Source organism: Sturnira hondurensis, unplaced genomic scaffold (genome assembly GCF_014824575.4).
Source record: "Sturnira hondurensis isolate 20B ecotype Veracruz unplaced genomic scaffold, ASM1482457v3 Scaffold0000880, whole genome shotgun sequence".
Lineage (NCBI taxonomy): Eukaryota > Metazoa > Chordata > Mammalia > Chiroptera > Phyllostomidae > Sturnira > Sturnira hondurensis.
Window position 1 is genome coordinate 9,614,504 of NW_028073511.1, and position 113,107 is coordinate 9,727,610.

Consider the following 113,107-nt stretch of genomic DNA (forward strand, 5'->3'; position numbering starts at 1 on the left):
TCGCTTCTAAATTTTTCATATTATTAGTCATAGTACCATTCTCCTGATCCTTCAATACAACTTTAACTTATCAGCTCTGGGCTCCACATTTTGATAAAAAAAGAGATTTCTCTCATCCATTTATTTTTCCATAGTTCCTTTTATCTGTCATTTTGACTTACCACCAAAAACACTCAGAAAGGTGGTTGTAAGTTAGTGCTGCTTCCCTGGGATTTCACATATAAACCTGGGCTTCAACATAGATGCAGAACCATTCTTCAACATAGAACCGTTCCTCCTTTTATAGAAGGAAAGCAATCACTGTTAAAATCCATCTCAGTGAAAGTCCCTCCCGCACAGAAAGAACACAGCTATGCCTCAGCTAAACTGAAATAATCCAGCTTGTCATCTGAGCTAGAATGAATAATATATCTAGCAATATTTTTTCCATAGTATTAACCTGTATCCAACTCACTAGGTCCACATTTTCAAAGGATTACATTCATCTTCACTGGGAACAAACTGAATTTATCAAATTATTTTAAGGGATGTTTAATAATTATTTGTAATACCCTTACCCTAAAGCATATTACTTGATAAATATATTAGTGCAACACTTAAGTTTTAATATAATTAATTATTTAAAGTTTTTCTTATTTCCTCTTTAGGGTCTTGCTGCTTTCTCTGGCTGGCAGGTTCGTGCCCCAGATACATTCAAGGGCATCTTCACTTCCCTCCTCCTCGGCTCCAGTGGCCCCTTCACAGTGAGGCCTTCCCAGGCCCCTCGCTCTGCCCAGCTCTGTGCCTTGGGGTGACATTCTGGAAGGAAGGATCCAGACTTCCAGAGTTGAGAAGATGGAGTTAGGAGATTAAAACAAACAAACAAGCAAACCAAACCCAAAATAAAACAAACCCAGACAGGAAAATGCCATCTCTAATGAGGCAATGGATCAAAATTCATCCAGATCTGACACAAATGTTAGAATTAGCAGAGTGGTACATATAAACACTTGTTAGGACTGTATGCCATATGTATATTCAAAAGTTAACTAGAGACATGGAAAATATAAAACATAAAACTGGTGAACTCAAAGAAAAAGCAATAGAAACTAAAAAAAATAAAACATACAGAGAAAATAGAATATTTTTAAAAATTAGAAGGGATTCAGTGGGCTGCAAGAAAACTTTAAATATCTCAATATATATGTAGTTAGAGTTGCTTTAGCATAAAATATTCAAATAAGTAATTACTGAATTTTCCCAAATTTGATTAAAATAATAAACCTACAGATCCAAGACAGTCAACAAACTCCAAATATAGAACACATGAAGAAAAGCTATGCCAAAACACATCATAATTGATTTGCTTAAAACCAGTGATTAATAGAAAAAATTAACAGGAGCCAGGGGGCGGGGGGAAACAACCACACATCACATACAGAGGAAAAATGATAAAATGACAGGAAATTTCTCACCAGAAATAACCAAGAGAAAAAGCAGTGGACCAGAATGTTCAAAGCAGTAAATGGTATAGAGAGGCTTTATTTAGAATTCTATAACCAGAGAAAAATGCATTTCAAAAGCAAAGGTAAACACAGATATTTTAAAATATACAAGAGCTGAAAGAACGCAGCAGCAGCAGATCCACACTGTAAGAAACATTCAAGGAAGTCATTAAGGCAGAAAAAAAATGATGCCAGACTGCAATATGAATCTACACAAAACAATGAAGAGCAACAGAAATATAATTATGTGGTAAATATATACATTTTTCTTTTCATTATTCAAATCTCTTAGAAATGTAATTGCTTAAGCAAAATAATAAACATACCATATGGAAAGTTTAGCATAAGTAAAAGTAGAGCAAATCAAGACATTACAAAAATTAGGAGTGAAGGAAGAGAAGTATAATGATGCAAGGTTCTCATGCTACAGGTAAGGCACTCTGCAACTGACAAACACACAGCCATCATTAAGGCTACTGATTTATGAGACATGAGACCATATTTCTCCTAGATTTGTCTTCATATTCGTGTGAAGAGGTAATGAGACAGGGTTCTCCTGAAGCAATGAATTCCTCAGAAATAAATGTGTGCGAACAGTGACAAAACATCAGGAGAGTAAGAAATGGGAAGAGCATTAGACCCTTCCCTTCCACATTGCAAGGAAAAGCAGGTCCAGCTGCCTGCCAGTGAGAGACTTATCTCAAGAGGCAGGTGCTGATGTAAAGGAAAGTTGTTCATTTTCAGGTGCCAGCCACTCAGAAGATGGGGGTTCTCAAGTCTCAAAGCTTATCTCCTGGGAAAAGAAGTGACTCACATCTCAAAGCCCATCTCTACCCCTCAGCTAGGCAGAGGTTTTTACAAGGAGGGAGAGGGGAACAGAATGAAGAGATCATGGGAGGGGACTGAAAAGTTCCCTACCTGCAGACCAGCACAGTCTGTTCCAACAAGGCAAGTGATGGGCTGTGGTGCATCACCTTGGCTTAGCCATCTCAGCTTCACAGTTGAAGGTCAGCAAATCTCCTAGAGCTTGCATACCTGAAGGTTAGAGCCCTGTATCTTTTGAAATTAGTTCCTAGGATTCTTATACAAGTATGTTGTTCATCTACAAGCTACCTGTTATTCAGAGTCAGCACTCACAGAAACAATGTCAAAAGAATGGTAGGGTGAGTTTCAACTTGTCACCGTTACTACATGGCAACCTGCCCCCACCGTAATATAAGATGGCCTTTATGACAACCCATATAGCAGTCCCTGTCGCCCAGGTCCAGGCCCCAAACATGGTAGAAGGTGAAACACAGCTAAGTATAAAGCCAGCCACACACATTATAAAATATTACTCAGGGTCTACAGGCTCAAAAATAATGAGAACAAACAAATTTCTTTCCAAGAAACACAAAAAGTAATCACCCCCTCATGGAGACATCTATCACTACTACCCAAAGAACTTCTTTTCACCTGCGATTAAGATGATAGTATGTGGCCATAAAAAAAAGGAATGCTAACCTAACCTTTTGCAACAGCATGAATGGACTTGGAGATTACCATGCTAAGTGAAATAAGCCAGTCAGAGAAAGACAAATACTATCTGATCTCATTTACATGTGGAGTCTAATGAACAAACTAAATTGATTAAAAAAATAGAAACAGAAGCATAGATACATGGAACAGACTGACAGCTGTCAGAGGGGAAAGAGGCCTGGATAAAAGAAGGTGAAAAGATTAGCCAAAGAATATGTATGCATGACCCATACACAGGTAAGAGAGCTGTGATGTCTGAGGTGGAGTGGGGGGCAAAAGGAGGTAGAAATGGAGACATCTGTAATAATGTAAATAATAAAAATAAAAAAGATATTTCAAATTAAACAACTTAACAATAAAAATAATGGCAATTTTGGTAATAATAACAATTCCTATATGTCTTAAGTGGCTACTACACACCAAACATATATGTGTGTGTGTGTTTGCCCAGTAGTGGTGTTTGTCTCAAAAATACGAATAGGAAAGCTGTCCCCAAAGGTATATTAAAACATTGTTGATCTTAGATCAGCAAGCCAATTACTCTCATCACAACCGTATTTTAGGATATTGAGTTATTATTCCTGGTTTAAACCCACACTACCCTGGCTGATCACTTGAAGACCTGATGCTTCCTTCTGCAATGCTCCCTGCCTGAATGAGGCAGTAAGGAAGATGAGCCCACTCATGAATTCTAGTCCACGTCCCTGGGAAGTGCGTAAATACTGAATATTGTGATTAAATGAAACATAAATTCTGTCAGATATGAACACTTGGGAAAAAACTCTATGGGTGTGTATTTTGCCTTACTTTTTGCTTGTGCATTTTTTTCTGATTGTATGCTGCAATTTTGCTCTAGGAGAAAGGCTCTAGAAGTATGATTTAGCATTCTGATTTCTCGGTTAATTTGCAAGATCGCCCTACTTTATTGAGGGTCAATATGCGGATTCCAGGAGGAAGAAAATAAGCTACTTATAAGTAGTAACAGCAAAAACCCATATCGTTTATGGGGAAAAGAAAAATCAAGAGCCTAGGCTATAAACCAAGAGCAATAGAACCTGCAATTCTCACTCTACCCTCTCAAATTCTCAGGCATCCAATCCCATGAGCAGATGCCTCCCTGACATGCCACTCCCCACTCGGTCCACCACCAGCGCGGCTCCGTACCTACAGTTCTTCAATGACTCTTCCCGACATCTATTTCACGCTGATCCATGCGCTTCTACTGCCCCTTTCCAACTCCTCCTCATTTGATCTTTCAGTCCCCAACACTGAGCACTGCCTCATTTGTTATCTACCCCCTGAGAGTCTCAGCTGCTTCCACCAGGAGGCAGCAAAACATCTCCTCAGGTGATGCAGCTCTTCCAGCCCCTCAGCCGCCCACCCTAATCACTGATTACCTCCCAGGGCCCCATCTGCAGACACCATCACACTGGGGATTAAGTCAGCATTTTGGTGGGGACACGCATGTAGTCCATAGCTCATGTCAATGTTGAAAGTAAGTATCAGAAAGATAAATGACTTTCCTTAATATTTTCTGGGTCTTCTATCTAGATTTGCTAAAACATATTCTTTATGTAATGAAGAAAAGAAAATCTATAGGAAGCGCTAGTTTCTATGGCTGAGAAAGGCTCCTTCTTCCAGCCGTGAAGGTTTAACTTGGAGAAAAACAAGTCTTCTACTGAGAATAAAAACAGAAGTTTGTGAAATGCAAAACAAAGAAACAAACAGAAAACCTAATCTGAATGAAAGTACCAAAATGCTACCAAGGTAGCTATACCTAAGGTTGAGATCACACAGGGGTGCTTGACATTCTTCTAGGCTTTTCCTTTCAAGGCATTTGCTAATTCATAAGCAATGTGGGCAAGTAGGCTCAAAAGTTCAGTGAAAACTGGATAACAGGAGAAATTTTAAGTAGCATTTTCAGAGGTCTCAGGGGTCTGGAGAGATATATTTGGTGTTTAGAGCTATTGATACAATCAGAACTTGACCAATCCAAATGCTGTAGACAGGAGAAACTCAGAAAAGTGAACTTAATGTCTATGGTCAACAGAGAATGCCTGGTAAAAAGGCTTAAAGTCTCAGCACAACTATTGGCAATCTCATTGTGCTAAGCAAATAAAAACTGGAGTTATTTGTCTTCTTATTGGGAAGTATACTTATAAACAATCCAAGGCTTCAGAATGACTGCATCCTATATTAAGGCAAAGTGGAAATAGATCAGATCTTTAAAAAGACTGAAATTAAACATAGAATCAACCTAAACCCTTATTGAAGTAAGATCATCTGCTCTTCTCTGGAATATAATCATCCAGACTAGAACCTCAATATTTCATATGCAATGGTTGATATTCAAGCAAGAATTACCAGGCATATGTATTGTAGGGTAAACAAAGGCAGTCTGGCTCCCTCACCCAGCTGTCTGGGGAACCAAGATAAGTAGGATTCTCATAGCCTTGAGACTGGGTCTGATAAACCTTTCCCATGACAGTGAGTGGGCTCACATACTCAGAATCATACTATATTATATAATATTCTGGCTGCCTGCTGGCTTTGTGTGCAGTTAGTATATAAACGAGTTAGGGGATTCGCGCTGTGCAAACATGCAGCTTGCAGTGTTCGTGTGGCTTGCCCACCTTTGAAAAAAGGCGTGTCAAGCGTCTCCACAGCTCCACTACTCCTCCTCCATCTGCCTAAATCCAGAGGGGACCTGCCTGGCCTTGACAGGCTGCAACACATATAGTAAGAAAAAAGAAAAGACATAGGACTGATGATAAAAATGCAGGAATACCGATGTTGGAATTTAAACAAAACAGTGATTTACATGTTCAATATTTATCAAGATAAAAAATTTTACCAGAGAAGTAGAATCAACAATAAATATGAAGTGGAAATTTTAGAACTGAAAAACACAATAGAAATTAGAAATGCCAAAAAAATGATAAGTTAAAAAGAAAATTAGACACTAACATAGCTTTAAATTACAAAGCTGACAGAATAAAAGGAGAAATAAACTGTTTCTCAATCATAGTGGGAGGCCTTAATGTACTCTATTTTTGATAGAACTATTGGCATCAAGGAAAACAGCACCAGAGTGTTACCGACATTCAGCCAACGTGGCGCTTGAGTTCTGGATAAGAAAGAATTCAGCCCTGTCTTGTGTAGTTCAGTGGATTGAGTGTAGGCTGTGAACCAAAGGGTCACAGGTTCGATTCCCTTGCCTGGATTGCGAGCCAGGTCCCCAGTGGGGGCCACGTGAGAGGCAACCACACATTGATGTTTCTCTCTCCCTTTTTCTCCCTCCATTCCCATCTCTAAAAATAAATAAACAAAATCTTTGGGGAAAAAGTGAAAGATTTCAGAGCTAAAGACTAGGGCATGCTTCCAAGAGGGAGAGCAAATGGGGTGCTCTGTCATAAAAGGTCTTTTATTTTATTTGGGGGGGGCAGTAAAATAAGTTTAATTTACAAAAAACAGAAAGACTTTTAACTTTCCTTTTAACTTTCTATGTGATATATTACATAGAAAGTTAAAAAGAATAAAGACCCATTAAGAGGCTGATACAATAACATAAATAATATTACCTTATTCACTGAATCTTAGATACCACTTATTAAAAGGTGCATAATTATGTATCGATTATTCTAGAATCAGGAGAGAATTGACTCTGGCATATAATCTATGACATTCATTGATGATACAATACAATCTTACTTGTGAAATGTTAAAATGTGAAGAAAGTATTGAATGTTATATTCAATAGATGAGCACTACTAGTGAGTACAATGATATCAACTATTTAGTGAGTGCTTTACTCATTAGAAATTGTGCTGAATGTTACATTAATTCACTCTCTAAATCTCTATGAACAACTAATATTTCAGTATTAAATCCCATTTCAATAAACTCAGAAAATCATAGTTTAGAGAAGATAGGCGACCTGCCCTTGGTTGTGCATCGGAGAGAAAGAGTCAGGATTTGTACTTGAATCTTGTCTGATTAAAAAAAAAAAAAAAGGAAATGATGAGTCACTGAACAATCATTAGAGGGAAAGAGAATTCTCTTGTCCTAAGGGCTTTTAAAGGTGAGAATTTCAGAGGAGGTCCCAGGGGAGGATCTCAATAGAATATTCATCAGCTTTCCAGGTATGTTCTTTCAGGGTTGTGATCATCTCCACTGATTGGTAGGTGCCAAGGCCGGGGTCCTTAATCAATGCAGCTGGTCCCAATGTCAGCCATGGCATTGCTTGTCTGGCTTGGTTGCTTTTCTGGGTCTGGAGTTGAAATACAACTAAGACCTAGGTGTTATCCCTAGGTGTTAACACTTAAGGGAATGGTTGTGAGAGGGCCCAAATGGGAGTCATGTCACTAGTCATTTGGTAGAATCCTTTGGTCCCTTGTAAGGGTTCTACCAAATGACTAGTGACATGTTAGGAAAGAAAAGGTTAGGAGAGGGTTCAAAGTATGACTCTCAATATGAAAGATCAGGGGGTCTAAACCACATCAACAGTGATATGCTAGGGGAGGAAAGATTACCCTCAGGGTAAGGTCCTTGTTTTCCCAATTTTGCCCATTGCTAGACACCTGGGGCTTTCTGCCCTGGAGACCTTCTTTACCTGGTCTCTGTCCTTGACCTGCTTATGTCTGTCTAACTGCCTACCACAGTACAAATGCAAAGTAAATAAATAAGAAAATAGAATTATGCTGTCCAATGTCATAGCCACTAGGCACATGTGGCTATTAAACACTTGAAATGTGGCTAGTGCAACTAAAGAATTAAATGTTTAACTTCTTATGTAAATTTAATTATAATTCCATTCAACTTTAAAAACTAAAGGACTATGAAATGCTTTTTGTTAAACACAAATGTTTTGCTTTAGTAGGGCTGCATTTTACCTTAAGTATTTCATTATGCAAGATATTATTGCTGTGTGTACTAAATGTGTCAGGTGATTGCCCAGGCCTAGTATTAAACATAAAGATATTCATCAGTCTACTTGGTGTTACCAGATTGACCAAGTTTAGAGAAATAATTTCTGCAAACCAATGCAACATTTTAATGTGTTTATTTGAATATTTTACACATATAGCAAAGATCAAGGACTTTGTAAATTGTATACATAATTAATTAAATAGTTATTGTAATTATAATGCAATTAAATTATTTTTCTAACTTAAAAAATTAGTAAGGACAATTTTCTAAACTTGAAATTGTCTTCCTACAGGTGCAGAAATGAGTAGATAGGCAGAAAATGGAACTATATATAACTAATACAGTAACTTTTTTAAAAGACTAGGAAAAAGGGTTCAGCAAATTTTACAATAAGTGGCTATTTTAACTTTTTTATGACAGAACAAAGCATAGAAGCTATTTGTTGTGTGAAAACTCTTTAAAGATACAATGAAAAATATTTAGAGAAATGTTCAGCTTTGTATAAGAAGTTTACTTTCAACAATGAAAAAAGAGTTGGCGAAACTAGCCACTTGAAATTAGAATTGGATATCCAATGAAAAGTGTTAAACAATTTTTAACAGGAGCAAGCTTTGTAACCTTGTTGAGCTGTAAAAGAGCTTGGATTTTTACACAAAATATAAAAACATTTTTAGGTAAAGGTATAAAGAATAAACAATAAATTTAGATATGAAAAATTTGCTGGAAAGTTTCCAGAAAAGCCTGAAAATTTTAGCTTTTGTAAAATATCTTTGATTAAGCCATTAAACTATTGCCAATAGAATATAAAATCTTTCTAAAAATACAAAAGAGCAATTGACTGAAAATTTGAAAATTGTAAATTGTTTCCTTTAGGCTTAGATGAGTCACACAACACAGCAGACTGTCCAACTAATATTTTGGATATGTAACTTCTCGAAGGAGTTTTTTTTTTTTAGAAAAAAGTTGGAAATTCAAAGCCTAAAAATGTAAGCTTGGGGCACATCCTTAAATCTTTTAAATCTGTCAAAGAAAAATCTCAACTAGATATGAAAAAAATAGTTTCTGCCACAACAGGTAGTATTCCAGTTACATTAGATCAAAAATTCATCTTGATTGAAAATTAGACCATAGACTCTTGCTTTCTTCACTTCTGTATTCCAATGCATGATACATATTGAAAATATTTGTGCTTCTCTTTCTAAAACACTCTCTATGAAAATGTCAGGTGCAGAGTTGTTAAAATTGTTTGATATACATTTGCAAATGTTAGACTCCATCACCAATTTATGGATGTATGGAAAGAAATAGAAGACAATACATTTCATTATCTGTGTCCTTTGCCAATATTCAATACAAATATTTATTCTATTGTTAACTCCAATTCAAACTTTTTTTGAAACAAAAGGAAGGTCTTTCAAATGTGCCATAATCAGAGACAAAAAAATCAGGGATTTGATCTTTTTTTTTCCTCACAGGAATCACACTGCATATGAGCAAGATAAATTTTCAAGCTCCAAGGGGAAAAAAACAACCCTAACTAGACAGCTCTGATAATTTAACATCAAAACTCTTTATAATACAAGTCAGTAATATTTTTACACATCTTAACATGAATCAATACATAGAAGATTTTAATTATAATTGGAAATATTATATAAAACTATTAGCACTACAGAAAAATTTGAATGATGCTTTCTTGATATTAATAAATGTAAAATCACTTTCAACTTTAATTGCTTTGAAATTAATGTTAATAGTACTGAGTTGGCACAATAGCTACTAAATTTATTAAATTTGAACAGATGTAATTTGCAAAACTACATTTATGAAACTAAATTTATAAACTAAATTTATGAAATCTAAATAGAGATTAAAATGTAGCACTTGTGTTTAGATGTACAGAAAGTATAAAATATACATCAAATATTGAAGGCTAAATATGAAAAAATCTCATTAGTAACTTTATATTAATCCTACTTTTAAATGATAATGTTTGAGGTATAGCAAATTAAAGAAAATGCACGACTAGCATTAATTTTGCCTGTTTTTTTATATTTTAATGTAGTTATTAGAAAGTTAAAAATAAAATTACATCACAGCTAAAGAAAACAGCATTAAAATTAAAAAAAGAGCCAACTGCATGAGGAAACAGATTTGCCAGTGATACCTCAGACAAGGGTTTGATATCCAAAATACATAAAAAAACTCACATGACTCCACTCTAGAAGACAAACAACCCAATTACAAAGTGGGGAAAGGACTTGAACAGACACTTTTGCAAGGAGGGCATACAAAGTGTCCAGAGACATATGAAAAGAAGCTCAGCATCACTAGCTATTAGAGAAATACAAATTAAAACCACAAGGAGATACCACTTCACACAAGTCAGAATGGACATCATAAACAAACAACAAGTGCTGGTGAGGCTGTGGGGAAAAGGGAACTGTTGGTAGTAATGAAGACTGGTGCAGCCACTGTGGAAAACAGTATGAAATTTCCTCAAGAAGCTAAAAATGGAACTAACTGCCTTTTGACCCAACAATTCCACTGCTGGGATTATACCCTAAGATTCTTGAAACACCAATTCAAAAGAACCTATGTACCCCAGTGTTCATAGCAGCACAATTTACAATAGCCAAGTGCTGGAAGCAACCTAAGTGCCCATCGGTAAATGAATGGATCAAAAAACTATGGTACATATACACAATGGAATGCTATGCAACAGGGAGAAGGAAGGAGCTTCCACCCTCCACAACAGCATGTATGGATCTGAGAGCATTATGCTAAGTGGAATAAGCCAGGAAGTGAAACAATAATACCATATGATCTCACTTATAAGTGGAACCTAATCAACAAAACAAACAAGCAAGGAAAATACAACCAGAGACATTGAAATAAAGAACAAACTGACAGTAACTGGCAGAGGGTGGGGGAGAGCAGGAGAATAACATGGAAAAGAAAGGGAAAAGTCATCAAGGAACATGTACAAAGAACCCATGGGCTAAAGGGGGGAAGGATTGAGGGTGGGAGATGGGGGTGAGTGGGGTGAGGGAAAGTGGTAGTGGGAAAATGGATACAACTGTGCTTGAACAACAACAAATAATAATAAATTAAATTAAATTAAATCATGTGATAGCATTAAATTTCTGTTGGACCGTGCTGATATAGAAGATTTAAATAGTGAGAATGATCAACTTTACCTGTATATACAGAATACTGCATGTAGCAATGCAGAACACATGTATTTTCAATGCACATGAAATCAAACAATACCTTCTGGGCCCCAAAGCTAGTTTCAATAAGATCAAATAATTGAAATTAATAAAATTATGTTTTAAAGTTTGTAAATATATATTCTACACACTTATAATAGTGGTAAGAAATAAAATGAATAAAAATTTCCATGGGGTGGGGGGCGGGCAGGGTTGGGATTATAAGACAGAAACCTGTACTTGAACAAGAATTAAATAAAAATTATATTTAAATAAATAAATAAATAAATAAATAAATTTCCAATGCCAATATAATACTCAAAAAACCAAAAATATGCCAGATGGACTTATATCATGCAATTATTGAAATGGGAAGCATGAAGAACACAAAGCAACATGAGAGAAATAGAGGTTGCATTAAAACATAGAACTAAAATCATATATATCTACACAGATGTAAACAGTATGCATTTAAAAAAATAAATACCATATAAAAGGACCTTAGAGGATATTTAGATATTATTTTCTTTAAAATTATTAAAGGCTATATGTTAAACATTTTTAAATATGCTTTTCTAACTTGAAAAAAATGAGATCTTACTTGATACAATTCCTGAATTTAAAAAAATATATTGATAAACTTGGTAATGAGTAGCATTATAATTACATTTTTAAAGGCTCAACTTGATTTTTTATTTATATTAATGGGACTTCTGATATGATCATTCACTATATTATTCATAAAATGACAGAACTTTGATCACTAAAATATAATAATGGGATTTGATTTGTTAGATATATTTAACAAAGTAACTTATGATTCATAAATATTATTTTTTTTATTCTGGGAGAATTGATGGATGGCTGTAAAGGATTTTCTTTTTTTCCCTTTTATTCTATTTTTAAAAATTACATAGAAACTACTTTTAGAAAAATAATGAGCTATTCAGGTTCATTTGGGTTCAGTGCATGCAGAAATAGGATAGAAAACAAGCCATTATAGAAATTGACACTTATATTTGCACGTTCAGTACTTGTTTTGCAAAAACCAAGAAGTGTGAATATCGTCCACCAGTTAGCTGATTTAGAAGAACCTTGCTCTACAAAGTTGCTAGTAGTCTGAACTTTTAATTGGGTGCTAAAAAAATACCATTTGCAGTAATCAGAAAAGTCAATGTTATAAGTAAAAAGCATGATAAACAAGGAGCCATCAAAAAGCTATATTTATTTAAAGAGAAAAGATTAAATTGGCTCACTAGGGAGAGCAGAGTGAATTACAGTAAACTCTTTCAGAGCACCAGGCCCCCATTAACAAATTGCAAGTCTTTGTAGTAAGAATCAGAGAACACTTTTCTTCTCTCCCTGTGACTTCAGGAGGATGGACATAGATTGCTCCGTTTCCTAAATTTCCCTTTATCTGCCTTTGCTATTCGTTAACTTTTTCTACTTTTTTGTTTTAATTTATTTATTTATTTTATTGTCTTCCTCCTGTAAGCTACTTCAGACCCTTTATGGAATAGCTGGTTATTAGTGAAAAGAATTTTTTCCAAGAAATAGGTTAAATACATCTTAAATTTGCCTACTTTCTCTATTGTCAAGATTGTATCTTATGACCTATTAGCTCGACTTCTCAGTAAACCATTTTCCACTTTCTGTCCTTTGATCCTAACTTTTAACTTATACCACAGGTTAACGAATATGGTGGTTCACAGCCTAATGACAGATGTCACCCCTAGGATTCATTCATTCATTTTATATTCATGAAGGAGAGCACTGGGCTGGCCACTGGTCTCCTGTACTGGGAGGGTGCCAGTGCTTTGGCCTGCTGGCCCCATGCTTCTCTTACTCATTCTTCACTGGTCTTGGGTATGAACATTAGGTGAAGAGGAGAGGGTCCGGCTGTAGCTCACTGCATATGCAGTCATCACAGGTAGACTAATGAAACTGGGTACCTTTTGTAGACAAGTTAGCAAAAAGTGTAATGAAAAATGCTTGTCAGCACATTACATGATAAACTGAAATAATTTTCAGTGTATTATCAGGAAAAAAATCAAAGTGGAGGCAAGGATAATTGCTGTTGACTTTGAATTAGAAAATTAAATTGTTAAAAATTGTATTCCAGTAAAGAATGTGGGAATGACACATGAGTATCCTAAACACTTTAGATATTCCCAACTTGCACAATACCATCAAGAAAATGGTAAATAGACTTCCCAAAAATGAACATGTAGGTAGACACACTTAACCTCCTTGCACAGCCACAAAAAGAATTACAACTGAATCTCAAAACAAATAACACCCAGAATAGTCAGAAAATAGAACTGTATGGAAATCTAACAACAAAGAATTTAAAGAAGCCACAATCATCCAGATGGGTACCTTTTATAGGAAGTCAAAGCAGCTCTACCTAATAATGGAAACAAATATTGGGAGGCTGCCAAAAAAGGAGACAAAGAAATATGGCCCAAATGAAAGAAAAGAATAAAACACCAGAAAAAGAACTAAATGAAATGGAGAGAGCCAACCTATTAGATGCAGTGGTCAAAACAGTGGTGATCAGGATGTTCAGAGAAACCAGTGAGTATGGCAAAAACATAAGGGAAAAAATGAAGTGAAATAAAGAGAAATCTACAGGAAACCAACATTGAAGGGAAGGAAGACGGGATTCAAATCAATGATTTGGGGCATAGGAAGAAATAAACATTCAACCAGAACAGAATGAAGACACAAGAACTCAAAAGAATGAAGAGAGTATAAGAAGATTCTGGGTCATCTCCAAAAGTGTCAACATCCAAATCATAAGGTTGCTAGAAGGAGAAGAGGAAGAGCAAGAAATTGAAAATGTATTTGAAAAAGTAATGAAAGAGAACTTTCCTAATTTGGAAATAGATATCCAAGTCCAGGAAACACAGACCATCTCAAACAAGTCGGGTCCAAAAAGGACCACACCAAGACACATCATAATTAAAATGCCAAAGGTTAAAAACAAAGAAAGAATCTTAAGAGCAACAAGAGAAAAGCAGAGAGTTACCTACAGAGAGTTCCCATAACACTGTCAGCTGACTTCTCAACAGAAACTTTGCAAGCAAGAAATGCCTGGCAAGAAGTATTCAAAGTCATGAAAGGCAAGGACCTACATCCAAGATTACTCTATCCAGCAAAGCTATCATTTAGAATGGCAGGGCAGATAAAGTGCTTCCCAGACAAGATAAAGCTAAAGGAGTTCATCATCACCAAGTAATTATTACATGAAATGTTAAAGGGACTTGTCTAAGAAAAAGAAGACCAGAACTATAAACTGTAAAATGACAACAAACTCACAACTACCAACAACCGAATCTAAAAAACAGCCTAAGCAAACAACTAGAACAGGAACAAAATCATGGATATGGAGATTATATGGAGGGTTATCAGCTGGGAGGGGAAAGGGGAAGAATAGGGAGAATGGTGCAGGGATTAAGAAGCACAACTGGCAGATACAAAATAGACAGGGGGATGTTGAGAATAGGACAGGAATTGGAGAATCCAAAGAACTTATATGAACAACCCATGAACATGAACTAGGGGGGATTGCTGGAGAGAAGGGGGATACCAGGCAGAGGGGGACAAAGGGGGGAAATTGGGACAACTGTAACAACATAATCAATAGATATACTTAAAAACAGGAAATGACAAATAATATTATAATAGTGTTGCTCTTTGCAAAATGGTATGATCTGTCTGGGATAATAGAAATATCTGAAAGGGCAATTCTGAATGTCTCTCTGCTAAAGGCATGTACCCTGTCCCACCAATTACTATCTGCTCCACATCCAAGACCTTTGTAGATTTCTTTTCTCAGGGACTCCTAGCAGAGTCTAGAAGCAAGGACATCTTTTAGCAGTGTGTCGTGCTTTTCTTTACGGCCTCAAAAATAACCAAGGGTCTAAGGCCAACTTTGTAACCTCTTTTCAAAAGCATTTGTGAGTCTACAGTTAGAATAGTAATCCTGCATTGCTGAAACAGCAGATACCTAGTTCGCTTTCTTATAGGATCAATATTCTCTTCCCTGCCTTCTTGGATTTCTGTAAAACTTGCTATGAGTGTAACCAAGTCAACGTGGAATACTACTTGAAGAAAGTCAAGCAGATAAAACTATTGATAACTGCTTCAAGTAAATTGATGATATGCTCCAACCTAAGCTCATTAGTTGAAAAGCACCAACCCTTTTCTTAAATTTTTGGTTGTCATCTTGATAGTAACCTGGCTAAAAATTTTCATACCTGGGAGGAGAGCAGAAGCTGTTTATTTGGAGCTGCAGACAGATACATTGAATACCAGCTGAATTTTTCCAAAGTGTAATATAAACTCTTATATCACTAATAATAATAAGATTAATATAAATAGTATGAATAATATTAATGATAACAGCTTAATGAAAAGGAACATGCTTATGCCAAATCACAAACCCACAGAGTCAGATATAAAACTTAAGTTTATCTGATCGAAATCGCTAATGACCTATCCATGTGTTTTCTCCAAAACACACTTGCTGAAGTAATGGCCAAGTGTAACACAGGAGCTCCGTACCGGGGAGTTGCTTAAGTGCTTATGATATTCCAAGAAAAACCAGCTGTAAGACTAGCAAATTCGGGCATGAGGTGCTCACATCACTGGTGAGTGCACTGATGGCAGGGGACTGGTGCAAAGAAGACCGCATCTTCTCCGGTCTGAAGCTTGTTATAAGGGGTCCCAGACAAAGGCAGCACTGGTCTAGTTTGCACAAACCTGCATGTAGCCTGGAGCTACATTACAGCAGTGTTTATGTGCAGAAGGAAAAGGTCAAGAAGCAGTCACAGGACAAGAAGCCACTCCCAAAAGGAGGTAAGGAGGGAGCTACAACGCATTCCCAAAACAATACATATTTTTTCTGGCCAATGTTCCCCTGGCCAGCCCTCACCAAAGAAGATGATGGGGGGGGCGGGGCAGGGCTTGGGAATATAAGACAGAAAACTGTACTTGAACAAGAATTAAATGAAAATTAAAATTAAAAAAAAGAAGATGGGAAACCCATGTACTGACCCCACACTAACTATTAATTTTTGTCTTTAATACTTTGAAGGAATACAAGTGGGTTGTTGTCTTTATAAGACCTCCGTAAGGTTTCCCAAAAGGATGCTCTCAAGCTTGCTGACTTACACGGACTTAAACTTCCCCAGAAATAGCTTATGAAACAAAAAGTATAAAACATTCTCTTGTTCCTGACACATGAAACCCACTGAAATTTGCTCTCCTCTAAGATATATTTCTTCTAGAAATTTAAATGTATATATCTTTTGAGTTCCATATTTGATTTCTAAAGACAATGGGCGAAAATATACATTGTCGCCAGTGGCCACGGGTGGTGCCGCCGAAACCCTGCTGTGGGGAAGCTGCAGGACTGGAGACTCTCCCACGATTATTTCTGGACTGGGCCAAGATTACTGACGTGAAAATAGGCTACTTTTATGGCAGCAGTGATAGTTAGAATTAGCAATGAACTCTTTAAAGCCAGAAGATTGCCATATCTTTTGGTATTAATACCATTAAAGATCTTGGTGTTAATATCAATAAAGTTTTTTTCACCTTTATTAAGATATAAATGATATAGGAGGTCTGTCCATAAGACGCCCAGCCATTTTTGATGTAAGAGAATGGTTTGTGCTTCATTGGTATAACCTGGCAGCCAAGGAGAGTGGACTGGAATGTGCATGTATGAACAAGGACAACTTCGCCATACTAGTCAGTGGGGGTGGTAGACACCATTGAATGAGCATGTGTACTGTGTGGCCATTGCATTCAAAATGACTGAGGGAGTAGAGTAACGAATCTGTATCTAACAAATCTGTATCAAATTTTGCATTAAGCTTGTACATTCCTCTGCAGAAACTATTTCAGTGGTTCAAAAGGCCACAGCTATGGGCAACTGGTGACTGACAGCTTCATTGCAATAATGTACCTGCTCATGCATCACATCTCAGACAGTTTTTTGGCAAAACATCAAATCACCCAGGTGACTCAGCCCCCCTACAGACCAGGTTCGGCACCCTGTGACTTCTATTTTTTTTTTCAAAACTAAAATTACCTTTGAAAGGGAAGAGATTTCAGACCATCTATGAGATTCAGGAAAATAAGACAGCTGATGGCAATTGGGTCCAAAGGTGCCTACTTTGACAGGTACTGAGGTGTCATTGTCTTATGTACAACACTTCTTGTATCTTGTATCTTCTTCAATAAGTGTCTCTATTTTTCATACTATCTGGTTGGTTCCTTCTGGACTTCATCTAACACTATAAGTTTAAGGTGTACAATGTGATATTTAATAAAGGCAACATTAAATTTTAATTGAAGATAATACAAGCAAAAACAAATAAATAGCAACAACAACAAAAAGCCAATGAGCTCAGAAGTCAGGCAGACCATCCATCTTCCTGCTCTTTGACTTCGGAGATGATTCATAACCTTCCTGAATCTCAGGTCCTCCTGCAGGGACTCAGTCAACACTACACTCTGTTCTGCTTTATTTCTTCCACCATGCACAAATCCTGATGGAAATTTTTCTGAATTAGCAATACACGAAGATCAGTACACTAATTAGTTCTCCTGCAAACTACATGTTAGGATAGAAATTACCTTTTATCTTCTGTGGTAGGTGGCGTATCAGTTTCCCAATATGCCTGTGTTCTAATCCCAAGAACCTGAGAATAGGCTACCTTGCATGACAACAAAGACTTTGCAGATGTCATTTGGTTAAGGATCCTGGGAAGGAAAGAGCATCCTGGATTATTCATATGGAATCAGCATAATCACAAGGCTTCTTAGAAGAGGGGGGCAGGAAGGTAAGAGGGAGAGAGAGAAGGAGCTCTGCAAATCAAAGCAGGGATCAAAGAACGAAAGATTCAAAGATGCTGCACAACTGGCTTTAACGAAGGAAGAGGGTGCCAGCCAAGGAATGCAGGCAGCGTCTGCGTGCCAGAGAGGCCAAGAGCACAGCTCTCTGCTACAGGGAGGAAACGTGGCCCTGCTGCCGCCTTGCTTTTAGGATCTCCGATCTCCAGACTATGCGATGACAGATTTGTAGTGTTCTAGCCACCAGGTCTGTGGTAACTCCTTACAGCAGTAATATATCTTTTTAACACCAATTCCACTCAAATAATTCTACCCTGGGTAACAGAGCCTGCTGCACAGTGGGGGTGGGGGTGGTTTAATTCCTTTGGAAAGCAATTGGCAATGTATGTTCACAGGCTAAAAATACTGCATCATTGTGTCATACCACTTCTAGGACTCTCTCACAACGAAATCATCATAAATTTAGTCAATACTCATTCTGGTATTATTTGTATTTACAAAAAATTGGAAATAACATAAATGTCCAATGATATGGGTATGGCTACATAAATTGTGTAGCATATTAATTGTGTATGAGACACAGAGCAATTTAAAATATACTCAAAGAGATGTTAATTACATGGCAAAGTAACAATGGAATAATAATAATAATAATAATACACAATTTGTATATGTAGTACATCCTTGCCACATTTAAAAAAATGCCTGGGTAGGAAGAAAAATTAATAAAAATACCATAAAATCTAGAGAATGGTTATCCTCTAGATGAATAATTTTTATTTTCAAGCAAATATATTTATAAATTTCCCAATTTTTCTACAATGAAAAATGGGAACCATTTTTATAGCAATGTATAACCTTTACAATAAGGAAAAAGTAATGTTATACTATACTGTTAACTCACACCACAATTAGTATGGAAACCAATTAGTATAGTCCCTTTTGCTTATGAAAAAGGGACCTTCGGCACATAACAGGGAACAGCTAATTTAAAAGGAACCAAAGACGTTCACTCCAACAATAAAACCAGGTCACCATCCTATCTCTGGAAGGAGCTTGTGCACAAGCCTGGGCCTCTGGATGGCCTGGCTCTCATACCCAGCAGGGCTTGCATGCGTGAGAACTATAGGACTGCAATAAACAAATAAGCAGTTCCTCATGGGGTCGTGTCCAGGCACTTGCAGAGCTTATGCCTGTGGTGGCTGAGCACAGAGAGTGAAGGCAAAAGCACCAACCCCCAAGTCTTCCCCAGAAAGGACTCCGATTGCAGAGTTTACAAGCTGCAGCCTGAGGGCCCAGTTTATACTTAGCACAGTTCTAGGGGATGGCTGCGATCCTCCCAGAAGCCTAGGGCAGCTAGTGGTCACAACCTTCTCTCTCCTGCTAGCCGCAACAGTAAAACTAAATTTCTGGTATCTCTCTGAAAATAGCTTGTCCACACATCCGGTGCCCCAACTTACACAAATGCCACCTGAACACCCACTGTGACAGGCAGCAGCACTTCCATCACAAGTCCCACAGGACTATAGCAAGCGCTAATAAACTGCAAACAGGGCGGAGCAAAAGCAGTTCTCAGACGAAAGTTCACAGCCATAAACGCCTATATGAAGAAAAAAGAGAGATTTCAAACAACCTAACTTTACAAATAAAATAAAATTAAGTAAAAGGAATCAAGAAATAATCATCAGCACATGAAACATTATAACATATTTTAAAGATATAATTGCATGGGGAAACAATGTTTTTCACACATGTAATTGCTGTGGATAATTAGAGCCACTTACTTTTACATATTCACTATTTCAAAAATTTCAATACCTTTATGTTCAGAATTTTTGGACTATGTATTATATGTTTTTACTCATACTTAGATTAAGGTCAACATACATGATTTATGGGATCATTTGGCATTGGGAATATTACTTGAGCCCAAAATTTACACTATAGTTATTATTCAAGTTATTTCCAGGGGTCAAATGAAATATATCAAAACAGCTTCAAAACTAAATTATCCTATAAAAAATAATGTTAGCTATTACATTCTAAGTGATTCAAGGATATTATTGTATACATCAGTGCTTGTTAGATGCTGGAATAAATGATGTCTTGTGAATTGTCTAACTACTAATTGTCTGACTTCTGGAGTCTTTCTTTTAGAATTTAGGCTGTGTTATTAAATAAGTAATAGCAGAACAAAATTAATCTCAGCCATAAACAGTAGATTAGTCTTTCATATTTCATCAACAATTATGGTACTAAAGTCACTGGACACTGGGTAACGGTTTAGCCCAGAGGCCGATAGAAGCTGAACACAGAGGAGTGGAATGTGTGTGTGTGTGTGTGTGTGTGTGTGTGTGTGTGTTTGTGGACAAACCTTGCTTTATTGCGCTTTGTTCTCTTCCACTTCGGCTTTTATAGACTGGAGGCGTGTGGTGACCCTGTGTCAAGCAGCCCATCTATCAGCATTTGCTGAACACTCAAATGATGGTTAGCACTTTTTAGCAAGAAGGTATTTTTACGTAAGGGGTGTGCAGTTTTTTTTAGGCATAATGCTATCACTGCACAGTTGATGGACTACAGTACAGTGCAAACATAACTTTTATATGCACTGGGAAACCAAAAATCCATGTTACTTACTTTATTGGGGCAGTGTCTTTATTTCCGGGGTCTCAGACCTGACCCTCCGAACCACCACGATAGGCCTGGGCACAGATACACACCCTCTGCTCCGGCTTATTACCCATGTTTTCATTATGTTACAGGGGCAGATATTCTCTCTCTTTTTTAAAGAATCAGTATTTTCTTTTTTGCATAACTCAAACTTTGATCACCGATTTTAAAGTAGCCTACACTGTATTTTCTTGTAAGAGAAAAACGTGGAATCGAATTTCCCATCCTGTAGGAATTTCTTCCTCCCCTGGCTGCCTAAATTTGGTTCTTGAGCTTTTTATGTACCTGTTGGCTCAGTTCTGAGAAGAGACACTATGAGAAAAAGAAAATAATCACTGACTTCTCAAGAATATTGTGTTTGTACTTCCTCGGTCATTTGGATTCATACAGGTAAGAGTCAGGGTTTAAATTGGACAAGTTCTGCCTGGACAAGTTACGCTGTTCCTAAAATGGAACACGGAGAACGGCGGTGTGCCAATGGTGCAAAATGACTCATCATCAGCCACAATTAGACTCTCGGTCGCCTGCCAAGTGCTTGACAGACCCGGCCCCTGTTAAAGACCCCCTTGACTTCTGGTAACCTTCCTCAGTTACTGCAAACTATTGATCGTGTTTCCACACATGTCCATGTTAACAGGCTTGTCCTCAAGTTTCCCCACGGACATCACAGACCAACTCGGCCAGTTATGTAAGCAGGTTGAGTCCTATTAATATTTTCTCTCTTCCAAGTTAAAGAGTTGGATGCCACCAACTGCGGCAAGTTTTAATTTGTTCTTAAAATAAGACAAAGGTCTCTAGTTACCCCACGCATATGAGTCCCTGTATCTGACAGTGATTCAGCAATATAATTGGTGTCAAGACAGACAGTGGTCCATAGCAAGACTGAGAGAGAAGAAAAAAATCACCGGGGAGGCAAAACAGGCTGTATACACGTAGAAATCAATGAGTTTAAACCCTAATCTATCACTTTTTAGCTATTTGTGATTAGCTGTAAAAAAGGAAATATGAAATAAAGATGCTCAGTTATTAATATTTTAATCTTCAAAATACAGGAAAATCTTTAAGTATGGTACATTAGCACTTGTAGCAGCAATTTGTATGTAATTTGCACAATGATAATTTTTTTAACCTGGACAACATAGATAAGAAAACTTCATTAATTTTTGTTTTGATGGAAACAAGGAATAGAGCGGAGTGACAGACTTTATTTTTTCTTCAAGCACATAGGAGAAAACAAAAGCGCTGAGGGTCCTTGTTTAGTTTGATAGCACAATTCTCCAAGTATTTACACTGCTTAGGAACATAGACTATCAAGTACCACATTACTACTAGGGTGAGAAACATCGGCTAAGGCAGAGCTATGTCTTTCTTCCTGAGACTACTTTCACAAGACAGCAATATTTACAAAATTTCAGACTCTTCAAAGTTCACGTGATTCAAATTCTATTTCTAAGGAGACCAGGATGAGCTGATATATTAATAATATTCACAGAAGTCCTCATGCTGCACAGGGAACAAGTTGACATTCTTGCACATGTTCTCCATTACAATCAAAAAGCAGGCCTGTAAATGTCAATTTTGCCAGCAAGCCAAATGGAGAAAGGAATTAATAGAGTTTTACTCAAACACAGTGAAACAAGGAGCGTACACGAAATGCCCACTGGAAAACAATACAGGGAAACAGAAATCAATCTCTGTTTTTCATTTTGGTTTTGGCTTTTGTTTGCTGACATGTTATAAAAGTCGAACTCCAGATAAATAATGAAGATAAATTTCGACAATTTTCACTGAGTGGCCTGTGTCCCTCAGGACAGCACTGGCTTTATATGTAATGCTTCCCGCTGGTTTCCAGTTGAGTCTGCTTCAAGGGCAGACTGTGTTTCACTCCTTTTGCCGTGTGCCTGCAGCACCGTGCCCATGGGACACCCACTGTCAATTGATGAGAACGAACCCAGGAGTCTATCGTTCTTAGTGCCTCTGAATGTTTCCTGTGAGAGTAATGTAAACTTTCATCATTTTTTTCCAGGTACCATCAGGTAGGTTTGCCTTCTCGTTAAGGGAACTTACCTCTGTTTCCTGACCTGTTGCTCTTTGAACTTAATACTTTATTGTTATGGAAACAGGAGGAATCCTTCAACCCTTGTTATTATGGGTGAAGAGAGGTGCAATTGATATTACACCTGCATCCCCATAAATCTTCCAAGATATCTGTAAGGGGGTCATACACATAGACAGCCTTGGGGCGATGCTCACCCACCAGTGGAGAAAGGGAGAGCTGATGTACTTTGTCTAAGAACGTGTCTCCTTCTACCCTCTACCCCCACTATCCAGGATAGACAGGAGGCTCCAGGACCTCACCCTCTCCCACGCTCTACTCAAAGCCTTACCCACTCCCTCCCTTGGGTCTACACTGTTCACATTATCCCTGTTCATTAGAACTATCTCAAAAGCTCCAGTCCCCAAGTCTTCCCTCACCATCCACAGTGTTGTTGCACGACCTCCACACATCCCCAGTTCTGCCCATGCCTTCCACCTCCCCCCAGATACTGAGATCTTTCCACTGTACTGGATTTTCGCAGCAAGTTGTAGAGGACAAATCCCTTCTGTTGTCATCCTCTTCTCCAAATATTTCCTCTCCTCTTCGTTCCAGCCGAAGCCTAGTGTCAGGGGGCCATTGTGTAGCCTGCATCCTTCTCCAGGGGTGACTACTTCCCCTGGACTTAGAAGGGGAATAAGTGTCCTCCTTGCACCCCTCACCCTCCACACTGCTTTCAGGTCATCTCCCCTTAATTCTCAACCTGTCATCTGTTGATCCCAAGTCATTCCTCCTCATTTTCCAAGGGGACTCTTTGTTCACTGTCACTCACTCACTTTGGTCCTAACCCTTGGCAATTTTAATATACTTGTAGTTGAGAATTCCATCACTGGAACCATGTTCATAGTCAGAACATAAGATCTTACCATTACCATCGTTTACAGAGCTGGACTCCCTCCCTGACCTCAGGTGTGTACGTCCCATTCTCATGCTCTAATGTTTTGAGCCAACTACCCTTCCACCTACTGACACCTACAACCATTGATTCTTCATTCTCAGTCTCTTTACTGTTCCTCACCTTCATGGTGGTTTCATTGTCCTCCTTACCAGCTGAAATTCTACAATAACCCCTGGCCTCCACCCTTTACTCTCTCATCCTTCTCTCCCCATGTGCTCCCCCATCTTTGGCAAACCGCAATTAGGTGAAAACCAATTCAAGGACTTCCCTCACTACATCCTCTCTAAATTGGTGGCCATAAACCAAGTGGCTTTTATAAGCTGCCCAGCAGTCACAGGACACCTCACTCTCCAAATGACACAATCTCTCCTCCCAAATCCCTACACCTTATATCCCCCATTCTCACTCTCCCCCCACCCGGCCTTCCTTCCCATTTCTCTGAGAAAATTGAGGGAACCAGTGAAGAACTTTCACAGACTCCCATTGTTGCTGAGGCCCACCCATCAGCGACATATCCATCGACTCTTGCTTTCTACCTGTTTCCAGAGCTGCTGTTATCTGAGCCAGCTTCCACCCCTGGCTACCAGATCAGAGCTACGAGCAGTTTTACGTGTGCAACTCACACTAATATCTCCCAGCTGCAGGAAGCTTCTAAAAGGATACGAAAAGGAGATTTTATTACAGTTTGCCAGTAGGGGAGATTTTGCTATTTTCTTAGACAACAGATTAAGGAAAGACCTATGTGAACATTACAACAGACCACGGACAGCAGTGGAGTAATGGAAAGACCATTAGTTCATGTTTTAAATGCTAGTTGAATTAAATAACCTTGAAAAATATCTAGGGTCATAAAACCTTGAGTTTGAATCATAATTTTGCTACCAACTGGCTTTATAATTTGAGTAAATGATTAAATAGCAAAGGTATGCAGTTTCCTGTACATGACAGCTCTACCACCTATTTTAGGGAAGATTAGATATACTGAATCATCTAAAATGTACTCGATATATTAATAGATATTAATACATCCTTTTCCTGTTTGCTTTTTTAAACTTCCATTTGTTATTTTTTAAAGATTCTATTTATTTATTTATCTTTAGAGGGGAAGGAGAGAGGGAGAGAAACATCAATGTATGGTTGCCTTTCATGCGTCCCCTGCTGGGAGTTGGCCTGCAGGGAACCTGCCTGCAACCCAGGCATGTGCCCTGACTGGGAATCAAACTGCGATCCTCTGGTTCACAGGCCTGTGCTCAATCCACTGAGCTATACCAGCCAGGGCTCCATTTGTTATTTTTAATATGTAAGACATTTACATATTTACAAAGTTAAAACCATTATAATCATTTTCATACCGTGGGAGGCAGGAAAATGCCCCCGAACACCTGCCGCATATACACCAAAGATGCCCATATTGTAGCCTTCACACTAACCTGTCAACATACTGCTTTACATGGGAAAAGAGACAATGGATGTGATTAAGGGTTTTGACATGGAAAGATTATCTTGCATCATCTGGGTGAGCCCAATACAATCACAAGTTTCCTTAAAAGTAGAAAAGGGAAGCAGAAGGGTGAAGCAAAGGGAGGTAGGACTACAGAAGAGAAGGTCAAGGTGACCCGATGGGGGAAAGACTCAACCAAATGTGCTGGCTTTGAAAATGGAAGAACAGTGTCCAGGAATGTGAGCAGCCTTAGGAAGCTGGAAAAGGAGAGGAATTCTATTCTGCTCTAGAGCTTCCAGAAAAGATCCCAGACCTGCTGACATCTGATTTTACCTCAGCGGGATTCATTCGAGAACTCTGGCCCAATAACTCTCGAATAATAAATTTGTGTTGTTTTTAACCACAGGGTCTGTGACAATTTGTTACAGCAGCCACAAATATCTAATACATGCGCCTACCAAGTCTAGCACTTTCCTTAACCCCCATCATGCCCTCCTATGTCAGTCACCATATTCCTACTTTCTGCTTATCCTTCTTGCAAACATACATTTTAAATAAACAAATACATGTATTTACCCTAATTGTTATTTCTTTCTTACATGAAGTTTTCTATACTGTATACAAACACCTAGGCAGCTCTCACTGGCTGCCTATTTTCCATCACGTGTCCTTGCAATACAATGCTGTTTTCTTTTTCAGTGTATTCTTGGTTACCCTAAATGAATCATAGCAACATTTTAAAAATAATTTCATCACAAACAGTAAGCTTAGTGCCATGCTTGGAGTAGAGTAAGTGACTTTTTTTTAGGGGGTAGCTGTAAAGTGATATCATGTCAAATTAATCACTGTTAAATTTTCAGCCACCAGGTGGCACCTAAGTGTTTACTTTATTAAAATCAATTGTCTGCACTATCAGTTTGCTAAGTTTTAAATGAGTTTGCAAGTGAATTATTTATGACTCCATGGTTACATGTACAATGTTAGTTGCTACCACTGCTCATGCTTTGCGGACATTGTTAAGTAGGAAAAGGGCGACTTGAACACAAACACGGAGATGCCAGGACAGTCAATCTGATAACAGAGATAAGATACTGATAACAGAGATAAGATACGGGTAAGGTACATCATAAGGCTCTGCTGGTAAGATGGCATAAGATTCCACCCCTACTCAGAATTGCAGGACTCTAAAACTTATGAGTCAATTATTTCTGGAATTTTCAATTTAGTATTTTAGACCAGGTTTGCCCATGAGTAACTGAAACTATAGAAAGCAAACCCACAGATAAGAGGGACTACTGTATTTAATAAGATTATTGACAGTGTGCCTCTCTGAATTAGGGGCTGGGTGCTACTTTGTGAGCCCCCCTGTAACACTGGCCTCTCCAGTATAGGAAAAAAGTAAGCACTAGGTTTACCCAAAGTTAACCAGGACTTGATTCTCTAGTCCCTACAGGAACTGGCCTCACAGCAAACTAAGAAGACACTAAAGAGGTTCCAAAGGTATTACAGCTGCAGAACAGGACAAAGCTTGGGATAGCTTTTTAACAAATGTGGTCTCTCTCTCTCTCACACCCACTTCTGAGGTGTTGTCTGTGCATAGAGAAATTAAAAAAATACAAAACAGTGCTAACAAGTTTTCATGAGTTATGGAGATTAGAATAACCCCCCCTACTAACAAATAAATCACAGAGAGAGGCTCTCACACAGCTATACAGATTCGGCTTTTAGCAGCTCTGGGTACCACCCACTGTTGACTTCAGCTATGGAAGGGCCACTTCTAAACACACCTCAGTGTGCTAGTGGCAATAGAAACCTGAGAAATTAGTCAGAAAAAAGCAAAGCATCCTAGGACATCTTAATTATCCTTCATTTATTCAGATAGTGAAGTGATATAAGAACAGTAAGGCAAGAAAAAAAAGATTGTGAGCATTAGAAAAGACAGGTCTATGAGCTATTAATGTATAAATAAATTTAGCAAGGTTGTTGGATGTAGGTGTAACATGAAAGATTATTTTTATTCCTATATAACATGAATACATAATTAGTACTTAATATTTTTAAAATAATACCAAAAATAGTTTTTAAAAAACAAACACTTAAGAATAAACCTAACAAAATAAATGCAAGACTCCTACATGAAAACTACAAAACAAGTAGAGAATTTGAAGAATCGTGGATCAAAAGACTAACATGAAAGATAAACTATGACTTCCAGCCAAGATGGAGGCGTAGGTGGAAACACTATGCCTCCTTACACAATTAAAGTAAAAGACAACAAAGATTTAGAAACAAAAATACAACCAGAACAGACAGAAAAGTGAACTGTACAGAAGTACAACAACCATTCGACCAGACTGGCAAGAGGCGCAGAGTCGGCAGAGAGGGATTGCAGCAGAAAAAGGCAGTGGCTGCCCAGACCTGGAAGCACAGGCGGCTTGGGGCTAGCAGACCCGGGGGGGGGGGGCAGGGAGGAAATGAGCAGAGGGTACAAGGTGCTTGGCTGACCAGGGTCACACATTCATGTGCCGATAAACTAGGCAAAAACAGCCAGCGAGACAGACTGAGCAACCCAGGGTCCTAGCAATGGGAAATAAAGCCGAAAAGCACCGATTGAAAAGGTGCCAGGAGAGACTCCCAGCCTCACAGGAGAATCCGTTGAAGAGACCCACAGGGTCCTAGAATGTACACAAGCCCACCCACCTGGGAACCAGCACCAGAAGGGCCCAATTTGCTTGTGGGAAGTGGCAGAGGGGACTGAAATCCAAGAGAGAGTGGAATAAGTGCCATTGGTCTCTCTCTGACCCAACCCCCACATATAGCATCACAACCCAGCAACTGGGTTGCCCCTCCCTGGGTGGGGGGGTGAACACCTAAGGCTCTGCCTTTCACAAGTAACAGGCACGACCTGACCAAAAAATTATGGCTCAAACAGCAGAACAAATCAAAACCCCAGAGCCAATACTTCTAAGCGACCAAGAGATAGCCACCCTATCAACTGCACAGTTCAAAACACTGGTAATTAGGATGCTCACAGAACTGGTTAATTTTGGTTACAAATTAGATGAAAAAATGAAGACTACACTAAGTGAAATGAAGCAAAATGCACAGGGAATCAATAGTGATGGAAAGAAAACTGGGACTCAAATCAATGGAGTGGACCAGAAGGAAGAAAGAAACAACCAAACAGAAAAGAAGGAAGAAGCAAGAATTCAAAAAAAGGAGGAGAGGCTTAGGAACCTCCAGGACATCTTTAAACGTTCCAACATCTGAATTATAGGGGTACCAGGAGGAGAAGAGGAACAGCAACAAGTGAAAACCTTATTTGAACAAATAATAAATAAGAACTTTCCCAATCTAGCAAAGGAAATAGACTTCCAGGAAGTCCAGGAAGTTCAGAGTCCCAAAGAAGGTGGACCCAAAGAGGAACACACCAAGGTACATCATAATTACATTACCCAAGATTAAAATGAAGGAGAGAATCCTAGAAGCAGCAAGAGATAAGGGGACAGTTGCCTACAAAGGCATTCCCATCAGATTGTCAGCTGATTTCTCGAAAGAGACCTTACAGGCAAGGAGGGGCTGGAAAGAAGTATTCCAAGTCATGAAATCCAAAGACCTACAGCCAAGATTGCTCTATCCAGCAAAGCTTTCATTTAGAATGGAAGGGCAGATAAAGTGCTTCTCAGATAAGGTCAAGTTCAAGGAGTTCATCATCACCAAGCCCTTATTATATGAAATGTAAAAGGACTTATCTAAGAAAAAGAAGATAAAAAATAGGAACAGTGAAAGGACAGCAAACTCACAGTTATTAACAACCACACCTAAAACAAAAGCAAAGTAAGTGGACAGCTAGATTAGCAGCAGAGTCACAGAAATGGAGATCACATGGAGGGTTAGCAACAGGGGAGTGGGAGGAGGAGAAGGGGGAAAGTACAGAGAATAAGTAGCATAGATGGTGGGTAGAAAATAGACAGAGGGAGGGCAGATGTGGGAAATGTAGAAGCTAAAGAACTTATGACACATGGACATGAACTAGAGGGAGGGAGGGGGTATGCAGGGTGGAGGGGAATGAAGGGGGGAAATGGGACAACTATAATGGCATAATCAATAAAACATATTAAAAATAAAAAATAAATAAAATATGGGAACACTGCCAAAAAAGAGAGATAAGTTATGTTCATGAATTCAAAAACACGGTCTTGCAAAGCTAATAATTCCTTGTAAATCAAGGCAATTCCAACCAAACTTCAGCATGCTGTTTTCGTGTGTCTCAATGGTGTAAACTGACCCAACGTGGCCTAGAGTCAGGATTAACAGCACAGCCCCTTCCTGTCTGTGTGATCTGGGTCAAGTCACTTCAGGCCTTAGCCTCACCTTCCTGGCTGTAAAATGGAGATAGTATCTCCGGCATAGGGTTCCTGTGAGGACAAAATGGCCTTCCTTACATAATATTGTTCATAGTTATCTTCTACTTCTGCTTCCTATTTAATCTCTCTCCTTCAGTAAACTGTAAGCTCCCTTGAAGATAGGGACAGGGTTTTACTGACAATTATAAGCCCCGTGTAGATGCTTAACTCATCTAGCTCATAGCAAATAAGGTTTCTTATATATTTCCCCTTATGCTCAAAATCAGTTCTAAAGCCTAAGGCAGGGCTGATGTTGAAGTTTAAGATCAAATGACCTCAGCTGGGGAAAAACTTTGAGGTTCAAGTAGGTCCATTACCTATTGGAGACCCTTTCTATACACTGATTAAGAGATAAAATTATATATGTGTGTATATATATTATACATATTTCTGTTTAATGAAATGCTTTTGGAGAGAGCTTGTTATTTTTGAGAACTTCCATACTGAACTCTCAGTGGTGTTAGGGCTGAAGAGCAGCAGCAAGATGTGGGATGGCAAAGAAGGGGGTTCAAAGAAAGAAGCTCTTTCCTAAAGTATCCTGAGACCTCAGCAGAAGCAGTTAATGGAGAAGGAGAGGGAGGAAGGGTAGGCTGGGTAACAGGTGCTTGGCCTGAGCCAGGAGCACTGTCTGAGGGGTTTAATATATGGTGGAGGGTGCAGCAGCCAAAACAGGCATAAACAGTGACCGTCCTTCCCGAGGGGCTGGCTAATGGACCAGGGCTCTAGCCAGGATATGGGACAGTGTCTGAGGATGACTGTCCAGAAGGGGAATCGGGTCCTGTGAGTTAGACCTCAGCACAGGGAACTAGTCACAGCACAAAAGAAGTTCAGCAAATCTGATGCTGCCAATACTGGGGATAAAGGAAACAACAACAGGGTAAAGATGCTCAGGACTCAGGTCTCATCTTCAGCACATGTAAACCAGATTGATGGCCGCAAATTCCTTGCCCTAATCCTGGGTGGGGATGAAGCTCTGAGTGTGCTTTTCAAAGTGATTGGAATTAGGTCAGAGGTGGACGGAGCTGAGCTGATAAGTAAAAGGCTTCAGTACCACGGCAACGGAGGCTGGGAGGCAAGGGTTAAAACAGAGCGTGGGCCACAGGTGACTCCACTGACCCCAGAAGTAGTTTAAGTAGGAGTCCTGGAGCCTGTAGTGTAGACCACTGCTCCAAGATCTAAAGAGAAATATGTGCCTAGATTCGAAGCATGTTTCTTTGATTTCATTTTGGACTTTGAGAGTTGAGATGAGAGAGGAAAGAAACCAAGAAGGACATGTGGCCTCAGGCCAGGAGGACAAAGACTGTCTGTCCTTGCAGATCCTAGGTACACGGTAGCATGTTTGCACGATAGCATGTTTGCACACTGAGGAGCCTGTGAGAAAGAGGAACTGCCGCAGCACCCATCTGCAGTTCTACTTTGTGGGCTTCTGACAACAGTCTGTCAAAGAATTCGAGATTCCGGATTGCAGCCAGCCTTCCTTCCTCTTGGTCCTCAGTGACAGGTGAGAAAATGGTTGGATGGGACAGTCATGGCATTCCTCCGTTCAGATGACTAGTAGCATTCAGGTGCTTTCCTAGTTTACGGCAGTTTCTAGAGCCTGAGATTTCCTTGTTTTTCATTACCATATAATCACTCTAAAGATCAAGAGTGCTAGACTGCTTTCACACTGGTCCGTGCTCCTTCATAAACTGCTTGCTCAACCCTCAGGTAAAAATCGCATCCCAGAATATAATCATCTAGTGTGGCAATACTCAAGGTCAAGGGCTGTGCTTTCTCTTTACAAGGTCCTAGCAGCCTGGAAGGTAATTGATTGGCAGGTCTCTGATAATGGCAGAGTAACTTGAAATATTTAGACTCCAGATTACTTTGGCTGCCATGTGGCTACATATATTTTTAAGTGAGATTTACTTCCATAGGGCACAACACATCATTAAATATTAGAAAAATTTTGCCAATATTCCCTCAGTACACCATGCAGAACATTGGGACTGTCAATTACTTCCACTTTGAGTACAGGACAGCATTTGGTGTATCAATAAAAGTAGCAGACAGTGAATGATATCACTGACCACATGCCCTGGAAAGCAGCCTTGAGGTGGGGATTTGTTTGCATCAAGTTTGTTGGGGAGAACTCCTGAGGGCACCCACGAGAGACTGAGAGAAGCGGGAGAGGGTGGAGGAGGATGCATTTGCAACAGAGGCCTCCACCAATCCCACAGGAAGCTCTGGAGCTGGGGTGGTCCTTCAGAAATGTTCCAAATTTGGGCAAGGGAGCTGGCTGGGCCTATATAGGCCACATCACACAATCTTTAGATGCAAGCTGATTTTGGCATAACCTGGGGAGAGGCAGCTTCCTTCAGTCCTTGGAGGGCAGTTCCTAGGTAGGGACTCAGCTGTGAGCTGTCAGCCAGCAACACTCCAGGCAGCTGGAGGAGGGAGTGTGCTGGTCCTGAAGGGAAAGGCTTCTTCCAGATGGTTGCCTTGGTAATATGAATGGGAGACACATTTTCACAACCAACTCTTTGCAGTATGGAATCACATCTTATTTATCCATATCTAATCGACTAGCTGTTCTGATGCTCTTTGCAAAGAGTCAGCTTCAACAAATATTTGGATTAGATTTGACTTAGATAAAATCTGCCCTGCTATTGGTATGTTGCTATATTATTATTTCATACTCTGTATAATATTGATAATGATAACACATGCCATTGTGTATTTGTCCAAACTGTTAGAATTTACAATACCAAGTGTGAACCCTAGTGTCAACTATGGCCTTTGGGTGATCCGGATAAGTCAATGCAGGCCCACCAGCGGAAGCCAGTGTCCCACTCTTGGGGAAACGTTGATAATGCAGGAGGCTGTGCATGTGTAGGGGCAGGAAGTCTATGAGAAATCTCTGTACCTTCCTGTCAGTTTTCCTGTGAGTTGAACAATGTTCTACAAAAATTGCCTTTTAAAAAAATCTCTGGGCATGTGTATTAGTTTGTGATGTCTGCCACAGCAAAATACCACAGACTTGGTGGCTTAAACAAGAGAAATCTATTATATTTTCTCATTACCCTGGAGGCTGGAAGTCTGAAATCAAGATGTCACAGGACTGGTTTCTTCTGAGGCCTCTCTCCTTCATTTTCAGGTGGCTGTCTTCTCCCTGTGTCTTCCCATGATCCTTCATTTGGACTGGTACGTGACCTGAAGTACTCTTCTTATAAGGATGCCAGCCATGTTGAACTAAGATACACTCCTACAACCTCATGTTAACTTAATTACTTCTAAAAAGGCCCTTTCTTCAAGTACAATACAGTCATATACATACTGCTGTGTGGGGGTTAGGATGTCAACCTATGAATTTTAGGGGGCACAGCTCAGTCTGCACAGCACGTGGGGAGGGCTCATGCTTTTATTGCCAGAGAATCGGAGACAGGGAAGCTGGATGCCTCGAAACACAGCTCATGTTTTCTGTCTCAGTGGGTTGTCTTCTCCCTGTTTTGTCAGTGTACCAACTCTCTCCCCAGTGGAATCCTTTGCGCACTCTTGATTATTTAGCATACAGAGGTCTGTTACACTAATCTTCCATTAAACTTGCTTTGGGTTGTGAAATTAAGTGGCGAAAGTCATCCAAAAATGGAACATATCTCCTCCATGAGTTGTTACTCTGAAATTATTGTTATTCTATATAGCATTCTTGGCTCTCTTGCACCTGGATCCAGATGCAGTTATAATCCTTATTCCTGCAGCACAGTCCTTGCTCTGAAACCTTCTCCCCTTGTCTACCCTATGGCCAGGTCAGCCTGCTAGAAGAACATTTGAAGGCCACCTCTGAGTCTTGTTCATGAACCTAACGAAAGTTCTGACACATAGGTTCTTGATTTCACTTCTCCTTTCTGTGCCACTAGCCCTCTTGTGCACAGAGCCAAAAGCACTTTCAAAGAGAATGCTGTCCCACACTCACACTCCCATCCCTGAAAAAATAGAGTGACAGAGAAACTAGCATTTCTCTTAAGAAAAAGAATTAATCATCACTTGAAGATATTTTTTTTTTGACTTGAGAGAGAGAGGAAGTGGGGAGAGAGAGAGAGAGAGAGAGATTGATTGGCTGTCTCCCGTACACGCCCCACCAAGAGTCAAACCTGCGACCTAGGTATGTGCCCTGACCAGGGGTCAAACCTGGAAACTCGGTATATAGGACAATGCTCCAACCAACTGAGCCACCCAGCCAGGATGGAACTAACATTTCTGAAACATCTACCATATGTTAGACACTGGGGCGAACGCTTTCATAGACATCATCTTCCTTACTCTCCACAATAGCATAAGGTATGCTTTATATTACCATAAAATGGATGACTGCTGGGGACTAAATAAATTGTCCATGTCACCCCTAAGAGTATGAAAAGAACAGCATTGAAACACACATTGGCTGTCTCCAAAACCTGTCCTTTTCTACTGGCCCACACTGCTTATGTAGTGCAGGCATCCCAGAGCCAAGCCTCAATCCGTACCTACCCCACACTAAACCCTCCAGACCCAGAGGCTGCGGTACTGATGCTCTTCGCTCCCTGACTCTCACAGCCCATTTGGGAGGCTGAACGACAGGTTCTACCCACTGTCTTAAAATGTCTTCTGTAACTTGATTGCTTCCTATTTAGTAAGTCTCAGTGTTATCCATTTTATCAGGTAAAATCTCTCCTTTGCTGGCTCATCCTACCCTACATTGAAGACTGTTAAATCTTGACCGACCCCCTGCCAGAGAAAATTGTGGGAAAACGTCCGGACACGGGTTTCGTTCTCTGGTTGACAGCTTCGGCAGTGCCCCTCCTTGATGGGCTGCTTTCCAAAGATCCTGCATCTCTCTGGAAACCAATTCTCCACTCCCCGAGCAGATTGTTAGCTCTTGGAGAGCTGGGTTGGGAAACCAAATATCCGGTACAGGCCACCTCTTCTGTTTGTAGACTTTCAGCCACACCTTTGAATGGAATTAACTGGAGGTGGGAGGGAGGAAAGAGATGAGAAAATATCACCTGACCACATAATGCAAATGAAAAATAGATTTCTTAGTGGGAGTACAAACATTGAGTCACTGAATTGTATCCAAGGTGATAATTACCAGGAGAGAAAAATTCCTAAGTGAAAATTTATCTTCAAGGTGCATGCTAGGCATGTTATGTCCCTAAACCAATTTATCCTATATATTCTATGAATTTTATTGCCAATTTTGCATTGCATGGTAATTTTTAGAAATGCATGTGTCCTGTTATTACAGAACTAATTAAACTCAGCACCACATTCCCCTTAATATTCACTGAAAAGATGAAGGGTTTAGGAAAATATGGGAAAGAAAGGGGACTAAATGCACTCCTTGGGGAAGTGTCTGTTCAGGCCCTTTGCCCATTTTTTAATTGGATTGTTTGTCTTCTTGGAGTGGACTGGTGTGAGTTCTTTATATATTTTGGAGATTAAATCCTTGCCTGAGGTATCATTGGCAAAAATATTTTCTTATGTGGTTGGTTCCCTTTTCATTTTGCTGATGGTTTCTTTAGCCGTGCAGAAGCTTTTTAATTTGATGTAGTCCCATTTGTTTCCTCTTCCCTTTATATACCTTGCTTTAGGGGATATATCAGTGAAATATTGCTGTTTGGGATATCTGAAATTTTATGTTCTCCTCTTGGACTTTGTGGTGTCACAACTTATATTTAAGTCTTTTATCCATCTTGAGTTTACTTTTATGTACAGTGTAAGTTGGTGGTTGAGTTTCATTTTAAATGCTATCAGCATTAGGAAATTATTAATTTAACCTCATATACGGTTGCAAATGGATCTATTGATCTAAAGGAAATTATTTGGCTTGAATTACATGATGCTCTGGAGTTTCTAGACCTTGTATTGAGAGAAATGAACGTCATTTTTATAGTGGCAGGAATCAGGAAGGAAATATTGGTCAATAAATTAGTGCTCAGGAACGTCTATAAATCTGGAAGTTAGATTCATGTTTCTCACTATGAACAATTTATTTTGATTTTGTAAGAGGAACATAATTTCCAATGAACTGGAAAATTTTACCACTTGAATAATTACTATTTGTTTGAAACCAGTCCCTGTGTTGTGCCTAAACTGTTCGTACTTTGAAAGCCCTTGAAAGGTTTGGAAAGCGGTCCTGCAAAGCGGTACGCACTCGTTTGTTGGCCTGTTTTGTGAAAAGGCATGACTAGGTGGCTCTTACGTTTTGGCTTTGATCAAATCGCTCTGCCCATGACCATGTGGCCATCTTCAGCCCTGCTGACTGGTTTGCTGTTTAAAACCAAAGTGGTGATAGAAATTTCATTGGACATCTTTGAAGGACAGTAGTGCTGTTTGCCAAGTATTTCCAAGTCTCACCTTACCAGTACACAGTAGGATTGCATCCCTGGGCCTCCTGTGAATCTGATCAGTAAGTTCAGGTACACTGATAAAAGGATTGATACCCAAGAATGTTGTAGTACCAATGGAAATGCCCACCTTGAATAAACTCACACATGAAGAAGTTGTGGAAGATAAATATTTCCATTTTCATTTCTAAAATAACAATGAGAATCTTCTTTTTATAGAGTGGTTTAAACAGACATACAACACATACAAAAACAACAATAGTAATACCTACCAGGATATTTTTCCTGTTTCACAAATGAGGAAACTAATGTCCTAGGAGCTAAATTAATTTTACTCAAGGTTTAAAATAGTCTAAAATCAAAAACACCTTAAAAAATCCTCTCATTTCTCTTCTGTTCTCTATCTCTCTATCTTTGGGAAACCCGCCATGACTTAGCTGTCTCCAAAGAAGATTCAATATTTCTCTTGCCACCTGCCTTCCCACTCGCACCTGCAACCCTACCTCTGAAACCAAATCTAACCCCGCTCCCTCTACATGACCAGGGTCCACCCAGAGTTGTGGATGACTGAGCCTCTGGAGGCTCGGAGCCTGCCGCCCAGGAGTGAGAGCTGATCAAGTCCAGCAGGGCCTCGATGGCCTCAGGCTTTTCCAGAGGTTGTCCAACAGCTTGCAGTCTTAATCTTGGCAAGGTTGTTCAAGAAGCCAAGGTCTTGCAGGTCAAGGGTAGATCAAAGGGTTGGTAGGTCAAAGGGTCAATAGATCCGCTTCTTTGAAGCCTTGGGGTTCACCAAATGGTAGCCTCAACTTTTCCTCAGGAAACACTTTCACACCCAGGGCTCAGGTGTTGCTCCAGGGAAGAAGAGAAAGTCTCCCAGGGAGCATAGCTGTCTCTCTTCTTCCCACCTTCCTTCTCCTGGAGCTCAATTCTCAGTCCAGGACATGGAATATCCGTGAGAAATGGGGAAACCTAGGCAAAATGGTTGAAGCACTGGTCAGCAGAAAGAATGACACGGCTGGCATTTACTGATAATTTCATTTGAACCAGGCACTACTCTACAAGTTTTTAATGTTTATTAGCTCGTTGGATCCTGAAACTATCCTGGGAGGTGGGTACTCTTAGTAGCCCCATTTTGCAGATGAGGAAATGGAGGCATGGGGTCATTTTGCAATTGCCGCAAGGTCACACAGTAGGAAGTTTATTTTCCCAGGTTTGCTGGTCAGTGCCCTAGCCTTCCCCCCAAACTGCTCCCTGAACCCTGAAGTCGGTGCACGGGGCCTGCTCTCCCTCTTCTGCTGCTCCCTGAGCTTGGTCTCTACAAGGGCTGCAACTCAGCATTTACAACTTCACGTAGAGAACAGTGTTGCTTCTCTCTGGGTACTTGTCAAACAGTGTTATTTTTCAAGGTGTAATAAAGAGTGGAAACTTTCAGGTGAATTTCTGGCATAACAAATATGTGGAAGAGATTTTTAAGGGAATGGAGCCATAAACCTGAGATGGCTCTAGGTGAAACTGGCTCTGTTTGGGTTCTATGAAAGGTCCGACCTTCATATGACCAGCAGAGGGCGCAATATACCTATTGCTTCATCATAAAAATGGGGTTCTCCACCTGACCCCGCCTCCCAAGATGGGGGTCTCCCACTGAGAATCTATACCTGAAGCAAACTGTCCGTTTTTCACAGCTTTGCCATCCTTCACTGAACCTGGGACCTCCTGACAAGCCCGTCCCCATCAAGTTTCTAAGAGCAATAGAATCCTAAGTCTCTGGGGTATGAGGAGCTTCCACCACCTTCAGGAACCTCAAATCTCTGCAAGTCCAGTCCTGACCTCCCTCCTGCTTTGAATTCTGCGCACCTCCTGAGACCCCGTCAGTCTTCAATTTTGTATTCTAAATTAAGGTCTAAAATACGACCTTTACCCTGTGGTTTAATTCTGCCCTGGGCTATGACCCTGCTTTGCGCTTACCACCAACACCATAGTGCTGAGTTGTAATTCTGCCCTACATAACCGCTGATGCCTGATATCTGATATCTGCTGGAAGACCTCCCTCATACTGCCAGCTCTCCGTTCTGGACAGGGGAAGATCACTTAGTGTGAATTTGTCGTCCCTGTTCTCAACACTTGTTGGGTCCTAGTACGGTCTGTTGTTTCTGAATCCTTCTAACACCACATGCAACCCGAAGTGAGAAGCACAGCCCGATTACTGAGAGAATTCAGTAAGCCCTGGGCCAACAGAGGGGGGTGTGCTGAAAAAACGTAACCCTTGATTCACCCCCACCTCGTAGGCTCAAACATGTAAATTGAAGAATTACGTGGGTTTCTTTGGGGAGAGTTGTCGGTGCATTCCTACCTACACTCATTCCTACTAAGGGTCTCAGCCTTGTGCAGCTCCCCAGTTCTACTAAGCAGCATCGTCCCCAATCTTGGCCTCTACTGGTTTTCTCCAACTTTCATCACAGCCACTAGCTGGGCATAAGACTCCAACCATGCCTCTCTTCTCCAGAATGGCTGGATATACCATCCCCAGGAGGGTCTCCATCTGAGGCAGTAGAATAAACTGCACGGCTCCAACTGGGACCTTAATGGAAAGGTTAACTTTAATAGATCACCTGAACTACCTCTCAGGTTGTGACTAATCAGGGAAAGTTATACTGATATTTCACCACAAAGGAGCCCCGTGGGCTAGAAAATGGGCAAAGGTTAGAAGGGTTAACCTTTGTTAAGTAAACCAAACTTTGTTTAGTTTCACGAAATCCTCCCACCTCCTTTTTAAAGTTCTGATACAAAAATCCAAATGTCAGGATGATTGATTCAGGATAATAATCCAGTGTTTTCCTCTGGTTTCCCAGCACCCCACATGGGCCCGTCAGTGTATATAACAGTGCCTACTCCCCCTCCTTCTTACTCCCCCTCCCTCTCCCTGGGACACCAGCACTTCGGGTTGTACTGTCTGTTAACACAGGAAGTCCCTTTAGGATTCTTTAGTTCCGTGAGATTTGCCTCTGCTTTGTCCCATTGCTGAATATATGAGCCATGACTCAGAAAGGAAAGGGACGTAAAAGAGGATGTGCCCGTTGCCAGGTGGTGCTCAAAAACAAAACCTGAGGCCCATCTCTATCCATACAGGAAACCACAAAACTTTTCAGGACAAAACCATATCAAGACTGATCATTCTTAACCCACTTTTCTCTATTCCCTACCGCCCCTCAGGCCTCTGGCGTCCATTTTGTGACGTCTCCCCCTTGGTGGCTGCCTACTATTTGTTTTCCCCTAATTTCCCCTGTGTAGGAATGTCTCAGAGGTTGGCTATGAGCAGGCAGCTAATTTGCTACAACTCCACTCATACCCCCTGAGGAATGATTCGGGGTGGTAGGGCAACTTCGTTAGGGAGAGACAGACTTGTTGTTCTGTAATTGAAATCAATTAAGTCTTCCTTCGGACAATTGGCCTATTGTAAGTGCCACCACTCACTGCCAAGATGGAATTAGGTGTGTGAGCGCTGTGGACAGCAAGGTATATCCTGTAGCAGTGCAGGTGTGATGAGAGCATCCTCTTACTGCGGATAGAAGACAAGTGCGTTTAAGAGCTTGTCCTGCAAATTGAGATGACGTAGGTTTTGAAAGAAGAGGTGCATATTTTCGTGTACCAGCTGGGCAATAAAGAAGTTTCTGAGCTCTGAAAGCTACGTGCACCTATTCCCTTCCTGCTTGCCCCAGCGTCACAGAGGAGGGAAGAGCATGTTCAGAAGGGGCACTGAGTGGTCCGTCACAACTTGCAAGTGAATCTTCTCCTTGAATTTTTAATACTTACATCTCATCCTCAACGATTCATTAACTTAGATCCATTGGTTGGGCTTAACGATGCATTCTATATAGGAACAAAAATAACTGTAATGTCAATGAGCAATGCATTGACAAAAATGCACATACATTATTTATGTAAATGCCTGCCTAGAGATAAACATGTAAAAATAAAGACACAAGGAGAAAAACCTAGACTGACACAACTACACAGAATTAAATTATCATATTTCACTGAAACTAACATCAGAAGCTCAATATTGCTTTTATATTCCACCAAGAAAGAAAAAGAGAAAAAAACAACTTGCCAATTAAACTATAACATGCCATTGATTGGAAGATACATTTCAATTTCAGAGATGTTAAAAGGTGAAGAAAATGGCTGTCATTGACTTGGTGAACTATGTTAAAAGTCACACTTAATCCTAGATAACCATTAATGCTGATTCCCAATGTGTCCAGAGATTTTTTATTTGTGTGTTTTTAAGGAAGTAGTTCTTATTTAGAAACAGTTGAGTAAATCACTTCTTTCTAATTAACATAGCAATAGTGGCAATTTTCCTTGGCATTTAGAGAGATGACAAAGGTCACCTTCAAGATCCATAAGTACACAGATGTTCCAGTCCAACAGAGTATGGTTTCCTGAACCACTCCTGCAAGCAAAATGTTAATTCTCACTGTGAGCTGGGTGGCTTTGGGCAAATCTCAAGTACTCTGAGCCTTGCTTTCCTTACCTGTGAAATGAGTGAGGTACACTAGAATCTCACTTATCATTCATGTCTCATTTCTGCCCACTAGCATTTTATGAATCTGTGATCCTGGATCCAAGTTACCCCTATGAGTAGTAGTAAATGTCAGGTTGAAATATGCCCAATGTGTAAAATTCTCTTTAGGGGTGTATTCTGCTCACTGTAACTGTTAGCAGGATACTCCAATATTTGTTGAATGGAGGAATGAACGAATGAAGGTAGGCCCTGATACTTCTCTTTGCTAACAAATCCTGAGTGCTAAGCTATAATATTTTTCTGTGTGACTCTTCTGAGCACGCTGACCCTCTAGTGTTGAGACTGAAAGGCAGCAGCTTACCTCTGCTACTCTTGGCTGCCCCTTCAGTGAAGCCATCTTCATCCTCAAGGCATCTCTTATCTGAAGAAGCAATGACGGTGTAGAAATGACAATATCCCCAATGCCCAGACCCCTGTCCTGAAACCGTGAAACCAGTAACACTGGCAGAAGCACCACCCAATGGCTTAGCACAATGCTTGGCAAGTAGAAATGCTTAGATAAGGGTTGAGGTGTAGTTGTAACAAGGTTTACGATTAAGGTTAAAATTGCGGTTATAGTTTGTATTCTTTTCACCAGCTATACTCATGTGCAGCCTCCTGTTGACTTGAAGAAGTGCAGGGAATGAGAGAACAGAGCTCTTTCCTCTCCCCTCGCAGCTGATACCCTGAACCACCCCTACAAACCCCACTCCCATGGACAAAGCTCTCTGATCAAACCTGCTTCATCCTCCTGCGTCCCCCGGCCATCGGGGAAATCATTTACCATGAGTAACAAATTCAAATTACCTTGTGATCCATAATGGTTCCAAACAGCAAGATGAAGAACCCCTGTGGCAAAATTCAGCAGAAGTATGAGAGGCAGTTGTGCAGGCAATAGCCCAGCTGTTTTATTAGTAACTCTCTGGTAGATATCTTCCAGGACCATTATCAAAAGACATTAGAAACTTTACTTTCTACTGATTCAAATAAAATGAGATGGATGGTCTGTTTTCTTGAGCATGCCTCAAAGAAAGAGGATCACCTTTGTGTCTGCGCACCGCAGTTATTCATACTCATTAAATGGCTATAAATGTAGGACAGAGTTTTTGATCTTATTAAATCTGTGCATTTTCTTCCCAAATATTGAGATAGTTGTCCTCACTCATGATGACAATAAGGCATGGTATGGGATCTTGTAGCTCAAAGTCACAATCATGGAATGTGTCTTGGGAAAATAAAATGTATTCTAGACTAATTTCACACTAGAGTTTTGGAGTTGGTGGAAGAAGTTTCTGCATAAAAGAGAACTCCAGAAACTGGTAAAGTCAGAGTCTCCTCGAGTTGATGTACTTAGTTGCTTACAGAGTTCCAGTAATTGGGAGGCAATCTTTTCCAAAGCTGGGAATTGAGATTTGAGAAAATTCTGGATCCTGACATAAGAATGGAGGCAAGCCTGGGTTTCTATAGACAGTTTTATGGAGAAGAAACACTGATCAGAAGACTGAAATTTTAACATATGAGTCACAATTGTTTTAGTATTTTCTTTCTGTTAAGAAAGGAGGAAAATAAATGATCTGAACAAAACCACAAAACTTTCTGAGGATTAACTAAATTGTGATGTAAAAACATGATGAGATCATTAGCCACTAGAGTAACTGGTAAAAATCTGTCTTCTCTCAAGGGCGGGGAGATTTACATGAGCCCACAAACTTTTGGTTTACTAAATATATATAACAAAAAAACTCAAGGCAAAGGTTTCTCTTCAAAGTAATGCAAGGAAAAGAGTGAAATAAGTGTTTGCCATAGTTATTAAAGAATTATAAGACATATAATGTGTCTGAGCTGGCATTTGTTTGAAGCTTGTTTTATTTATATTTTGTACCACATTTTTAAATAGAGTGATAATGGCATGTTAACAAGAATACTTTTCTGCTTCGTTGTGCAGTTATATTTATTTTATATAAATACTAGTTAATTTTTTTTATTTTTGCTTCAAAGAAGGGGATAATAAATACTTCAGGTTATGCAGGCCACACAGCCTCTGTTACAAGTACCTCAGGTTTGCCACTGGAGCTCAGAACAGCCAGAGACAAAACGTAAAGGAAAGAGTATGGCTGTATTTCAGTAAAACTATTTACAAAAACAGTCAGCAGGCTATAGTTTTCCAACCCTTCATTAAAAACATAATTAAGACTATAAACTTGCCAAATTGTCTGTTACCCATGGGTATGGAAAGCAGTGTAGCTAATGACAGTTTACCAAATGCACAAGCTTAGCAGCCAGAATGGAGTCAAACAGCTCGGAGAGGGATAATCATGCCAATTAGGTGTGTTACAGAAAAATGACAATAGAGGTCCTATTAGATCCATCTTTTTATCTTATAGGTGAGAAGGTTGAGGCCCAGAGAAAAGTGACTTTCTTGGGATCGGGGGACATGTGGTAAGATTTATTTCTACATATAACAACCTGCAATTACATCACAGGGAATAGAGGCATGACAAGTCCTGACTGGCTAACACCCAAAAAGAACAGCACACCATGGAAAATGACCCATTTCACTGAGTTCTTGAATTACTTGAGAAAGGATAAAAGTTGGTACTTGTTTTGAGGCATGACATGTGAGTGTAGCCTCACACATCTTTGACCAAAGACTAGTCCTTAAAAAGTACAGGTTGACTTCTTCTTACCTTGAAACTTTAGGAGGGAAATAGGTGGATGAGTGGGGAGAGAGGTGGGGATCAGTTAAATGCAACTTAATAATCAATACTGTGAGAGACACCACATATAAATGTCCCTAAGTTATGGAGGAAAATGGAAGAAATATTTTGTGTTCTATATTTTAAAATCAGAGCCAATTCTGTTGGACAACCAGAATAACAAATTATAAAATAATAGTATGTCATACCTAAAATATTCATTAATCATATTAATGAATAAAATAAGTCTCTCTCTTGGAACTTACCTGGAAAGCATTGAGCGAGGCAAAGATTATGTGGAATACCAACGAAGTCCCTTCTATGAGAGTGGCTATTCCAAAACCCCAGGTCAGTCCCAGCAGCGGGGTAAGGATGGCAACATTTTTACTGATCCTCCGAATTATGGCCACATCCTGAGACTTGGAACTGCCAATGAAGGGCTTCTGAGTGTTGACAGCAACCACCAAAACCACAAGTAGGTTCACAGCCACAATGACCAAGGCCGGGATGGCAAATGCTAATAGGGCTTTGGTGTTATCCCAGTTGAGCCAACAGGCATCATGTCTCACGTAACCTCTCTCTGGCACAGTGACAGCAACTGTGGTAACAGCAATGATCAACGGCAGCCCATAGCCAATGATGAAGCCAATGGCCATCATGTGGGACTTCATCATCCTATGAAAAACGACCAGTATCCCATAGATGATGAGCAGTGCTTTGAAGAACATCCAGAAAAACAGAGAGAGGTAGAAAAAGTGGCTAAAAAATGTCATTGCAACACACCACTTGTGGTCCTGGGCCTTTTTGCCAAAGTTAGAGGATAAAATGAACCACACATTAGCGATCAGGAGTGACACAGCTATGTTCACAATGCACACATGACGCATGTATGATATCTCTGTGACACAAACCCGGGACCACACCATAGCTTCAATGAACAGGCAAAGAATCAAGCTGAGGATGGAGACGCTGAGCCCAATGCAGGTGATATAGCCCAGGATTTTGTTCTCTATAGATTTGGGGGACATTAGGATGGAGAAAGACATCACTGCATTGGTGTAGTTACACCGGCACTTCACTTTGCTCCTGGTATCTGACATCATTTCACACACGTTCTCATCCCATCTCCTTTTCCTGGAGTGCCAGCCCACACACTGAGCCCCGGCACTCCGGGATTTATTGATCTTCTCAAACGTGAGTAAGATTTGCTTTAATCTTTCTGGTAAAACCACCGAAAGAACCAGACCATTTGCTGGCCTGTGAAGACTCACGTTTTGCAAGTGGGCTTCTTTCAGAACAGCCCCCAAGGTGGGGAAAGCTATGCTGATGGCTTGGGTTGTATTTGGTGGCAGCTTCCCCAGCTCATGCTTCGGAATTTCTATCATTCCTGAGATATCCTCCGTTGTATTGTTAATGTGCCTGGAGAATCTGAAACTTTTCTGTGAGGTATTGTGGTTGAGGTGAAACCCCTTTGTCTGAATGAAGGGCTCATCCACAATTTTCTCAGATTCGTTTTTGATGTCGAGTTGCCGAGCGAACACATTCACGGACTGCAGCAAATCGGAGCTGGCGTTCTTGTCAGGGATGAAAGCCCAATTTGAAATGGCTGCTGTGTCAAGGATGTGATTGGCCACTATGCTATAGCTCTGCAATGGAGAAAAGTGGATATCATACTAAAAATTTACACTTTATATTACAAAGTTGGTTTCTAAAGTCTGAAATTTCTGAATGTAATGATCTGATCTTATTTGATATATTTCTTTCCAAATTTCCTATTCATCGAATCTTATGCTAGTAAACCTGCAGGGGAAAAAAGTAGAAGAATTCTAAAAATAAGAATAAAATAAAATGTATCATTGATAAAATTTATCTGTTTTATTATGTGCCTAGGGAAGCATTTCTAAAATAAAGTATGTATAGCCCAAGTTTCCCATGAAATAATAATACCTATTTAATAAAGGGGGTTGGATGTAGATTCTCTAACTTAAGTTTGAGAAATACCATATCCCTAGGCCCCCCATTCTTTTAAAGAGTGCCAATATTCATGAATACATTAAAAGCTCTAAAAAGTCCTACCACAAGGAAACCGGTTTAACTCAAAGTCCCTACGCCTGTCATGCTATGGATCTCTCTATTAAAAATGAACTCTGTTAACATTTTCCAGGACACTTATGTTCTACAGAATAAAACTTTGGAAACACTAGAGTAGACATGAGCTTGCTCACAGCCATCACCACGTGATATTTTTCTGAAAATATTAATTCTGTACAAAAATGTGGAAAAACAATGTTCTCACTCCTTGACAACTTCCATAAACCAGAATGAATCAATGTGAAAAACTGAAGTGAAATTTCTGTATTGTTGTTACACTTCTTGTGGTGGATGTAGTTTTTATCCTGAAAAATATAGCCAAAACTGTTAAAGTGCAAGATTTGGGGGAAACTAAGGGTCAGTTTTTAATGGCATTAACAAAGAACACCTACCTTCATTTTCTCTTGGGTAACATTATCAGACAAGTCTGTAGAAATATTTTTTAATATCTCCACAATAAATGCAATATTTCCCGATGTGACTTCTGAGGATTTCACGACATTGACTATGCAGGCATAGTCCTGCACACAGTTCTTGCGGATTCCTTGCACCACACTCTCTATGGGTTCTGGGGCTCGGAAGTCAAGGATGCGCAGTGGTATGGAGGGTCCTGCGATGGAAAGGCGTGATGCACTATTTAAGTCCTGTTTTTTAAAGAAAAAAATTGTTGTTTTATTAAGAAATGATTAAGCCACCAACCTATGTAAGACTAAATGGGTTAAAGGTACAAATGATTCACATGGAGAAATCCGACAGAGAAACACATGGTTCTAGAAAGTGGTTTTGATGCTGAGAAGGGCAGAGAGGGTAAGGGGAGGTGGAACACAGGCAGGAGATGCTATCAAAATTGCTGCAGAAGTCAGCATTCTGACTCTTCTGATTGGAATTTGCTTTCAGGACTGTTGTTACATTAACTCGGGTATTGTAGGAAGGCGATTTTCTCCAGAGATGTGGAGAAATTATAGAAATAAAACTTCTCTAATTACTATTTTTTTAAGAGGAGCCACATGAAATTTCAGGGGAGGGTTTGGGGGTAGAGGTTGGCAGGTCAAACAAGGAACACAAAGGAAGGGCAATTTCAAAAAGTCGAGTTCACTAATTAGAAGAAATCATTTGCTCATTTCCTTATGCTTTTATCCAGTGTCGCCCAGAATGTGACTTCGGATAAGTCAAAGCAATAATTCACTACATTTGCCCTGGCTGGCATAGCTCAGTGGATTGAGCACGGGCCTGTGAACCAAAGGATCATGGTTTGATTCCCAGTCAGGGCACACGCCTGGGTTGCAGGCCAGTTCCCAGCAGGGGACCCACGAGAGGCAACCATACACTGATATTTCTCTCCCTCTCTCCTTCCCATCCCCTCTAAAGATAAATAAATAAAATCTTTTAAAAAATTCACTACATTTAATTCACTTTTGAATGTCACTATCTATGCTAAGTGACAGAGACTCTGCAACAAGCGTTTTACAAAATCACTGCTGGCGTTTCAGGAAACTGTGAGATCCATGTGCTTCTATAGGATTGGAGAGTAGGTAGGTGGACATAGTGCTTAAGTTAAAGAACATAAGATAAGGTATTTTAATTTGAACTCAGATTTTTTGTATTCATTGAATTTCTTTTTCCTTTGGGTCAAACACGTCTTTCTTTTGGTCAAGTGATTGAAAGCATTAGAAAAAAAATTGAAAATAAATTTGATTCTAGAAACATTTCGTTGATTAATTGATTAGCCCAAGAAGCATGCAAGTCCATCTTTAGAGCTAAAACTTTAACCTCCAGGCATTTACCATTATGTAAATGAGTCTCAGATCTCTTTTTGGGAACAGATTCTAAAAGGGAGAAGAAGAGAGTGGGGACAGAGGATAGAATCTGAGTTTGGGTAAGAAAGGAAGGAGAGACCAATTCAATCCACTCTGGATTTGCCTAAGTCCTGATCCGAGACTTGATGTCGCACCGAAGAGAACACACTGAGAATGTCTCTACCGCCTCCTGAAGAACTGACTCCCGTAGCCGGGAGTCCACAAAGGCATCACCTTAAAGAGCATTTCCACAGAAAGGCTGGTACATGTTTCAGTTGATTTTTGCCACTTGTTTTGATTACACGTAAATCCTATTTCTCCGTGAAAGGGCTGAGTACAAGGTTCCCTGCAGTTGAATGGCTGGAGGCAAGGCCCATGGCATTTCTCTGAAAAGGAAGGAAGAGGGATAGAAAAATCTAATTAGCAGTTCTACACTTTGATGAGGGGATCAAACTCATACTGGGGGTTTGGGGTTGCTTCTGGAGGAGGTGGCATTGCCCTGGGTCCTCAGCAGTAAGAAAGGTCTGCTAGGCAGAGTAAATGGCCCAGGGAAAGAAGGGATCACTGTCCTTTAGAGAGGCTTGTTCAGAGCCTCGGAGTGGCAAGAGAGGAGGAGGGTCAGCAAAGCAGCAGTCAAGTTCTGGAGGACCTCGAATGCTGTGCTAATACGGGGGTTACCAGAAAACAAGCTTAAATTTGTTTCTGAAAAATGATTAACGGTAGCATAGATCAGGGGTCTGCAAAATTTTCTGTAAAGGGTGGGCTAAATGGCAAGTAAAATACAGGAAGCTCGGTTAAATGTTCATTTTATTTCAGATAGAGTCAATTCTCATTATTTGCAGTAGTTATTTTTTATGAATTCACCACCTCAAACATTGAATCCACAGACTAAGCATGGCTCCTGGGTTAGTTTCTGGGAGCTTCTGCTTGCAACATTTTTGTCATCAAATCAGTATTAATCTATGTCCGGTTTATGTGAGTTTCTATTTAAAGTCACTTTATATAACATATATTGTTGACTTGTTGACCTTGAACTTATGGTCAATAACACTATCACTCATGACAGCACATAAACAAAGCTTATCTAACACACATATTTTCTCCATAAGGTACATCACAGCTGTTAGGAATACTAGATTACACGTCAGCCCTAAACTTGGGGGCCATATCAAACAGCAAGATCATCAACAGAAAAGCAAAACCTGTGGCACTCACTACACAGCCCACGAAATGAATGCTTGTGTATAGTAAGGGCTAGAACGAGAAGGCAGAGCACCACCTTTAGTCTCAGTTGGGAACTGCACGATGGCCAACACAGTCTTTTTGCTGTTCTGTGAATGTCTGTGAGTAGTCAAGAAAGCTGAGAGTGTTGACTGGAGATTAGAACTACATTCCAAAGAGTAAGAGAATTTGTGAATACAGCATCCACAAATAATGAGGATCAACTGAGGATGTTCAAATGAACCGTGAACGATGTTTTACGGTATGTATGGCCCATGCATTATTACTCATTGTTTTTCCTGAAATTTAAATTTAATCAGGCATCCTCTTTTTTATGTGTTACTATGACTACACTAGCCAGAGAGTAAGTATTTTCAACACTGTGGGTCATACAGTCTCTGTAGCAACTATTCAACTCTGCTTTTGTAGCATGAAAGCAGTCAAAAACAATATATAAATGAATGGGAATGTCTGTGTTTCAATAAAAGTTTATTGACAAAATCTGGTGACAGGCCTAACTTGGGCCATCAGTTGAGTGGATTGCCTTGAGATAGCCTGCCCAGGAATGAGGCCGTTGAAGGCTTCCTATGAAGAATTGCCCTAGGATAATGGCAAAGGGATGAGAAGAAGTAAATGATGCTGAGAGCTATTGAAGTGTTGACACCAATGGGTGTGAACCACTTCATTTGGCTGTGAGTTAAGGAATGCATCCATATTTATGGCTTGGGTAGCTTTGCAGATAACTCCAGTCACAGAGAAAGGAAACGCGTGGCTTTTCATCTTTGCTTGCCATTTATCCAGTGTATTAATTTGGCAAGTTATTTAAGCTAAGTGCTTCTCAGTTTGTCCATCCATAATGTTTGGGAAGGTACCAAGATGTTACAAACACTGAATGAGATAGCATCTTGTGTAGCACTTAGACCGTAAATGCTCCATGAAGTTATCTCCCTTTCTCTCCTCTTTCTTTTCTCAGTTCCATATCTAAGTAGATTGATTGGCCACCAAAATTATACTTGGCCATGACTGTGCAGAATTTAGTCATTTCTGTTATTTGGGTGAGAATCACATGATTTCACTCTCTTTCAACCAATAATTACTTCCATAGTTTGCCCTTCACTTCCTAAGGATAACCAGTCCAAGCAAAACATTCTCTTTCTGACACCATTTCAGCATACCCCCCAGCACTAAAGCATCGCATACATGTAAGCAACCCCCAAAATATCTTTGAATGAAGGAATGGATGAATTCTGTCCTCATCCTCTTCTGCCTCTTATTAGCTTATTAATTCAGAGTTCCCTCATGGGTTTTAAGATAAACACTTATCCTGGTGTGACTTGGTGGACTGAGTGCTGGACTCTGAATTGAGAGGTCATCAGTTCAATTCCCAGTAAGGGCACATGCCTGGGTTGCTGGCCAGGTCCCCAGCTGTGGGGGTGGGAGAGGCAACTAATCGATGTTTCACGCATCGATATTTCTCTCCTTCTCTTACTATCTCCCTTACCCTCTTTCTAAAAATAAATAAAATCTTAACAAAAATAAACACTTATCTACTATTCTATAACGTGAATATTTGCCAACTTGCTCTGTTAACTATGCTATGGATAATGGCATAATTGTATGAAAATACCAATATTGGTAAACCTTGAGAATTTAATTAGAGATTTTTATTTTATTGGAATTCTTATAGTCTGGGGACACGCTTGCCATGTGTCCAGATGGAAGCAGACTTTTCTGTAGCCACATACCTTGTATCTTTCCAGTCTTGAGTTTCTCTTCAAAATGCTGATGTTTATCTCCATCCTGTAAAACATAAATCCCCAAAAGTCCTCTTTACTGTGGAACTCTCCTCTCTCATCTGAATTCGGAGTCTCCATGTGGATATGAAGAGAAAATGTTTTCAGGACTGGGAAGAAAAATGCAGCAGGTTCATGTGCTGATGATATTGTAGGAACTTGCGGAAGGAAACGTGCATATGAGCATGGACAGAGAACACACTGCCCTCCAAGCAGGGCTAGAACCTTGACAATGGTTACTTGGGCTGTGAAGGTCAGGTTAGTGAATTGGGTACATCTTTTGGAAAGTTTAACTACCAAGAGAGAACACAGAGACAATTATAGCAACTAAAATTCCTTAAGCTCTTCTCTAATTCTCTTACCTGTAATTGTGTAATACTGTGAATATATTCCACCAGATATTATATATTCTTAGAAAAGAATAAATAAGCTGATACTGGAAATAAGCATTAGGTTGCAATAATAGAATCACAGATTCTTTTATAGCTATAAAAGACTATCAAGATTATCTAAGAGAAGAAAAAACACTTCATGTTATAAACAAGGAAATTAAAACTCAGAGAAGTGAAGCAACTTGTGTAACTAACAAGAATCAAAGTTAAGGTCTGAGCCTAAACTGCTTACCTGCCAGGCTAGTACAGTCACGCACTTCAATCGGTGATGAGCCATGTGTACGACAGAGGTCTATCACACAGCCTGGGTGAGCAGCAGGCTATACCCCTAGGTTTGTATAAGTGGACTCCATGATGTTCACGCAAAGGCATAGATCACAGAACGATGCATTTCTTCAAACGATCCCTGTCTGTCATTAAGAGGCTCATGACTGTACTTCCTCCTCCCAGTAGCTGCCTCTGTACATTCTCTGTGGTTTGCCAATGGACTTTTCCACTGCGTTGTTGCACCCTGTTGCCGCTTGCAACTAAACTGTTGCAAGTCCCAGCCACCTCTCAACATTTCTTTGTTCCTGTCTTTAGAAAACTACTATCAGCAAGAGTAAAATGGCAATCATTGGAATATTTCTTTAACATGACATAAATCTAGTCTTCCAGGGGAACTGCCAGCTTTCTCATGGGGCCACATAAGAATGTATCAAACTTACTTTTGTGTGGAGCTTGGCTCTATAGTGAGAACATTCTGTGTCCAGAAATAACATTAAACAGCAAACCATGGTTGGCAGGGGCTTCATTTTCACACATTAGGATCCTCACCTGCAATAGAGAATAAAGGTGGTTCCAGATGAAGGTGAGAATGTCACACAAATAATACAATACTCAACAGACTAAAGACTAGCTAAACACTTAGTCACTCCACTGGGTACCCCAAAACATTTATACCAAACAGTCTACCCCAGGGAAGGACACCAACATCTACATGCAAGCCAGCTAAGATGTAAAAAAAAAAAAACAAAAACCCAGACTCTTAGCTGTTGACATGTTTACAAACAGTAGGCAAGAATGATGGAAGTACCAGGGAGATTGTATGTTCACCAAAGCATCATTTCCTATTTAATCCATAGTTTCTTTAATAGAAACTTTACTATCCTTTAACAGTGTTTTTACTATTTAATAGCTTCTTAAATTGTAAAATTCATTAAAAATTTTTATTTACCAATCACTATTCTAAGAACTTTTGTTTCATTAAACTCATTTAAGCATGCGATACAAGACACTATTACTGTCTCCATTTTATCAATGGAGAAACTAAGGCACAATGACTTGAGAAACTGTAAGAACACTGAGATAAAGAAAAATGGTGGAGCCAAGAGTTCAACCCATATGGTTTGCATGGAGATCAGTTCTGAATCTCTATAGCAGGGTCTTTCAATGGTGGCACTATTGACATTTGTGGCTGGATAATTCTTCATTGTTGTTTGTCCCATGACTTATAGGATGTTTAACAACATCCCTGGCATCTACCTACTGGTTGCCAGAAGCAGCTCCCTCTTCTGTTGCAATGGCCAAAAATGTCTCCAGACATTGCCACTGGTGCCCTAGGGGAAAAATTGCCCCCAGATGAGAATCACTCTCTTACAGTATACTGTTTCTCTAGGCACATGTAGTTAAATAAGTTAAAATAAAATGAATATGGACTATTGTTTGCTATTAGACAAGCACTAAGACTCCTTATTAGATTAATAAGCTACTCTACAGAGAAACTCAAGTCCCTGGAGGATAACTCTCTATTCTTTTGGCACATCTCTGTTTTTTGTCTTCTTGATAGTTTCACCTTTCAAAGCCGAATCTATAAGAAAGTATCTTTACAACAGTTGACATTTATAAACATGATCAGGATCATTATCAGTACACCTTTCTTTTAGAATAGAGTCAATGAAGATGCCTTATTGGGAAGAAATTCCCTTAGAATGGCTTTCCTGGTAGTGCAGGTACAGTAAATATATCATGAATTTTAGGGTCAGCAAGAGCTATATTGTAATCTAATCCCTGCTGTTGATGAACTAGTTGACCCTTGCTGAGCCTATTTTCACATTTATTTCATAAAGCACAGGATGCTCACTCATTTTACCAATGAATATTTGCCAAGTGCCTTGTATTTGCCAAGAAATATATCAGCTACTGGGGTTACATAAATAAAAACTGCTGTCCTTTCCATAAAGGGCACCCAGTAGGGAATACAAGAAAGTCAAACCAGTCATGAGAAAAGAGGTCATCTATATATCATACATACTCAGCAAGGCCTGAAAGCCTAACCTCCAGCATACAGAAATGTCCTTATGGCCAAATGGAGATAAACTGACTCTGATCTCTCCAGGGTCACAAGGCAAGCAGTGGCCTGGGAACAGACAAAGCTCATTGATCTGGGGTCAAACTTTTCCTGGCTGGATCAAGACTAAGATGGGTTTTCATGACTCCAGTTGCATTCAGTTGCAATGATGAGACACAGACACCTAGAGGGAGGTTTCCAAGTGGTCTTTGAGTTTAAAGTTGCCTTTGAGTACCTAACCACTGAACAGGGGGAAAGTATTCTGATTTACACCACAGTCTTGTAGAGCAAGTGTGAGCAGGGAAAGTGAATGTGGCAGGATGATGCGCTAAGTGTGGTCATAGATTTGCATAGGTGTCGGAATATGTGTACAGAAATCATGATCTTATAGTGTGGGTGGAAAGAAGTTCTCATGCACACAGCATATTGGTAGATGGGCACACTAAGCGATTTGCAATGATAATATTATTTAGATAAATTTTAACTGATAATTACGAAAAGAAGGACCAGAAAAACCAGTGTAGGCTGTCTTAAATGCATCCATATGTTTCACCTATATACCAAATGTTTTATTATGACATAATGGAAACACATAATGTATTGTGATTCAGTGTGTACAGACGAATGTATGTGTGTGTATATATAAATGCATATATATGTATGTATCTATATATAAACTGAAAAATATATATTTTTTATATTTTAAAACCTTTTTTTATAAAAATACTTATCCTTTCTACCTACAAGAAATAATGGACACTATGATTTGTCATGATTTTTATCTTATGTAACATTCTGTTCTGTCTGACATTCTCTTAAGGATTGATTGCCACCACTAAATTGAATTCAAAAACTAAATTGAATTCATAACCCTATGCATTGTGACCTGCAATTTGAAAAGCATAATTAATATAGACTATAAGATTCATCACTTACCAAGTTGACTTTTTCCACTAAAGCAGTCATTTTGATTCTTTCTCTTTTGTTTGGTTTACAACTCTGTTGAAACCTCTTTGTTATATCAGAGAGAAAAGATACTAGATTTAGGACTAAATAATAGGACTGATGCTGAGAATAAATGTGATTCTCACCTGCCTGGAGAAGATGGTTTGAAACGGACAGCTCAGTGGGTCAGTGCCTGCTACCTAAGGTTCATAGAAGTACCACTTTTACTCTTTAAGTTTTCAGTATAGGAATTCCACTTACGCTAACCTTCCTGGAAGAAAGTTAGGCATTTGGCATAGGGATGTGGGGGGAATTATAGAGTCTGTGAATGTTTCCTGCCCCAGCCAGTGTTGGGGCCTCTGACTGCACAGCTCCTGAAAGCGTTCAAGTAGAGGGTCCAATAGTCATGGCTTTTTATATAGATCATTATGCTCTCTGTGGAATGTTATGAAATAATAGTATGTTTCACGGATTCATATAAATTAAAAATTTTACTAGCAGAAATATATACGCAATGTAAATCATCAGCATGGGCATAAAAACATAAACTTTGAACTGAGCATAATTGGTTATTTGGAAGGTTTCGGTTAGTGAATTTTAATCAGTTTGCTACTTAATCATTCATGTTATTGTAGTCTGCTATAAGTAACCCACATACCATTTGGTGTAATAACTATATGGTACATTTCTTTCAGTTATTATAAATGTGTGGGGAAGGGAATGTTTATGGTGCTACCCAGGAAGAGTTGTAATATTCTTGTGTTTGCCCATTTTATTGGCACGTATGGATCAGATGGATAGATGTTTTCAGTCCAGCCCCAGATGGACTGTTTCTCTCTTCCCACCCGAACCTGTGGCATGGGACCCCTCCCTTCAGAATCAGACCCTGGCTGAGGCTGAAAGCCAGAGTGCTCTGCAGAGCAGACAATGAGTAGTGTTGAAGGACTCTGAGAACGGAGGCATTTTAAAAATAAAAAGAAGCATTGCCAGCATAATTCAAATCAGAGGTTGACATTTTATAGAACAGAATGAAGGAAGCACACTTTCTGAGGTGTATTGTTGATAAAGACATAGCAATTAAAGTGAACTTCAAGTCTGGCATCACAAACTGAAAAATGTCTGCAAATACAAAGAAAGTACCTCTCCAATACCCGGCATAGTGTCTGCATGTAGTAAGTTACCTCTTGAAATAACGAGAAAAAGAAAAGAACAAGACACAAAGTCTAAGGACACTGAATTAAATGTGACAGGAAGAGTGTGGGTTGTCCAGAAGAATATGAGCAAAGCATTCTAGACTGTGCCATCGGAAGAAGCTTTCCGACGTGATTCTAACCCAGGTCGCCTCTGCCGGCCGAGGGGTGCGCCAGCAGCTCCTAGCGAAGAGGGGCTGGAGTCAGCCTCAGATCCTTCCCTACATGGGGACGCCAGAGCTGTCCTGTCTATGTTATGCTCAGATTACCTTTATACCGTTTACCGACTTCCGGTTCTACAGTGCACTAGATTTATCTAAAAATTGTGTGCGTTTGTGAAATCCCTATTTCCATAAATTCCTTGGGCTTGGTGTCTGGGAAACACTGTTTGAAAGAACCATCGCTGGCTATTTCAATCAAAATCCTGGGGTCTCATTTTTATGGATCCCCAAATGTTACATTCATAAAATAAACTTTGATCATTAAAAACCAATTAATCAATCAAGACCCTAGTACCCAGTGGGGGAAATAAGACCCATCATTTGTTTGCCAACAGTTTGTAGCAGGCACCAAACTAAGAGAAATAAAAAATGGAAGAAAAACACTGAGGACAGTGGCATATACTGACTTAAATGTTCTGCCAATTCAGCAAGTCTTTCTGCTTTACTCTTAGTAGGAAAACAACACAGTTCTATCTATTCTATATAGCCAGTGTTATGTCCTGAAGTGGGTTTCTGTGGAACAAAAGCCTAAGGGGTTCCAAAGCCAGATCAGTTTGGGAAACAATGTGTACCACCATCACCACTGCCAGCTCTCAGAAACAATGCATAGCAAAAATTTGGGGGATTATTCAGTAAAACAACTGATTGACCCAGTTTTCCTTAATTTACTTGATCAGTAGAAGTGCTTTGAGAGGCGTGAAGCCTGCTGCTCAAGAACAAGGTGTTATCTTGGAGCGCATCCCATTGAGCTATGGGGCAGTCTTGCCAGTCCCCATGCTGCTACTATCCGAGAAGTTCCGTGAAGTTACTCTCTGGACCTAAAGTTGCCCATCATAGAGTAATCGTCCTGGCTTTAGCCAATCCTGATCAGCAGCGGACAGGTCATCTTTAACTTGTACGGTGGGTCAAAATTACCCTGAAACGTGCTGCTCGGGGTGGAGAGGTGAGGGACAGCAGGCATGGGCAGCGTGGCAATGAGAAGTTTGGAATGGTCACCAGGGAAAGGAAGGTAGAGTCAGAAATAGAGAACAAATCAGAAGGTAAAACAAGATACAAAATAACTCCTGCCGGAGACCGTGGCAATTTCGCATTTAGAGAGGTGTGTGGCATTTACAGAGAAGCTCCCTCCAGTTTGTGTGCTAGTCAGTCATCCAGTAAAGGCAACTCCGCATCTTGTTCCCAAAGTGTCCAAAGGGTGACATTTCAGAGATAAAAGCAACAAAGAACCTGGAATGACAGCTTCTCAGGACCTATAAAAATAATGTCCCAAATTTCTCGCCCCTGCTTCCACAACCTGCCTCTCTCTGCGCATCCTTGTAAAAGTGTGATTAGCCACTACCATCCACTTTTGTTTCTCATTTAATAATAAACAGCATTCTAGGCTGCTGAATGGAAGTTCGGCTCTCCGCTCTAACAGAGAGAAAATAGTGTTTGCTGTCCTCAGAGGCTTAAAGGAAAATACAGCTAGATCCAATAGTTTCAGAAGAAATGTGTCTCAGGATCAGCCTCCCAGGGGATTTGCAGAGAAGGAAACCTCTCACACCACTGCTGTGACTCTAAGCTACAATGATAAGAGGTAGACAGAGCACAAGACTTAGTACTTTAGACCCAGAGCCTAAGAGAAATCGGGCTGCACCCAGTAGAATAGGCAAAAAATTTTAAAAAATAAAATAATAAATCACATTACCACCAGTCAGGATGTGAACATGGAGGGAAGTTCTCCTGTGCCCGGCACCCCAGCAGAGAGTAAGGTACATAAAAGACACTCAGTACACAGTTATAGACAAAAGAATGAATGAATGACCCTTGCTGAGAGCAATGTCAGCTTGTAAAGGTTTTGCTTTAGAATCACAAGGCAACCTATCTATTTCAGAGGGGCAGGTGTGAGCATATTTGTGACTCCAGATAATTCTGGAATGTGGTAATGTAAGTAGAAATACCCCCAGCCTACTATGGACATCCTTTGTGTTGGACCTGGAGCCTCATGTTAAAATGGACGGTAAGGTCCCATCGAGGTTTAGCAAGACGTGATGTCGTGCCAGATGAGTGATGTCAGCCAGGAAGATGGCAGTGCAAGCATCTCTGATTTGTCCCATCTTCCTTGTATTTAAAGCTGAGTTTCTGAATGAGTTGGAATTCAAAGATGCAATTTGCCTTTGTTGGTCGAGGAGCTGATTTCTGCTGGAGTTGTAGGGAATGACTCACACAGCCTCAGGCACCCCGCCTGTCTGAACAAGCTGGGTGAGACCTGGCATCTGGACTCCCAGAGAAAATAAAAAAAGGGACAGCCTGGAAACTGTAACTGCACTCAGGGAGGAAGGAGCACCTCCAAAGGTGTGATCCCCCAAAACTCTTCATGCAAAACGACACCGTAAGATGAGCTACATGGGAATTCCTATAGACTAAGCAGGCACTTTCCCAAAGTGTTTCTCTCCATCAAACTTCACCCCAAGGTGACAGGGAGGGCGTATTCTCAGTGGTTTGCTAATCTTCTAGGTGGCATCTCACCTCACATTTCTTGGCCAGTCCCATTGGTAGGAAGGACCGGTTCTGGAAGGTTAAGTGGGGAACGAGGAACTTAGAGTTAGGTGGCCCACATTTCGGGGGTGTATATGTGCTTTGTCCCCCACAGCCCAGTTTCATAACTGCATGCCCCACTCTTCCACTAGTGTAATTAGAACTCTGATTGTGTACTCAGAGGGCTAATGAGTTAGTGTTTCTTGGCCTCAGTAGCACAAAGGCATGCAGTCACTCTTACCAGTTCTCCCTTGCCATGGATGAACTGTTTCACAAAGAGCCTTGGGGGAAAGAAAGATAAAAAAAGATCTATTAGACTCAGAAGCATCTCATCCTTGGCTATTTTAGATGGCTCCCAGCCAATCTCTCTGCGGCTCAATATCTTCTGAGAATGCAGTGTGGATTCAAATGCTGACAAGTTTGAAGAATCACGCAATTTCACAGCTGGAAGGCACTCAGCATCTTAACCAACTGTGTTGATAGTGAGATGACTTTAAAGAAATTGACATACCAAGCAACCGCTCTGCTCCATGAAGAAAGCTCACTGGCATGCTGACAGTTAAAAAAATTGCACCTTGTAATGCAACATTTTTGCACTCCTGCAATTATCCTTGGATTATAAGAAATATAAACATCAAGTGCTGTCCTAGTGGCCACTCAAAATGAGAGGAGATGCCTTTGCAAAGAGGATTTAGCAACTTCTAACCAGAAGAAATGTTTCCTTGTAAGTTGATATAAAGACAGCTTTGTCAGCCCACTGGGAGAAAAAACTACTAAAGAATGATTTATTGCCCTGGCCAGGTTGTTCAATAATAGGTTGGAGCATCGTCCCATATACCAGAAGGTTGTGGATTTGATCCCTTATCAGGGCACATAGTACGTTGTAGGTTTGATCCCCAGTCAGTTCACATGCAGAGAGCAACCAATCCGTGTTTTCCTCACATCAATGTCTCTCTTTCTCCCCAACTCTCCCCAACTCTCCCTCCAACCCTCTCCTTCTCTCCTCCTTCCTCTCTCTCTCTAGGGTCAGCAGACGTGTCCTCCCTCAGATGAAGGCTTAAAAGAAAAAGAAAAAAGTCTTCTTTAAAAAAAAATCCAGCTTTACATTTAGACTAAACGAAGGGGATTGAAAGCTAGTTTGCTCATCCAGTTATCAAGCAAGAGGACAACTGGAGAAGAGACAGTCTAATTGCCTGACAAGGTGTCTTGCATTTTCACTCCTAGAAATGAGCAGTTTAGAGCTTGATGAATGACTTTTTAAAGACAAACACGTGTAAAGAAGACAGCGAATAATCCAAACTTGAGCCTGCCAATTTCTAGATAATATTGGGAAAGGTTCCTACCCAATCAGGCATTTCAGAAAACACCCCCCTAATTCACACAGTTTCCCCATTCTGCAATATGTGCAAAAGCAACCCTGTCTTCAGGAGGCAAAAGGTGTCGGTGTGGCGTCTGTACTCACAGCATCCAGGAGACAGGGCAGCCCAGCAGGAAGGTCGGCGCTGAGCTTCCCACCACCGGGCCCCACCATCACGGGTGTCCCCCCGGGCACCTCCCGTGGGTAACTCTGACCCTTCAGAGGCAGTGATCCTTCTTCTCCATTTTTTGAAGGGGAAATCTGGGAGGCCCCGAGCAAACCAGCTGTGCGTTGTGAGAGGCCAGCCTGAGAACTGTAAAACTGCCCAGGGTTTCGAGGCTTGTGTAAGTCTGTGATTCACCCTGCGATGCGCCTGTCAAGTCAAGCACGCCTGAGAGAAATTACAGGTTTCTCTTGTCTGAAGCATATCCATTGAAATGAGTCACTTGTTTGTCCTTTAATGTCTCACCTTTATCTCAGATGATCACATGAGACTCTGTGTTGCCTCTGTTGCGCTGGTGCAGTTAGGATGTGGGCGATAAAGTGCAAGATCTTGCTCCTGTCCTGATGATTTTAAGAGGCTATCAAGTTTTTGCTTGTACTGATGTTGAACTTGGGAAAATGGCTAGGAAATTGATCAGTAAATCCTGATCTAATCCCTACTTCAGCACCAGAGAATTTTTGTTTAAATTTTTAGTTATTGGGCCACATTGTTCTTACTGAGTCTCTAACTGGGGCCATGACCATAGGGAATTCAGACCAGAAGGCGCCACCTGCACTTGCAGCATACGGCACTTGACCTGACAGGGTGGCCAGTTTGCATTGTCCTCATCACCAAATAGCCCCCCCACCCCCACTCTAGTGTCTTCTATTCATGTGTATTCTTGGCCCCAAAATGTGATGCAAACCTCCATTTAAATATCACCAGGGGGAATGTTGACAATAAAGGAGAATAGGGGAAAGCAATTTTGTTATCTCTTTTACAGTAAGGAAGATGGAGAAGGTACTGCTTGTGGAAATAGGTCAGTTCCACTGAGGTTGTTAGTGAAGTGCCAGGTCATTCGGCAGCTGGAAAAGTCATTATCATCAAACCTTTGGTTGTGTAATTAAAGGATTTTATTAAACATAGAAGACACCTTGCAACTGTAATAGCATAATCAATAAAATACAATTTAAAAAAAGAGGACACCTTGCTCTGCACTTTGGGCTTACAAAATTGAGTACACAGTAACAAAAGTGAGTTATCCTGTCTCCAGAAGTTTACAGTCTTATCTGGGAAATACGTGCACACAAAAAGACCAAAGTTCAACAATACGACAATAAATACTAAATGTGAAGCGAATGACACAAATTATAAATATTAAAGGAAATCAGGTGGGGAGAACCAGCACTTCCACTTGGACTAATCAGGAAAGGCTCTGCAGGGAAGGCAAAGAATGAAGCAGAGTTCAGACAGAGGCTGCCCTGAGTAGATCCCATGGTGGACACTCTTTCCCAGGCAGGGACCATATTTTACAACCATGGTGACATTAAGGGAAAGGTCCATTCAATGGCAAGCTCCACAGATTTTGCTAGATGACACCTGTTGTGCTGAATCAAATGCTTAACTCTCATTTACAAGTCACTGGACTAACTCCCACAAGAGTGTCTACATCCAAATTCCTTGTTTAGCTGTGTGTTTGCTTGTGTGTGTGTGCATAATTCACAGGTACTCTAATATTTTAGAGTACTGAAAGCTGCTAATATTTTAATGGGCACATAGTATTTGCCAAGCACTATTCTACTATTTACCTATAGTTATTCATTTAACCTTTGCATCAACCCTAGGAGGTAGGCTCTAATTTGCTCAAATTATAAATGAAGAAATTAAAATCTAAGAAATTTAAATAACTGCCAAAGATCACCATGTATTAAGTGTTCTAACCATGCATCTCCTGTGGATGCTATTAGCACCAATGTTTCCTTGAGCCACCTGACCAAGTCACTTCCTGGGTGAGGTGTGAACAGGACATGGAGTGTGTCTTCACCTGGGGGTCTTCCACAGTCAACCTAATCTGTGCAAGTTTATTGACATCTTTCAGGATGGGGCGGTCTGAGTTGTGGGCTGCAGGAGACAGGAAACAGCTTGTGCAAGGGATTCCCAAATAACTCCAGAGTATCTCCCTCAGCATCCATGGGCCTTTCTTAGTTAATAATAATCCCTAGGGAGATGTTTTCCCTGCCATCCTACTGGAGTAGAGTGTGCTTTCACACCAGATGTGACTGCTCAATGCACAATGCGTATGAGAGCGCTCTCTCTCTCTCTCTCCCCCAACACTCTCCCTCGTGCTCAGAGTTCAACCCAGTCTTTTCTAAAGTTCCAGGTTTATAATACTCTAACTACTTGATTTCATGAGATTCCCTCCTCGTTTCAATATATTACTCTGTGTAAGTGACATTTCTCTGCACTTGAAATCTCTACATTGAGAAACCAGCATTGTGCCTGTCCCATTTCTTTCACCTGAAGAGACCCTACCGACATCCTGGGAAATGTTGAACTCAAACCACTGTCTGACTTCATCTGAGAAGGGGGCGAATCTTGTTCCAACATGAGCAGTGCCTCTCGAAACATGATCCGTTCTTCAGGTTGGTGTATTTTCCTACATTCTGATTGACCTCTTTATTTTATTTTTATTTCTCAAACTTTCCTATCTAGAGGAAATATGGAGGGGGGGGGAAGACCAAGACAGAGAGAAATGCCCCAGCCATTCACAAAGTGAGTCTATGGTCTCATTTGTAATGTGACTTCATTAATGCAGGCTTCTTGGTAGGCTAATTAGGGGTTTCCCATTGCCCCCTTTTCCTTTATCCACTAATTTCCTTTATCCACTAATTCTGCTGCATCAGCCTGTGTTCTTGCTTTATAAAGGAGCTTTTAAATATTTATTTTCTAAAAGAGCTTGTTTTTGCAGGAATGCTTTTTTATCAAGTGGCTCCCACTTTGAATGTTGAATTTGTTTACATATAAGGTTAAGAAAATGAGCATCTCTCTACCTGAAACATGATATTTCCCCGTTCTCATTCCAGGTTTCAAAAACAAACATATTGTTGGTGAGGGTTAATCTTAAATGGTCAGAACAGACAGAGTCCCTCAGTAGCTCCTTGTGTCTGGAGAAAGTCCAGGACTGGGAGCCTGAAGATCAGTTTAAATCTGGAGGGTGGAATATGCCAGCAGTAAAATTCCTTTTGTACAAAGAGCCATCAATGACCTACTTAGAGTCAACCCAACTGTTGGTGACTATTCATGAGGGCCTCTCCCTCAGCAACCCACAAAATCCAGCCAGGTGACATCTCAGGCCACCTTTGCCAAAATGAGCCACAGCCTGGGGGTAAACGTGACCCACAGGCTGGAGCTGGAGACCCGGACAAGACCAAGGTCCAGCTATGGCCCATGTAGTCTTTCTGTTCCCTCGTGGATGCCAAGAATGGCACATAGGTGTTGCCAGTTGATGTGGGAGAAGCATTTAGCAGCACAGAAGTCGGTAGGCAGAGAGGCCTTCCATCCTTTCCTCATGTCGCTCCTCCGCCATCAGCACCACAGCCTGGGAGGCTTCCTTCATACTCCCCAGAGGCAAGGACACAGGAATAAGCACACTTCTCCTGGAGGCTCTGCCATTCCTGGAATGTATGATCTTGTCAAGAACAGAAATCACAGCTTTAATGTATAAGCAGCAAGACCCAGAGCCTCACAAGAACTGTATTATTGATTCCCTCTTTCTTCAAGCGGAACCACTTTCTTTCCTCTTGGAAAATACCCCATTCTTTGAACAAGGCCCTTGGTTGTTGCAGAAGGTTTCCACAACAGAGGCTGCTGGGACCCAATGTATTGGGGTGGGAGTGGTAGGTGCTCTGTACATATCTGGGTGCCTCTCTCTGCATCTCTCTCTGTTTCTGTCTCTGTCATTCTGTGTGTATCTCTGTATGAGTCTCGGTCTGTATGCCCCTCTTTCTCTCTCTGTTTCGGTGTTTCTTGGGGTCTCTCTCTGCAACCCTTGGCCTCTGTTTGTGTCTCTCTTTCTGACTATGAATATGGGTGTCCCAGTGTGACTGTCTCCGTCTCCCTGTCTGGGCCCTCTCAAGATCTAGAGGGACATGGACACAGAGGGCAGGAGACCCTTCACCCATGTCTGTGTCACTGGATGGCTCCCTTCCAACAGTGAGTCGCCCTGCCTCTGGGTAAGGGTCTCTCTTTCTGTTTCCCCCGTCGCTCCATCTCTAAAGGTGTTTCACTCTCTGTCTATCTCTGAGTCTGAATTTTCCCACTGCCTGTTTGCTTCTGCATTATCCCTGAAGCCCCTCACATAGATAGTGTTTATCATAATTCCTTGATCATTTAACAGGATGGAAAAGATTTCCCACAGTGGGAAATCTGGGGATATTGTTGCTCTCATAGAGGCTGTCCTGGGGCGGGGGAACGAGGGAGCAGGAGGAGAGGGTGAGGCTGTGTGGAGTTGGCGTTTCTGCTGGCTCTCCTCTTAACCACGCCCATGCTAGTTTACAAGCATTCTCAGACAGGCCTGACTGTTTCACAGGGACAGCCAAAATTTTCGTAGGACAAGAATGAGACAGGTAAACGTATCTCTGACCTTTGCCAGATGAGAACAGACTGCAGAAGGAAAATCCTTTCAATCAAGAAAAAATAATTTCCAATCACAGGTCCTCAGACTCTGACCTACTTGAAGAAATGTCATATACACGGTATGTGTATGGGGACCCACTTGCTCCACACTCACCTCCCAAATTAGGAGCGTAGGAGGCTGGTTTGTTAGCTTGGCCCTTTGGTGGGGTGACAAGAGTAATCAGAAGAAAGGTTCTGTTGAAGACAAAAGTGTAATTTCACTTATTATTAGTCTGTTTACAATGATCACAATGATCCAAAACACATGAAGAATTGTGACCACAGCAAGTTATTTTATCATTTTAATTCCTCCCTCTCCTAGATTGTATTCGGAACCACTGACAGCACACGGACGAGATGGTGGGAGAGACCCCCACTCTGGGGCTGGCCTGCCACCTTCTCCAGAAGGAGCCCCTGATTTGGGAGGGAAATTTGAGAGGTGAATCAGTGGAATGTAGGAAGGGGTCAATACTACCGTGTTTGCTAGCCTCCAAATTGCTCCTTCTCAGCTGGCCTGCTGAAATCCTCAGTGCTATAGTCACCGCCTTGTGATGAACCAGAGTCAAAAATAACCTTGTGTTTTAGGTGTGTGTTGGCTAAAATAGGTAATGCATTAATTCACTGGTAGAATTATTACCACATGAGCATAGACCAATTCTTCACATCAAATGTAAAATGAACACCAACAAGCACACTGATTATCCTGGGTTTGGGGACCAGGGGCTGATACTCTCCAGGCAACTATCATAAGAAGAAAGAGTTAAATCTGGACTGTACTTGATTACCACCTAGGGGCTAGAACCTGCAAAGCAGGGGAGGAAAAAACAGATGATAAGTTCTGAGTAGGGCTGATTAAACAGTCTTGCAATGATGGAAAACTAGTTGGCAGAGTGAAGGAAGGATTGGAAGAAGTTAGGCTAAATTTACTTGGTACGTAGATCAGCAGTGCTTACTCCTGGCAGCACTTAGAACCACTGGGAAGCTTAAAAAATAAAAGTGACTATGCCCTACCTCTAAGACTTTCCGGTAAAATTTTTCTTGGGTGGGGCGGGGACAGTGGTATTTTTAAAAAGTTTTCTAGTTGTTTCTAAGGTGCAGGCAGCATTAAAAATCACTGACTCAGTCCATCAAAAACTGAGAATAACATTCTGGATATGATCCTTACATGTAATTAGGAAAGAAAACAAAAACTATTTTCCAAAGCACTGAAGGACAGAACTTCTCTGTGGTGGTCGAATGGATTGATACTGAAAACCTGAAAGGGAAGGAGCCATGCTAAACCAGAAAGAACTGAAAGTGTCATGCCTCTTTCCAGAGAGCGTGGTGGCAGATCAGAATGAGGGAGCAGAGAATACTACACCAGGTGGGCCAGTTTGAACAAAATGTTTATAATGCTAACACTCTTCAGAAAGGCCTAGATGAGTGGGGGTCTTAACTTTGACTACACTAGAATCACCCAAAACCCAAGCCACACTGCAAACCAGTTCAATTAGAACCTCCAGGGATGGGACCCAGGCAGCATTATTTGAAGCTTCCAGATTGATTCCAATGTTTGGCCCAGGTTGAGTATCACTGCTTTAGAATGACTGCTTTATTCTTAGAAAAACAGGGTGGGATCGGTGGAGGCAAGGGTGGGGCTTGCCCATTTTTTTGTTTGTGTTTATTTTTCAGAAGAAAGGGATGTAGAGTCATCAATCTCCCAGGTATGAACAAGGATCTTATTTCCAGGACTAGGAATAAGATCAAAGGTTTTGTGAGAGTAAGGCAAAAAGGGATAGAAAAAGAAAGAGAAGAAAGAGAAGAGAAGACTAAGGAAAGCAAAGGAGAAGGAATGAAAAAGCAAGGATTGTAGGGAAGGGCCAGTGCTGTTATCTAGGGGCCCTGAAGGGCCCAACCCCTTGTCCCGTCACTCCTCTCCCTGCAAGTCTCCTGCAACACCAGCCCACGCTGGCCCACATGCATTCCCTCAGATGTTGGTGTAGGAAACTGTAGATGGCCTCTTCTCTTGTTTCTGGGTATGTTCCCTGGGCCAACCTGGAATCTCCTTTTTTGCTGCCATTTAAGTTTTTTTTTCAGTTTTTCCCTCACTTGAAACAGCCAGCGGGCCACACTTTGCATAACAACACTACAGATGATAATAAATGAAAGGGCACGCATAACGTCCAATGACTGACCAGGCCCCTAACCTTTTTGTATGAGGCCAGTAACCATGGCCAGTGGCCTTTCTTGCAAATCAGGTTATTGGATAGTTCTTTGTAACAGGATCAGAAACGGTTTCCCTTGAATTTTCAGTTTGCATGTGGTTCAACCAATAGGAGTCATAAAGGACAAATGGGCTGTCATGGGAATCCAAGACTTTTGAAACTCTCTCTTGCCTGCTTCTTCCCTTGCTCTGCTGCTGCCAGTTTGGGGTTCACCACCCCCCCAGGCCCTGCCTCTGAGTCGCTCTCCTCTGAGTGCAATTCAGTTGACTCTCCTCCCTTTGGAAGTGGTTCCGGGATGCCAGAAAGAATTTGAAGAGCTCAAAGAGGCACTCCCCTAGCACTTGTGAAAGCTCCATGCCGTGAAGTGTTCAGGGATAGTTTCAGCAACATTTCATAGGCCGGAAACTCCAGCATCATTATCTTGTCAAACTTTTAGGTACAAAAATGAATATGAAGACTTTACCTCTGATACTCTGGAGATCCATTTTGCAGAGGTTATTCGATCCTTTAAGGCTTCTCTTATCTGGACAGTTAACAAAAAATTATGAATTAAAAGATTACGAGAAATCAACATGTGTTTGGGGCTGGCCAATACTGTGGTAGGGGAGTGTTACCAGCCAGGTCCTGTCGGTGGGACAGGGATCGATAACTTGGTGATGAGGTCTGGGAAAAGGTGGGGAGATGGGGAGAGACAGGCAAAGCAGAGCGGACACAGGAGATTTATAATTAGGGCCTTGAAATGAACCCGATGGCTGAGAAGTAACACTTTGCCAGAGGTTTGAGGACACCTTGACATGGCTTTGAGAGTATTTGGGGGAGTGCTTGAACAGTTGAACATTTCCCCATGGTTTGTCAACTATTCAAACCTCCTTTTCTAGAGGGCTTAACCATGGTTTAAAAAAGAAAAAAGAGTCCTACACAACATAGCAAAGACCTTCAGGACCAAGAAAATAAAATAACGAATAACCATTATGTTTTGTTTTACTCCTGTCATCTCCTTTTACCCCCCCCCAAAAAAAACAAAACAAAAAACTCTGTAAGACAAGTACAACCGAGAAAATTAAGACTCTGAGATGATGCAGCACGCAGAATTAGTCAACTACCGAGAGAAGGAGCCAGGGGGCGGGGCCTGACTTCAGGCCACCCTGTCATTTTCCCTAAATAACTCTACTGTACCCAGGCACCCTCCTGCCTTTTGCTAAATTAAATGTTGTTCACCTTCCAAGGCCACATAAAAGTGTTGTCCTCACGCTTAATGTAGGCTGAAGTCCCCTAGCTCAGAGCGACCTCAGCCTTCCCTGAAAATGCAGTGTTCTCCGTCACACACGGGCTCCAAGAGGTAGGCACTCTCCCTGGTGTGCGTCCCTGCACTCAAAGCTCATTGCAATATGTAAAGACTTACTGGAGCCTCTACTTGAATTTCTTTCCTCCCATATTTTTTTTTAATTCTGTGTTTCATAATGTGCATAATACATACTTTGTAAATAAACAATAAACACATCTGGGGATAGGTGATCCTACAAGCTTAAAGACTGCCAGTATATTCAGTAGTATCCCCTTACCCATGGTTTTGCTTTCCATAGTTTCAGTTACCCTCAGTCTACCAGGGTCTGAAAATATTAAATGGAAAATTCCAGAAATAAACAACTTATAAGTTTTAAATCGTGTGCTGCTCCTAGTAGTGCGATGAAATCTCCCACCATGCCCCATGCCATTCTGCTTCATCTGCGTCAGATGTGAATCACCCCTTTGTGCGGTGCACCCACGCTGCATGCGCCACGTACCCGTTAGTCACTTCCTAGTCCTGTCAGTCATCAGACTGACTGTCACAGTGCTGCAGCGCTTGTGTTCAAGAAACCCTTATTTTACTTAAAACGGCCCCAAAGCACAGGAGTAGCAGTGCTGGCCATCGGGATGCGCCAGAGAAAAGTTGTGAAGTGCTTCCTCTAAGTAAAAAGGTGAGCACAGTACAATACGATGTTTTGAGAGAGAAACCCCATTGATAAAGCTTTTATTATAGTACATTTTTATAATTGCTCTATTTTAGTATTAGTCATTATTGTTAATCTCTCACTGTGCTTAATTTATAAGTTTATTGTAAATATGTATGTATAGAAAAAAAACAGAGTATAAAAAGGGTTCTAGACTCCCCATGGTTTCAGGCATCCACTGGGGATCTCAGGAAGCACTCCTCACGGAGAAGAGGGGGACTACCTTACAGCGCTGTGTCAAGTAATCATAGCACCTTTCAGTGTCCACCTTTTACATTACAATTTTAAAGGTAGAATGTTCTGATCTTGTTGGAAGCTTCCATATCCTAAGAGTTTTTGCATGCCTCACAACACCTCACACTGGTACACTAATAAATAATAATAATAATACTGATGATGATTTGGCTATAACATACTAATTGCGGTATTAGACTAATGAAAAACAATACTGTGGTATACAACTACATCATAACATAAATGCTTTCTATGTGTTTTCACTGGCAAAACTGCTTTTGTTCCTTACCATCATCTAGCAAAAAAAGGAAGGGAAAACATTGTTATCTTTGAGGAATCTGAGGTTCGTGTGATTTAAGGAACTCCTCAGTGGCACACAGCTAGTACAGAAAAATATCAAAGCTAAAAGACTAATACTCTAACTTCCACCTCTGCATAAATTTTATCAGGTAGTGGTATTCTCACAAGAAAGTGAGAGGACCATTGTGAAATGTTTTTGTTTTGTTTTGTTTTGTTTTGTTTTAGGAACCTTGCATATTAACTTGTTAGAATAGCATTGATAGTTAATTAACTAATTAAAAAAATGAAAATTTCTGCAGGGAAGGTGTTTGCATCTATATCTGAGAGGGTTATTTGCTTTCCTCATTTCAAGATACAGTATAATACAGTAGAAAGAGGGTGATTTTAGAATCCTAAGTAAACATGTGATGTTCCATTCATTTGTTTAGGTTTTATTTGTTTTACCACACACTACCTATACCCAGTCTCTGTGTTAGGAGAATTGCTTTCTTTGCATCCATTTCTCTTGAAGGTAGAAGCCAGGAATTCACTTTCCCAGCCTCCCTTGTGGCTAAGATGCAGCCATGGGACCAGAGTTCAGCCAATTAGACAGGACAACTCAAGAAGCAGCTGCCGGCAGATCCCAACAGGCAGGATGGAGGTGATCCCTGAGACAGCAGTACCAGCAACCCTAGCTTAGCATCCACTAGTTGACCTTGGCTTGGTGGGCTGTGCTTTCATGTTTAGGAAACTGGGGAAGGTGTGGCACGTGGAGCAGTTCTGTGCTGTGAACTGGGGACCATTCCTGGGGTGCAGCCTCCATGCCTTCAAGCCAAAGACACATCTTCCCCAAAACGGCACTGTGAAATTTAATAAATTTCTTTTCTGCTTCAACTGGTGAGAGTGGGTTTCTGTAGAGACTGTGCACAAGCTACTTAATCACTCTGAATGTTTCCTCATCCATAAAACTGAAAATAGGAATATCCAAGATTGTTTTAAGGATTAAAGCTAATGTCCATAAAATGCTTAGCCCCTGAAGAGCTTGGAATATGGCCAATATTACTTGCATGACAAAGAACAGTGATGTCCTGTTCAAGTGTCTGCAGAAATAATTGAGGCAAAAGACACTCAATAGGTAGACTTTACAAATAAAGCATCTCAGGGTCAGGTACTATTAATGCAGGGGAAAAAATAAAGAGTTACAGTACCTTTGGATCCAGGATTGTTCCAAACACCAAGATGAAGAAGCCCTGAGAAAGACAGAAGAGGAAAGAAGAGCCATTTTCAAAATAATATTGACAGTAATAACAAATAACAAGAAATACCAGCATTCATTATCAGTTCCTGTTCTGAAACCGATAAAAGTAGTAAAAAGAAAACTGAAATGAAGACTATTTGATTCAATCATTGGCTCTCTCTCTCATTTTAAGGTCACAATGCTCAGATTCACCCATTCCACAAACATCGATAGCACACCTTCCCTGTGCCAGCCCGTGTTCCAGACACTTGGGGTACCCCCGATTCATGCAAATATACTACAAGAATTTCTTTTTATTCTGGGAAAAATAAAAGTGTTTTGCATTTATCAGGAGCTGTGTCTCTCACCAGAAAATAATGGTCCAAGCAATAGTCAGAGAAGATACTACTCAACGGATGGCACCATTAAATCCCTGAATAATTAGTAATAAAAGAAACTTTCACAGAAAGAAGAAAAAGCATCCATGCTCAGTTTTATTTAACACCCTCCACCTCTTTCTCCCATTCACAACCAAAATCAGTTATAGAATGCAAAGAAAAATCAGGTACATGAACCATCAGAAAAACCAAAACCCAAAGCAGATTGAATGTATGTCCTTAGAAACGTACATAATGGGTGCTTAGAAGCAAGTGCTCTGAGTAGGATACAGACGGAAGTCATTAGCTCCCATGCCTCTTATCATCTGTAATAAAGATGGACAGCATCAAGTCAAAAAGAAGCTGTTACCCCATCATTGGAGCCATCTGTGTTTTCAGCCTTTTTTGTATATGGAGTCGCACAAAGCCACCACAAAAGGAGAAAAAGTGTTCATCCTTTTTTTTGCAGATAACACAAGGAAGCTCAGATTCAACTTTCAAAACATGATAGACAGCAACAGGGATTAGACAAAATTTCTCTTAGAAGTGTGGTTACACAGGTTTGTGCTCACCAGAAAAGAGAAGTGAGCTAATGACTTTTGATTTAGGCATCCTTTTTAAGTCGCTCTGATTTAATAATCAAATGTGAACCTTTACCCAGGCTGAGGCCTATCAAAGTTCATGAGTTTACTATGAAATGACAAAGATGGTACAACCAAGGGGTCATCAGCAGGACTGAAGCCACTGCTGCCATGTGAAAAACCAGCTGAGAGGTGAAGGACCTCACAGGGACCAGCGAGTACCTGGATGGCCAAGCAGCTCATCCGCCCCCCTAACCCTTCCAAACTACACCTCTCCATTCCGCCGGTCCGTAAGTGCTCCAAGCCGGGAGTGCTTCTACCAGGTGGCTTTTTTGTGTGACACTCTTAGCATACAAGGTAACTATTGAACTCTGTCATTGGTCTGCTAACAAATGCCACTGATGGCATGATCCATAAGGTTATAAAATGTCATTTGTATACAGATGCTTGGGACAAATATATCCCAGTCTGAGTTTGGCACTAAGAATGCATTTTAAATCAGAATTTCCATGAATTTTGCCCAAGAATTAAATTTTTTAAAGATCTGAGAAACCATAATTCTAGACTGTTTCCTCCACATATATATATATTCCTTTGGCTAAAGGACTAAGAGGAATTTATTTTCTTGAGAGACTTTCAATTTCTTGAGGTACAGCTGTTTGTATTTTTATCTGCAACATTGCATAATGCTAGGCACAAAATAAATACTCATTAAACATGGCGTCTCTGTGCATTTGTGTGTCCATGCCTGTGCGTGTGTTTACTTTCTTTATTATGCAATCTACACTACATAGCTGTAGATACGTAACAGGGAAATACCCCACTACGATCACTTTACATTGGTCCATGCCACCTTGGGAAAAGGTACACAAAATATTATTCAGAAAATTGGGATATAATATCTGTCATAAGGTGTAGTTTCTGACTAAGATGCATTCAGAGGTAGCAACAACTTCTTTGCATTTCTTTTGATAGAAAAAGCACAATTTGAGCAGATAAATCCAAAAATGTTCTCCCAGGTTTAAAAACATGTGCTTTCCTGCTAGAGATTGTTCCCCACTCCCAAATTCATGTGTCAAATCCTCACACCCAGTGTGAAGGTATTAGGAGGCACACCTTTGAGAGGCAAGTAGGTCATGATCTCCATAAGAGATCAGGGCCCTTGTAAAAGAGGCCCCAGGGAGCTCCCTCACCCCTTCCACCATGGGACGTTGTAGCAAGAAGACAGCTGTCCTTCTGAAAACCAGGAAGTAGGCTCTCACAAGACACTGGATCTGCTCATGCCTCTATCTTGGGCTTCCCAGCCTCCAGTACTTTGAGAAATAAATTTCTGTTATTCATAAGCGACCCATTGTTATAAGGGTCCCCAAACTTAGAGCAGCTCACAATTATTCCCAGTGTACACAGGAGAGGATACCAACTAGATATTAGGGATTGACAAAGTAGCATTCAAGGCAGTGACTTACTGTATAGGCTGGGTGGGGCAAAAGTAGTTTTAAAGTTGTTCATATGGAAAACGACACAATAATGAATAAATGATAAGACAAAAATAAAGCCCGTGTTTTGCATACCCACAACTGTAAACCTACTTTGACCCTACCCTGTATAACAATCCTTCCCTAGTCAAAAAGTTGGTTGAGCTTTAAAACCAGTGGAAGCATTCGCATGGGCCCGGGACCAGGAAATCTATCACAGAGCCTTTTCCCCTCACCTTCTGGATCTCTCAGCATGCTTAGGCATCTTTCCTCTCAGCCTGCTTCATCAACCTCAGTTTCCTCTCTTCTCAGTTCATCCTAAAACTCTGCTCGTCCTGCTTCTTCCCTCTCAGCTGTTTTGGTTTCCCACCTCCCTAGATCCATGGCTCTCCTCTCTCTCCTCCCTAGGATCCCTTGATCCACTGATATGCTGGTAATCTACTCTGCTAATTTGTAGCACTTGCCAATCTCCATGGCTAAATACTTCCACCATGGTTAATGTAAATCTAGCAACATGAAATCACTGGCCATAAAGTTAGGATGAGATGGGCATAACATTATACAGTATTTCCACCATACAGATACAGTAGATTCAAATAATCTGGAGAGTGGAGTATCCTGTGGACAATTAGGAAGTGATGAGTATTGAGGATATTTGAACTTTGTTTTTGATCTGATTTTCTACATAATTTAGTGATGTTTATGTTTACAATCAGCTCACAAAACTCCTGAAAATATAGCAGTCAGCTGAGCAAGGGCAAGCCAGCTTCAGCACACCACTGCCTAATGCTTGCCCTGGTGTCCGGCCTTCACCCAAAACCTGCTCTTGGCTTCTCATTCTCCCATTGGTACTGGTACTTAGATGGGCCCTGCCCTCCTCCTTGTCAGGGATCAAGACAGAAACTGAGTTTAAGTCACAAGTTAGTCCTGTTATGACAGGTAAAGGAGCTCACGATATCAAAAGACAAGTGCTTACAGCCTAGTCCAAAACAAAAACACAGTTAAGATTGCCCCAAGGGAGGAAAGGAAAAGAAAATGTTGAAGAGTGAGACATGGACTCATTAAGTCCATGACGAATACCCACAGGTATGATGAACATAAATTTAGGAATACTAGGTTTTTATCTCCATCCTACCAGTGGCTAGATGCATAAACAGGTAAGGAAATTGATAATTACTGAGAGCTATACAAAAAATGCAGGGTATTGGATTGGCCAAAATGTTCATTTGTTTTTTTTCATAAGATGCTGCTGGCAGTGTTTAGTTGTCTTTAATTTCATTCAAAACAATTTTATTAGATTGTATTGTGACAGCTGTCCTATCAGCATGTATTTTATAAAAACTTATCAAAATTGGTAATTTTTGTGTAGCCATTTTAGTGTTGAAGATGGAAGAAAATATACAACATTTTGGGCATATTATATGTTTTATTATTTCAAGAAAAGTAAAAATGCAATTGAAACACACACACCAAAAGAGATGTATGCAGTGTATGGAGAAGTGCACATGTTCCTGATCAAACGTGTGGAAAATGGTTTGCGAGGTTTAATGCTGGAGATTTCTTGCTGGGTGATGCTCCATGGCCATGTAGACCAGTGGAAGCCGAGAGCGATCAAATTGAGACATTAATTGAGAGCAATCATCATTCTGCCACTTGAGAGATAGCCAACATACTCAAAATATCCAAATCAATAAACTTATTGGTGCAAATGAAAACTATGTCTTTTATTTTATGGAAAAAATCACATGGTCTTGTTGGCCAAGCCAGTGCAATTAATGCATTCTATAAAAATGCAGAAAAACAACAACAAAGAGTCAAAAGAGTAGACCCCCATTATTGTTAACATTGTTCTCTAAGACATCAAAATGTTTATTGTAAATAAAATCATTTATACTTAAATTTTGTAAGAGAAAAATGAGAAAACATTTGACTTAAAATTTATATTATTTACTAGGTAAAATATTTATTTGAAAATAAAAATTTCTAATAAACATAAACTCAGAAAATATATTTTGGATGTCTTTAGAAAAATAAAATCTTTCTTTTCAATTAGTTGCTATTTACATATTTAACATTCAGTATAATAAACTTTGACTCTTTGGCACTTTGTGACCCAAAACTATGAAAAATAGAAAAATTCAATCAAGAAAGGAATTATTGAATATTGAATACTATGCACCCATTGAAAAGACATACATATCCACAGTAATCTGGTAAAAATGCTAGGATGTATTTTTAAGTGAAAAAGTAAGTTGCAAAATACTGCTTATTGTTTTCAACCCCAATATTATATAAAAATTTATTTGTCTATTAAATATTTTTTTAAGTGACAGAGATGAGATAAGAGAGGAGAGGACAGGGGAAACCATCTTTAATACCACTCTATATGACTTGCTTTATTAAAATAAAATGGTTTCCAAAGGTAACTAAAAATTCTAAATGGAATAAAATATAAATTCACATATCTAAATACATCCAGTTACATACCTAGATTTTTGGAGAAATGATATCACTTAATTTCTAAACCAGTTAAAACTCAGCCTATTTTAGGTTACTTGTGATCTGTAGGGCATTTTAATACTTGCTGTTTTCCCATTCACTATTTTATTTCATTTTCCAAACACTGGTATAAAAGGGGAAAATCATACCTATTTCTATAAATGAGAAAAATATGGCTCAGAAAAGTTAAGCAAATACCCCAGGGGAATGTTAGACATTAGTAAATGATAGACTCGAGATTTGACTCCAGACCTTTCTGGAACAAAAGCTTATTTTCTGATCCAATAGGCTATTCTAAATCCACTATTTTTTATAAATTAATATGATGCCATAACCTCCTGATCACAAAACTTCTTTCTGAATTCTCTTGCTTGGACTTGGTCAGAAGCACCTGGACTTACCTGGAATGCATTGAGCAAGGAGAAGAGAATGTGGAAGACCAGGGAGGTATCATTGATGACTGTGGCTATTCCGAATCCCCAGGTCAGGCCCAGCAGGGGTGTGAGGATGGCAATATTCTTACTGATTCTCACAATGGCTCTCACCTCCTGGAACATGGAACTACCAATGGCAGGTCGCTGGGTTTTGACAATCACCAGTGTCACTGTGATCAGGTTGACTACCACGATGACCATGGCTGGGACCACAAAGGCCAGGAGGGCCTTGGTCCTGTCCCAGTTGAGCCAGCAGGCCTCAGGCCGGAGGTAGCCTTTGCCAGGCTCAGTGGCAGCAACTGTGATAACAGCGATGAGCAAAGGACATCCATAGCCCACGGAAAAGAGAGATGCCACCAGGACTGACTTGGGCAGTGTATGGAAAACAATCAGGATTCCATAGAGGATAAGAAGTGCCTTAGCAAGCATCCAGAAAAACACAGAGAGGTAAAAGAAGTGAACAAAAAATGTTGCTGCCACACATCCATTGTGGTGTGCGGTTGGACCACCAAGAAAGGAAGCCACGATGAACCACACATCCGCCATCAGCAAGGTGACTGCAACATTAGCAATACACAAGTGGCGTAAATAGGAGATCTCTGTCTTTGTCACTCGGCTCCAGACCAAGGCCTCAATGGACAAGCAAAGGATCAAACTGCAAATAGAAATGCCCAGGCCTATGTACGTGATGTAAATCAGGATGGGACTCTCCAAGGTGTGTGGTGACATAAGAATGGAGAATGAGGTAAACAACTTGCTTGGTCTGCATTTGCAAACAGCTTGCTGGGAGTTTTCTCGAATCATCTGACAGGCGTGCTGGTCCCATCTGCTCTCTAAGGAGTGCCAGCCAACACACTGTGTCCCCCTCCCCTTGGAATTCCTGATCTTTTCAAAAACCAGTGAGATTCTTTTAAGTTCCTTGGGCAAAATGATGGACAGGACAAGCCCATTCACAGTGTCCTTTCCCAAAAGACTGGCTTCTAAGATGGCTCCAAGAGTCGGAAATGCAATGCTGATAAACTGAGAAGGGGAATGCACCTTCTGAACTTCATCTCTGCTGATCAATACACTCCCAGTAACATTGTTGCGGGTGTCATTAACTCTCATTGAGAAAGTTAAATTCCTTCCATTGTTATCTCCAGATATGATGGTGCCCATAGTATGAATGAAGGCATCCGGTATGTCAATGGGATGTTTATTTATAAGTAGCCTTCTTGCAAAGGTGTTGACCGAGTGTAGTAGCACACAGCTACTGTTTTTTTCAGGGATGAAGGTCCAGTTTGAGATGCTTCTGCTGTCAAGAATGTGGTTGGCCATGATGCTGTAACTCTGTCAATGAAGAACCGGCATTAGTACTGAGCCACTGTCTGAATCTGCCAGGACATTCAAGCTTCCCTTTGATAAAATGTGGTCCTTCAACCGGCAATATGGGCATCGCCTTGGAACCTCTTAAAGATGCAGAATCTTGGGCCCCACCCCAGCTGAATTAGAATCAGCATCTTAATGAAATCCCCAGGTGACTCACATGCTGCTCAAGTTTGGGTTGGAGGGCAGAGCTACAGGGGAGCTGCCCTCCTCCCATTTATGCAATGCCTCCTGTGAGACTGGCAGGTGGGAAGGCTTCCCCGTGCTCATTTCCCTCATCAGTTTTACTTCACACCTGGGTGAAACTGGCAATTTGCTTACCCCGGTCAGAGCACCTACCCACTAGGTAATTAACACTTATTAAGTACCACTGTAGAGGAATATGCCAAATTGGAAACTGACCCTAGAAGCTGAACCTCCTCTTTACTGTGCTCTACTTTGAAAATCGAAAGTAAAGGAAATGGGTCCAATTCCATTTCACATTTCTGCAGCAGACATCTATGGCTATTTTCTTGGCATCCAGTTATTTTCCATTTCAGCAACCTGTTCTGACTCACCGATAAAAGCTTTCTCTCTGTGGGACCTAGGATGGTTCTTAGCGGTTTGCAGTAACCAAAATATACATGGGAAAAGCTTGCCTCAATTTGCAATCCAGCACCCAGTAAGAGTTTGTTGATTTAAGTCACCCAGTAAATGACTCATCTCTTTAAATGTTTGTTGATTGAATGTGTTCACTTTTTCCATTCATTTACTCATTTTTTTTCCCAATAAAGATTTATTTTCAGCACTTACAAGGTATTTGAGACATGGAAGTAAAAGACGTGGTCTACTCAGACTCCCAAAAGCTTCAGCTAACAGGCGTTCCTTTCCCACACACCCCGCAAAAACGCTCTCCCAAATATTCGAGGTCACTTGCCTGCATCTTTGTCTCGTCCACCTGGGTCAGCACCTCTGCTGCTGATATGTTGCGTAGGAGCTGCACAATGACAGCGATGTTGCCCGGTATCCGCGGAGAACGCTGGATGTTCTTGATGGCACAGGACAAATCCTTCGGACACCTCTGCAACAATATATCTGCGATGGCCTCCGATTTGACATATTCATTGATTTTTATACTGGGAGATGCTCCAAATACAGGTGAACCCTCCTGCAAAGTAGAAAAAAATAAAGAAGTTTTTATCACGTTACTTTCGTTTTACTGTAAAAGTACCTTTACTAAAAGGTAGGACAGCCTTGTTACACAATTGTATATTGCATGATGCTTTTCCATTTTCTATTGTCCAAGTCACATATGCTGTGGTACAGCCTGCCCAGTACCAAGGTCTATGAACAGAAAATGGAAGCCCCAGCTGTCCAGTTGCCTACTTCTGAACCCCCTACACCCAAATAGCATCTGCACCTTTGGCGTACCACTTCACACCACTTCTGTGTATACATACCGTGCACATAGATACATTTCTCATGCCATGTAAGCTTATTTTTTACTCTTCCTAAGGGGAAAAGCATGAGATATAAGAAATTCTGAACAGATTTGGATGAATCAACGGGAATACTAAGAGAGAAGAAAGACTTAAAAATAGTGACAGGCAGTATTTCACACAGGTTCAGACTCTGGGTCTCACATTTTAAAGCAGGGGTGGCAAACTATGGCCCCGGGTTGGCTGCCTGTTGTTTTGGAAATAAAGTTTTATTGAGATTCAGCTTGCTCATTCATTATAAAGATTGTCTATGGCTGCTGTCCTGCTACAATGTCAGAGCTGAGTGGTTTCGACAGAGACCTTAACCTAGAATATTTACTATCTGGCCCTTGACAGGGAAAAAATGCCAAACCTTGCCTTAGCGGGCCCCTTGCTCCAGCCTGCCCCTTGACAGAGGACAAGAAGCCCATGGCCTAGAGGACATGCCTACTCAGAACCATGTCCCTGCTTCTAGACACCTGAATTTTCTACTCAACCATTGCAAACCCATTTCCGGGGCCTCCCCTAAGCCTGTGCTGCTAGGGATTGACCGTGTCACCAGTGTGCTCACCCACAGGCCCAAGAGGTGTCAGAGAGACACCTGCGTTCAGGCTTAGAGATGTGCAGCCTTGGCTTTCCTCTACCCTCGAGGTGCAGGATAGAATTCTGGAATGGGAGACTACCAAAACCCTGATCTTTTGGGTTTTATGTATCAGTTTATAGGTTTGATTTAAATAGGAGGGTATATATATATATTGTTCTCCATGTGTATCTTTGCACAGGTCCTTCAAACCAAGGGGGTGGGCAGCCACCTGAAGTCTGGCAGAGGAACTTCAGGGACAGCACCCACTTCCCCCCCCCACCCCCCCTCTCCTCCCAAACACGCGACGGGAATGTTGCTAGGACCCAAGAGATGCCAAAGCACTGACTCCTCTGACTTGGTCGGCAGCTGAACTTCAGAAAAATGAAACTGCTGCTAGAGAAGGAGAAAAGGAAACAAAAGAAGAAGTAACATTTGACCTGGTTTTATTTACTAGAATTTGATGTCTTTATGTATGTAACTACTTAAGTATATGTGAAAATATGTTCTTTGCTTGACAATGAAATCCTTCCCTCCATCTCAGCTCTATTCTCATGCTTTTCTGAGCTCAGAAGTCACCTGGAGATGGGTAAAATGCAGAGTCAGACTCAGCAGGTCTGGGGTGAGGCCATGTCTCAAGGTTCTCAGAGATGTCCTGTGCTGCTGGTCAGTGAAGGACACAGTGGGTAGCCAGGCTTTGGGGCACCACAGAGCTAAGAGCAGGAATAAAGAAGTGTGCTGTGAGGATTCTAGAGAGCTTTTCTAGATCAGGATCCTTTGTGTCACGACAGGTGTGAGAGACTGGACCACAAACATGTAGATGCTCCAAGTTAAGAATGCCATTCTAGTGTAGAGAGAGGACAGGTGGGTGTTTGTGTATTTAGCTGTAAACGTCCCTACCTACTACCCTGCCTGGAGCTGCCCCTCTCTCTTATTGAGTGCACTATGGATTGCTAATTTGGTGCGCTACTTTGCATGTGGGAGAAAAGATATTTTTACCTCAAAGATGTTAAGAGCTGTAAGAGTCCGGCAGGTATCGATAACTTTGTACCATTTCTTTTGCCTACATACAAACCCCACATTTCCAGGGGTGTCAGGGGGGCAAGATCGAGTGCAGTTGGAATGGTCCACACAGACACCATCGCATGCACCTGGGAACACAAAAGGCATCAGCGTCAGATGGAGAGGTCTGGACTCTAGGCTGCACGGGCCAGTCACCAGGATGTCAGCACATGAAGGCACACAAATCCTGCAGCTACCAGGTGTCTTTTCTTTGTAAAGCAGAGGAAGATTGAAGTATATCAGTCATTGCCATGCATCTCAGTGACTAACTACTGTCATTTCCAACCATATCTTATCCTGAACTCAAATACAGAAAATAGATAAAAGTGCAACTGGCCCAGTTGAAGCGAGAGGGAAGAGCCCACAGCTCAGTCCACTAGGTCCCTGTCAACCCCATAGGGTTATCCTGAGCACCAACTCAGTTTCCTAGATGAAGGGACAGTTTGGAAGCCATAGTACCTGCTGTTCTTCAAGACACCTCCCAGTGCTGGAGTCTTATACTAAATCATGTCATCAACGAGTTCTCACAGATCTGTGCTGGCCATGGCTCCTGTCTGAGCTGACTCAGGAAAAAGGCTCAAGATAAATTGAAAGGATTTATAACAAAGAACTGTCAGATCAGAAAAAAGCAGAGCATGCTGGCAGGAGAGGGGAGCAGGAGTCACAGGCACAATGAAAACGAGAAAAACAAAAAGGGAGTCCCATCAGCCACGCCATGAGACAGAGAGGACGATGGCCCTCTATTACAACAGGCAGACAGTAAAATGTTCATTTGGTTAGTAACTGCTACGTACCATGTGTTCCAGCAGACACCTCCTCCTTGGTTTTTTTGGCAGCCTAGAGAGGGAAAATCAAAATTCCCATCAAAATCCATTGGTGATATTCCAGCCCGATGATTTACTTTAGTCATGGACCAACAGCCACATCTTCATCAGGACCCCACCTCTAATGCCAGGATGGCACCAAAAGCTTAGACCATGAGGCGTGTCCCAGGACCCCATGTGCATTTCAGCCCGGACAGCTCTCTCTCCCACTGCCTTTCAGGAGGAACGCTCCTTCCACTCTGGTGGGGATGAACTGCATTCTACCTGAGAAATACGTTGTGAGCAGAGGTGGATTCACTGGGAAGTTCATGCAGGTTAAGCTTCAGAACCCACTGCTTGTTTGGGCCCCTTCAAAGCACTGAGAGAACATCTAGCAATGGGTTCATATGATCATACGTTCTATTATTTTTTAAGATGATTTACTTATTTATTTATAGATAGAGGGGGGTGGGGAGAAAGAAGGAAAGAAAAATTAAGGTGTGGTTGCCTCTCCCACGCCCCACAATGGGGACCTGGCTTGCTACTCAGGCATGTGCCCTGACTAGGAATCGAACCAGCAACCCTTTGGTTTACAGGCTGGTGCTCAATCTACTGAGCCACACCAGCCAGGTCTATTTTATTAAATTTTCAAAAACAAAACTGTTTAACTACCACCTGTTCAGAACATCCCCCCTCCTTCACACACTTCCTCCTTTTGGGTAGCACCAGGGGGCTGCAGCTATTTACAGAATCAGGGCAAGTAGAAGCTGAGTTGGGGATACACTTGGTTTGGGTTTCATAGTACTTACATAGTTTGCTGCCATTTCTGCATTACGATGAGGATATCAGTAATTAAGTGGCATTGATTACAGGGGCACTTACAATTAGTCACAGAAAAAGAGAGTTCTAAGTGCCCTGACACATTACAGGTCACATATGAAAGAAACTTGCTAAGAGGTTTACCCAAATTTGACCATTCTACACATTCATGTGGCATTACTAACAATGAATTGGGAAGCTGAAAGCTATTTTTCTAAACTAGAATAATAAAATCAATCAGCAATGTTAGATGAAAGACTGAATGATTTTTCCATTCTCCCTATAAAAAAATATTATAAAATTGATGATGTACAAGTATGCAGCCAGAAATGTAGAAACAAAAGTGTAGATTTTCATTAGTAAAAGTGTTGTCATTTTATTCAACTGATTACAAAATAATGCTAAGAAATTATTAAATTATTCTTTTTCCTTATGTAAAATATGCACTTTTTCCTAAATTTTGTATTTATAATTTTATATCCTTTTTTAAAGAGGTGTTCCCGAAAACCTGGCTTCTCCTTATCACAGGCATTCCCGCCTCTCCTGATTAGAAGCCCCTGTCTTCCCCACCCATCTGTGTGACGTCGAAAAGCAGGGTCACATTATGACCAAGGGGTGACTCTGGAAACAGAATGGCCGGGTTCAAATCCCCATATCGCCACTTGACACCTTGAGGAAGTTCATCTTTCTGAGACTCAGTTTCCTCATCCATAAAGCAGGGTAGGAATTCTAGTACTATAATTCCATAATCTTGCCTCAGATGATTTTTATGAAGAATAAATGAGATCATGTATGAAAAACACTTGAACTGAGCCTATAATATTGTAAGTGGTATTCAAGATTTAGCTGTCGTTACTAATTCTCTGAAAATGGACTCACTGCATATCTATTACATGCAAAGCTCAAGTTTGCCTCCTCCAAGGAATTTTCCCTAATCCAATTCAAAATGATGCATCTTTTCCTTTCTGGCTCCTATAAAATTTATTATCCATACCACGATACCACTCATTCAGCGCTTGGCATGTACTCACCCGACCTGCTGTCTCACTATCTAATCATTTTTACATATGCATGTTAGTTTCTCAATTCAAAGTTCCTTAAGAACATGGATTGTGTATTGTGCTTCTCTATATCCTCCTAAGTAGCTACATGAGTACATATATGTATATATACATATTTATATGTATATATTGGCACATTTGTGTGTACGTGCACAGGTGTGGAATCTGAGTCTGTGTTTTCCTGTTTTTCCACCAGAAGTTTGCCCTCTAGTGGCTGGAAAGAACCTTGATACAATTACTCCAACTTGCATTCCTAGATCTCAGTCACCGGGGAGGAACTGGAAGTTCAGTGACGCAGCTATGTGACTAACACTTGGAGTTCATATTCCTTTCTCCTTCACAATATTGTTTCTATGTTATCAAGATGAATCTTCCGTTTTCTCTACCAAATAAGAGTTTATGGGGAACCTGATTGAACATTTGGGGTTTGTCAAAAGTGAGGAAGGTATCTCTAATTCATGGAATACAACATCCTTCAACATACTGATGCAAGATGACTTTCTCATTTCACAATCAAGAGAATCAAGCTGTGTTGTATCTATGGAAGAGCAGAGGCCTTTCACTAAACAAGAACACTAAAATAATGTTTGTGGGGTTCTGAGAGACCTTATAGTCTAACCAGTCCAACCCTCTGATTTTACAGATAAGGAAAATGAGTGTTAGATCGATGAGGTGACTTGTACCAGGCCATACAGGGCATTCCTCTTCGAGCTGGGGCTAGAATTCAGCTCTCCCAACTCCCACAACACTGTTCTTTCCACCAAATCAACCCGTGACCAAGTGGAGAAGGCAGAGGGGTGTGTGTGGAAGCACAAGCATCTCAAGGATCCCTAAGCTCATCTTGAGAGGGCCACAGTCTCCAATGCACCACAGTAAAGTACCTAAGACTCGACAACTCTGGATAATACTTGGCACATTAAACAGACTGCAGTGAAGTCACATTATACTCATCAAATATGTGGGCACACCACCGTGCTATGCCATTTACAAGGAATTCTGGAAACTCTGCCTTCGGTAAAGGACCGGATTCACTTTTCTATGGTTCATTTGCCAAAGCACACCTGTATTCAACTCCTGGCCATTTCATATCTAGGGTGGCATCTGATATGAGCTACGTTAGCTTCAGATACCAACAGTCCTCAACCAAATACTGAAATAAGTGAGTAAGTAAGTAAGTAAATAAATAAATAATAAATAAACAAATACTTCAAAACCCGCCACCTGCTCAACCCACAGAGCTGCCTGAGTGACTAGGCAGGTCAGGAGAGGAGTACCGCCCAGAAGCTCAGCATCCACAACTTGCTTAGTAAAAATGAAAGGATCAAATGTCCTGGTAAAGTGATCCCAAATAATCAGAAAAATGAAGCTAACCTTCAACACTCCGATGACTCTTCAAGCTTTGTCTTGTAGAAAAGCATGGAGGAGAAAATGAAGGGAAGGAACAGTACCACGCCGTGGGGTTGGGGTGCCACCTGGGGAAGGCCTTTCTGAAGGAGTCTCTGTCTAATTCCTTCCAGAAACTAGGGACCAGCTCAGTGTGAGGGGGAAGGGGACTCAATGGGAAAAGTTCTACCCACAGACAAACCACTCAGAAAGTAAAGTAAGTATCACTTGGAAACTCTTAGAAAGAATTTCTGAAGCCATTCTTTCTTAAGGAGGCTCTTCTTAAGAAGGCACATATTAAAATGGAAAGATCAAGAAACTAAGAATTTGAAGACAGGCGTCCTTCATATTCTGGGCTTGCCCTTTAGCTAAGCAAGCCACATTCCACAGCAAGCCACATTCCACACCCTGGGCCTCGGCTTTCCTATTGATAAAATAAGGGAGTTGGCTTCACCAGTTGATCTCAAGGCTCCCTTTCAGATCTTGTTGTCCAATAACAATTCTCTCTTTCTCTCTCTGATTCTCCATAGCTAAATTTAAATAAGTAATAGGGAAATTAAAATGACTTATATAGTATGAGGAAAAATATTCCAGAGAGAGCCATAGCACTCACTGCCTCACAAAATGTATAGACAGTACATTGCTACAAACTCCTTCACAGTTAGACCTTGACTAGTCGTTGACTGTCTGAGTTGTTCATTGCTCCTTCCAGCCCATCCATGGTGATCACTCTCAGGTTTTGCAAAGGAGACAACATTTGGGGTGGGACAATGCTTCATTGTGGCAGACCATTCCTAGGGCCTGCCCACACTAAATGCCATTAAATATCTTCCAGTCAGTGATACTCTCACCACACCCACATTCCCAAGTGCCCCTGAGGAAGTGGCACTGCCCTAGTTATAAGCAATTGAAAGTTTCATCATCAACAGACATAGAAAAAAGAGTTTATCACCTTTAAATCATCTGGGCCTCGTTGCACATTAGGAATATGCAGAAGTTGTTGATGCGAAAATAAATTGCAGCTCTAGCTAAAACGAGTTTTGGTTACATATAGTTGCCATTTTTTTTCTGGCTGAACCATTCTACCACCATGTTCTCTGTACATTTCAGCTCAGATAACATAGAGCTGGATTTTAGTTTCCATTTGCTGTCCCCACCATCTCATCTCCCCACCTCCCTTCTCTTACCTGGCATAATGTCCTGCAGGACTCTGTGGGCAAAAGAAACACTAAGCAGCACAGCAAAAACATATGAGTCATTGTCTTCAACACAGCTGCCTTTCCGGCTTCTGTAAAAATAAATGAAAAATGAAGGGTTTCCAATCTGAAGATTTCAAAATTCCATGCCACTGCAGATTCAGTCAGCTTATGAGAGTGGGTTCTGTCTTTAGTGCTGTCTACTACGAAGTCTCTGCTTCTGAGCTGGCCATCCTCCCTGTGCTCTCATCCCTAGACTTCACCAGGAAGCTGCACGTGAGTGTCAGCTGGCGCTGGGAGGCACAAGCATTTGCTGAGATAACCTCCAGCAATCATCTTCTGTGGGCTTGTATGTGATGCCTCCTGGGAGAATCCCTCCAAGGGAAGCTACCTGCCCAGGTGTAATAAAGAACAGCCCAGGGTTGGGGGATGGGAATGATGTCTCACTCTCTGGGTTAGGCAGGGCTGAGAAACCTGTGGGTGGCTCTGGTGAAATGTGAGTTGAAATTCCTATGTGCACACTCAGACTAGAAATATATTTTTAGGGAGAGTAAGCACCAGGCTTGGCCTGTTAGCCCTCATTCCCACCTAACCCTGGAGCTGTATTTTCTTAGATAGGTAGCAACTTATTTCTGCCAAAACTGATCAAAACGATGCCTCATCACCTAGAACAGCGCTGGACACACAGTGGGCACACAATGTATTCAATAATGGAAGAAGAAAGGAGGAAGAGGGGGAAGGTGGTTGGGAAGAGCTGACAATTTGCCTCAGGTCTATGCACTGTAGAGGAATCACGCAAGGTGAAAATTTCAATCCTAGTCTTTAATTACTTGAATATTTTTTATCCTGAGTGAGAGCCTCTTTGAAAGGCGTTTGCTGTTTCTTTGTTTTCAGACAGAATGATTTGGAAGGCTTGGATGTCATCAGCAAAGGTCAGGAGCTTTACAGTGGTTGATATTTGCTAGTTGACCATTTTTAGCCAAAAGGGAATAGTCTTGATCCCAACCATGCACAATTCTGCAGCAAACAATGACATTATTTTAAAGATTAGGCAAAGCATATTTTTAAATCACGACTCTTCAATTGAAATATTTGCCTTGCTAAAATTCCACTGAAATCCAATGGTTGTTTACAATATTTTGTATTATCTGTTTCAGCTCATTATCAAGGCAGCTTTCTGAAGGTCTACAGTTCTTTAAACAAAGGGATTACTTTGTTGATCAGCAATTTTAAAGAATTTAGTAGCAACCCAGATGGTCACTCACTTTTAAGTATTTGCTTCTTTTATTCCAGTCTGTTATTCAATGGATGGAAATTCCAGGATGAAAATCATGAATGTAACTTATTAGAATCATCACCAAAGCAGTTACTGGGTAAAAATCATCAAAAATTGAAACAATTAAAACTGATGAATTTGTTCACACAATTCTCATGAAACCTGAGCGTGATTCCATTTTTTCTGAATTGCATTAACTGTATATTAATACTTCCATCATAGAGAATGCTCTTTCTTGTAACTAAAACAAATCTTTAAAAAGTGACTTAATGAATGATTCAAGACAACAAACTTTTGTGGAGTTAGCAGTACTCAGCCAAATATTCAATAGATACATTTTTTTAATGGAGGAGGAATTGAATGGTTATTTAAGGTTGATGGATCAACATGAAAACCATTCTGTTTGCTTAAAATGTTTAAGATGTTGTATTGAGATTCTTTGTTTATTATATTGTCACTTTGTTTTAAATTGTAAGTATAGTGAAATTTTCACTTTTATAAAAAATGCTTTTTGATTATTACCAAAATTATGTCTCCCCATACGGTAAAATAAGCACTTTATGTTTTATGTGGTAATAACCTTCACTAGATTTTACAGAATGGCCTGTTTTAATAGTTATGCTGCTACCCAGAATTTTCTAATATCTTTTTTACAATCCAGGTCTACTTTTTCATAAAAAAAACTGGGATGACAATTCTACAATATTATTTTTCCCCAATTTTCAGCAACTGTGTGACTCTAATTTTTAGTGAAAATTTATCTTTTTAAAAAATTTTTAAAGTAGAAGGAATATTTGCTAAGGTTGACTCTGGATATTGCTTATAAAACTGATTGCTCTTTAAATAAAGTGGCGTATTTTAATCTGAACTTATATAGAACCATTTTCATCTAGATATGTTCATATTAATCTTTTTTCCCATTAGCTCTTTTTTTAGTTCCATGACAGTGGAACATTTAGATGAAGCAAAAGAGTATAATAGCAAAATAGTAGCACAGATCTGATCTTCTGATCACTCACTCTCCCCACACCCCACAGAGCCTTTGTCCCCATTTTGGTTAGAAAAGCCATAGGTCTCTAATAGTTCATACCTCCTTTCCCAGGTTAGCCCACACCTTTCTGAAATGCAGAGGTAGCTGGAGTACAACTCTTCCCTCTCAAACAAATGTTTGAAATGTTGGTTCCATGTAGCCTAGGCTAAAACATTCATCAGAGACATTCACTTCAGAAAAAGCTCATTTTCCAAAAACATACAACCTAAAAAAACTCTCACCTCTGGTAATTCATACCAAAGAAGAAGAAGGCGAAGGAGAAGGAGGAGCAGAATTAGAAAGAGGAGGAGGAGGGGGAGAAGGAGGAGGAGAAGAAGAAAAGTAATTATGTCAGCACTGAAATTTTGCAAAGCAAAATATGCCAACTACATCGTGTTGGATTTTTTTAAAAATTAAGAACTGCTTCACTTCTCCCCTTATAAAAGAAAAAATGGAAGAGCAAAGTATACAATGATCACATTGCAAGGAGATATCACTAACCATCCAACCAAGAATGTTTTATTGTTCTCTGTTACCTGCTTTCCAAATCTGAAAAAGGTGGTTAAGGTGTTCATCGATGTGTTTATCCAGCAGAGAGAAAATGAGCCCCTCATTTCCAAGTAATGTCTTAACAGATAGAAATTAAATAAGGGTGACTTCTTCTCTGTCTCCTTACCACCTCAGACAAGTCACAGTGTGAAGGGACTACTGAGGCACTGCCAATGGATGGGAACTTGGATGGGACTTGTTCCCTAGTGACCTGCAGATCCTCAGAGTCAAAGCTAGTGTAACAGACCTGACAGGAAATATTCTAAAGTTCCAGGTCGCACAAAGCAATTCTCATCCTCGTACACAATTTAAGTTCAAAGGACGTCTTCTATCTCCATGTCAAATCCCACCACCCAAAGCCGTATCATTGTCTGGCAACTGGCACAACTCCCTAGTGAAAGACAAAACTGGCAGAACGAAAACGTGAGCAGCATGTGTTCTGTGGATGGCTCTATCAGAACAAACATTTGCCTAATTTAAATACACCCTTACCCACATAAATGCTGGAGACCAGAGCAATTTATGGGGTGATTTTGGAAAAAACAAACAAACAACTGAAAAGAAGCTCTACAACTCGAACTCTTCGATCTTAATTAGAAAGAAAGTATTGGCCTAGCAATCACAGCACTCACAAACAAAGGCAAACAAAACTCTGGGCAGGACTTTATCAGCCACCCAAGAGCACTTCAATCACCTGCTTAGTCAGCTGACAGTCTGAGGCCACCACTCACATAATTAGGTTTTGTAATGAATTCCTGAGGCTCTAAGTGAGGTCCACAAAATGCTATCAGAGTTCCCAGACAGACTGTGGGAATACACATCAGATGATCTCAGGGGTGAAAGATTCTATAATAATGTCTATTATTCAACCATTCCACTAGTTCACCTCTGGTCAATGACCACCCGTCTCATCCCTTCTGCCTGAATGCAGACATTAGGGAAGGAAAGAGAATATAACAAATAACTATTGTTTGTTTACTGTGTGTCTGGCACTATGTCCACATTAGCTCTTTTAATGCCATCAAGTAATTCTGTGCAACTGAAGTCATTTCCACAATGTTCTAAAATAAAGGGCTAAAAGTTGACCCTGCTCAACCTCACAGGTCCTAAGTGGCACATTTGTGATCTGAACCCAGTTTTGTGACTTTTTTCATTATGTCGTGTGGTTTTTCTAAAATAAGAAAGAGCTGATTTTTGTATGGGGTTAATTCTTTCAGCACATATTCACATATAACTTTTACCTTGACATCACAAGATTTTATGCGGTAGGCAGAGAAGTTATCATTTTCCTTTTCTTAGCAAAGAGGAAATTGTCCAGATGGCAAGTAGCTTTCACAGGCTTACAACCCAAGTTATTGGAGGAAACTGACTCTTTTTGCACCCCTGATCCAGGGCTTTTTAAACTACATCATTCCATCCCCGTCCTTTCTGTACTCACTGGAAATGTGAAAGGGCAGATCACGATCTCTAACCAAATCTATCAGTCCTCTATCTACCTACCTATCTATCCATGCATATACGTTCAGAGACTGAGAGAGACAGAGAGAGTGGGGTGGAGGAGGGAGGGGCAGAGATAGATATCTAGGTTTAAATTACCTTAAAGAAATGTACACGCTAAATAGAACAGACTTCAGAATTTCTTCTGTTTTTATCCTGGGCCATCTCCCATGCTGTGGCCAGATGCTCAGCGTCTCAGTCTAGAATCGCTTGGCTCTGGTCTAGAATATTTTTTCTGGAGAAAGCTCTTTTGAAGCAACTGTTTCCATATCAAGGGATTCCTTTCTTGGATCTCTCAGAACTCCTGAGTGCCCAGAAGGAAGAGTTAACTAATCTGATAAGCTATCAGTCATATGAACATGAACACTATTTTTTTAGTCGTTTAAGGTAAGTGTACATTTTAACAAGAATTTTCTAGAGGTAACCTCTCCAACAGCAGAAAGTTAGGCAATGACCTATCTTGGGAATGAGTATGATTCTCCATGTCCCAAACCACATCCACAGAACTACCTACCCATGTGTTTAAATAAATCCTCATTTTTCTCTAGAAGCCCAGTTTTTTAAAACCTGAAATCATTTTCATTGGTTCCCCTGAGTCTTGGTCAATTTCTCTAAATCTCTTTGGAATTGGATACTTTCTTCTTTTGCATGCAGGTTTCCAGCAAAGATGAGTCATGGTGAGTCCTCACACCTGGGAGGTAAATTGTAAATGGGAACGAGCAAGTTCATGTGGCATCTATGTCAGACACTGGGCTTCGAGGACTTTGCGAGTCACCACAAAACCAAGAGAGAATCCAATCTGACAGTCAAAGGCTTCCAGGGTAAATTTAAAAGACTGTAATGGTATACAATATTTGGAAATGCAAACTATGGCAGCACTGCACAACTTTTGGGACTCGGTCACACAGAAACCTCCAAGTACAGAAGAAAAGCATGGCATTGAGGCTCCATGATGGCGGTTGCATATAAAGTAGCAAAAATAGGAATATGGAAACAAATTAGATGCCAAACAGTAACCAAATGGATGGTAAAGTAAGATAAATGTGTATTAAAATTACACAGGCATTTAAACAACATGTATGGAGAGCTTTGATAACATATCAGCATGAGGTAGTAGTATATTATAACTTTATAATATTCCGGGGAAACACAGTCATTAAGATGCTCTGTGAAATATACAATATCCATTGAAAAAACATCAGTGGGACTTCTCAGTTAAGATGCTTGGCTGGAAATCAATCACCGAAGAGTTCGTGCAATACTAACAAAATATTGAAAACCAGCAAAAACTTCACTACTTGAAGAAAATGAGAATGAATGGTGTGACTTAAGGGAATAACCTCAAAACTGCTAAAGGAAAGAAAGTGAAAATTTGGAAGTAGAGTAGCATGTAGAAGTAGGGCACATTTACTCTCATTTTTCTCTTTACCCTTTTAGCCAAATAATAGAGTAGAAAAAAGGTTCAGAAACTCCACTGGTACCCAGAAATCTAAAGCAAAGAAAAATGTGATAATCCTTTTGTTTTCCCTCTCCTAACTAGATAATTTTTTAATTGGGTGTTGGAGACACACTGTAAATGGGGAAAGGAACAGGGACTGACCTTCTCTGATGGAAATAGAGACTTCAGAGAAATTCTGAGTCAGGGAAATAATCCAGAGACCAAGGACATCTGCTATTATCATAGACCACCCAGAAAAACTGAGTCATTTCTGGTACTGGACACTTAACAGAATCTCAGTAACAGGGCTGCGCCTACCTCTAGCTTTCAGTTGGGTTCTTCCAGTGAAAGTCGTCAGCAGGTGAGGGGGCAGAGGGAGAATTGGGACATGATGGATATGTATCCCCTTTTCTCCCTCCCTCAGTGGTCACCATCCACAGTAACTGCTCTCCTCTGGGTATGGTTCCTTTTGGGCATTCTCTCTTCTGGGCTACAGTATGCACCAGGATCCAGTGATTCCCTCCTCTTGTCTCTGAAGGTTTAGGAACAGATTCTTGCTAGTCCCCTGGTTCCCCATCATCTCTTGTTGGTTCCTTTAGCCTGCATGCACCTCTGTGCAGAATCTCTTCATTACCTCCTCCTCAATTTATTCTTTTCAGCTAAATCCTTTTCAGATAAATCCTTTTGCAGGCACTGGTTATTTCTAGCAGAGAGCTTACCTGGAACACTAGGAACAGAGCTGCCGCTCAGCAATTGTTCCTCCTACCATTCCCTTAGACTGCAAAAAAGTGAATAGAACACAAAACAACCAGGCCTCAAACAAACCATCAAGGCAAAAAATAATGCAGTGTCATATATGAAAAGAAGAAGAACAAGAAATCACTCACTGCATATCAGAGCAACGTAAGCATGAGCAAGATAAAAAGAATGAATTGTACCACTGCAAACATATTATGAAGAAATGTTTTTTAAGAAAAACACAAAAGAGCAAAGCGTATGAAAGATGGGCAAAACTCCAACATAAAACACTGTATCACAGACACATGCAATTAGTTCAAGCCACCGAACAAGTTAATATAGAATTTTTATTACACATGAGCTTCAAGAAGAAATAATAAAAATAACCAACTGAGATAAAATCTCAAAGATTGAAATAATATTGTGAACTCTTAAATCAGACAATTTAAGCAACAAAAGAGGCAACAAGGAAAATATCAATAAGGAAAAGACTTGAGTTAATCAAGCAGAAATGGTGATAAGAAAGAAAAAGAGCAGGAAGCAGAGAGAAGGTAATATTAACGGAAGACAGAGGAAGATAATACAAACCAAGGAGAGTTTTAATCCCCAAAGAAGAACACACATCAGGTGTAAGCAGAATTTAAAAATTGTGTTCAGATATAATGCAAGAATATTCCCATGAAATTTAGAAGAGAGAAAAGATTAATATGAAAGTGAAATGTAACTGTTAAAAACGAAGGGGTAAAAGGAAAATGGAAAAAATATGAAGGTGCTAAAACCTCATCTCTCTAGTAGGGAATAAATTCATACTGCCTAAAATTAACTGGGATTCTTTGTTTAATTGCTGTCCAATATCAATATATTTCATAAATTTTCTCAGAAGCCCATCTAGAAAATAATGGATTTAGAGTTTACTGGGAAGGGGAAAAATCTTAGGTGTTCAAACATTTCTTAAGTTTCATTGTTTTTCCCCACTTAATTTAAATAAAATTACATTTATTCACTTTTATTAAAAATAAAAATATAGTATAATTAACTACTTGTAACTCTGTTGTCTTCTGTTTCTCTTTATAGCTATTAATCAACCTATCATGTCCTTATGTATAAACACACATACACAGAAAAATATCTGGAATAATATTTAATCACTGGCAATGGTCATTTCTATGTAGCAAAATTGGGAATGATTTCTTTTTCTTTTACTTTTTAAATTTTCTCTCTTGTAATTATTTTATTATAAGTCTGTACTATTTCTACCAAAACAAAAGCATAGTTTAAAAAGAAAGTGGCAGGCAAGAAATAGAGTGGAACCAAATATATTAACAGCTGGTAATTCTGGAAATGGAAGTATGGATGAATTATTATGGTCATATTTATACTTGAGGTTTTTATAATGTCTAAATACTATTTTGTGGCTAAAGAAAACAGTATTAAGATAAAAAGAGAACCAACTATATGGGAAAACATATTTGCCAATGATACCTCAGACAAGGGTTTAATCTCCAAAATATACAAAGAACTTACATGATTCCACTCTAAGAAGACAAGCAACCCAATTAAAAAGTGGGCAAAGGACTTGAACAGACATTTCTCCAAGGAGGACATACAGAGGATCCAGAGACATGAAAAGATGCTCAATATCACTAGCTATCAGAGAGATGCAAATTAAAACCACAATGAGATACCACTTCACACCAGTCACAATGGTCATCATAAACAAAGCAACAAACAGCAAGTGTTGGAGAGGTTGTGGAGANGGCACTGGTTATTTCTAGCAGAGAGCTTACCTGGAACACTAGGAACAGAGCTGCCACTCAGCAATTGTTCCTCCTACCATTCCCTTAGACTGCAAAAAAGTGAATAGAACACAAAACACCCAGGCCTCAAACAGACCATCAAGGCAAAAAATAATGCAGTGTCATATATGAAAAGAAGAAGAACAAGAAATCACTCACTGCATATCAGAGCAATGTAAGCATGAGCAAGATAAAAAGAAATGAATTATACCACTGCAAACATAAAACTCCAACATAAAACCTGTATCACAGACACATGCAATTAGTTCAAGGCACCGAACAAGTTAATATAGAATTTTTATTACACATGAGCTTCAAGAAGAAATAATAAAAATAACCAATTGAGATAAAATCTCAAAGATCGAAATAATATTGTGAACTCTTAAATCAGACAATTTAAGCAACAAAAGAGGCAACAAGGAAAATATCAATAAGGAAAAGACTTGAGTTAATCAAGCCTTTTAACGGTGATAAGAAATGGTGATAAGAAAGAAAAAGAGCATGAAGCAGAGGGAAGGTAATATTAACGGAAGACAGGGGAAGATAATACAAACCAAGGATAGTTTTAATCCCCAAAGAAGAACACACATCAGGTGTAAGCAGAATTTAAAAATTGTGTTCAGATATAATGCAAGAATATTCCCATGAAATTTAGAAGAGAGAAAAGATTAATATGAAAGTGAAATGTAACTGTTAAAAACTAAGGGGTAAAAGGAAAATGGAAAAAATATGAAGGTGCTAAAACCTCATCTCTCTAGTAGGGAATAAATTCATACTGCCTAAAATTAACTGGGATTCTTTGTTTAATTGCTGTCCAATATCAATATATTTCATAAATTTTCTCAGAAGCCCATCTAGAAAATAATGGATTTAGAGTTTACTGGGAAGGGGAAAAATCTTAGGTGTTCAAACATTTCTTAAGTTTCATTGTTTTTCCCCACTTAATTTAAATAAAATTACATTTATTCACTTTTATTAAAAATAAAAATATAGTATAATTAACTACTTGTAACTCTGTTGTCTTCTGTTTCTCTTTATAGCTATTAATCAACCTATCATGTCCTTATGTATAAACACACATACACAGAAAAATATCTGGAATAATATTTAATCACTGGCAATGGTCATTTCTATGTAGCAAAATTGGGAATGATTTCTTTTTCTTTTACTTTTTAAATTTTCTCTCTTTTAATTATTTTATTATAAGCATGTACTATTTCTACCAAAACAAAAGCATAGTTTAAAAAGAAAGTGGCAGGCAAGAAATAGAGTGGAACCAAATATATTAACAGCTGGTAATTCTGGAAATGGAAGTATGGATGAATTATTATGGTCATATTTATACTTGAGGTTTTTATAATGTCTAAATACTATTTTGTGGCTAAAGAAAACAGTATTAAGATAAAAAGAGAACCAACTATATGGGAAAACATATTTGCCAATGATACCTCAGACAAGGGTTTAATCTCCAAAATATACAAAGAACTTACATGATTCCACTCTAAGAAGACAAGCAACCCAATTAAAAAGTGGGCAAAGGACTTGAACAGACATTTCTCCAAGGAGGACATACAGAGGATCCAGAGACATGAAAAGATGCTCAATATCACTAGCTATCAGAGAGATGCAAATTAAAACCACAATGAGATACCACTTCACACCAGTCACAATGGTCATCATAAACAAAGCAACAAACAGCAAGTGTTGGAGAGGTTGTGGAGAAAAGTGGACCCTAATTCATTGCTGGTGGGATTGCAGACTAGTACAACCACTATGGAAAACAGTATGAAATTTTCTAAGAAAATTAAAAATGAGTCTGCCTTTTGACCCAGAAATTTCACTGCTAGGATTATATCCTAAGAACCCTGAAACACCAATCCAAAAGAACATATGCACCCCAGTGTTTATAGCAGCACAGTTTACAGTAGCCAAGAGTTGGAAGCAACCTAGGTGCCCATCAGTAAATGAATGAATTAAAAAACTATGGTACATTTACACAATGGAATTCTGTGCAGCAGAAAGAAAGAAGGAGCTCCTACCCTTTGAAACAGCATGAATGGAACTGGAAAACATTATGCTGAGTGAAATAAGCCAGGTGGTGAAAGACAAATACCATATGATCGCACCTTTAACAGGAAGCTAAACAATAAAACAAATAAGCAAGCAAAATATAACCAAAGACACTGAAATAGAGAACAGGTTGACAGTGACCAGAGGGGAGAAGGGAGGGAATTTCAGGGGAAAAGGGGAAGGATTTACAGGAACTAATATAAAGGACACATGGAGAACAACTAAGGGGGGTGGAAATGAGAGGGAGGTAGGGAGCACTGAGAGGGTGGGGTGGGATAGGAGTAAAAGACAGAAACCTGTACTTGAACAACAATTAAATAATTTAAAAAAGAAAATAAATAAATACTATTTTTTATAATGAAACATAAATAAAAATACTGGAAAGACATCAAAATGTTAGCAATTACCAAAAAGAAGAAAATAGTTTTTCTCCTGTTTTCTATTATCTATTTTTCTGCAAATAATTAGATTTACAATGGGAAAAAATAAACTTGTTTGATATTGAGCATGTAATAATATCTGTTTTTCCCCCAATTCTGTCATGATCCTTTTTATAATATTGAGTACTTTAGAAAGCTACGGCAAAACGTGATAAACACTTCCTCAGAGGGTTTGTTGCCAATAAGGTGGCATTTGGTGTAGACCTTGCCAGGGAGCAGGGAAAAAAGCTAGTTCAAGCAGAGAAACAGCAGGTCTAAAGCAGGGAGTGTAAAAACGCCAGGTGTGTTCAGGGATGACTGAGGTCAAACGTTGGAGCATCAAGTGTGTGATGGGAAGGTGACATCGGTAACGCATCCGCTAAGGCCACAGCGAGGCAAGGTCTGTGCCACGGTAAAGCGACGGGATTCTTCCACGGAAAATAAGGACCCATCAAGTGACAGCATCAAATTTTGCTTCAGAAAGATTACTCTGTCAGCAGTGCCGAGAGAGGTTAGAAGGCAGAGACAAGAGCGAGTGAGCCAGTGAAGAAGCAGTTCCTCATCCAGGTGACCAACATCAAGGTCCAGAACCTCAGAAATGGCAGGGGGATGGATTCAGAAAGTCTCATGACCAAGTGAGTCAGAGAAAGGAGTAAAGAGGAGAATACTATGAAAGACTGGGTTTAGAAGAATAAGCAAAAGTTTAGGGAAGAAAGCATATGAGGAAATGTAGCAGAGAACAGGTTGATGTTGATTATACTAGAATAAGCATCTAGGAGAATTTGGATAATATTAATCAAGAGAAGAAATACAGAAGGAAAAATAGGACTCAAAATGAAGAGCAATAAATGAGATAGTCAAGCTGATATTTAAGTTGCATTTAGATGGAAAAAATTTGTTTCAAGATTTATGTATTTCCATTAACCTAATTTTTTCCCTGAAGCACTTCTACCATTGTTCAGATTTCAGTGGACTTCAGCATCTTTCTTTACTGGTAAAACCATCGTGCTATCTCCAATCGATAACTGTAGGACACCACAGGCTGCAATGCTTACTACTTTTGCAAAAGCATCCCAGAACTATATCATTCATGTGAGCAAAGACTCAGAAGCAAAAGGGCCCAGTGTAAAAAAAATCCACAGTAGTTATAAGGTAACTGTTATAAGATAAAAAATATATGACAGCTCATCACATGAGAATGATTTCTGACATATGGGTGTCTATACTATTTATATAGTGTTGTGGACCACTCTGCCTGGTTCTAGGAATTGCAACTCTACCCTCTGTGGTTAAGGAGGAGTCAGTGACCTCTGGAATGTGAGCTGTGGGAGACAAAGCTTGTCTCTGGTAGCAAATGCTGCCTCAGTTTCCTCCCTGCCCCCAAAGCATGGTCGGAAGTTTTTGACAAGTAAGACCCCTCAGAGGAGGGGCAACCTAAGCCAGACATGACCACTGGAAAGTCCATCATGGAAGGACTCGGGGAGGCTGCAACGATGAGGGTGCAATGGACTCTTGCCCCCTGGCTTTCAGATAGCCTGAGTCCCCATGACCTCTGGGAGAAGCACTTCCTGGTTCTAATCCCCTTAAGTCTGAATAATGGGGAGGGGTCCAGCTCCTTGCCTTGCTAGAGTGTGTCCTGGGAAAAAAATCTGGCATCACAAAAACTTCCTGATAAACCTGTGAAATCTACTCTGCTAAGATTGATTTCATTCATATATTAACGGTTCAAGCAGGAAACTCTAAAACTCTCTGCCCAACAGACTCTGACTAGGACTAAGCCCTCAGATTTCTTTGAAATGTTATCTACTGTTTGATCCTTGCCTCCCTGTATTCCTGTGTATTACAACCCAATAAAAGCCCTTGGAGGAAGGGGCTCGAGGCCTTTTTCCACTGAGAAACTGGCCACTGCTCAAGGCCTTTTTCCTCTGGGAAACTAGCCACCTTTCCTCCCCAAGCAGATCACATCATGTCTCAGTCATGTTTACTCTCATCCGTGGCACATGGGCGGGGGACTTGTGAAGAAAGTTGCCCCCACAATATAGTATAAATCCTTAATTATGCTCATTGATGAGTGATAATTTATTTTCTTTTTGAAAACGAGAATATTAAAGTAAGAGATTTTAAATGGCATCATTCCTCTAATCAGCACAGCAGTAAAAGGATTAAAAAATGGACTTCTTGACTCAGTACCTTAATAATCACACTGAAATATAAATATTTATTCAGCCAGAGATACTTTTAATTAGATGGTAAATTGGAGTTTCGGGTTACTTTTGAAATAGTTTTATGATATTTATGTGAACTTTGTCTCATTTGACATTTGGTATTCTCTCTCATTTATATATGAAAATAATTATCATAATTCAGGTATATGAATAATATATATGTATACAAATAACATACACAGAGAGTCACGGCTCTCTCTATGAAAGAGCCATGACTAATTATTTGCCAGTATAAATAGAAAGAGAAACCGCCGCCCATGTTGGTCTTCAGAAATATAAAACAATTTAAAAACAAGGAACTAACTCTTAAACCTGAAAGGGTATTTTCATCAGTTCAATAAAAAAAGACACCTTTTGTTCATCCTTTAGTGCCTTACACCTCACATTCTTTCTTGTATTTCATACCTGTCTCTACGTTCCCTTTAGTTCTTGCTGGGTTGTATCCTTTCAAAGTTCTTTTAATAAAGGTTTCTGAGCGGCAAACTCTCTTAATCTTTTAATGTCAGAAAATATTCATTTACTCTCATTCTCCACATTAAAGGCCAAAGCATCAACGTTTCTATTTAAAGAGCAATTTCTTTACCATTTGGTTCTTGGGCAGGAAGAGACTTTTGCACCAACCAAGTTTTGAAGTGGTTTTCAAGACACGAGGCTCCCGGAGGAGAACCGCAGCCAAGGAGAGCTGAGACACAGGGGCCTCCAGTGAAAGGGACAGGCATCTCAGAGGCACAGCCAGCATTTGGGAGGGAAGTTGCCCTTCTGGACCAGTCAACTGGGGAAGAATCGGCACTTAAAGTCTATAGTTAGGACAAGTACGCAAAGACCGTGGTGATGATGTGTAGCAGTGCACATTTAGCAGTCAGGAAACAGAGTGACTGTTTTTTGCACAAAAACCAAATTAAATTTGCACTGGATCCCTTATTTCGGCCAATGATGGAAATTTTGCCCATACATGTTAAACTCATCAACTGTCACTTTAAATTAGGTCTCTTCTGATCAATTCAGCATTTCCTCTTTCTTTTCCTCTTCCTTTCTTCCCAGGGATGATGATATTCTGACATCAGCACCAGGAGAGAGGCATGCAAAGATAAACTTCCCTCTGTGCTAGCATCTGCTGGACTTTGGGTCTCAGTACTTGGCCCTGCTTTGCCCAAACTGAAACATCTCTGCCCCATTCTTCTCTCTACTTCCCAGGTCCACAGAGACCACACCAGTTCTTTATCGTCTTGGTTAGTAAAGACTGCCTGGGGCAGACCCAGTTTTGGCCACTTCCCAGGGCCTGGAAAACTCCTCATCCATCTTCATGCATTCTTCTTCCTCTCTCTTCCTGTGCTGATTCCTTTAAATATCACAGAGCCTTTCTTTCTCCTAAAAGTCCAGTTGTTGCTAAGGAAGCCCAGTTCTCTTTCCAGAACTAGCTAGAAAAATACCACCATTCATTTTTGCATCAGCTTATACATCTCCTGCTTTTCGGCACCAAAACCATTCTGCCAAAGAAGAGACTTTGTGGTCATCGGCAACCCAATGCCCCTAGAGGTGACAGGACCTCTGTGGGAGAATCGGGTGTAAGGAAGACAGGAAATATGAGGTCCATCGTGATAGGACCAAAAGGTCTCCATGCCCAAGCTTGTACAGAAGTGACAGTGTCTCTCTCGTCCAACTACAAGACAACTTGAAACCACATAAGACTCTTGCCAGACCCTTGGCAAGTGGCCACCCCTTCAAAGACAAAGCTGAGATAGAATTTCCTGCAAGACAGTTGGGAGGGGAGTGGTGACTCAGAGCCTACTAACTGATGTAGAGAATTTTCTTTTGGACACGAGAAATTTTAAAGACCAGATGTATTATCCAGTAAAATGCACACCTGCTACAATGGAAACATTAGGCCTAGAGGTGACCTTCTTTAATGGTATTTATTAGTATATATTACTTAATGCATAGCAATTTGTAAAGCCCTCTTTGCTAGGGACAGAGTCTTTTATTTTTGTTATTAAATGTTGATATATTTAATTTGCATTTTGCTATACAAAACTTTCAAACTTATAAAGAAGAATTCTCCATCATTTCATCATTTTAAAAGGCACAATTTGAAACATCATTACAGTAAGAAATAATGGCTTTAACTTCTCAACAGCCAGATGTCCTCAGATTTAGCAGTTTAGAATTCAATTTGCATTTCTGTTGGAGGAATACACTGGATATATTATTATTATTATTAAATTTGTCTAGGTGTCCTCCCAGTCCATCCATGATCATCTGGAAAATGCTTGTCTGCCTTTTTTCTGTGCCTGCCGCCATTCTGAATGGAGTGCCTCACCTTTGCTGCCTTGGTTAGGAGTCAGCAGTGGATTCAAGCTGGGCCCCCAGACTCCCCAGGAATTGTCAAACTTAAACAAAAAAGGGACCCTCTCTCTTTCAGAGAAGCTGAAGGAGATAGAATCCCTATAATAGCAATTTCCAACTTTGATTGCACATTAGGATTCCGAGAGTAGCTTTTTAAAAAAAATTATCAGCCTGGCCCCTACTCCAGGGCAACGGAATCAGCTTTTCTGGTGGTAAGGCTTCGGACACTAAGATTTTGCCCCCAAAACTTTATATTTTGAATAACTTCATTACTAGTGAGAAGTTGAAAGCAGAGTACAGTGGAGACCTACATACCTCTTCACACAGACTGTAGTAATCATTAACATTAAGGGGTGAACAGGTTTTTCATAGAAAACTGCCCAGGGGATATCAGCACACACAACTGAAAACAGCCTCAGGTGGTAACAATATGTGACGGAGGCCAGCCTGACTGCAGGCAGTAGGACAGGCAGGACGAAATGGGGCCGGTGCCCCAAGGACAAAGATGCAAAGAGAGTCCTGGTGAATCACAGGACCCCATACTTCATACCCTGGTACCATTATAATTAAACCACATTTGGGGCTTAAAGTAGTGTGACTTAGGAGCTTGTTCATTGAAATCAAGTTTTGGAAAGGATATGCAGAAGCAATAAGGGTTGACAGCTTAACCCTTAAATAAAAATGAAAATGGGAATTATTGGCTTGAAAAATGGAGATTACATTGAGAAATATATATTTTAAACAAACAGAATTCATACGTTTCCAAGATAACAGGATTAAAGATCATGAGACAACATGCTAAGCTATGGTTTTGTGGAAGTAGCTACTGTGTTCTAAAATAGACCATTTTTTCACTGATGAATTAAAGTCAAACCCTGTACAACACAGGTGCAATACCAAAGGGCGAGTGGAGGGGTGTGCATGTGGTCTGCCCCAATGGCAAGAAGTGTCTTTATAAGTGACATGGTCTAGGATGAGCAGAACATGCTGATTATAATAGGCAGACTGATTTTTAGTTGGTTCTATTTTTGTCACGTTTAGACATATGCTCTAAAGACCTTACACCCCATTATTGCCAGGCTCAGTGCAAAGGAGTTCCACCCCCATCCCTCGTACCTCTGCAACAAAGTTCTGTTTTGGAAAGACCAAGCTGTCATCAGGCTTGGAGCTGTCTACTGTTCTCATTATCTTTGGCTAAAAGTCTTGGTTTCTGTTCACAAATTTTCATTCATTTTGCAAAAGGACAATGATGATGTAACTCTATATTATGTAAATACTGTAGAAAAGAGATTTGGGGCTGGATGATCTTAGGATACAATCCCTAAAGTCATAAAATACAAGTTTTACAGTCTTTTAAAACTAATTATTTGTCCAGCTACAAATAACTGAAATCATTTATCTGAGCTTCAAATAAGTCAATTTTCCCAAACTCTAAGAATCTGAATGAACTTTGAATGAGGGAATTCAATAAACCAAAAATAATGTGAGATTAATTCAAGCCTCACTCTTTATCTGTAACTTTAGAGAGGAAAACATATTGTGTTAAAATTCAAAGGATAAACGTTTTTTTAAACAAAACTGAACTTTCAAAATTTACACTCAACAAATACTGACAAAGAATCCTTTATAAAAAGGAAGGAATAGAGTTAGGTACCAATTACAAAAATAAGTTAAAGAATGATATGAAAACCAATGGGAATATAGATATTTGGCCATTCTCTCCCCAAGTACAAAGAATGACACAATACAGACAAACTTATGAACCAAGAGAAATCTCCCCAAAGTTTACGTTTATCTTGAGAAAGACTGGTATATGAAAAATAATGTCTAGGGTCAAGGATTCTTAATGCTGTAAGTTGTTGAAAGTGCAGGATTTTTTTTCTTTGTGAAGGAGTAAAAATATTCTTCTGTTTTCAAGGAAACTTTAGACCTGGTTATGTCTTGATAATAAGTGAAAATGGTAGATAAAACATTACAAAGTTTCTGAGGAAAAATTATTTTTAAAAACAGTTAATTAGCCTCAGTATTTGCCCATCACTTTTAGATTGTCAGCAAAAGAAAATTCCTTCAAAAATTCAAACGTCCTGGACTCTGATATTTGGATGGGGTCAAAGGAACAGCAGTAATAGATTAAAAACAAAAATATCTTCATACCAGACTAGTTCTCTTATTTAATTATGTAAAGTGCCTCCAAGTTAGCAAATTATTTTTTAACATTTACTCATTTTATATGTTTTTAAACCCCAAGTTACAAAGCCTCGAAACTGTAGAATCGCAATTGGCTTGTCATTTCTGAAATTCCTCTCCAGAGAAAGTCACTGAAGGAGAAGGAGGACATGGGACTACTCACGGTGGCCAACAAAAAGTCACCAGCACGTTCGCCCCGGTCACGGGCAGCTGAGACAAGAGCTGGCGTCAGTAGCTTTCCTTCATCGCATCGTGCCACAAATCAGCAGGCTGGGTTCCGGTGTTGCTGTCAATTTAGCCCTGAATGGCAGATTCTCAGGCGGAGGCAGCCAACCCCACATTCAGGGGCCCTGCAGCCTGACAGACCAGTTCTGCATGGAAGAAGCTCCAGCAATGGGAGGGGCAGAGTTGGGGAGAATGGATGAGTCACACACTGGGTTACACACAGACTCTCACAAAGAGCAAAGGCTTCCCTTTTTTTTTTTGGCAAGGGACCCAGGACTATGGTGGTAGAATGGGATCTTTGGTACTTAGCCATGGCTATTAACATCCCTACGAATCTGCATGGATGTAAATACAGGACATGGAAAACACTCCTGCTTATGTTTGGAATTCTGCCTTTGTCTGGTTTTCTGGTCATTGGGGTTATGGTGGTATGGTTCTCTAGTTGTTTCTGGTTGTCCCTAGTTCCAGGCAAAAAGGGGCATTGCAATTCCCAACCTTCTTGTGATTTGATAGGGCCATGTCATGGCGTGGTGACCAGCAATTGAAAATAGTAGCTGCTCCATCAGCCTGGGTCCCTGAGTGACTGTGGTAAGCCCAAGGACCTGCTGGCCTGTGTTGGGCATAAGCAAAAATCACTCTATTGTTCTTAGTGGCTGAAATTTATGAATTTTTTTAAACCTCAGCATAACCTAACTTCTACTGACCCATGAAGGCACTTGGAAAGCAACATGGATAGTGACGTATCTTTCTAATTTATGAACATTCAAGTTTTTTATTTTTTTAAGCATTCATGGACTTTCCACCTCTCTCAGGCCCATATTTTAATTAAACACACACACACACACACACACACACACACACACTCTGGTTTATCTAAGGTATGGCATTTTTTAAAACCTTCACTAAGAAGCTCTTGCAAGATGGGAGAGGCATGCTCATTTTTAATCTCAATGCTCCCTCACCTTGACTTTGCTTCATGGATTGCTCAGGATCTTCTAGGGAGTGGCCAGAGAATTGAGAATCACCTCTGGGGCTGACATCCAGTCAAGTCTGTCCACTGGGTGGGAAAATTCATTGAACTTCATTTCCTTAATGTGCCATGTATTTGAGGATAGATTGATTGACATAAAATATGACCCTCGACCACTAAGAGGTCACAATTGAATTGAGAACAGAAGAAACGTAAATGTGAACTATGTGCAAGGCCTTCACTGCTAGAAGCTGAAGCAGGGAGTCTAAAGCAGGGAGATGGTGATGGAGGCGGGCGGTCCAGGGCCACGTCCGGAGCCTGTGGAGGTGGGCCCATCCAGAAAGACACATCTGCACCATGTTGATGAGCAATGTGCAGCAGCAGCGAAGACTAAAGCTTGTTCATACTTTATTTGTTCAATTAACTTGTATTGGACTTCTACTAGAGACCAGAAATGTAAAAGATGGAAGTGTTCTTGGAGATGACCCAAGCCCAACCTCACACTGTGCAAATCAGAAAACCACCGTGGCTTTTATTTTCTGACTCTTAACTTTTTGAAAGGGGAGCGCTGGCATCCACCAAACAAAGCAGTGCTCCCGGCCATGATTTCAGCGGGGTAACCAAATGCTCCCTAACTCACGTGTGCTATATGTATTGATAATGCCTTACCGTTTTCATCATGTTGTTTCAAGTCTCCAGGCCTCTGTGCGTGCTGTGCCCTGTGCCTAGGACAACCTTCCCACCTTGGTTGGCTAGCAAACTCCCTGTCCTCAGTCATGATTCAACCCAACTGTCTCTTGAGAAAGTGTGCTCCAAAGCCTGGGAGAAACCAAGTATTCTGTTTTTGCAGACAGTCACCTGGTCATTCATTTTGTGATGTTGGAATCTGAATCTTCCCCTCTGGAGTCACCCTCACCAGGGCTGAGATCTACCTTGTCTTGTTCATCCTGCTGCAGCCTAATGTGAAATTGGGTCACCCCCCTTTTCTTTTCCCTTGGCCTCTACTGCAGCCTCAATAGTCTCCGCCCATCTCTAACCACAGCTTCCCCTGGCTGACTCACCCTTGTCCCCAATCTCTTCACTGTCTCACCTTCTGTGACCATCTACTCTGGCCTGGTACTACCATGGTACATGGCGCATAAGACTGACACCACCTCATTATTTAGGTTTCAGTTCAAACATCAGCTTCTCAGAGAGCATTCCCTGGTTTGGCAGCCACCATTTACCTACCCTAGTTCATTCTGTCTTCTTTCTTGCCAATATTTTGGATTAGACAACTCAGAAATATTTTGAACTAACTGTGTCAATGTAAGTCCTCTGAATTAGGTATAGACAGGGGACCATTTGTGCAGAATAAGTTTTAGGGGGAAGTCCACTGAGGAAGGAGAAAGCTTCTGGATAGAAATTTTTCCTGATAAAATGAGAGAGCTAGATTACCTCTTTCTCCCTTCTGAATTTCAAACCTGTAAGACAAGGTAATGTCTGCAGCTATGGCAGCCATCTTGCCACCATGAAGCAACAGGTCTGAAGAAAATGCCAAAATGTCTAGTATGGGGGCAGAGAAGGATGGAAAATGCCTTGGTCATTAATGACACCACTAAATTACTAAACCCACCCTGGGACCAATAACCTCTGGGCTTTTAAAATAAAAAAATAATGTCCCTAAGACTCATGCCACTGTTAGCTCTTTTATTACTTGTGGCCAAGGCAGTTTCACTGATAGTCCTGACATCCTGTCGAAAGCAGCGCCCCAATCATTCTCTCTCATATTTCACTTACTTTTTAGCTATATAAATCACAAAAAATGATCATGTTTGGGAATTTTATTCTTTAATTTTATTCTTCAAGGATTACGGGGGCATAAACCTTGTCAACTTTATCAGTGCTGTTTTTCCAGGACCTAGAAAGTGCCTGACACTTGGTGTGAGCTCAGTAGTTCGGGGTGTGCTCCACAAGTGCCGAGAGGAATGAACGCCTCTGGGACGACCCTCTGCTTCTTGTCTGTCTCATAACACATTGTGAGCTCCTGTAGGTCAGACACCCAGGTTTTATTTTTATTTCCCCCCAAACTAACAGACTGCCTTGCTTGGAATATAGTAGGTAAATGATATTTTATGAATGGATACATATGCTGTCTGGATCCCTTCTTCAATGACAACCTCTCTACCTAAGATACAACTTCTGAGCATCCAATATTGGCCACCTTGCTAAAGGAATTCTGAACTGTTGTTTCATTCGAGTTGAGCTTATGAGAAATCTTTATGATAGTCTAAAACTGGGAAAAGATCTTAAAGACAGACCCTGTAGACCAAACTTCTAGTTGAAATATTTCTAGTAATGTAGAGTTGATCATCTCAGGAGACAGGGCTTACAATCAGGTTGCAATTATATTACATGTGAGTGGCCTCAGACAGGCCTCTCTGTGACAGACAGCTGTTGTCAAGCTGCTCTCTGTCCACCCTGTTCCTGAAAGCTAAGCCTGAAAGAAGTTCCTGAAAGCTAACCCTGAAAGACGTGGACAAGCCACCTTGAAAGAAGTGGCTTGTCCATGCCTTCACACAGGCAGCTGGACCTGGCAGGGATAAAATTACCATATTTCATTGACTCTAAGATGCTACTGATTATCAGACGCCCATTGCTTCACAGACCACTAAGAAAAAACTCTGACAATGCCAGAAAACTATGGAATAATATTAGAATGTATCCCACTTTCAGAGGAACGTCTTAGATTTGACCAATATAAAACATGGTGTTGTCTCTTTAAAATACTGAATACAGAATTCCACAGCCTGCTGTATACTTGGTCAATCTTGCTGTGATTCATTGACAGGCTTGTTTTTCCATGATCCAGGATGACTAATGACATACATTTGCTTTCTTCCAAGCACTTATAAACTTCTCCTCACCTCATACATTACCAATGTCACCTGGCATTTTGCAGAGAAAATAGAAACCTACAAACCCACAAACTGACCTGCATGAACTCCCACCTTCTTCTTCCCTCCTGTCAGGTGAAAGGAAGTGTCTGTAATCAAACCTGTTCCTTCTCAGTAGCTCTGCCCCCTTCTCCTCAGACTTCCTCAAGGACAGCATTCCTTATTCTATATCCCCCCTCATCAATTTCTCCCTCTACACAGCATCATTCTATTAATGTTCAGACATATTTAAATAGCTTCCCTCTCCAAACAAAGCAAAACCAAAAGTCTCCCTTAGTTCCTACTGACTCTGCCCCCTGTCTTTTCTCTCGCTAACCTTCTCCTGAGAACTGTCCACTTGGGCTATATCCACTTCCTAACCTGCTAGTTCTGTTTCAGTCTGGTTTTCTCCTCTACACCATCGCAGTTAGGGTATATAAAATTACCAGTGGCCACCATCTTCAAAAATTGGTATATTAATTCTCTGTTCTCTTCTTGCTTGGTCTGCTGGCAGCACTCAACTTGGTCACTTACCCCTTGTTTCAAACACCTTTCTTTTTGTATTATTTTCATTTCTTAAAAATTGTGGTAAAAAACATAACTTTTACTGTCTTAACCCATTTTAACATTCTTTAGTGTTAAGTATATTCACATATTCTGTGCACTAGATCATTACAATTCTTTCTTTTTGCAAAACTGGAACTCTATACCCACTCAACAATAATACTGCATCAGCCTTCCCTCTACCTGCTAACAACCATGCTACTCTGTGAGTTTGATTTCTTTAGATAACTCATACCATTGGAATCATACAGTATTTGTCTTCTGGTGACTAGCTTATTTCATTCAGTAATATTTCCTTATGGTTTGTCCATGTTGTAGCATGTGATGCAACTTTCTTCCTTTTCAAGGCTGTATAATATTCCATTGTGTGTGCACGCGCGCGCGCGCGTGTGTGTGTGTGTGAGATGCTTATTCATTCATCTGTCAGTAGGCATCTGGGTGTCTGAGACACCTTCCTATATGCATGTGTTCCTCATGTGCTGATTTTCACTGGTATCTTTTCTACTGAACTTTTGAGTGTGGAGTTTCCCAAACCCTCTCCTTAGCCCTCTGCTTTATGCTCCTTTCCTCCCACTTCTCCTTCCTCTTTCGCTAGAGTAGCTCATCCACACCCAAGACTTAGCTCTCCAGGCCACATTTCTAAGCTCCATATTTACATGGCAGCAAGTCCTATGATTTCTTCCTCAAAATGTATCTCAATCTGCTCATTTCTTTCCATTTTCATCCAGTCTAGGTTATCATCTTCTCTTGCCTGCACTAATATGAACACTTTCTTATTGTCTGATCTTACACTTGCCCCCTCTTTCAATCTGTTTTTCAGAAAGTTCAAATATATATTCAATGATATCATTTCCCAGAATAGAACCTTTCATCACTGCACCTAGATTAAGGTCTGCACGCCTTACACAGCCTATTAGGACCAACTAACTGGGGACCTGCCTGCCTCTCCAGCCTCACCTTGGATTTCTCATCCTCTATCCACTGGGATGCAGACATGAGTCCCTCCTTTCAGCTCTGGAGACATACCAAGCTCTTTCCACCCCTGTGTCATTGTGTACTATTTCTGCTACCTAGGATCACTGTGCCAGGGCTCCCTCTCCCTAGTCCCTCACCTCACGGTATTCTTCAGCACACACACACACACACACACTCACTCACACTGTGCAGGGATGGCTGTTTCTCCTCTCCAACATGCCAAGAAGAGGAAAGAGTAGAACATGGGAGCAAACCTGCAGGAGGCCCTCACTGTCCGGGTCAAGAAAATCCTGAAGCAACACTTGAATGACACTGGGAGTGTCTCCTTAAAGTTTGTGTCCTGAACCCTCTCCTGCTTCTCTTAGTTTGGCCTGGCCCCTCGTTGTTCTTAGCTCCAGTATCCATCATGATATAGGGTGCAGACAAGAGGGGGGCCCAGAAAAGATTTGGAATAGTGTCCAGAACTCAAAGTGTCCAGGAATATTGGAGGAAATATTAAGATGTCCTCACCCCCCACCCCAGGTGTCAGTTGGGGGAAGGGACGAATGGAGCATTGAGAGCTGTTTTGCATAGCAACAGTTTTGCAGCTAACCTCTGGAATGGTCATTTAACATATGTATAACCTTTAACTGGTTTCATAGATATGTTAAATAGCTGTGGCCAAGTTTGGGGCCAGGGAGAAGTGAGTAGCTACCCAGGCTGGAACTGGGGCTGCTTCTCTGAGAGAGTGCCTGCAGGAGAGGCTTGTGGCTTTAGCAGAGTGAGGACCCCCTCTTGGCCAGGTGAGAGGGAGAGACACGAGGTTTCAGCAGAGTGAGGACCCTCTGTAGCCATTAGGGGAGAGAGAGCCACACGGGTCTCAGCAGGGTGCAGACCCCCTCTTGGCCAGGTGAGGGGGAGAGCCACACAGCTTTGCCAGAATGGAGATCCCTGCGGCCAGGTGAAGAAGAAAGACGCGGCTTTGGTAGAAGAGGCCCACGCAGCTTTGGCGCGCTCCCTTTGGCTGAGTGACCTGGAAACTAGGAGAGACTTTGACTAGAACTTGGTACAAAGAACTCTTGCCAGTGGAAGGTGCTGCATGACTTTGGATTAACTGGAGATCCTGCCTGGACAGGCAGGCGACACAGTTCACGTGCCAGCGACCTGAAAAATGGACGTGCGCTCTTTTCCTGATTTACGGTACCCGGACTTGGGACAGTGGGAGAAGGGAGCGCCGTGTGTGTGTGTGTGTGTGTGTGTGTGTGTGTGTGTGTGTGTGTGTGTAGGTGTATACCCTTAAAGACTTTAATATTTTAAGGAAGGCATTAGGCCTGAATAGCATTAAATAAACATTTTGTTTCCTTTTCACAAATCTCTGGCATTGAGAGATGTCTTTCCAATTGGCGGCGGACAGAAGAGCCCTATAGATATTAGTGTATCGTCCTTGGGAGGGGCCCCTGTTTTCTGTAGCAGTTTTTGGCATCCCTGGGTGGGCCAAGTATTGCCCCCCCCCGGACCCTTTTTCGGTAACAATCACAGGAGGCCTTTTAGGTCCATGGTGTCTAAATAGTGCCTCCATCCTTCTCCCTATCCACCTGATAATCCTAAATGACTGCAATCTCTTTGTTTATCTTGGTTCATTTATTCAAACTTATAATTATCTTCATATTTATTTATTACAAGATTATCTGTTTATCTACCCAGACTCATGAAAACTAGAACTGTATGCACACAGTAAATATTTGGTTTTATATTTACAATTCCTTCAACTATCCCTGAAAGAACGTGGCTTCAGTTCTTTGAAGTGATGAACTTCAAAGTCAGTCTTTGGTCACCTTCTTCTGCCCTCTGGGGGTACAGGGAGGAGAGAAGGAAGGAGTGCAAGGCATGCCACAGCACTGATGTGGGGGAAAAAGTTTCTATAAGCTTTTAGAATTTCCAAGAATGAAAAGATTTGAAGGATTCCTAGAGCCAAGATTCTTTGAAGGATCTGAAGAAATTGTGACACTTAATCCAATATTCAATATGTAAAGGCAACTTGAGATAATACAGTGGCTTCATTTCTGATAAAATACAATGAAACTTTCATTTCACACATAAGAACAACACTCAACTTTTGACACATCAACTGCCCTCCCCTCACCAAAACAAACAAACAAACAAACAAACAAAAAACAACCCACCAGAAAAATCTACTGATTAAGCAAAGCCAAGTATATTAGACCTACACTTTTGACAGTCTTAGTAACTTTCAGAGGAAGGTAGTCAAGGAGGGGTAGGGTGATGCTTATAGAGTTTTCAGGCCTTGAAAATTGGCATACTGCTTGGGACTGGGCAGAGTTTTTGGCATAATGGCTTGGCAAGCTGGCCACAGCCCCACAAAGGTCTTCTTGAAGTCTTGATTAGCACGCTGTTACTCGTGGTAATGAGCTGTTTTGCATGGCTCAGAACTTATCTTCCAGGACTCAGAATTTCCTGCAGAGCAAGTACCTAAGTTCTTTTTGCTAAGGTTTTGTGTTATTTCACATTGGGACAGGAAGGAACGCTCAGTCCCCACACTGTTTAACCCAGGTTTGAATTCTCAGCCTTTGGGAAAACTTCTTTGTAAAGTTCTACAACTCACTCTAATGACATTTCTCCTGCTTTTCCCTCCCCTTACCTTTTTCTGACTCTGTTGTCTAACAAGTCAATAAACCTATTTCCCACCTTAATCAGCAGAGGATCTCATTATCTTTCTCTTACAGTGTTATTTTCTATCACAAAAGACAGCTGGCTAACTTCAAGAGTCTGAATGCTGAAAGGGACTGTGATGGTGAACTCCTCCCGGGGGTGAGACATTTCCTTTTCATTGTGTTCATCAAGTCAACTCAAGGCCCCTCCTTGATCTCTCTGTTTTTTCCTAAATGGCCCTTTCTGCTGGTCTCCTGTGCTGTTTACTATTTGTATTGTATTTCACTTCCAGATGCACCTCCCAGCACCTTCATTCAGTGTGCAACCCTGCTGTTTGTGCTGGGGCCCTGCAGGCCCTGGTCTCAGATGAAGGCCTCTGGGTGCATCTGTTCCACTGCCTCTGCAGAGTTGGTGGACCCAGAGGTAGACATACTCAGAGCACGTATGCCTTGTAGGAAATGAGTGAAATGGAAGAAAAAAATCTGGAAAGTAGGTACAAATCACACTGGGATGTGCTTTAAACATCAGGCTTCAAAGTGCTATGCAGCAGCTTGTGAATCCTATGTGCCTTCAGATGGGTCAAGAAGACTAACGAGGTAGGATTTCTAGCAGACTGTTAGGTCCAGGAACCCAGTGCTTTGTGCTAAAGAACAGATCCTCGTGGGAGAAAAAAATCAAGGGGAGTGGAAAAGCTGAGTCCGAGACAATGCGTCAAAGTCAGAAGGCATTTTTGAGTAGAGTGGGGAATTGGCTCATTAAGGGGCCTTTAATCTCACCTTCTTCTGTCTAATCATGTATAATCATGTCTATATGTCATCGATATAGGGAGTTACAATAGACTTTATCACCCAGCATAAAACAGCTATGCAGAGTCACCTAGGGTGTAGGGTCAGTGTACTCTAGCCCAGTGGTCCCCAACCTTTTTGGCACCAAGGACCAGGTTCATGGAACACAACTTTTCCACAGACCGGGGCAGCAGGGAGGATTGTTTTGGGATGATTCGAGTGCATTGCATTCAAGCGCATTGCATTCAAGCTCATCGCCTGCTATGCAGCCCAGCTCCTAACGGGCCCACACTGATGCCGGTCTGTGGCCCAGAGGTTGAGGAGCCCAGCTCTAGACCGTGCAGACTGGCACAGCCTCACTAAGAGGGATGTGGGGAGTGTGCATGGATACAACTTCTGGAGAGGATTTGAGATACGTCTCTCAAAAGCACTAAAGATGTTCATACCATTAACTCAGCAACTTCTGGGCCTTCATGTTAAGGATATGAGATGTATCCAAATATTCATGTAAAAATGTTTATTATGGTGTTGTTTATAATAGTAAAAAATCTGAAATTCATGTAAACGTCCAAAACTCAAACAATAATAAAATTACTTCATTACAGTATAAGCATCAGTGGAATATTATACAGCATGTAAATTCATGTTTTGATTACTTAACTTTGTGAAAAAGGACAATAAAATGTCAAGTGATAAAATGTTTAATATATATACACACAACACAGACAAATTTTTAAAAAGCAAAATATTTGTAGTAGTAATCTCTTCTGTGGTTACTGGGCTTGCTAAAAATGTTTATACTCTGCTATTTTCCAAGTCTTTATAACGAAACTATTTTCCAAAATACAAAGGTACAAAACAAAAGCCATCAGGAGGCAGTTCAGAAAAGAGAAGCAGCTCCTTGTATTCCAAGTATGAAAAGTTCTTTTACAGTATTTATTTATTCATTCATTTATTTAGATGTTTCAGTTCTTTTTATTATATTTTTCATTACCACCTGTCCCCCATACCGTCTTTCCACTTCCATCTACCCCCAAAACACAATCACCACCCTAATCTAGGGAATTCGAGGTTTGCACTCCTGCTGAAAGGGCTTCGGAGCAACAGCAGGAAATTGTCACCAAAAATCCCAACCTGCAGCTCCAAACAGGCAGCTGCCAAGAGCTCACTAGAAATGACAGAACCTACAGGAAGCCCTGCCAACTCTCAGGACACCACAGGGAGGAAAGGAGCAGGAGCAAAACTAAGTGCTTAGGAAGACGCAGCTACATGCGTGGGAAACAAAGGATCAAGGGAAATGAGGGAAGGGAGCGTTTCTCTCAAAGCTGCCCCATGACCAGCTCCACCACCTCTCTGACTACGGTCCGCCCACAATTCACCCACAACTGCAGTGGCGGCAATGCCCTGGAGACAACACGATTTCAAAAGTGATGATACTACGAAAGCATCTACTTGGCTGCAACTTCCCATTTTGGGCACCGGAGTCTTGGGGTTCTCCTGGGGGACGATTGAGGAACTCTAGAAGGGTTATGCTCAGCCAGTTCAGCTATTGACTGCATGGGAAACAAGATGTAAAGGGTCTTTGCTTTTTTCTGTTCTCCTTTCTTTTTGCCTCCAGAGACTATGAAGATTACAAAGGATCTGTCCAGTACAGCGTACTCCAAAGGACTCTTGAAAGGAAGAAGGAGGCAGAAGAATAGTCAGATACAGAGCCAGAGAGCAATGTGACTGCATGAAAATGTGGAAGGATGCAATGTGAGAAGAC

At 40.6% G+C, this 113,107-nt stretch overlaps 2 protein-coding genes and 1 long non-coding RNA gene across 3 annotated transcripts; 1 reads left to right on the forward strand and 2 right to left on the reverse strand.

The window, feature by feature from the left end:
• Nucleotides 1-30,870: 30,870 nt before the first annotated feature.
• LOC118992606 (uncharacterized) lies at nt 30,871-44,212 on the forward strand. The gene is made up of 3 exons (XR_005067655.1): nt 30,871-31,021; nt 42,834-42,888; nt 44,161-44,212. It is a non-coding gene; the product is annotated as an uncharacterized LOC118992606 (long non-coding RNA).
• ADGRF4 (adhesion G protein-coupled receptor F4) lies at nt 36,119-59,663 on the reverse strand. Its single transcript, XM_037054592.1, has 10 exons — nt 59,103-59,663; nt 51,146-51,254; nt 49,999-50,053; nt 47,267-47,418; nt 45,629-45,880; nt 43,412-44,791; nt 41,257-41,298; nt 40,772-40,831; nt 39,696-39,752; nt 36,119-36,854 (listed from the first exon to the last, which is right to left on the reverse strand). The coding sequence occupies exons 2-9, from the start codon at nt 51,230-51,232 to the stop codon at nt 39,705-39,707; spliced, it is 2,076 nt and encodes a 691-aa protein (XP_036910487.1). The 5' UTR covers nt 51,233-51,254; nt 59,103-59,663; the 3' UTR covers nt 36,119-36,854; nt 39,696-39,704.
• Nucleotides 59,664-61,342: 1,679 nt separating this feature from the next.
• LOC118992610 (adhesion G-protein coupled receptor F2) lies at nt 61,343-102,592 on the reverse strand. Its single transcript, XM_037054612.1, has 10 exons — nt 102,423-102,592; nt 84,683-84,783; nt 80,224-80,266; nt 79,367-79,518; nt 77,247-77,477; nt 74,933-76,294; nt 69,571-69,612; nt 66,322-66,381; nt 63,770-63,849; nt 61,343-62,668 (listed from the first exon to the last, which is right to left on the reverse strand). Exons 2-9 carry the CDS (start codon nt 84,752-84,754, stop codon nt 63,802-63,804), a joined length of 2,010 nt encoding a protein of 669 aa, XP_036910507.1. The 5' UTR covers nt 84,755-84,783; nt 102,423-102,592; the 3' UTR covers nt 61,343-62,668; nt 63,770-63,801.
• Nucleotides 102,593-113,107: the final 10,515 nt, after the last annotated feature.

Excerpts from the sequence above, each read along its gene's own strand:
- ADGRF4 (XM_037054592.1), bottom strand. The coding sequence starts at position 51,232 with ATGAAGCCCCTGCCAACCATGGTTTGCTGTTTAATGTTATTTCTGGAC. Across the intron at positions 41,299-43,411 it reads CCTCGCTCAATGCTTTCCAG|GGGTTCTTCATCTTGCTGTT; the intron begins GTAAGTTCCAAG and ends ATTTTGCCACAG. Across the intron at positions 39,753-40,771 it reads GGCAGCCAAGAGTAGCAGAG|AATGCATCGTTAAGCCCAAC; the intron begins GTAAGCTGCTGC and ends GTTCCTATATAG.
- LOC118992610 (XM_037054612.1), bottom strand. The coding sequence starts at position 84,754 with ATGACTCATATGTTTTTGCTGTGCTGCTTAGTGTTTCTTTTGCCCACA. Across the intron at positions 77,478-79,366 it reads CAGCTCTTAACATCTTTGAG|GAGGGTTCACCTGTATTTGG; the intron begins GTAAAAATATCT and ends TCTACTTTGCAG. Across the intron at positions 69,613-74,932 it reads CCTTGCTCAATGCATTCCAG|GGCTTCTTCATCTTGGTGTT; the intron begins GTAAGTCCAGGT and ends TGTCTTTCTCAG.